Source organism: Nothobranchius furzeri, chromosome 12, assembly GCF_043380555.1.
Source record: "Nothobranchius furzeri strain GRZ-AD chromosome 12, NfurGRZ-RIMD1, whole genome shotgun sequence".
NCBI classification, from domain to species: domain Eukaryota; kingdom Metazoa; phylum Chordata; class Actinopteri; order Cyprinodontiformes; family Nothobranchiidae; genus Nothobranchius; species Nothobranchius furzeri.
Genome location: NC_091752.1, coordinates 15,990,734 through 16,106,155, shown reverse-complemented (window position 1 = coordinate 16,106,155; position 115,422 = coordinate 15,990,734). Strand labels below are relative to the sequence as shown.

Sequence of the window (115,422 nt, the reverse complement as noted above, 5' to 3'; positions counted from 1 at the left end):
TTCCTCAATAGATGTATATTGCTCATAAACTTTTCATAAAAACCTGAACTGTATATTCTTCATGCTCACTTAAAACAGACTTTTAAATGCAGGAGGACAAATTGACAGGATATTCTGCTTGAGGGGGCTTTTTTTCTGCAGATCTGAGAGGAAATGTTACTCATTTTGTACATGGCAGCTTTTCATGTCAACAGATCAGGTGACAGTAGTTGCCATGAAACCCTGAAATCAAGCACCAGCTGCTTTGTGAAGCTGAATGAATTATTAAATCAGTGATAGTGTTGACCACAGCAGTATCTTGGACTGCTCACTCACTTTTGATCTGAGTGAAGGGCCATCATGTCCTCGTTTCTTGAACATGGGTTGATCAGGACTGCAGCAGTGGAGAAAGTGGTGGCGCCCATCGCAAGTCATTTGTGTTACTTGGTGCTGCTGTGTGATCATGCAGAGGAACCAGAACAGTTTGGTCAACTAGAGGTGGCAGCTCAGGCTGTGGCTAAAGCTACTGAGAACATGGCAGCTGTGGTCTCCAGGTGTGTAACTTCATGTGAATTCACGTGACCTCTGTGGCATTTATTATCAGCCTTGACTGTTTTACTTCCAGGAATGTCAGTGAGACGGAGGATGAGGTTTTGCACATGGAGATGTCGTCCCTGCTTGAGTCGTTTAATGTGTCTGGACAGCACGTTCTGCTGGCTGCACAGAAACTCAGCATCCAGCCCGGTTTGCCCAAGCACAGAGAAGAGCTCATCACTGCCACACAGAACGTCTTCTTGGGAGTTGTCAAAGTAACGTTGAACTTTTGCACCTTTTTGTGCTGCCTTGTGGGTCTCTACTCTCTCTATAAACCCTCCAAATGTGGGAAAAAATCCATTCATCTTCTGTCTGTGTTTGATTTTAGGAGTTATGTGCCTAAAACAAGCCATTTTAAAAAGTCACCATTTGTGATGTCAGGGAAAGTAGAATAGAACCACCTCTCGTGCATGAGAGAACTGCTGGTAGAGGAGCAGCGGCGCCACTCCACGCCCCTCCCAGATATCACAGTTTCCCAGCTTACAGCAGCCTTAGCAGGGGATGGAGTGGGAGTGACCAGCTACAGCTTATTTTCTTAAAGTGACAGAGCCTTGAAATGGCTCATTCTGTAAAGTACTGAAAATGTCCAGAATAATTTTTGAAGAGGAATTTTATACAAAGTACTTCTTAAACATGTTTTGAGTAGACCATAGAACTAAGATAACTTAAGAAAAATAATACACAATATGTACCCTTTAAATGTTGCTTTTCTGTCCATACATTAGGTGCAAAAAGGTGTCAGACAATGTAAAAAGAAAACATTTAACATCCTTCTATGATTCTGTCATCAAACAAAGTTAGGGTGATGGAATGTTAGAGGAGTTTGAACAGCTGCTTCTGCTTTTTAGTTAGCCAGAGCAGAGGTTTCCACGAACGGTAATAAAACTCTGGAGACGGTAGCTGGTTTAGATTTCAAACTTAAACCACATGAAATTTGGTCCAAACCTTCAGTGTTTTTGCAAATAATTCAATTTATTGTAATTTTCTGAGAACAGACACAAGCTAGTCAGTGGACTCATAACAGTCAAGTTTTCATTAGCATAATGTTGTTTAGGCTAATGTCTAACCGCCAGACTATTGGTTCCCCACAGTGGGTCACCACAGGAGGTCTTGAGATGATGTCCAGAAATCAAAATAAAATTTAAAAACAACTGCTGGGACTAGAATTCAAGCATAAATGTTTCAAAACCCCAACTAAGTGAACATCAGCTAAGAAGATTTCTTGAATGATTTAGCTTTCAGAGCATGTTTGTATAAATCAGAGATACTGAGGGTCCCGTGTCTTAACTATGTCTATTTTGTGGGTCTGAATTCTACTAAAACACAGAAGCATAAACAACACCAGTCTAAATACATGTACTGCATTTCTTGTCTGTGTTTGTCGCAGATTCTTTTGGTGAATGACAATGCTGTCGTAAGAAGAGTCATTGCTGCAGCAGATCGGGTCTCAGAGTGCCTCTCTGAGCTTGGCTCCTCCTCAGAAATCGAGACTCTTTACATGTCCTTCCAGGTGTTTTCTGAAGCTCTGCTTCTCTTTGATGAACTCACAGTGGACCGAGCAAAATCGTTACAGGATCCCAGACAGACAAAGCAGCTTCTGGACTCTCTAGAAACCCTGAGGAAGTGCATCTCCATGCTGCACACTGCCATGTGCACGACCATCAAACACCCTACATGTGAGCAAGCTCAAGCGGCCAAGCGGTACATCCTAGACAAGGTGCAAAGCACCATAAGAGACGCTGTTGCAACCCTCAGGTGTGAGAGCATCAGTGGACCACTGGGACCTTATGGGTATTACACTGAGAAGCACAACAATCTCCTGCAGCTCCTTGGCTGTTACTCCATCTCATCGATTCAGGACAGCAGCTTTGACAGCATGATAAGGGACATCGTGTTCCACTGCATGGCAGTTGCAAACTCTTCAAGAAGACAGTCTCAACAGAGAATTGTGAGTCACTGCCGTCACATCCTGCAGCTCTGGTCCGACCTAAAATCAATCTTAAAGTTCTTTGAGAAACCTGAAAACTTTGAGGAAACTTGCACTCTACTGGCGCGACAAATCCAAATGCTTGACGACGAGTTGCTAACGGCACTTCTTTATCAAGTGCTGGACACATTTCTCACAGCTTCTTCTACGGCCAATGAGCTTTCAAGCATGACCAAAGGGGTTCTAGCTGCAGATTCGGCTGCAGTCGCGGATCTGACCTTCATCCAGCCGGTAGTTGAAGATTTCATTTCATCCACCGATAGAATCATCCAAGTGGCAAGCTTTATTTCAGCGGTTGCCGTAGATGCAAAGAGTTTGGAGAATGTGCAGAACTCACAGGTGTGCCTTAGAAGACTAAAGACTCAAATCACGCCCCTGTCCCTGGAACTAGAAGATAATTCGATGCAAACCGTTCAGAAGCTTCATGATTTGTGTCAGAAATGGGAAGAGGAGACTCATCAGCTGCAGGAGGCTCTCAGCGATGTCATGGATGTAAAGGAGTTCACCAAACTTGCTACTGATGAGATGCTCAGCGACCGTTGTGGGTGCGATGAAGCATACAGAGAGCAGAGCTATGAGCTGTTTGATGAAAATGCTAAAAACTTAATTTGCCACATGACGCTGGTGATTCACGCAGTGAGGAGGCACCTGGAAAGCAGCGATAACCCAATCTACAGGAACGGCCTGCTGGTTCTGCTGAAACAGGCCCAGTCGTCCAAAAGCAAGGTGGCTGACTCGGTCCGAGACATGCTTCATGGCACCACCCTAAACGTCGGGATGTATTCTACCTTTACTGACAACGTCTCCACCGTTATTCATCACTTTAAAGTCCTCAGAGAGGGACTGGATGGCCACCAGCACCCACATCTCCTGAGCCCGCTGCGAGAGGGGGTAAGAACACCTGGAATCTCACTGCCACCCTCTGTACTCAAAGAGAACATTGGGAGAAGTCTGGATCGTGTGACAAACGAGTCAAAGTTTCCAGCTTTTGAAGTAATGAAGACGAACATGCAGACAATAAATGAGGAAACGTGCTCAGATATAGAAACCACAGATGCAGAATGCACTCATAAACATGACAGCAATGATTTAAAGACGCCAGCTGTCCCAGATGAGCCTGAAGCGATCCACCTGCCTGTTGATTTTGACCTTTTACCCCTCTTATATGAAGTTGTGACTGTGACTAAAGGGAAAGATGTGTCTGCGCTCAACCGGGCCTGTACCGGAGTTCTTGAACTGTCAAACTGTTACGCCCAAGCTTCCAAAGAAGGCTCAGCCATTGTTGATGCTGTGGATTGCCAGACACTGGAAAGTTTCAGAGCAGAGCTGGTGTCGCTGACCCCGCTGCTCGTCCGGACAGCACAAGAAACAGCCATGGGCTCAGCAAGGGGCACTGAAAGCATCTACAAGCACTGCGCACAGTTTTCTGACCTTGTCGGCCACATTCAAAGGGTTTTACAGCCAGCAGCTGGAAACTGGTATCACGCTGTTTTCGCTGAACTGCAAAGAAGTCAACAAGCCAGTGTTTCACAAAATCTGAATGAAGTGATGACTTTATGTGCTCATGTGGTCCAGGTCTTAACGTCGTCTCCTTTAGATTTGCAAGGTGATGGTCACGAAACCTTCAGAGTCTTGCACAGCAAGCTGAACAAAGCCCAGAACAATACGAGGCATCTCATAGAGTTTGCCACCTCACTGGAACGACCAAAGGATCGAATGGAAGGCCTTTGTGTTCTCTGGGGTCTCTCCATTCAGGTTTTATTAAAGTTACTGGATAAGATTTTGGGTACATCAACAGCAGCACCCCGGTTGAATCTCCAGAAACAGATATCGGCATTGTCTGAGAACTCTCTTAGAATCCAAGAGGCTGCAAGGCTCACCAGCCTAATCTGTAAAAGTGCCTACAAGTCCACCCAACTGGCCAATGAACAGGATGAGCTACGAACACTGACTGATGCGTATATTAAAGCTGTTGAAGAAGTCGATGCAATGCCAAAAGTGATGCAACTTGCAAAATCCGAGTTCCTTCAGCGACAGTTGTTGATCAAGATTAGAGCGCTGTCTGGTCAGTTATCCAAAGAAAACAAGGAGTATGATGCTGCACTTGAAAACGTCGTCGGTGTTGCTTATTTTGCAGCTGAACATTTCCGAGACCCCGATGCAGAAGATGCAGCGCAGAAATTTGAAAACGTGGCCGAAACACTTGTTGAAAACATCAAAGCTGCATCCAGAAGAGTGAACGACTGCTTGGACTTCGTCCGTGACCCACGCGCTCGCTCTAACTTACGGTCCATTAACGAGCACCTGACCTTTCAGATTTCAGATATAATCTCCAGGGCAAGGCTCGTTGTAGAGACTCGCTACGTTTGTGACACTCTCAGTTTGGATGTCCTGATTCAGTGCTGGTCAGCAAAAGCTCACTACGTGGTGGATGAGATCATGAAGCAAGATGGGATTCACCAGGAGGCAAAAGAGAGCATTAAGGCTGGTTTGCAGGGCAGTGGGTCTAGAGATTCTGATCATTTATCTACTGTGATGCCATCTAAAGCCAAAGAAGGTGAATTTCCTGAGATGGCTTCTCTGCAGAAAGACATAGAAACCATAGATGCTGCAGAAACTAAAGTGGACATGGCAGCTGAGGCAAAACAAGAACCCAAGCATGTGGATTCAGATGTAAGTACCTCTGCTGACAAAACACCGAAAGTTCATTTCAGTGACTGACTGACTGACTTGTCCCTGCAGGATGGAGTTCCATCTGGTGTGTACAAAGAACCCTCCTCACTGACCTACACTTCCCTGTATCTAAAGCAAAAGAGCAACAGCTGGGATCCCACAGACAACCGAATAGTTCAAGACACAAGGAAAATGGCTGATACCATATGTCACATGACACAGTACTTAAAGAAGAAAGGCCCGATACTGGTATTGACCACAAGAGGTCACTTTGCTGCTTTCATCTCCATGTCAGGAAGCATGCTCATTCGTTTTCTCTTTTTTTTTTCTTTTATCAGAACAAAGAAGCTTTTGTCATGGCAGCCAAAGATGTCATCTCTAACTGTCAGTCGGTCACCCACTTCATCAGAGTCATTGCCAACCACAGCCTGGATAAACAGTGCACGGTTGAGCTGTCGGTCATCATTGAACAGATCCTAACCATCACTAATCAGCTCAGCATCGTCTCCAGGTCAGGGTGCTTTAAATCGCACAAGGTAGAGGGTCGCTGATTCACTTCTGCTTTGTGTTCACAGTGTCAATGCTGTAACTCCTGGGTGCAAATCATCTGACGAGATCCTGGTGAAGAACTCGCAAAATCTTCTTCAAACGGTCCTGCGTGGGGTTCATGCTGCAGAAACAGCGTGCATCACAGTAAATATAAAACCAAAAACCACACGGAGTAGATCTGGAGTATTTACAGATCTAAATGGTGGTGCCTGAAACTTCTTCAGTAATTTAATTTAAATAGGACATATGCAAAACTCACCTTTTCCTTCCTTTTGTGCTGCAAAGTGGATTATACTACTTCTATTAGCACTCTAAATGTAAACAAAAATGCCCATCTGTTCACTGTTGGATTTTCAGAAGTTACAGGCCTAAAGCCAGGTACATTTTGTGTTTTCTGGCCATCGTACAAAAATATTTTGTCGTTAAAGGGACAATGTGCAGATTTTTTTCCTTTAATCTCTGGATTATTTAAGCCTTTTATTGAAAAAATATACAAGAAGTGACTAAGAGTAGTTCCCTCCTCCTTAACCTGTTTACCCTAACGCCTTGCAATTGGGGGCCTTTACAGTTTCATGTCCCAGATATCTGTTTACATTCCCCAAACACAACTAAAACTACAATCAAACTGTTCAGATGGGGGGAAAGCCATTTTAAATTGTACTAAATTAAGAAACAATGATATTTGAACTTTATTTTAGAAGAGCTTTTGACCTTCACTGCTGTCTGCTGGAAAAAAAAACCCTTGAACCAATTTAGTTGAGGACCCCTGGAGTAAATAAAACAATTGACTAAATTTCCTAAATGGAATTTGAACTCACAACCTCCATCCTGTCAGCTCTTTCACACAGGGCTGCTCTTCTAAAATAAAGTTCAAGTATTATTTTATCTTTATGTATTAAAATTTAAAAATCGCTTTGTTTACAATCTGAACTGTTTCGATTGTAGCTGTAGCTGTGCTCGGGGAATGCAAACAATTATTGATGTTTGGGACATGAAACTTTAAAGGCCCCCAACTGGGAGGAGTTAGGGCCCAAAGAAAAAAAGCCTAGAGCTCAAGGGTTATTAATACTCCCAAAAGTACAACAAACATGGAGATTTTATTTTTCTGTTACCAGTGTTGGGAGTAACGCCGTACAAAAGTAATTAATTACTGTAATGCATTGCTTTTTGCTGTAATATGGTAATGTAAGGCATTACAGGGGGAAAAAAATGGTAATATTTACTCGGTACAACTGTCAGTAACGCGGTAATTACAATGCATTTTTAAACCCAGAATCAAGATGTGGGTTTCCTAAAAATTTCAGCCTGAAAAAAGATCCAGTATCCGCATATATGACGTCATTTATGGACTCAGCTTTGCGGGCATTCTATGAGCAGAGAGGACGCAGCGGTAATGGCTCAAATACTCCAGCTGCGTCCTGCGCGTGGCCGCTGTTATATTTACAAAATCGCTCCACCAAAACCAAGTAATTCACCTGTGATCGTTCATATCAGCCCATATTCTCTGGTACTTCATGTACTTTTCAGCTGAGTTCATAATCTGTGCGCCGGTGATTTCAACTCATTGCTGCTGGAGCGCAGCGCAAATTAACCCTTTGATGCATAATGGTCACAGGTACTCAAAATTGTTATTTCTTTATTTTTGCTATTAAGCGCAGCTGTTGAAAACTTTAATGCATGTGAGTCCCTCCATTTGGACTTCAGTAAGTCAAGCCAACATATTTCATGTTCAGATTACACGCTGTCCACAGAGATGGACATGTAATAAATTATTTGTAAATTAACAAAATGATTTAAAAACTATTTGTTGAAATTTGTTTCATTCACACCTAAAAATGAATGAAAAAAATGTTTAAAAATCATGGTTGAAGATCTCATATTTCATGCATCAGAGGGTTAAGCAGTTTTTTTATTATTTTTTTGCGTTCGGTAGATCCCTTTGGCTGATTAGTTAGAAAGTAGGAAATCTAGGAAACAGTTTTTCAGGAAGACGGAGAAAACATGCAGCATGCAGGAAGGTTAGAGGGAGAAAGGGCAGAAAATTATTCACATAAAATCAGGGAAACAAAACAAAGTTCTTGAAACGAAAAAAAGTAGGTAGATTTATCCCCAATACACATTTTTACCAGTGAAAAGCAATAATATTTATACATGTGATAGAATCAGATCACCCCAGAAGTCAGTCCCACATCCAGGGCCGTATCAAGGCATTTGGGCACCAAGGCAAAAATAGGCTTGGAGCCCCCACCACCTCACTCCATGCTCAGATGGCCCTATAAGATGGCAGCATGCTGAAAGTACAGATTGTTGTTGCTTTTATTTAATAAACAATCATTTTAAAGCACTGTTATTATATCTGACTGTTTTTAACAGCAACCCTAGCTCCGAGCACATCACTTTCCACATACCGTAAATCCTCTAATACAGGCCCGGGCCTGTATTTGACTCGAGCTCATCAAGCTCCAGGCCTTTATTGGAAGGAGGGCCAGTATTAGAGGCAGGCCTCTATTTCTATGTGAGCAAAATGAACTAATGGTTCGCTGGAGTTTTTGACAATTAAAATTGCGCCCACATTTTCAAAGTTAAACACATTTCTTTTAACAACGGTAGTTCCTGCTTTAGCCCTCTCTCCCCCCTCCCCCTGCGCAGCGGCTGCAAACTCACTGATGCGCCTGCAGCCTCTCGGAGTTCCTGCTGCTCTAAACATTAAAATAATTATTTCATTTTCTGTTCCTCACTTCTGATTACCTTCAATGGTGTCTGTTTGTTGCAACAGCAGGTACAAAAACTAACTTGTTTTTATTTGACTATTTTTCTGTCCTGTCTGTTTATTATCTTCCTGCATCTCCTCTCAATCCTAAAGAAAAACTGCTGCCTGGGTTCATATATATTCACCTTATGAGTTACCTTTGAACTGCAGTTCTAAAAGATCTACCGACCGCAAAAACAGCGGAGCGCTTGCTGTTTGGCGGCCGTATCAGTGATCAGTGCGTCGGAGGACAAGGTGAAGCGCCCCGCTCCACAGCAGCGATACACATCAGGCGCAAATAAAAGACAGAAAACATTAAAGGAAATGAACCGACATGAACGATCGCGTGTCAGTACCTACGGTCTGGCACAGCGCGTTGCTGATCACAGAGAATGTGATCATACGATAATTCAATAGGGAGCGTGGTTTCACAGACGCGGAAGTGATAGCGTCGGTGAAACGCCGGCTGCTCTAGGAAACCCCCGAGCGTTCGAGCGTCAACGAAGTGACACGGAAATGCCGGGCTTTCCAGAAGTAAGTAAGATAACTTACTATGAGCTGATAGTTCGTTGGATTGATCGGTAGGTTGGAAACTCTGATCATGAATCTGAAGAAACGATGACTGAGTGGTGAGCTGGAAAGGCGACTTCCGTTTATAGCCGCGGTTTGTGACGTAGGTGCGACGTGGAGGGAATCCCCGCGAGGGGCATGCTGGGAGTCCCTACTTCGCGGATTTTCACCTATCGCGGCCAGGTCTGGAACGCATCTACCGCGATAAACGAGGGATTATTGTAGTTCATACACCCCCTACTGCTGCTCTCCAGAGTGTTCTGCAGCATAATCAGCACGTTCTCTTTGAACTTGATAGTGTAATGACCTGGCTGGGGTTGTAAGCCAGGTGCATTCTGGGTAATGTGTTATATGTGTTTCCTATCGTTCTGCTAGTTCCTATGTGCTGATTTGCGTGTTGTGTGAGTGTTATGTAAGCCACAGGGAAGGTGATGTGTGTTCTGTGGAGTGGGTTGAATTAGCATGGTTAACTGACACCGTGACTCTGTGTGGTAGGAGCGTGATAGAGGATCGTGTCTGTAGCGGTTCAAAGCGTTGAAGAAAAAGCCTAATAAAGGTCTGCGTGAACCCCTACTGCCTCCTGCTTGTTGATTTGGGGACTATAACCCTGCTGCTGGGACGCTCGTACTTGCTCGTTACCGGCCACACCATTATTTACCTCTGCTGACTCCATTATTTACCTCTGCTGACTCCGACACCGGCCAAAATTGGAGACCCGGCCTTTAATTGATTACCAGCTTGTATTAGAGGATTTACGGTATATGTCATGAGCTCACTGAGCGTCACATTACCAGATTCATATTGAAGTTGTTTTGGTGAAAGTAACTTAAAGTAATGCAAAAGTAGTGTAATGCCTTACATTTTAAAATCTGTAATACTGTAATGTAATGAATTACTTTAAAGTGAGGGTAATAAGTAATAAATAATGCATTACAGTTTTGAAGTAACTTGCCCAACACTGTCTGTTACTGAGATGAGGAGGCTAAAATATTCTGAGGGTTCAATTGAACAGTTCCAGCTTGTCGCCACTTGAGGGCGCCAAATCCCCGTCGCCCTCTTCTAAATGGTTTAGCAGAACTAGAGTGTAGTTTTAGTGTTTTGCCACTGGAGAACATACAATCACCTCTCCATTAATAAATAACTGTCAATGGAATGGAAAACCTCTGAGTTTGTAGAAGCACCTGGGTTTAGACATGGGTGCCCAATCCTGGTCCCGGAGGGCCGGTATCCAGCAGGTTTGGGTTTTAACCCTGCATCAACACACCTGATTTCAATCAGCAGGTGATTAGTAGACGTCTGCAGAGCCTGATGAACTGCTGCACAGGTGATTCAACCACTGAGTCAAATGTGTTAGAGCAGAGAAACCACAAAACCTGCTGGATACCGGCGGTCCTCAGGGGCCGGGAGTGGACACCCCTGTTCCTGACCAGTAACTTAAAAAAATGACTTTTCCACTAGCATTTGCCATGTTGCTTTGTCTTCCTTGCAATATTTTCATATTTGCAGAAAATTCAGCTGATATAAAATGTTTAAAGGTTTGCTCTTCAACACGGCTGCAACCACAGCCACCGTGATGCTTTTTGAGTTGGCTCGTAAAACTTTTCATGTATTGTAAACGACTCCAGGGTCTGAAGCAGCCGGAGCCAGACTCAGACGGTGCAGAAGCCACGGCCTTGTGTTTCCAGTGGAAGAGGAACTTGGAGATGCACCGAGCGCTGCAGAGCTCGAACCCAGAAACCGACGATCTCGGTTTGAGGAAGACGTCGTTGCACCCCTTAGCTCCCAGTCTCGCCCCCCAGGTTAATGTTTGAGACCGCTTCAACTTGATATCATTAAAACTTTACAGTGTGCTTCTAAAAAACAGTAACAGGTGTTTTTTCAGCTCTTTATTCCAGAAATGTATGATAAAAATGACCTAAATGACACATGTTGTTGAGATGCCTTTTAGTATTGTACAAATATGGCCAACATCTGGACCACCACTGGAATGAGAGAGAGAGAGAGCATCACTAAAACACAGTTTACACATAATATATAAAACACACATTAATAATGTGAAATATGAAAAGATTAAAAAACCAAAAAGAAGCTTATAAAAACTGAAGTTGCACACGGTAAAACTGTTAGTCTTCATGAACGTGTGGCTAGATCCAGCCAACAATGACAACGAAAGCAAGCATAAAAGGTTCACATCTGTTCCATATTTACCTCTAAAGCCTTCAAGATCATCAATCTCTGTACAATACACTCAAAAACATATTAGTGTTCTGAACCACAAAGTAATAAAAGTGTTTACCTGCTACTTTTTGTTTTTGTTTAAACCAGCTGATAAAAAGATCCTGTGTTGCATATCTGACCTGATCTCGTCAAACATTTAACTGTAAACTTGGATTCATGTCAGTCATCAAAAAATCCCTCAAGAAAACATTTAACTCTTATTATACAAAAACAGAATAGATGAAACACCATCTGCATGTAGCGTGAATGAATATCTGCTTATAAAAGATGTAAAAAAAAACATGAAAAATGACACAATAGGTTTCCTTAGCGTAAACACACACGGAACCGTCCTGCTTTAGTGTCAGGTGTGTTTTTCTGATCAGCCTGATCTCCAGACTGACAAATGAGTGCTGTGATAACCTGAATATTTACAGAAATAAATAGATTTATGAATAAAAATGAATGAACGTTATTAACAAGCCACTTCAGCCTTTATGACTGGTTACTGACAGAAAGGCGAAGCAGTGGGATCAAAAGTCTTGAACACGTCTTTAAGCGTCCTGTCGTCTTCCTCTTCTTCTTTTGGTCCTTCCTGCATCACCTCCTCCTCCATCACCTCCTCCTCCATCTCCTCTTCCGGCTCCCTGTTTTCCTCTGCCTCTTCCTGTGCTCCGGTAGAACCCTGAGCTCCTTGTTTAGCCGGCCGGGGGTCTGTGTACTGAGGTCGGATTAGCCCGGCCAGCACCGGGATAGGAAGGTTGTGAACTGCGGGGGGGTTGACAGGTGAGACGGGGGGGATTGTAGGAGAAATGGGAGTCTGATGAGAGCTAACGTCTGTGCTTTTGACTTCTTCGAAGGAAGCGCTTTGCTTGGGTGGTGAGAGAGAAGGTGGAGGGGTGTTCTCTGTTTTGGGGGGTGGTTTGAGGATTCCAAACGTTTTGGGAGGTTCCGCCGGCTCGCTCTGGAAGCGAGGATCATACAGACTGATGCCCCCGAGGATTGCAGTGGGGCTTTCCAGCCCCCCGTCAGAGGAGGCCAGCCTGGGTGCGTAGGGAGGCAGTTTCTCGGGTTCTGGATTGCCTTGGGAAGCTTGAGGAGAGGAGGTGGCTCTGGATTTCTGCAGTCTGGGATCCACCGGTCCTCCCCCTGGTGAAGGCTCTTTCTGACCCAGCAGCTTGGAGTCCAGACTTCCTGTACGCTTCAGTCTCGGGTCAAGAGACTTTTGCTGGCGTGGATCTACAGGTCTGTCCTTGGAAGGTCGAGACTCCTGGGATCCGGAGGGAAGACGACTGAGACGTTCTTTTAAACGTACAGCAGTCAGTCTGGGGTCAGACGGAGGCGGACTGGAAACCGGCAGGTGGTCGGGCTGGTTGCTTCGGTTCATCTGAGCATCGGCGATTAAAGGAGGGAGAGGCAGGTTGATGGAGTGCTCCTGTTTGGGAACAAGGGAAGGAATGAGATCCTCGGGCGCCCACACCACAGTCTGAGCAAAGGCGGGCCGCTGGAGCAGGATGTCCACCCGAATGTGACTGAACTGCTTCAGCTGACAACGAGGATCCCGCAGCGCCGTCCCGGGAATGGCATCCATCGGGATAAGTATAGCTCTGTCCCTCAGTTTCCTCTCTCCCTCCTCCTCCTCCTCCTCTCCCGCTGGAGTCTTTAGTGGACCAGGGTGGCTCTGCTGGTGACAGGCACCAGATTCTGCAAGTCTCCCTTTCCTGGGGTCTTTGAAGAGCCGCGGATCTGCATCCGAGTCTGGAAGTCTCTGTCTAGGCTCAGTCTTTACTCGTGGGTCACTCGGCGGAGCTCGTTCCTTCCCGAGCCGAGGGTCGCTCAGCGCCGGAGCTCCGGGCGTCGCCTGAGGAGGCTTTGACTGACTCTGATGCAGCTCACTATGCTGCTTCAGAGACTTGAGGATCGAGGAGACGCCAGAACTCCCATCCTCCTCATCGCTGGAGTACCAGTTTGTAGTTTCATCTGGAAAAAAGGATAGAGGATTCTTTTTGTATTTCGATAAATTCTACCAACCAGTTCCCTGGAGACGAACCCTTACCTCTGTTTTTATTGTCCTCCTGACCATCTGCTCCATGAGGATCGTTCCCCTGTGATTCTTGTTGCTGCTGCTGCGTCAGATGTAGAAAGATGGCTTTCTGCACCTCTGCAGGCAAAGACTGTAACTGTGACTCTGCACCCATCTTCTGCTGGAGGTTCTGCATGAAGGCCGTACTCGGTTCTGCTGCAAAGGAAAGAAACACAACTGACAACAAGATGCTGAGAGTAATAAATCTCATTCCTGGTCGTAGGACAACACCCACCTCCTTGCTGATTTTGTACAAAGTTGCTAAAAACCTCAGCTGGGTTCTGTCCAGGTGACTGGATGGGAAACAGGTTTTGCAGCATCTGAAGCTCCGGAGGGAACGGGGGTCTCTGCATGTTCATCTGCTGGTTGACACTAGGTCCATGGAAGGTCGGGGGTTGACCAGGAGGAGCCAGTGGCTGCATTGGGAATCCGTGGGGAGCGTGCTGTCCCGGGGGACTCTGTGACATTGTTGGTCCAGTGGGGTGACCCGTGAGGACGGGGGAATCAGGAGGAGGAATCTGAGGAGCTCCACTCTGCATCTCCTCTGTGCTTCCACTAAACTGATTGGTGTCATCACCTGGATTCTGGGAGAAGTTGGAGCCACTGAAAAAGAAAGATTATCGTGAGATTTTCCTTCAAACAGCTCGCCTGCACACGTCATTCATGCCTTCATTACTTCTAGAATACATTATGCTAATTCTATCCTGTTTGATGCTAACAAATCCTCCCTTCAGACGTAGTTATGTCACGCCAGTCCAACCCAACCGACACTGGCTGCCCGTAACCAATCAGGTGCAATTCAAGGTTCTAGGGCTGATTTCAATGGCCTTCATGATTTAGCCCCTTCTTTAGTTTCAGATCTGCTCTTCCTCCTGTATGTGTCCGCTCGATCACTGAGGTCTGCTGTTCTTGTGCGCCCCCAACGTGCACTACAAATCCAGAAGGGGGCGGGCTTTCTCGTTTACCGCCTCAAAACTTAAAAAGAAGATTCCCCTCCTCGAAGGGCTGGCATCTTCTCCAGCCCGGTTCAGAACTGCTGTGAAATCTCTATTTCCATCGAGCTTTGGGCCGTTGACTCTCTAATCTTTAGTTTTCGCTATGCTTTTATTCTGAAATGCATTCCACTGTTTTATTGCATTGTGTTCTCATGTTTTACCCGTACAGCGCTTTGGTCAGCTGCCATTCAAATGTGCTTTAGAAATACAACTGGATTGGACAGCTTTGATTAGAGATGACTCTGATTACCTCAGAGCAATTTTTTGTTGCAGATCTACAGTTGGTGTGACTTTGATTTCAAACAGAGAGGGGATCTTCTTGCCGGACTGGCCTGATGCTCCATCGGTGGGACTGCTCTGTCCAGGCGTGGGCAGCAACCCCACCCCAGGAGGAGGCTTCGGGAGCGGGGCGATGCCCTGCTTTCTCAGATCTTCCAGCTCCAACTCATCCTCACGGGCGTTCTCCTCTTCAGTGCTGATGATCTGTCAACAGAAGAAGCAAAAAACCGGTATCAGTAAGTGCTAAAAGATAAAAAACCCGGCGTCGTTTTGGCGTACCTTTTCAAGCAGCTCTTTGGTCACGTCATTCAGAGCATCATGGGAGAATTTGCAGTTGTCTCCTTGGTAACAGTTGGCTCCGGTGTGAAAAAACTTGCAGGGGTACTCATGTGCAAAGGCAGGTTAAGGAAGCAGGCCGACTAAAAGCCAAGCTGTCTGTGCAATGAGCCGAAGAACACCCGGGGAAGGATATTGTGCATGTAGATGCAGTGATCCCCTTTGCTGCAGTATCCTTGAAGGTAAAATTTACAAAGTTCCTTTTTCTTATCAGGCACCACGAGCTCATGCTCAAATTTACACTGTTCCCCCTGCAAAAATAAAATAAATACGGTCACTGTACTGCTGCTTGGAAAAGGAGAAGCTCCAGAACATTTTTGGGGCCCTACCTTGATGCAGCGGCCCTCCAGGAAATACTTGCAGATGTATCGACCGTTGTGTTCGACCGTGTGCTGATTGATGAACTCCTTGCTCATGATGGGCCGTTTCTTCTGAAAGCCAGAGGACAGTTTTCCATCCTGAGGTAAATAAAAACAATCTGGATCAATCGCTCTGTGTGTGATGGGTTGGGTAAAACTGGAAAACCTGGAAGATGAACAAATAAATAAATAAAAGAACTTTTCAGGGTCATACTCACCATGTCTTCCCCTCCCTGGTCTCCTCCTCGGCCCCTCCCACGCCCCCCCCAGGGTTTGCCCTTAAACTTCTTGTTCTTGTTGAGCATCCCACCACGTCCTCTCCCCGGTCCGCCGCCTCGACCCCGTCCTCTTGGTCCAACTGTAAAATAAAATCATCAGCGCCACTCAGAGAAGCCCGCACAACAATCTGGGATTCTACGGAGAACAATCATACACTGTTGGTGCTTCATCCCCCTCATGCTTCCTCGACTCATCTGCTCTTTAGCATGCCGTCCCCTTCCCTGACTCGCTGAATCTTTTGACGGCTGATAGTCCATGTCATCTTCATAATCGTCCTCCTCTTCGTCATAGTCGTACTTGTCGCTGTAGTCATCGCTGTATTTGTCAAAATCGATGCTCTTTTGCGGAGACGCCTTCTTCAAGCTGCCGTGGATTTTCTTTGAGTGCTGTTATTCAAAGCAGAGACACAAAATGTACCAGAACACAACAATACTAATAATAACACTAATAATAATCAGGAGGAGAAGAAAAAATGAAGAAGACAAAGAAGTCAAGGCTGAAGAATTTGATGAAACAAAGACGAAGAAGGATAAGACAAATAAACCGAAGACGAAGGTAAACACACCTGAGGGTGTGGGACATCGCAGTCACGACTGTAACCCTGACTCTTCCTGCTTTTGGGCCGTTCTGGTTGGTCGTAATCAGAGTCGTAGCTGTCAGAGCTGGAGCTGCTGCTGGAGGGGGAATGATGCTGCAAGGGAACAAAACCAAACACAACCCCTCAGGATTCCTTTGTATGATCTCTTTTCCCAACCTTTAACCTCCGTCTGTAAATTGCTCTGGTAGAAAGCAAACCTACTCTCGGTCTGTCCCGTCTCCGTCGCTTCGACCTTTTCTTCTCTTTGGTCTTTTTGTATCTCTTCCTTGAGTGTCTGCGCACCTTTTCTTCTTTCTCTTTACCTTTTTCCTTTTCTTTTTCGGTGTCTTCTTTTACTTCAGTAGCCTCTTTGTTCTCCTCTTCAACTTGAATCCCCTCGTCATCGATTTCTCCATCTTCCAGTTCACCGTCCTCCCTACAAGTTGGGGAAAAAAAGGACATTCAGCCACAGAGGAAACTCATCCTCGCTGTCATCAGACCTCATTGCAAGAAACAAACAGCGCAAACTCCGAGTTCATCTTATTTTAATGATCAGAGAACATCTAAAGTTGCTCCAGGCGTACAAAAGGGGTTTCCCCTTTATTTTAACTATCGTATTGTCAGATGAATTAATCCTCAGGTTGATGAAAACGTCAGATGTTCTTGTCAAGCTTTAAAATCTGAGGTTTTCCCCTCTCAAGAATTACGTACGAGTTCTTAGAAATCCGTACGAGTGATACTCTGACTCTGGACTGTGGTATCATGTAGGCAATATTTCGTCATTTTGCCCCCCCCCCCCCCCCCCCCCCCCCCCCCGGTCCCCATGCAATGTCAATTGAGCACCGCTTAGCATTAGCCATAAGAGTTAGAGATCCGCTTATGCACAGATGTCAATCACAGAGCGTGCACGAGCGTTTGAGACTAATGCAGAGTTGGCGACCTTTCTTATGGACAAATCATTGTTAAACGTGTTTAAACTCTGTTGGCTAGCTCGAGGTGCACGTTCACGAATCAGAAGCGTTGTTTCCAGCCGTAATCATGGAAGCAGGGAAAAGGGGCTTAAGGTGCAAAACATTTTTCCACCTTTAGATGGTGCCCTCTGAGAAAAAAACTGAATTTCTGCTTTAGTATATATATTAAAAATATTGTTTCTACTGGGTGTGTTGATTAAAACTTTACATTCTCTTTAGTGATGCACTGCTATGAAGATTTTGGGCCGGCACCGATATTAATATCACTGTTATGGCCGATAGCCGATACCAATAAATTGACATTAATGCTTCTAAAATCAGCAGATTTTGTATAAAATGAAAATTGTTAAAGCTGAATTTACATTATTATGTACACACACCACATTTATGCTTCTGAGATGATTAAAATCACTGTCACATGACTAAACAAACACACATCAACCCCCCACACGCACACCCTCTGAAACCGACAAACAAATGGAAACAAGATGGAAAAAATATCAGTTGTTAATATCGGCCCAGTTTTATTTATCGGACCGATACCAATATTATAAACAATGACTAACACCTGCCAATACCGATATTAATGCCGATATTTTTGCATCCCTAACTCTCTATTTTTTTTCTAACGGAAGTTTTAATTTAACAGGTTTGGCTGGAATCTGAATATTTTAAAGAAAAATATTCCATGCAGAAAAATTATTTTAGGTGAAATTCGGTCAAACATTTTCAGACAGGGAATCGATTTTAAATAGTTTCAAGTATTTCAGAGAAAATATTTTTAGAGCATGTAGGCTGCTTAATAAAAAGGTGACAACACTAAATGGGAAGGTTTTTCTAACCCCGGTTAATTAGAGTGATCCCTGCATGTTCAAAACTACTACCGTACGGGATGTGACCTTTTTCAGCAGATGCACCCAAAACATTAGATTTGCCAATTTAAGCCATGGTTCCAAGACTAGAATAAAGTTACAACTTCTAAAAAACAATTTTTATAACTCCTAAAGCAACAGAATCTACTTGACTCTTTGGTAGAAATTTTTAAAAAGCAAAACCTTAATTCTTGCTTCCTCTCTCGTTTGTACATGTTTATGTTTGTTTATGTTTATGTATTTAGCAGACGCTTTCGCCCAAAGCGACTTACAAGTGATAATCGGCACATTGCCCTTGAGGCTAACAACAACAACAACTATACATGTGTAGAGAGAGGGGGCGAATCTTCCAAAGAGGATTATGTTTTTTATTTCCAAATCAATCCTATTCAATTTAATCTAATTTGTTAATTGTAGTTAATTTAGACAAATCAAAATCAAACTAAATTAATATCAGCAGGTCAGCACCGAACAAAAGCTGGAAATCAGCATCGGTCATCAAAATCTAAAATCTGTGCATCTGTGTACTTTAAATGCATTTTAGTAACACCTCATGTTATTTTAAAAACAAATTCTGATAATGAATAGGAAGAAAATTCAAATGTATAACAATTATGAGATTAATAAATAAATTAGCTCACACTGGAAGCCCAAATTATTTGTATTTTCAGTCATTCTGCTGCAAAAATTAAAGTTCAGAGTTGATCGTAGCTGCAAGTATTTGACCCCATGTTCTAAAGAGTTATGGGTATAGCTTTATCTCGTAATTACTAACTGAACTCAGCAGTTAAGTTAGAAATCAAAAACACATTTTGTGTAAAAGATGAGTCATTTTTTCCAGAGGCGGAATAAATATGCAATCTAGACTTTTTCACCAATTATCTTGGTCAAATCTGCAGAAATAATCTGCCAGGTTATTTTAACAGACAATATAAATAAATAAATCCCAATGACACAGGCCTAGACCTTGAATAAATTAATCGCAACCTTGTATGAACAGCGTGAGCAGAACCGCCAAACACCCGGTAGGGGGCGCCCGTCAACAGGATGGGCGTGACGGTGACATCACGGTCGTTTGCATGGTCTCCGCCAGAAAACGCATTCCAGTTCTACAACAAAACGATGGGGGTCTGCTGCTGCTTTGCCTGGAGAAAATGACTGGATCTCATCGGTACGGTGATGTCAAATCTCGTTCGCTCTGAACACAAAACTACACCAGCACAAAGAAAAAGCATGCCAAAAAAAGGGGGAACGAGCTTTGGAAATGTCTGCAAATTCATAGCTAAAAAAGAAATAAAAAACACACATCACACAAGCATGTAGACCCACGGCACTGAAACGCACAAATGAGCGTATTAAGAATTGCACAAGAACGGTACTCGACCTTTCGTCCCCCGCAAGCTCAGAGTCTGTCATGTTTTTGTCAAAAACAGGGGCTGGGGGACTGGAAACTAGGCTCACAGAAGCCATTGGAAGACGGATCTGCCTCTTTTCTCCTCCCGGAAAAACCAGGAGTGAATTCACACGAGTCACTCAAGGAGACGTTGTTTTTTATGAGAGATGCTGGAAGATTTCAGACTGGAAAAGACTCACGGTTGTTACATGTCTCGACAGAGACAGTAAACACTCTCCTCTTTCATATCAGTGGCGTTTTAACCACCCCGTGAGCACAGCTCGACACCCCGCTTTGCTATTGTCCCGTCGGTTGACAGCTGCCATGGTGAAAACAGAGGAGACGGAGGGAGGAACAGACAGAAATGTAACCATGTTCGTTGGTTTCAGCATCTTCATGCGATTTCTCAACGGGGACATCGTCACAAAATGGCTTCTGAGTTATGCTGCTGCACATTCCTCGACTCTGTTCGGCTCTCTTATTTATAGTGTACGCTAGATCTATCTAACCTGGGAAAGACAAACCCACTCAGCTATTGGTCGAACGTCTCACGTGCAGTAAAAGCTGTTGTTTGATTGGCTCAAAGCGACGTCAGTCTGTTCTAGTAGCTGTAACGGACGAAGTGAAAAAAAATCTGCTAATTTTCAGAGTTTAATGCTTCCTGCTTGTGTGTTGTGCTACATTAACAACCATTTTTGTGTTTTTAACCCAACAGCAGCTAAATATCGTTTATTATCTTCTACGCTTTCTTAGCTGCATCATGTTGCTGGTCGAATCTACGAGCACGCGCATCGCTGGAGCGTGCTGACCAAAATATACGGTTGTGCAGCAGATGTCGCTATGACCTCGCAAATAAAACCAGACGTGTGTGTCAAGCAAATTTGTTAAAAAAATATGTTGAAGTTCCATACCGTGTAATGTTGCGTTAATTTATTTCTGATGTGGGATATTTAGTTAACTTCATTTATTAATAGTCTTGTTTTATCTTTATTTGAAGTAGTTTGGGTGTATTTATTTAATGGTGTAAAGATCGTATGTATGTATTTATTGTTGTTTATTTATTATTAGCTTACTTTTAAGTCTGGTTTGTGCCTTGTTTAGTGTGCTTTATTTATATATTAAAGCTTTGTCTAGTAAGTTAGTTAGTTAGTTAGTTTAACTCTAATATTGGAGTCTTGTAATTGTCGTGTATATTATTTACTCGAGGTTTTTATTGTTTAGTCAAATGCACATTTTTTTAGGTTTGGTTTGACTTAATTATTATTATTATTTCGGATTAGTTTGTTTATTAATGGTTTGGTTTGCTTATTATTTAGTCTACATTTTAATTACAAATAAACCAGGACCTAGAAAAATAATATTGTAATATGTTTTATGAAAGCGTGGTATGAACACCTCTATGTATTAAATGCAAGTTTCTTCTAATAATCTTCTACATTTTTCACAATATGCATTCTAGATTGAAAGAAAGCCTGTTTGGAGGTTTGGAGCTGTAAAACAGAGAATAATTATGACATACAAAAATAGCTATATCGGAATTATTTTTTTATTTATTGTGGACAGAGCACACATCTTTAATTAATTAATTAATTTATTTATCTATGTATTTATTTATTTATTCACATAACAAATTATGAAACTGAATCACTTGAAGTTTTAAATAATATTTTGACATTTTAGACTTATTTTTCTCTAATTTATCAGATGTGGAGTCTTTAAACGTTTTAGTTAGTCTGTTTTTAACCGTTGACATTTTAATTTTAGATGTAGGCTATGTTCCGATTTAGTACTAAAATCTAATCTTGACTGAAATCAGTTTCAGACAAGTGTGCTTTGATTATGTGCTACAAGTGTGCTTTGATTATGTGCTACAACGGCCTGCCATACACGAAATCGATTGCGTGTCAACCAAAGATTTCATACTAGAAATTTAAGATTGCATTAATGACTTTAATAGGTTTACTTAATCGAAATAAATTAACGAATTTTTTATTCAAATGAAGGCCACAATGTGGTTCTATATTTAAAAAAAAACGAATACGAAATTCAAAGCTTAACAGCTATAGTTTACTTTAATCCGATTTTTTTTCCCCCATTATTTTTTTCTTGAAAACACAGCAGCATCGGGTGGGTAGAAATAGCTCTGAGAATGACGGTGGGAGGGATTCCTGCTGCAGGAATCTAGGTAGCCAGCAGAGCTCAGAGGTTCAACTTTCCAGAGAGAGCAGCAGAGGCTGGAGCGCATCCCTGACTCTGCTACCTGATGAACATCGAGCCTCTTTCCTGACACCTTTTATTCTGTTAAATTGTCACATCAGAGGAACCTGTTAGATATTTGAGGAGTTCATCTTTAATAGACTTTCAGACATGGATCTGTCTTTTCGACGCAGGTGTTTGATTTTGCTGTGTTTGGCAGCTATTCAAAGCGGTCATGCCACTGTTCAGGTAGGCGCATTTTAAAGTTTAAACCTCAAATGTTAAAGTCAGAATGTGGCTTCAGTAGCTACAGGTTAATATTTTAAATCCTTCAATTATTTATTGTCCTGTTTTAATGAACTCGGCTCCACCTTGCATCTGTTTATGCAAAGTATCATTTTTATGTCCACTGTATAATTACACTACTGTGTCCTACTGGAATGTAAACAAGAAAAGCAAAGAAAAAAGTTGCATCTGGATGTGAATCCTCTCATGTCATGTCACCTGGTGGCATTTCCTCTTAGCCTGGAGGCAGGTAAAAAATAAATCCAGCCCTGCTGCAACTTCTAATGTACTGAAACTAAATGTAATCGAACAAAGCCCTCCACAGGCCAGAGGAGGAATTTAAGGTATGCAGCTGAGAGAATATGCTCCAATGAGCATGTGATTAATAAATCCTTTAACAAAGGATTAAACACTTTTTCTGCAAGGAACTCATGACAAAGGACAAACGTTTTCCCCAAAGTGACAGCCTGTGGGACCTGTGCTATTTTGAGTGTGTTCCTTCAGAATTGTCCCGCAGCCATGCAAAATATACAGAACAGCGTTTTGGACTAAGGTTTCACTGACATCTGCCACGCAGCTTTAGTCCAGCTGTGTCTGCCACTGGAGTTGTGGTGGTAAGTGTGAGAAGAGGTGAGGAGAAATCGATGTTGAGAAAGTGTCACATTGTGAACTTTTTAACGCCATAGTGGGACTTTTATTTTTGGTGAAAAGTCTTTGTAACCATAACAACGGTGTGCCCACCAATAACATGGATTTTCTTTGAGTGACATCATTCTCCACAGCTGCACAATTTATGGTTTACTTTTTTTCACCCACATTAAACCGAGGTAACTTCTAAATCCAGGACTTTTTTCTTTCTTGAAAGTGCCCGACCTTCTGCTCAGAGCGCTCATGCTTTCTTAACAGACATGCATGGATAAGCACCAGGTGGTTGGGCTGCTGCGTCAGATGGAGAAGTTCCTGAAAGGCCAAGAGATCCGCTTTACAGAGGGTCTCAGGATCATGAAGTCGAAGCTGGCATCACTTCAGAGCTCTGCCTCCAAGTTACCTCAAGCCGACCAGTCAGCTGGTGAGTTAAATACAAATTCTACCCCAATACATTCAAAGTAAATGCATAAAAACAAGGTGTTTGGACTTGCAAGAAGATAGCAAAAGCCCGGATGTATTAAGGGCTGCATTCCATTTATGCAGCTGTGCATGCAGGTTCTGTAAAAGCTACAGAACTCAGCCATGCACCCATTTTCTTTAGTAGAGTCGAGGGGTGCTGTCGTCAGATGAGAGATGGGGGACACCCTGGACATGTCACCAGTCCATCACAGGGACACACAGGGACAAACAGCCAATCAATCATGCACGTGTGAGTGCATGAGCAGAACATCCAAATGGAATGCAGCCTTTGCTTTTCTACTTTCTGCATAAAAAAAACCTTGTAATTACATTTGTTATGGATGGATGTTGCAACGTTAAAATGTCACGTTTAACCAATCTTTATAGATGTCGTTGGAAGAGTTTTGTTCAACGCATGATGCATTTGAGTATTTTGTCCATTTATTTCACAGAAAACCAAAGGCTCATTTGTGCAGCATGCTATTAAAAGTAGATCTATCTGGTGGTGCTTTTTTAGCACATTTCCAGAGCATCTGTTAAATTTCAATTTTCAGGAAAACTCCCTTTTTTCAGGCTTATTTTTCCAACAAGTTCTGACCGGTGACTACCAAGTAGCCATGCAGATGCAGCTTTTCCCGTGTTATTGTGCAGAGTCATCCAATAGTTAGTCTTTTTCTGGGTACTTGATGAGGGAAATGGAATGATGTGTTACTTGGCAGCAGACACTGAGATGAATTAGTTTGAGATGGACTCATTCACCATAAAACTCTATGGTTAATATCATTCTGGACAGAAAACAGTTAAGGTTATACCACAATACAAGCTTAGCAGAGCTGAAATTATGAATAAAAAACTGTCGAAAAGCTTCTTCAGATCTTTAAAAAAGACTAATTCAGTAATCCTTAAGCAAATTGAACAGTTTTTTAATTTATAGGTCTTTTATTTTTCCATCTTTTTTGACCAAATAAAAAAATAATTATGTACTTTTTAAACTATTTGCAATGCACACAAACATAAAAATAAACAATCTTCATATTAAAGATTTATATTTATCAGAGATTTTCTTTACATTAAATTAATTCTGACCTGCGTTGGCTGACCCATACACACGTTAACGATAAGCTCAGAAAGGCAGAAGGGGATTATTTAGCAGTTCTTGTCCTAGAAACATAAACTGTACACAACTGAGGTCAGATTAAGTTCAAATTGCCAATCAGCAGTTTAGATTTACTGAAATTTACACAAAAGACAATTTCATTGCAAGTCAGATGAATAACAAAAATCTCATCAACGGCTAAAATGTCATTTTGAACAGAATTAAACTTTTTGGAACATAACAAACAAAATAATTTAGTGTAGTTGACCCATATCAGGGACTAGTTGACTGTAAATGAGGCGTTTGAACCCCCGTTTCCCATGAAGCCTCTGTACTTCCCAGTGACACGTGTGCCTCCAGGCAGGGAATACCAAAGGACTTTGGGAGGCTTATGTGACCAGCGTTCCTCTCATGCTCTCATCTTCTCTCTCCCACAGCTCCCACCACCTGCCCCTCCCTGGAAGCTCCTGCTCATGGAACAAAGTTTGGCTCAAAGTATTTTGTTGGACACGAGGTCCACTTCACTTGCTCCCAGGGGTACCAGCTTGTCGGCTCTCCCACGCGAGTTTGCAGGGATAATGGCACCTGGACTGGTGTCGGTGCAGCTTGTAAAGGTGGGCAGAGTGTTTCATTTCATCAGTATTCCTCAGTAATGGAGTCAAGTAACGAAATACAAATACATAGTTACCTTACAGAGGTAATTGTGGGTAATCTGTACTTCGCTGGAGTAATTAAAAGTAGCTTTCAGAAATTAGTGTTTTTTCATTTGTTTTTCATCAATCAACAAAAGCAGTGAATGAATAAAAGTAAATCTAAATCAAATCAATGTTTTGTGACCACATTTGCCTTCGAAATAGCATCAGTAGGTTTTTCCAAATGCCGTGGAGAACTGACCACTGATCTTCTGAGGATGTAGGCTTCCCCAAATCCTTCTCTCTCTTCATGTAATCCCAGACACGCTCCATGATGTTCATGGCTCTGTGGGGGGTAGACCATCACCTCCAGGGCTTCTTCTGATACTGAAGATTGTTCTGAAGGACTTTGGGTGTTTGTTTGGGGTCACTCACTTTGCATTTTGTCAGTTGATTAGAAAAAATAAACAAATCATTATTTATATTGCAAAAGGGATTCCTTGATCGACAGGCGGATTGGTTCGGCGTCTGCAGTGATGCGGACGCTGAGCCGATCTGTCGTGGTAAAGAGGGAGCTGAGCCAGAAAGCCAGGCTCTCGATTTACCGGTCGATCTACGACCAATCCTCACCTATGGTCATGAGCTTTGGGTAATGACCGAAAGAACGAGATTGCGGATACAAGCGGCCGAAATGAGTTTCCTCCATAGGGTGGCCGGGCTCATTCTTAGAGCTAGGGTGAGGAGCTCGGACATTCGGGAGGGACTCGGAGTAGAACCGCTGCTCCTCCGGATCGAAAGGAGTTAGTTGAGGTGGTTTGGGCATCTGGTCAGGATGCCTCCTGGACGCCTCCCCAGGGAGGTGTTTCGGGCATGTCCTGCCGGCAGGAGGCCCCCGGGTCGACCCAGGACACTTTGGAGAGGTTACATCTCCAATCTGGTCCGGGACGCCTTGGGGTCCTGCCGGAGGAACTGGTGGAGAAGGCCGGGGAGAGGACGGTCTGGAGATCCCTTGAAGGGATGTTGCCCCCGCGACCCGGACCCGGATAAGCGGAGGAAGACGACGACGACAACGACATTCCTTGTTTACAGCATTTTTTTCATACCTGCCTAAAACTTTTGCACAGCACCATACAGGGAGTGCAGAATTATTAGGCAAATGAGTATTTTGTCCACATCATCCTCTTCATGCGTGTTGTCTTACTCCAAGCTGTACAGGCTGGAAAGCCTACTACCAATTAAGCATATTAGGTGATGTGCATCTCTGTAATGAGAAGGGGTGTGGTCTAATGACATCAACACCCTATATCAGGTGTGCATAATTATTAGGCAACTTCCTTTCCTTTGGTAAAATGGGTCAAAAGAAGGACTTGACAGGCTCAGAAAAGTCAAAAATGGAGAGATATCTTGCAGAAGGATGCAGCAGTCTTAAAATTGCAAAGCTTCTGAAGCGTGATCATCGAACAATCAAGTGTTTCATTCAAAATAGTCAACAGGGTCGCAAGAAGCGTGTGGGCAAACCAAGGCGCAAAATAACTGCCCATGAACTGAGAAAAGTCAAGCGTGCAGCTGCCAAGATGCCACTTGCCACCAGTTTGGCCATATTTCAGAGCTGCAACATCACTGGAGTGCCCAAAAGCACAAGGTGTGCAATACTCAGAGACATGGCCAAGGTAAGAAAGGCTGAAAGACGACCACCACTGAACAAGACACACAAGCTGAAACGTCAAGACTGGGCCAAGAAATGTCTCAAGACTGGTTTTTCTAAGGTTTTATGGACTGATGAAATGAGAGTGAGTCTTGATGGGCCAGATGGATGGGCCTGTGGCTGGATTGGTAAAGGGCAGAGAGCTCCAGTCCGACTCAGACGCCAGCAAGGTGGAGGTGGAGTACTGGTTTGGGCTGGTATCATCAAAGATGAGCTAGTGGGGCCTTTTCGGGTTGAGGATGGAGTCAAGCTCAACTCCCAGTCCTACTGCCAGTTTCTGGAAGACACCTTCTTCAAGCAGTGGTACAGGAAGAAGTCTGCATCCTTCAAGAAAAACATGATTTTCATGCAGGACAATGCTCCATCACGTCAAAGTACTCCACAGCGAAGGAAAACTAATGACATGGCCTCCTTGTTCACCTGATCTGAACCCCATTGAGAACCTGTGGTCCATCATCAAATGTGAGATTCACAAGGAGGGAAAACAGTACACCTCTCTGAACAGTGTCTGGGAGGCTGTGGTTGCTGCTGCACGCAACGTTGATGGTGAACAGATCAAAACACTGACAGAATCCATGGATGGCAGGCTTTTGAGTGTCCTTGCAAAGAAAGGTGGCTATATTGGTCGCTGATTTGTTTTTGAATTGTTTTTGAATGTCAGAAATGTATATTTGGGAATGTGGAGATGTTATATTGGTTTCACTGGTAAAAATAAATAATTGAAATGGGTATATATTTGTTTTTTGTTAAGTTGCCTAATAATTATGCAGAGTTAATAGCCACCTGCACACACAGAAATCCCCCTAAAATAGCTACAACTACAAACAAACTAAAAACTACTTCCAAAAACATTCAGCTTTGATATTAATGAGTTTTTGGGTTCATTGAGAACATGGTTGTTTCTCAATAATAAAATTATTCCTCATAAATACAACTTGCCTAATAATTCTGCACTCCCTGTATCTGTTAGCCAACTTTTTACTTCTACTCCTCACATTGTCATGCTATAATCTGACCTTTCTAATCATTATGTGTTAAAAATTGCCTTGATCCATTTATTGAATTTCAACTCATTGGCTAAAAAAACCCACAAAGACAAAAAACATTTCCAGATAATTTTCGTCATTCGGATGAAGTGAATTTGATTGCAGTTGGATGAAAATGTCTATCTATGATTCTTTAACCCTATTATTGCTTTGTACCATCTATATTTTGTCCTTTAATGCATTTTGTGCTGCACTAAAATGTGTTGAACTGCATTGTTTACTGTGTGAAGTGCCTTGAGACGACTCTTGTAGTGATATTTAAAAATAAACTTGAATTTAATTTAAATGAACATTTGAGTTTTAATTAGCATTTATCCAGCTGCAGAGCTGGCCCAAGGCAAAGTGACTGCCTGGGGGTCCCCACACCACCAGAGGGTTACCAAGTGTAACAAGACAGTGTCAGGAAAAGTTTACATAACTTTAAATAATATAAAATAAATAATATTACACATGAAAAAACTATGTATAAGGTATTTTCTATAGTGTCATTTGTGTCACACAGCGTGATTTGGTTTTATTTAGTAGTGATTGCATGTTTATTCCTGGTGATGAGAGGAACAACATCATATATGACATCAAACAGCGATATAAAACGTGATTTACTTCTTTTTGGTTTAATGGCAGATTGCACAAACAAACCGTAACATTTGAAGTCTCGAGGGATCGTGTGATCTCGCAAGGAGATTAGCGGAAGTTTCACAGGATTTAGTGATCTCGCAAGTTGAGCGAGGAGCACGGCAGAGAAGCGGCTTCGCTGCTGAGATTCTCCCGGTGTGCATTTGAGTGCTTTGATTGTCGCAAGTAAACCTTTCCGCTGCCGTTCCACGCCACTTTTACTTCCAGTGTTCAGTAGGCGTTGGCCTGGTGAGTGGGATGTTACTGCAACCGAGCGAAACCAAGATGGCCATGGCTCTGTACTGTAGCGGTCCAGTCACAGCTCTCTATTGGTTTGGTGGACCAATCACAGTACTCTGCTGGTGAGTGGGATGTTACTCATACAAAGATGGCGATGGCTCATTTAAAGCGGTTTTGGAATCAACTTTGAGCTATTTTGACCTAGCCTTTTCTTTGACTCAAGAGCAGATGTAGTTTATTTAGAAAAAGGATGTATTTGCATCTTCTTTGACAGAGTATGACGGACTGCCATCCATATCGGTGACTGTTTGTCATCCAATAACATGCGGAGACAGTTTGAAAGACAACTGTAGATCCCGCTCCACAACTGAGAGCTGTAAAAGGACCGAGGCCAGATGATATATTCTCATATACAGGATGGCTTGCCAGGCAACATTTTACACATCTGTCCCAAATGTTTAGAACAATAAACTCAATCAATCAATCAAAATCAATAGCCATAATAACACAGGTATCATGACACCAAATCCCAAAATATCCCAATGATTGTTGGTATGTTAATCATGCATGTGAATCATCTGGTGTTGACTTGTAGTATTGGGGTCCCCAAAGGTAAACCTGGTTCGGGCCCCAAAAATGCCTGGGCTGCCCCTGTGTGGCCTAAACATGTAGCCTGGTGTATCCCAAATGTCAATATTAAACTTTAGTGAAAATAATTTTGGGCAGGTGTGATAGATGTGGTGTCTGCTTTTGTCCTTAACAGTATATATTTGACTTACATTACATTCACTTTTGTACTTTAAAGGGACTTTACGGAGTATTGAATTGTTATGCTCGTGATTGCCCCCTCAGGCCAAAAGCGTAACGGCAGCTTCAACAGTAGGCTCGTGCACGAGGCGTGCATGCTGTACGTGCACACTCCTTAACAAAAATAACAGCTGAGACAGTCCCGTGTGTGTGTGTGTGTGTGTGGGGGGAGGACAGAGGACAGGAGAACACGCAGCTAATTAATTAAATAATTTGGTTCTGTACCTTTTTCTTCAGCACAGCTGACAAAGGTTTAAGATAGGTCAGTCCTCCTGCATGCTCAGATCATTCCCTTCCTTTGCTTGAAAAATTGTTCCAAAATGAAAGTTGAACCCACATTTTTATCCGTGACTTCAATGCCGTTCGGCGAGTCTCAAATGAAAATTTGGGCATCTTACTGTAAAAAAAAAAAATATCATTAAAGTAAAAAATAAACTCCAAATAAATTATGTTCACATTCAGAATCGAATCCAGATCTCCTGCACGAGAGTCCGGCGTCTTACTAGGTGAGCTAAAGCTACAGTGACATCTTCTGTATCTGTAACTTTTATATCCTTGATGAAAGCTGAAACAACATTCAAAGAACGGTTCGGAGCGAAAATGGCTATTTTGTTGCTAATTTGCAGGAAATATCTAGAAGAAAGTAGCTAAGGGTCCTCAGAAATGTAGCTAGGTTCATCACTAGGCGTTAGGAACAGCGACAAAGTCGCTGAGTTGGCACTGCCTCACTCTCTGCTGCTAAAGCTACTGATAGCAAATGCTACGGGCTATGCCTGAGCGTGAACGCGCATGAAGCAGCCTGCTCGACCCGAGCAGCTCTCTTTTTCTGTGATTTTACAGAAAAACAGGCAATCACAGTAAAAATGCCAGGGCTCATTCTACAGGACCAGGGCATTGCAGGAGAATGTATGAAGAAGAAATTTATTATTTCTATACATGTTTTGGCTGTCAAACTTCCATAATGTCCCTTTAAGTAGTTTTGAAACCAGTGCCATTTAATTTTTACCCTAATATCTTCAAATGATACTTTCACTTCTACAGAAGTCTTTTTAAACTCTGGTATCTTTGAATAACATTCTGAAAATGTTTTGCACCTCTGCTCAACTTTGATATTTTGTGTAATGATTTCGCACTCAAATACTTCATTATTCATGTGTGACCATCATGTAGCCTTCCTCAGTGACAACCTGAGGGACCAAATAGCTCGCCACAAATTCACAAATGAGGGGAAAAGTGGTAAAAATCCCTTTCTTCAAAATTCCTTCTTCTCTCAACTCACTGAATGAAGCTTTTGTTAAATTGGAATTAAAAGCCTCAGAACACAGAAAAACACCTGTACTGCATTCCACTGTGGAGTTCCCTCCCCTGCAGGTTTCTAGTCCTCATTAACAGCCATTCAGCTACTGTAAGATAATCACACACACACACACACACACACACACACACACACACACACACACACACACACACACACACACACACACACACACCCATCTCCCACTACTCATGTTTCTCTGGTTCTTTACAAGCAGTCTCTGGACGGGGTTGGTCCAGCTATTATACCCAGAGTTTGGTCTGATAGCACAGAAATATGCTAAGCATGCTATTGATTTCCACATAAGGCTCCACTCTTCTCTCAAAAAGTCCCAGTGGCACACTCAGGACCAGCATGTGCGTACGTTTATTGATACTGCAGTTTAAAGCAACTTTAGAGGCCTTGACTTTTCTCCTTAGTATCCCTGATTTTGTGCTTCAGAACCGCATGAGAGATCTAAAGTTTGGCATGATTGAAAAGCAGTAGTGGAATAGGCTGAAAGAGTTTAGAATTAGATTAAAAATAGCCAAAAGTGTGCGTGGGTCTTTTCATGTAGCCTGGTGGGAGTGCCAAATAAAAAATTAAAGGAACGGCTTGTCAGTTGTATGAAGATCAAAGAGCAACAGCTGCGATTTGTGCATCAGCCTAGGTCTCAGAGCAGAGGCAAATCTCTTACCTATCTACGTTTAGCTTGATGCCTTAAGCGCACAAAAGAATAAATAAGTTGCATTTCAACTGATTTTATAGTGATGGTCTTAAAATGTTTTTATTTGATGTTTTAGTTCATTTGAAACCTTAATTTAGGAAAATTGGCCCATTTTATTACAGGCAGAACTACAAAACAGATTTAACATATCTTTGAACACTACACTAAACCATATGGATGCAAAAGTTAAATAGTAAACAAAAAAACTGCCAGTTCAATCAAAGTCTGAGTTTTTTGTGTGGTTTCTGTCTTTCAAGATGAAACAGCTCTTATGTGACTGATGAAACTTGCATCTGTTAAGGATTGCGGTACGAATGCAAGAAACTGAAACTTTCTTAACAGTAAAAACAATCTTCTTTTACCTTTGCAGATGTAAGTGAATGTGCAAGTAACCCCTGCCAAAACGGAGGTACCTGTGTGGAAGGCATCAACCAGTATAAATGCACTTGCCCACAAAACTGGAGCGGCTCTCACTGCCAGGACCAAACCCAAACAGGTCAGTGCCACACAAGCTGCCTGGTCTATTTCTGTTCATGCTTCTATGTGATCCAGCTTTCTTGCTTTATTCACAGCACCGCCTGAGTGGAGTGTTATGAACGACCCAGCGTTTAGCCGGAGACCTCGCTGCGCCCAAGTCAACCAAGCCCAACACTGCAGCTGTGACGCCGGCTTTCACATGAGTGGCACCTCTGACAACAGCATCTGTCAGGGTGAGCTGTGATTACGTGTTGATTTCATTGATCCCAGTGGGGAAATTCTCCCTGCTTTTAGGAAAATAAGGTCAGCTGCGGAGCAGCTCCCTGCAGCAGCGCGGTTCTCTGCTCATGACACCTCTGAAGGGGGCAAACAGCAGATGTTACTGGGACTTTACTGCAGCAAATTCAAGTCAACATTTATTTATATAGCGCATTTAATTGACAACAGCCGTTGCCCCAAAGTGCTGCACACAGAAAAAGTAAAAGCATTAAAAATAATAATAAAGAGCTGACAAAAGCATCACAAGAGACCAAAACCACAGGCAGATAGGTCAAAATACATCAAAACAAATTACAAACTAATTAAAACAACAATAAAATATTACAGAAAAAAAGATTAAAAGAACAAGAGAAGCCTGCGGCATGTTGATTATCAGGTAAATGTCTAAGCATACAAATGTGTTTTCAGACATATTTTAAAGAGGTCACAGTATCAGCTGTCTGTTAGGTTCATCACAGGGAAGGCTTTAGCACCATCACATCTTTAGTTGTCACTATCAGCCGATCTCATTGTTCTAGACGGGACATAGGGCTGAATAAGGGTGCACAGATATGAGGGAGCCACCCCGTGGATTTAAAAACCAGCAGAAGTATCTTAAAATCAATCCAGAACTTAGCAGGAAGCCAGTGAAGATCATACAGATGTGGAGTAATATGGTCATATTTGCTTGTCTACATCAGAAGGTGAGCTGCTGCATTCTGGGCATTCTGTAAGCAACCTAAAGCAGATTGTGGCAAGCAATGTGTAACACATTACAGTAGACCAGCCACAAAGAGGTCATAACATGAATAAAAGTTGCAACTAGATCAAAAGAAACATAGTCCATGAACTAGTCTTCACGGCTGCACTGATCTGATCCACAAAGGTGAGACCTGAGTCAAAAACAACCTCCAAGGTCCTAACTGTGTGGTGACCGTAGGAGGAAAGATCTCCAAGGCTGCTTTGTCTGGTTAAGCAGGGCAGTAGATGACCCAAAGACAAGGATCTCAGTTTTCCTCTCGTTGCGTTCGAGTCAAACAATGCCTGCACATCTTTAAGGCAGTCTAACAAATCTTGAGAAAGAGAGCCACTATTCAATGGTATTGATACATGGATCTGCAGGTCATCTGCATAGGTGTGAAACAAGATCCCATATTTTGTGAAAACACACCCTAGTGCACATATGTCAGAGTCAAGGCCCGCGGGCCAGATGCGGCCCGCGGAGCATTTTTATGTGGCCCGCAAGATAAATATCAAAAATATATTAAAACTGGCCCGCTGGCCGATTTTACAGCAAAGACTTCAGCTCCCATGATGCTTTGCGGCGTTAGCGCAGAGCCGACGCGCCCCCTCTTTTGTGTTTTTTTCCAGCGCCTGCTGCTGGTGTCTGCAGCTCCGCTGTCTCGGACAAACTACACTCCTCTCACTCAGCGCCGAGTTCACTCAGCTATTTTCTGATGTTGAAGCCCAGAAACGGAGATTCTAGCCGCTCAGTAATGTGTTCACGACTGAAAGAGAAAGTTTTCCAACTAACGTCCAGACAGAGCTGATATAACTCCAGCGAACAGCGACACGCTCAAACCAGCACGGCTCTGTGGTTGTTTCCTCCCCGACACACAACAACGTGGTCAAGCTGCTCAGACATTTTCATCAGCACAAACCTATGTGAGCACCTGTTGTCATCTAATGTTGTCATTATTATGATGAAGATGAACAAAACAACAGGAGTCTCCTCCTCAGCTCAGATCAACCCCATGATGCAGGTATCTGGCTGGAACAGGTGAGCATCACAGTAAACCAGTGGAGCAAACTGAGCTTTAAATATGTAGGTTTTATGCTCTTTTTCTGCTCCAAAACATGAAAGTTAGCAGGTGAGATGTTGCATTTTCATTTAAGATAAAATTATATTTTTATTTTGTTGTTGGCCCGTGAGAAGAGATTTAACCTACAGTAAACAGGAAGTGGAAAGGCTGCAGATAGATGAATAGAATAGAAAATCCCTTTATTGTTCCTCAGTGGGGAAAGCTAGACGTCACAGCAGCGATGACACTTATTACAGGAGAAAAAAGGAGAATAAAAAATAAATAAAATGAATAAACAAGAAAACATAAATCCTGGATAGATTTAAAAAATGCTGATTATACCACAAGTAATGAACACCACTGATGCCTTTTATTTAAAACTGACTTGCTCGTGTGTAATTTGGTTATTCCACATTCAGTGTTAATGCAGAAATCTGTTTGTTTCCAAATTTAAAGGTTCAAAATTGCATATATGTTGATAAAGAAAATGTGCAATTTGTCGTCACTTTTTCAAAAAATATTAAGTTTGGCCCTCGACTCCATCCCAGAGTTTCATTTCGGCCCCGTGTGAGTTTGAGTTTGACACCCCTGCCCTAGTGGTATCATAAATAATGAGAAAAGCAATGAACTCAGAACTGAGGTCCCCTTCATACAATTTTTATGAAAAATCTGAAGTTAATATGAAAGTTTTGCAACAACTATATGCTCTCCTGTTGTCATTTCATCATAAAAGCATTTTTTTCTTGCTTTTTAAACAGATGTAAATGAATGTGAAGTGTACCGGTTGGATCAAGGAGGGAAACTGTGTGTCCACCAGTGTGTTAACGTCCCAGGCTCGTACCACTGCTCCTGCCCCAGTGGTTACAAGTTACTTCCAGATGGGCGGAGCTGCGAAGGTGAGCATAAGGATTTCTAGAAGGACAAGAGGACTTATTCACAGGGCCTTGGCTGCAAATGTTACAGGGTATCCATTTCCAGAGTTTTGGTACGAGAAGAGAATTGGTTTTCTGCAGAGGTGTTTGCCTCAAACCTCGTTACTTTCATAGCCACCTCTAAGGTTTGCCAGTTGGAAAATATGACCTCACCTTTCCAAGCAGAAGGGATCTTTAGGACGCTCTTGGAAGAAGAAAAGAAAAAAACAAACAAAGAACACAGCGCCCTCGGTCCAGACGGTGTCAGACAGGAAGCAGGGAGTCAGTCCATCAAGTTCCTCTCCTCTCCTGCTTACATGCCTCTAATGTTTTGTCTTCCAGATGTGGATGAATGTTTGAGCCAGAAGCACAACTGTAGCCGAGGGACATCTTGTGTCAACACGGGGGGAGGCTTTCAGTGTGTCAACCCGGAGTGTCCCCATTCCCACGGCAACATCAGCTACGTAAAGACATCTCCCTTGTAAGTGGAAACGCCACAAATTTGATTAGTAAAAAAATTAGCACTACCTAGTTTTGATGCAGAGTCACGAGGCAGAAAAAACAAACCTTTAAATAAGTAGGAAACAACAGTTAAACATTTGTGTTCCAGATATAAAGTTTAGGTTCAATATTATCCTAATCATGATGTTATATCAATGAGTCGTTACTGGTACAAAAAATAAAGTGCATGCCCAGAAAAACAACCTGACTAAATTATTCTCTTTGTGAACGCACGTAAGCATGTTTGTGGCCGTCAGCAGCCTGACTCAGTAAAGAGCATGACACAACGTTCTGTCTGCTGCTACTGAACCATCACTAAAGAGAAGTCCTGCTCCAATATCAGCAATAATAACAGTTAAATGTCTGAGAAAAAGGCTAAAAGGAAAACCTGAAACTTCTGTGTTTTAGTTTCAGCCAGTGTACTCTTATTTTTCATGTTTTATGTTCTCAAAAATGAATTAAATTAAAGCTCTACGTGGATATTGGTGTACAATGGCCGCATTTCAACTGTAGGAGTTCTGGGTAAATTCCTGGGGTGGACGCGATGGCTCAGTTCTCTCAGTCGTTGTGTCTCCTTACCAAATCGGCCGTTTCAGGTTTTTTTAAACACAGCGTATCGCAACAGTGAGTGATGTCACTGGTAAGCATCAATAGGCATCTATGAACAATAATAACAGTAAGAAAGTTTTATTCTGTTAAAGTACGCCATAATTAAATCCACACAGGGGGCCAGGAGAGCAGCTGTGTGATGCAGAAAGCAGTGCTCAATGATCAGAAGAAATTCCACTCTGTAGGAAATGACAAAGCGCTGTGATATCGGTGTTCTAGGATGATTTCTTTAGCATTTTTTTTGTGTCTGGAGTTTAGAAACGGCAATTTTAATGCAGCATCAATGCTGTTTGTTGTCTTTACCTTCCAATTTGCTTCAGCAGCAACTCTTTCAAATTTACAAATGCCAGTTTGGCGACATCTGCCAGTATCATTTGTGTTGTGTATACCACTAGGGGGCTGTATAGGAGAGAAGAAAGTAGGTAGGAAAGAAGAAGTGGTGTGTGGGAGAGTGAAGATGGATGCCTGATATTGCTACATGCGACGCAGTTTTGAATAAAGCTTGGAAAAGGAATTCTTGCCTACTCGTGGTACTTTCTGGTACAACTACCGACCATAACAATTTCCTAATAAGTTCCAACCAATCAGGATGAGTTAACCAGAAGTCCTACCCAGCGACTCTACTGCCCTAGTTCAGGGACGCGATTTATACCTGAAATGGCCCAGAAAGCGGCCCTTTCTGGTCGGCCTTGTGAAATGGAGGCAAGAGCATGCCAGGAAGGTCCGGTAAAATTACCCTGAAGTTCCAATATTGGTAATAGGCATATAATTAATAAGTTTAATTTATAAATACAGTATACTTTCTTCACATGTGTTACTCATCTGTCCTGCAGTCAGTGTGAGAGGAACCCCTGCCCCAGGAACAGACGCCCCTGTCACTTGGCTCCTAAGACGGTGTCCTTCCACTATCTGTTTCTGCCCTCCAACCTGCAGACGCCTGCCACCCTGTTCCGCATGGCCACAGCTACGGCCCCGGGTCGCACGGGGCCAGACAGCCTGCGCTTCGGCATAGCGAGCGGAAACTCCCGAGGCATGTTTGTCATGCAGCGTTCTGACAGACAGACAGGTGAGCTGATTCTGGTGCAACAGCTGAGCGGACCTCAGGAGATCAGCGTGGACGTTGACATGTCCGAGTATACCGACCGCACCTTTCAGGCCAAGCATGTGGCAAGAGTCAACATTCTGGTTTCACCCTACAACTTCTGAGAGCAAGCATAGTGGGGACGAAGAGTTGTTGGGACCTAAAACCAGGACTAATCCATCTCTCCCTTTGTTTTTGCATCAGTTCAAAAGGCTTAGTTATCCCAAAATAAATAAAGTTGCTGTCAATCAATGAAGCTTCTTTTAAAAACTCTTAATTGGATTTGAGCTTCAAACAAATAAACCCCATGAGAGCTCAGATGTAGAACACTCCTACTTAATGGAACGCTCTCATGGTTCTAATTTATTGGATACATTGTTGCTGGATTTTAGTTTGTAATTTTCAGGCAAAAAAAGCGATCTTTGATCATCTTATATTGTATATTTGCTTTTGTGTTGTTTTTTATACAAACTTGTTTCATTTAAGGCACCGGTAAGGGATTCCTTTATTTTGGCGCCACTTTACAATAAAGCTCTCTTAATGAATTACATATAAATAGTATCTATAAATATACATATACATATATACATATATATATATATATATATATATATATATATATATATATATATATATATATATATATATATATATATATATATATATATACTATTTATATTTGCACACTTTTTGATTGTGAGTGTTTATTATGCTTTATTTAAGGAAAGTAAAGAGACAAAACTGACCAGTTACTGATCCAAATCTTTTCACATTTTTATCTAGCGTTGCCATAATAGATATTTCAGACTAAGTTGCTCTCTTGTCAGCACAATAAGCGATTATAAACATATTTTTTAGCACATATTGTTCTTTTTCACTGTATTATAAATATCCCCAACTAGCAAAGGGAGCCTTATTGTAAAGTTTGAAACGTGAAACTATTTATTAATGACTATTAAACCTTTAGCCAAAAGGGAGCCTTACTGTGATGTGGTTCAACATAGTTTTGATTAATGTCACAAAGCTTTTTATGTGTTTAGAAACAACAGTTTGTGCTTTTAACCGTTTATGGTAAACCTTTGTCTTACCTTTACCAATTCTTATTTATCATAAACAAATGGTGACATGTTTTACCCTTCATAATACGGCTCTTTTTATAGACGGGATTGATTATAATAGCGTTATAAAGTACAATATTATATGATAAAAATGTGTTTTTTAAATGCTCACTGTGCTTACAAGGTATTAATATCGTCTGAAATGTATGAGTCACTATTTGGTAAGAAGCTGGTCAATTTTGACTCTTTTTCTCCTGTAATTAATGCTTAATAAACCCTTATTGAAGACCAAGTTCACTCTTTTTGTTCAATTCATTTGCAGTTATCTCTAGTATAAATTAATGCCTTGTGAGTCAATTCTCAAGGGAAAAAAAGCTCTGGCGCACTGACTGCAAGATTTGATATTTTATTTCCTGATATTCTGATATCTCTCCTCTGATTGGCTAACAGCAATGCGACTCTACCACTGACTCAGCTTTGCAATGCTGATGCTAATGCCAGCGGTTAGCTTCTACGAGCCGAGAAGGGCTCTGCTCTCCTAGATGCCGTCACGAGCCCAGATTGTGTGTGTGTGTGTGTGTGTGTGTGTGGGGGGGGGGGGGGGGGGGGGGGGTTATGAAGGCAAATTTTCAATGTGAAGTGGAATTATCTAGCTTTTTAAATCCAAGCGTTTCCCCGTCTATTTTCTATTGGCAGCTAATGTAGGAAATGGGGTTGAAGACTATTTTTACATTTAGCCTGCATGTTAAACTAAGAGACTGGTCATATTTGAAAAGTAACAAGTAAAAACAATTTCTTAGTGAACTTGGTCTTTAAGGCTTCATAAAGTGTTACAGATTGATCAAAAACATGTCTATAACTATATATTAGCCATTTATAAGGGGAGTCATGTTGTAAACAGTAGCTGCAGCACTTTAACAGATCTCTTGTGTATATCTATGTTGTGCAGAAACAGTCTTGTTGTGTTCTAAATCATTAATGGTGTACCTAATAGTGAAATACTTCACATTTTACCAGGAACTTGAATTGTCTCAGTGGGATTTAAATAAAGCTTTCAGTATTTGTAAACCCAATCCCTTTTGATGCACTGGTTGGCTGTTAAGTGTCCATGTGGCGATGCTTGTTCCATTCTATCACCACTGGGAGTGAATTTTAATGACTGAAATGCAAACCCACGATAGATGAAGGCTTTCTGAATGAAAGGCTGCAGATGAAGAATGTGTGTTCAATAATGAAACCCCTGAAGCACACTCTCACTGGGGAAAGCCTTTTCCACATCTCTTTTAGGAGAGAGGGAAGTTATTTTATTTGACTTAAGGAGAAAGAACACCGACTGACACATCTTACAAACATATCTGGGTTTCAGGCTAATTCTCACCACATGTGTTCTCTTACTTTGGTCCATCCTCCTCCATCCATCCAGGGGTTTACGTTGCAGTAAAGTGGGCCAAAGAGGCTGCCCCATTCTAGACGGGAGCAGATGGAGAAAATTTAACATGATCTGATCAGAAAGTGACTAAGTGGCAGTGCTAATCACGTGGGAGAATGTGCATTGTTGTTGTTTTGATCTTGTACTGAGGTTGCTTGAAGTTTCTTTAGTTTTTATATTGCTGGAGGAATCTGAATTATTTGCATCAGTTGTATATCATTTACAGAAGATGTCATAAAACATTTGTACTATCTTTTCTTATTCGTCCTGTGACATTATATTTATTGTATTTCCCTTTCCTTTTAGTCTGAGTAAGTACTGTCAGTGATCTTTTTTTTTTGGGGGGGGGGGGGGTTCTAGACCACATGGCAGGGGAGGGGTCAAGCTGCTCTGTTCGCTAACGAAAGAAAACACAAATATGCCTTTAAATATTTAAATTATCAGTGAGAAGTTACAACAGTATAATTACAGCAATTCAGTTAGCTGCTGTAGATACAACAGCTTTTCAGTTAGTATCAAAATATCACTGTTTAGAAAAAAATGCATTAACTGAGTTATTTTTCTCAGTGACTGAAAATATTTGCCTAAGCATCTCTTTTTAATGCAAATAATGCAATAAAACTGCATAAAATTCAGACTAGGCTGCGCAGTGGTTAGAGCTGTTGCCTTGCAGCAAGAGGGTCCTGGGTTCACTTCCCAGCCTGGGATCTTTCTTTATGGGGTTTGCATGTTCTCCCTGTGCATGCGTGGGTTCTCTCCAGGTACTCCAGCTTCCTCCCACAGTCCAAAAATATGACTGTTAGGTTAATTGGTCTGTCTAAATTGTCTTTAGGTGTGTGTGTGTGTGTGTGTGTGTGTGTGTGTGTGTTCTGTGTTGCCCTGCGACGGACTGGCACTCTGTCCAGGGTGTACCCTGCCTGATTGCCCATTGACCGCTGGAGATAGGCACCAGCCCCCCCGCGACCCTACATGGACAAGCGGGTTCAGACAATGGATGGATGAAATTCAGACTAGAATTGTGGAGGATCATGATACAGGGAGTGCAGAATTATTAGGCAAGTTGTATTTTTGAGGAATAATTTTATTATTGAACAACAACCATGTTCTCAATGAACCCCAAAAACTCATTAATATCAAAGCTGAATGTTTTTGGAAGTAGTTTTTAGTTGTAGCTATTTTAGGGGGATATCTGTGTGTGCAGGTGACTATTACTGTGCATAATTATTAGGCAACTTAACAAAAAACAAATATATACCCATTTCAATTATTTATTTTTACCAGTGAAACCAATATAACATCTCCACATTCCCAAATATACATTTCTGACATTCAAAAACAATACAAAAACAAATCAGCGACCAATATAGCCACCTTTCTTTGCAAGGACACTCAAAAGCCTGCTATCCATGGATTCTGTCAGTGTTTTGATCTGTTCACCATCAACATTGCGTGCAGCAGCAACCACAGCCTCCCAGACACTGTTCAGAGAGGTGTACTGTTTTCCCTCCTTGTAAATCTCACATTTGATGATGGACCACAGGTTCTCAATGGGGTTCAGATCAGGTGAACAAGGAAGCCATGTCATTAGTTTTCCTTCGCTGTGGAGTACTTGGACGTGATGGAGCATTGTCCTGCATGAAAATCATGTTTTTCTTGAAGGATGCAGACTTCTTCCTGTACCACTGCTTGAAGAAGGTGTCTTCCAGAAACTGGCAGTAGGACTGGGAGTTGAGCTTGACTCCATCCTCAACCCGAAAAGGCCCCACAAGCTCATCTTTGATGATACCAGCCCAAACCAGTACTCCACCTCCACCTTGCTGGCGTCTGAGTCGGACTGGAGCTCTCTGCCCTTTACCAATCCAGCCACGGGCCCATCCATCTGGCCCATCAAGACTCACTCTCATTTCATCAGTCCATAAAACCTTGGAAAAATCAGTCTTGAGATATTTCTTGGCCCAGTCTTGACGTTTCAGCTTGTGTGTCTTGTTCGGTGGTGGTCGTCTTTCAGCCTTTCTTACCTTGGCCATGTCTCTGAGTATTGCACACCTTGTGCTTTTGGGCACTCCAGTGATGTTGCAGCTCTGAAATATGGCCAAACTAGTGGCAAGTGGCATCTTGGCAGCTGCACGCTTGACTTTTCTCAGTTCATGGGCAGTTATTTTGCACCTTGGTTTGTCCACACGCTTCATGCGACCCTGTTGACTATTTTGAATGAAACGCTTGATTGTTCGATGATCACGCTTCAGAAGCTTTGCAATTTTAAGACTGCTGCATCCCTCTGCAAGATATCTCTCCATTTTTGACTTTTCTGAGCCTGTCAAGTCCTTCTTTTGACCCATTTTACCAAAGGAAAGGAAGTTGCCTAATAATTATGCACACCTGATATAGGGTGTTGATGTCATTAGACCACACCCCTTCTCAATACAGAGATGCACATCACCTAATATGCTTAATTGGTAGTAGGCTTTCCAGCCTGTACAGCTTGGAGTAAGACAACACGCATGAAGAGGATGATGTGGACAAAATACTCATTTGCCTAATAATTCTGCACTCCCTGTATGTTTGACAATATTGATGGCATCAGCTTTACAACCGTTACACGGACATTGTCCAAACACAGAGTGCGGATGAAGCAGCTCTACACCTGCTCCTTTTGAGAGGAACAGTCACAGAGTCATGGAGCTACAACAACTATATGTCCAGGTATAGTGTATATCCTTGTCTCAATCCCATAGAGAAGTTCTTTTCTGCATGGAGGTGGAAGGTTCATGACCATCAGCCATATGATCACATGTCCCTCCTGGAAGCTATGGATGCTGGCTGCAGGGACATCACGGTTGATGATTGCCAAGTGTGGATTCTGACATAGCAAGCCGTTTTATCCCAGGTGCATCGCTTTGGATGATGTCAGATGTGATGTTGATGAAAACATGTGGCCTAACCCTGAAGATCACAGGGATTAGCTACAGTAATTTAGTGCATTTTGTAGTTGCCTCCTTTCTATCGGGGCTTTGTGCTGTTTTTTACTCTTGTTTATTTCATTGATATTTTGTTCACTACAAGCAATACGGTAGAACTTTTTCTGTTCTGTCATACTGTAAACATTATTTCTGCTGTACCTCCTGAAATAAACAGTAATGGGAAAACAACAGTTAAGGAATTAGCTTTTTACTGGAATGCTTTGAAATGTGCACTCTACTGTATATGTGGATATACAGTTCACAACCAAGAAATGTAGAGTAAAAATCGTGGATTGCATGTTTTAATGCAAATATCTCCAAAACTGATCTGTGGTCCCTCACACTCTATTGGACACTCCTATAGAGAAACCTTACATATACAAGCGCGTGTACACACACAGGGGCTCACATGGTGCTCTTATAAGTCATAAGTATGACTTGGGCATTTTCAACACATCGCTTTCTCTTTCTGCAGGTCTAGAAGCAGACTCTAGTTCGTCATTGTTTATTTTTGTGAACCCCACCCCCCCTCCTTTTGTCTCTTCCTTTCTCTTCCACCTCTCTGTGTCTGTAACAATACAGTTTTAAGTATCAGGCGTGATATTAAAGCAATGCTTTGATGCTCCACCTGAGAGTAAATCTGTAAGGCTTGTCACCAGCATTCAGACATTAATTGTTTGCTTCACAGCCAGACAGGACATGGGAAAAAAAAAAACAAAAAAAAAAACACTTAAAATAAAACTGGTTTTAAGGGGCACAACCAAGAAAAAGCCTATTTTTGTAGTCATGGCAACACCTAATTAAATTCACATATTTATTGAACGAACTGTACACATTTTGTGAAAAACAAAGAATGGAGGAGTCTCATAGTATTAAAGTTTCAACCCAGTTCTTCAAGAGACTCATGGAGAAGAAAGATAATCATTCATAACACCTCCCACTTGAGGGATTTATAAAATAACAGGAATCAGTCAAAATGATCTGTATAAAGAATCCAATCGTGATCAGGTCTACAGTTTTATATCCATCGTAAGTAGAAATGTCTCCAGGTTTCCAACCAATACAAAAAAAAAAAACTGGAACATTATAAACACACTCAGGTGATCAACTTGTGCAAACCACATAACTCATAAAACCTGTTATGACATCACCAAGACAAACAACTTTAACAAGGTCTGCTGTTACATTTACCCAAGACATGTTTAATGATGAAAATCTGGGTCCAAACCAAGAAAAATGAGGCAAGACAAAAATAAATATATATATACGTGCTGAAAGAAAATGGATGTTACCAAGGAGTCAGTAAATCCAACATAAATACACCAAGCGCTTAAACAAAGAAGAAAATAAGCAGTTTGCTTGTTGCTGGGCAGAATTCAAACCCTTAGGAAGATGGACCTAAACAGAATTACAATAAACAATCATTAACTTATAAGTACACTTGAAACGCAAATAAATAATGAAATTACAAAATGATGTATTAACATACTTACAGCCTGTCTCTCCAACGCGCGCACGCACGCACGCACGCACGCACACACACACACACACACACACACACACACACGCGACTGCAATAACCCTGTTCCAATTAAACTCAGTTTGTACAAACTCTTTACATTTTGGTTCCCCACAAACTTCATCAGGATGCTTTTAGACATAAACTATATGTTCCTTCATGCTTGTTTCAGTAAGTAAAGAAATCCACATAACAGTGACACGTAGGCACAGCGTTGATCTTCAAAGTGCATAAGAGAAGAGGATCTATTGAGAAGGAATATTGTCATCAATTTTGCAAACCTCTAAGTTAGAAGTAAAGATTCTGACTGAGGTTATGTGATCATTAACTGATGTATAACTCTAACTGCAAAAATAGGCTATTTGTTATTTTTCTTATATGTGCTTATTATATTAGATATTACAGCCCATGGGGGACATCTATTTACTGATCATGTATTTGCATGTGGCCTCAAGTAAGTTTTCCAATAATTAAAGCCATATAAACATAACAGAAATAAATAATGCAACTTCACATGAGAAGAATCAGTCTCTTTGGTGCGATCACCTCTTATTGAACATCTGCAACTGTGAGCCTGTTGCTCAGTTTTCCGATAGATTGAACAAAAAACTGAGGAGGAATTAGCAAAAGGTCCCTGTGGAGCAGCAGCCATTCATGACAATCCCCTGAAAAAAAAAAAAAAAAAAAAAAAAAAAAAAAAACACAACTGTACTCCACAACCTTCGGCAGGGAAATCTTGAGAGAAACCCCTGTTTCAGTGTGATGAAGGGAAAGCTGCTGTGTTCTGCATCCGGGTCGACCGGACGTCTGTCTCACTCCAGCTTTGACATCTCGTACTTTGTCGTCATGATTTCCTGGAAAACATTGACAACATATAGGTTCAACACTTTCTCCTTTTTCAAAACAAGCAAAACCCTTTATTAACTCAGACTGATGAAGCAGCCATAACTGTTTACAAATGAAAAAAACAGAAGAGATGAATTGGTTTGGCTTTGCAGGTTAAGAAAAATTGAACTAAATACAAGTTTCAGACAAAACTTTCCTCATTTGTGACATCACAAACTGGGACCTTTTAAAACAACTTGTTTTAGGCACATAATTTCTAAAACGGATTAATGCATTTTTTCATGTTTGGAGAGTTTTTAGAGGCAGCAGAGAACCACACGGCAGCACATAAGGATGTAAATTATGAGTTTTGGGTCATATGTTCCCTTTAAAGTCTATTTTATAAAAAGTTACTAAAAATAAGCTTTAATGATACATCTTCACTAGACACAGCAGAGAAGTAACACTCACCGGCCCCTTTATTAGGCATAGTTTCAATTGCTTATTAACATAAAGCTGGGTTCTTTGTAGTTATAAGTGAATGGGCATGCATCGTTCCAGTTACCGTCTCAGCCGATTCTGTTCAAAAAGCCAAACTTTCTGCCATGTTTACTTACAATTTCAAAATGGTTTCCTGCCGGAGCTCGGCAACATTTCCACACATGATCGTGACACATCCCTCTGTTGCACCAAGGCGTAACATGCATTCATAAGTCCGGCACTGCAACAGTATTACTACCAAGCGTGCCGGCACGAATGCCGCAAAATTCCTGCATCGCCATGCTGCCACGTTGCGTCCATAAGACACCATGGTGGCTGATTTGCCGGCATAGTGTATGTTCTAAAAAGGGCTTTAGTGATGAGCCGCTCCTGTAGAAACTAATGAAGGCTGAGGAGACATTTCAGCAGATAGATTAAGGTGTTTAAAAGACAAATGCACAGCGAGGAGAAGAGTTTCACTTTCGCTCTCACTGACATACACTAGGGGGATCTAAAAGAAAGCCCAAACGGCAAAGTCTCTCTTTAAGCAAGTGCAGTGACAATGTCGTTGTACACTTGTACAATAACAATAAAACAATCTTGAGTCATTGCGTACTGAATCGTCAACACTAGTCCTTTAGCTAACCTGTTAGCTGTGAACAGTTTTCAGCAACAATTAGCAAGAGAAAAAGTGGCCCACAGCAGCTCAATCCGTTGTTGTTTTGAACAGAAATGCGAGCGCTCTGGATCCGCTAAACATGCTCACAGAAAATCCAGTTCTAAAATCCTCAAGACCGGCCCATCCAGCACCAATAAACATGCCACATTCAAAATCACCCATCTCCTTATTCTGATGCTGAACTTCAGCAGGTCATCTTCGCCTCATCTAGATGCCTAAATGCTGCCATGTGATTGGATGGTTAGCTGTTTGGGTTAACAAGAAACTAAACAAGAGTACCTAATAAAGTGACCAGTGGGAGTGTGATTGCTGCGACTTTTTTATTGCTCATACCTCATCTGAGTCAAGCAGGACTGGAAGAGCTCTGTAGTGACAAATAAAAGAAAGGCTTGGTTACGATCGCACATGCATTAAATAAAAACACAATGACTTCATGCACTTCCTGGGATCCTTACACATCAGTAAGAGAGCTAGGAATGTTGTCCTCCACCCATTTCAAGTCTTCATCCTGGTCAAATTAAAACAAAATATCAGAGCAAATACTGCCCCCTGCTGAAATGTGACATTCAGCAAGATATATCATCAAGATGTTGCCTCTTTGTTTAAATGTAATCATTCATTTAAAATAAAAAGTTGCACTGCTTACAGGGTTTGTTTCTGCAGACTTCGCTGAACCATTTGTCTCATTTTTAGCTGCTCTTAACTTGATCCCATCGGCTGAAATATTAAAAAATTAAGGTGAAAATAGCAATCTGTGTCTTTTCAGTAAAACTGCCATGAGAGTAATGTACCAATGTTAGATGAGGCGATAAACTCCTCAATTTCCTCATCGTCAGAATCATCAATGAGAGGTGTGAACGCGTACCTGTAGGAATAGAAATGAAAGAATTCAGCATCTGACTAAGTTATTATCGATGTCGAGGTCCACTGGCACCACTTGCCTTTGATTGTTTGCAGATGGCCGCCATAAAAACATTATGACGAGAAGAACAATGGAGAATAAGAACCTCCAGAAAGCATCCTCCACCCAAATCTCAATCCAATCCTTAAAATAAAAAATTAGACCTTGTCACATTAAATAAACTTAGCGCAACAATGCAACTATGGAGCGTGCCAAAAAAATACTCACCGACTGGCAGTCCGCTAAATGCAACTTTTTGGCAGACCAAGCCATAAAAATGATGGAAGCTAAAAAAGGGAAGAGACTGCATGAGCATAAAAAATGCTAAATAAATCTGCTAAAGCCTGTAATGATTCCAGGTTTTATGTAAATGGAAACATGAGTTAGAAAGTTAGATCTTTCTAGAACAGGGACAAACAGCCATGGCCAAAAGTTTGAGAATGACACAAATACTAATTGTCAGCCTGGAGTCAGAAGAGGCAGCAAAGAAGTCTCTTCTATCAAACACAAACATGCCTCTGATTGGCTAACAGCAACCTTGCTTTGCTTTTTTGTCTTGGTTAAAAATTGGAACTTTGATGTGGCGTTTCCACAAATCACACAACCCTGAGCGTGTTCTGCCATGCCATACCAATAAAGAAGTATCCCGAAACCATTCGTGTGCGGGGTTGCTTCTGAGCAAAATGAGTGGACTCATTCACAGTTTGGCTTCAGAACACACCCATGGGGAAAAAGCATTGTACCAAAACATCTTCCAAGAGGAACTCCTCTCAACCATCCAAGAACAGTTTGATGGTGATCACTGCCTTTTCCAGCATAATGAAGCCTCATGTAATAAAGCTGAAGTTATCACCAATAGCCTCGAGGAACAAAACATCAAGTTTTGGGTTGATGGCCAGAAACTCCCCAGACCTTCATCACATTTCAAACCTGTGGTCAACAGTCAAGGGATGGCAGATAAAATGTGGAATGCATTTAGCCGAGTTTGGCTGAACTGCAGAGATATTGAAAAATACTGCAGCTATTGACCCTTTGAATAAACTCAATGTAAATATTAAAGTTTTTATAACTTATAATTCAGGAAACCATAGAAACATTTGATTAAAAGCTCTCAAAGCTGCAAACTTTGCGAAAATGTGCGTCATTCTGTAAACTTTTAGCCAAAGTTCATAACATTGTATCCAATACTACATTAAAATACAGCATTACTATTGAAGTACCTACCAATGACTGCAAATATTAATGTGTTTGTAAAGTGTCTGTAGAGAGACAACTTGACAGGGTTTCTCCTCAGCTTCAGAGTCTTGATGGTTTGGGCCAAGCTGACGAAGATGTTAACGACAGTCAAGGCAAACAAACAGGCTTCCCACTAACGCATGAGCAAGTCCTAAAGAAATCTACATGTGCATTTTTAATGCAATCAGTTCAGTCACAAATACATCAAAAGAGTCTAAACGCATAGACTTGTTTTCATTTGTTTTATCTTGAATGGTGTTTTTAAGCAGGTTCTCATTCAAACAAAAGGATCCCATGTTAAATATTGCATGTGATTAACCAAAATTTTGCATGATTGTCAGAAAAGAAAAGAGGTGAAAACAAAAGATGGCAAAAGTTATCAGAAAAAAACAAAAACAAAAAACAAGCAGTGATGAATTTCAGTACAGAATGAATGATTAGAGGGACAATTCCTTCTCAGATGCAGGACATCTTTTAGATAAATTCAACTGCTCCATCGTGAGTTTATTATGGGAGGTGATGAGCAAAAAGGGGAACCACACAAGGAGAAACTGCAGGTGCACCAAAAGGATATCCACCAGCATAAAGAAGAATCAAGCAGAGCCAGGGGAATGTTGGCCAGCAGGGCCAAGTCAGAGTCTTTTGTCTGGAGGGGACCACAGCGGCGGTACAAAGGACAAAAAAAGGAGAAAGATGAGGGGAGAAACAAATTAATCTCAGAGAAGGCGTGTGAAAAGGAAGGAACACTGCAAATAAAATACAGCACCATTTTACCCAAGTGCAAAAGAGTAGCAAAACATCAAACCCCAAAAAAACAAGACAGTCAGTACACATCTACAACTTCATGTTTCACCAAGTAGAGAACCTCGGATTTACTGCACACAGGAAGGATATGAACCAGATGGCGCAGGATTCAAACACAGCCAGAACAATTGCTGTAATGAGAGCGGCGCCATTGTCTTGACCCTTGAGTCCCATTGTACATGAAGAAAATATAATCCAATTAAAACAAGATTGCTTTTAATGGTAAAATGATTGAATTCCTAAATTGAAGTATCACATTCACGTCTTTTGGTTGGATTGAACAATAAAAGCATCTCAGACGTCTAACCCCTGGAAGCATCAGCCGTGCGGAACAGTTCACTCACGACAATCACAGCACTCGAGCGCACACCAGGAGAGTCTAAGCAGTGAAGCAGCTTCTCTGCCGTGCTCCTCGCTCGACTCGTGAGATCACAAAATCCCTCGAGACTTCAAAGGTTACAGTTTGCTTACACAATCCACCATTAAACCAAAATCGAGGAAATCACGTTGTTATCGCAGTCTGATGTATATATGATGTCGTTACTCTCCGCTGCCAGGACTAAAGCCATGAAAAACACACAGCTGCACTTCTGGAACGATGCCGAGTAAATGAGCTGTTGGGTCACACGTAAGCTTCATAAATATGAAATTGCATTGCTGCAATACTTTTATTTTGAAAATTACTGGGAATTTTACACTGAAACTGTGTGTGATTTCCTGTCCAGCCCTATGTTAACTGCGAAAATTGACGCATCCCAGAAGTGGCTCACAGAAAAAATAGAACCCTACCCGATCCCATCTTTAGTGGTGCGTCGCTTCTGGGATGCGTCTGAAAATTGCCGCGCCGCGGCTGGTATGAACGACTCCGTAGACTATAATGGATTCTACTTGAAGCAGTGCTGTTCCGCGCAGCTGATGCTTCCGCTGTGCGGAGGTAAGGATCAACTTGACGCCTGCAAACACAAATCACACTTACATTTTAATAATCAGAGAGAATAACTCACCCCTGTGATCCTCAGCACTCCTTCGATGCTGGCAAAGGCAAAGTAGAGAATCCCGAGCCCCACAACTCGGTGCATCACAGTTCCAAGTCGTGGTCTAAGAACATTATAAACGTAAATCTTAAAAAATCCTTTTCCTTTAAAATAATATATTTAGAATTTATTTTCACTTAAAGCAACAGATCATAAGATGACATACTTGATGATGCCATAACCCAGGCTGACGATGATGACGAGCAATCGGGCCAAAGTCCTCTTAAGAGCAGAGACCAGCTCAGCAAAGATCAACAAACCTGGAGCTAAATGAAAAAAAAAAGAAGAAATAATAATAGTTTTACCTTGTAGTACATGAAATAAGTAATACTAAAATATTCCATCACGACTATAAAGGTACTCACAAGCAGAGCCGACGAGATTAGTGTTTTCATATTCCGCGCAGAAGACCGCCTTCTCCACCATCCCCAGGAAAATGACCCCCGCTATCCAGAACTGGATCCTCAGGAGATCTTTCCAGTAGCAGGCAGCCCAGAGGAACCACAGCAGGGCGTACAGGATGTACACTATGCACATGATCATGTAGAACTACAGACAAGAGTGTGAAAATGGTTTAATAATGTTGAAACCAAAGTATTTAACAGGTCAGATGTTGGTATTGAGTTCATGTAGAATTTAAATGAGAGCTAAAACTGTAAACTACAAAGTTTTCCAAGGAAAATAAAGCAGAAGGTATATTTTTAGAGTTTTTGTTTTGTTATAAATCTATTTAAAGTTGTTCTGGAAATAGTTTTTGTAAAGCTGATGAAACTTTGTTGGGTCTCTGACCCAAGAGCCCTGATAAATGAACAAACACAACCCCATAATAAAGCCCCATAATGGGAAGACTGGTTTACCCCGCCCACTTTTCCAGGACATAAATGTTAAAGAGCTGCATGCTGATTGGTTGGTTTATCCCAATGGCTCTATGACACTAGGAAGTGAGTGTTGGACCAGCTGATAGGGGCGTGGACGAACTAGATAAGAAGAGTGTCCGGCAGTTTGCAGACGAACAAGGAAGATGACGGTGATGAAGGCTGTGGATCTGTCTGGCGTTTATTCAGTCTGAATATTCTCAGTACATTAAATTCAATTTCACTTTTATTGTCATTGCAAATTATACAACAAGATTTACAGTGCTCCGCAGATAATAAAAAATAAATACTAAGAACGCTTTAAAAGGAAATTATATACATTCCTCTTATTCCTCACTCATAAACACTCAAAAATGGATAAAAAAAAAACTGCACAACCAGTCCCACTCTAAAATCATGTAATGGATCATTAAGGGCTCACTTCATCAGATTCAGTTCCATAATAGCCCTGGGTACAAAGCTGTCTTTCAATCTCGAAGTACGCACTTTGACAGCTCTGTAGCGCCGTCCAGATGGTAACAGAGAGAAGAAACAATTGCAGGGGTGGGATACATCTCCCAGGATGTGCGTCGCTCTGTATAGGCAGCGAGCTCTATACAGAGTGACTATAGAGCAGTCACATTCCAGGTACATCCTGGAATGTGACTGCGTCAACGTTCTTCTTTGTTGTGTTCATCTCGTCCAACAAGGAGGTTAGTAGCTTGGGATAACGTTAGGTGCAGCCAAGGTGGTGAGGGGATCAGTTTTGATGGCCTAAGGATTGAGTCTCTGTGTCATGCAAATGATGGGGTCCTGTTTGCTTCATAAGAACATGATCTCCAGTGTTCGCTGGAGCGGTTCGTAGCCGAGTGTGAAGCAGCTTGGGTGAGAATCAGCTCTTTTAAATCCAAAACTATGATTTTTGTGTCGGAAAAGGGTAGAATGCATTCCTCAGGTCAGGAATAAGGTCCTTCCCCAAGTGGAAGAATTTAAGTATCTCGGGGAAAGATGGAGCGGGAGATTGATAGGTGGATTGGTGCTGCGTCTGCAGTGATGTGGGCGTTGTGTCTGTCACGGTGAAGCCTGAAGGCGAAGCTCTTGATTTACCTGCTGATCTATGACCTAACGCATATCTATAGACATGAGCTTTGGGTAGTGACCGAAAGATCGAGATTGCGAAAACAAGCGGCTGAAATGAGTTTTCTCTGCAGGGTGTCTGGGCTCTCCCTTAGAAATAGGATGAGGAGCTCGGTCATCTGGTGAGGGGATCGGAGTAGATCTGCTGCTCCTCCACATCGAGAGGAGCCAGTTGACATGGCTCAGGCGTCTAGTTAGGATGCCTCCTGGACACCTCTCTGGAGAGGTTTCACGGGCACGTCCAACCGGGAGGAGACACAGAGGAAGACCCAGGACATGCTGCAGTAACTATGTTTCTCATCTTGCCTGAGAACGCCTTGGGATTCCCCCGGAGGAGCTGGCCCAAGTGACTAGGGAGAGGCACGTCTGGGCCTCTCTGCTTGGGAAGCAGTCCCCGCAACCTCACCCCTGATAACCGGAGGACAATGCATGGACGGACGGATACAAGTTGCTTTGTTATGATGATTTCTAAGTCACCTACTTACAATCATGAGAGGCCATTCTGTGATGGAGATATAACCGTGGCTGCTTTTCATCACTACGTTAACTGAAAAACAAAAAAATCCTCACATTAGGCAAAATGAAGCTTAACATAACTTCATGTTTGTCAACAACAAAAAATAAAAACAAAACTTGCATGTGGTGCAAACAAGTTCTGAGATTTAAAAAAACCATCTCAACCGTGACACCTCTCAAAAGTTCCAATACACCAGGCTTTCAGTACATTCATTGTTCATTATGTAAAAACATAATCTGATGAAGTGTCACCTGTTAAATTCCAATTGGCTTTCTTTGTGGATGACTCGAGCTTAACGACCAGCAGATACGGACCGTCCCTCCATGTGGTGGCTACGACATTGTCTCTTATTTTCACGCTGCTGTTTTTCACAGAGTCGTACTCTTCAGTAATGAACAAATCATCCTGATCCTGTAAAGCAGAGTTTGTCTTTTAGAAACAATACAACACTTCCCATATCGTGTTATTCTTATTTTCTTACTTCATTTCCAGTATGTAAAGTGGCTGGACGTGGCTCTGCTTTGGCTTTCTGACAACAAAACATAAATTATTAATATTTAGAGAAAACTGTGGGAAAATGCTTACTAGGCTGTAGAAGACCTACTTTAAGCATGGGAAAAGAGCGTAGTTCACCGTTGCACGTGATTGGACCATGCTTGTGTTCGATGTACTCTCCTGGTGCAGTGGGTTTAGGATCCAGGCTGTCTCCGCGACTCTGAGATGTCTTTTCATACATTTCCTATCACATTCACAATTCAGTTCAATCTAAAAAAAAAAAAGCAGCACTTATAAAAAGAAATACATGAAACATGTTTACTTACTTCTATATTATTGTACTCATTGTAGCAGGGGTGATACTTTAAAAACCAGTGGACAGTGAAGTCCACTTTCTCTGGGCAAGCAAAAGACATGACTGAAAGAAAAAGACACTTTTAATTAAAGCACTTAAAAACTGCATTTTTGAGTAAGAAGAAGTCCTCGTGTCTCACCTTTCAGTTCAATATCAGTACCACTGAACATGACTTTCCTTAACAGCAGTGTTCTTGAGGCCTGCAGCACAGTTAACAAGGTTATACAGCCAATGCAATCAGAGATTGTAATTAATAATTACTTAATTACTTGGGCAAACTGATTAATCATTTAAGCTTAAAGGTCAAGCCATTTTACATTTGAATCCAACAACTTTATGGCCCGTTTGTGTTTGAAAGGCGGAAATGCGTATTAGTGAGGTGAAGGGGAAGCTACTACCGACCATGTGGTTTATTTCAGCATAAAGGTGTGTGTGTTCTGTTCTGCGACCCACCTTCGGACACGTAATACAACAAACAGAAGGACACTTGAACTTCTCAGCGCCTACATTATTAATCAAGGCTTTCCATTTATCCTTCCTAGGGAATCTAAGAAGTGTGTCTTGGTGTTACTGAGCAGAAACAGGAACTTACTACTAAGGACAGGCATTGTTTACATGTTTGAACTGTGTATACGAATTATTTAGCCTGAACAAAAACGGGTCAAAAATGAATTTAAATTTATAAATTAAAAATTGGGGGGTGCATGATGGATCATTAGGATTTACAACTTACAATAAATTGCATTTATATTCGATTTTGTTCAACTTTAGCTTGCTAGTGCTAGTTAAGCTAACCTATTATCGTAAGTGATTCAACAAAAGGCTAAACATGTTCTGCTATTCCTGTGTGTGAATTTTACTATACAGTACGAAGGGTATCAACTCGCCTTTAATGATAACCAAAACGTTATTCACAACAGATTACAACGTTATCAAAGTACCAAATTAGCTCATAGCCTATTGACGTGACATGGCTAACGCTAGCTTAAAGTGCTGTGGGTATTTGGAATTTTACCGGGTGATACTCACGTTAACGACTGTGAATTTCCACAGCCCGGTCTCGGGTGCTGCAGAAGCTTCATTTACAGAGTTAAGTAAAACCACTAGAATGACCACCCATGTAGAGAAATCTCTAGTCGGACACCTCCACGTCCGCATCCTGTCAGCAGCTGCCATGTTTGTTCGTGGGTTCAAAATCCCCACCTCTACGAGGCACCTTGAACGCAACACAAGAGTCCGCGGTCCCTTTTTTATTATTTTACCAAAAAACTAAATAAAAAGAAGAAAAACGTGCATCGTTTTTTAGTTGACAAAATTTTAAGCGAGTAACCTTTCACATAAGAGGATATTTTCTTTTATATCTTTCAATAATTTATCTCATTTATCACAGCCTAAAAATAGTTTAATGCAAACAAATATAATTGTAAGATTATTCAGTTTTTCCATACTTTTCATTATTTACATTTAAACAAAAATGTTGTCAATAGTTTCACAGTACAACATATCTTAAGCTTATGAAAGTGTGCATTAACATTGTTGTTAACACACAAAATATTCTGTTCAATGAAATGTAAGCTGATCACGTGAAGCATAAACTGCTATAAAGATGTGCTATGGAAGTGCTTGCAGTGCAACCAGACAAAACAATTAGTACTAATGAACTTTGAAGAAATTTGATTTGCAGAGTACAAAACATTATAAAAGAAACGAAGTGTCACTTGAGCTGTGATCTGTTGTCATTTCATCTGTGACAAATTCATTTGTGTTGCTTAAAGTTTCATGTGACAAAAAAGGAGTCTCCACTGTAGCAGGTCTTAGTGAGGCATTAGCGGAGACCACCACCACATAACGATCACTGTCTTCATCATCCTCATCCTCCAGACGGTTGTGAATGTCCGCAGTAACCACCGTGTTTTCTGCTGCCTGGTGGCTGCAGGAAGGAGAGGAGCTCAACACCAGCTGCCCTGCAGGAAGTATCTCTCCATCAGGGTCCTCTTCAGGAAAGCTGGTGTTAATATAAATGATGTCTTCTTTGCTGGAAGACTCTGGAAGCTTCTCTGCCAGCTTTTCTAACATTTCTCGTAGCTGTGTGAACAAGGGTCTGTCCAGCGGATCAGCTCTCCAGCAGCTGTACATGATCTGATACCTAAATAAAAGATAGGAATTAGATAATATTTTCTAATTTAGTAAACAAAATTCACATCTATCTAACAACTGCCTGGGATAAATATTTGTAAAGACCAAGTTCACTTGTTTTTTCAATACATCTGCAGTGGTCTCTAGTATAAATGAAAAAAAAATACACCTCGCACTCCTGTTTCGGGAATTAGAAATGAGCCAGAGGAGTAGGGATTAGAAGACGGCAGGATTTTTAGTGTTATTTCCTGATATTCGGACATTTTGCATCTGATTGGCTAACAGCATCATGACTCTGTTTCTTTGCACTGTTGATGTTTTATCTCCACAAATAACTCAAGGAAGTAGTTCTGCTGTTTTGTAGAGTTGCTAACGCTAATGGATAACTTCTATTATCCGAGACACAATCTGCTCTCTTCTAGATGCTAAATCAACATAACCGTCCCAGTCACGAGCCAAGATTCCGTGTGAGTCCATGAATGCAAATTTTTCAATGTGACATGCAGTTGAAAGGCTTTTCTAGTCCAAATGTTTCCCCACCTATTTCCTATTGGCAGCTACTGCAGGAAATAGGGGTAGAAGACCATTTTCACCCTTAGCCTGCATGTTAAACTCAGTGATATTTAAAAATAACAAGTAAAAAACAAATTCTCAGTGAACTTGGTCTTGAATATATTTACCTGTAACTGTAAAATATTGCACCTTGGGTATAGGTTTTGATATCAATCTTAAATACTCTATGCACAAAATTCTGATGATGTCAAAAATCTTTATTGAAACATAATTAAACCCTGTTGATGTCTTCCTGATGGCTCAGGAATATTCATAAACACTGATATTTCAGTTGTAATACTTTTGAGCATACATGATCAAGCCATAGTCTTGGTCTTGAGTATTCTTGAAAAGGACTGATTTGTTCTAAATAATAACTTTACATTAACAGCATGACTCTAAATCTAATTATTGCATTTAAAAACAGACTCACAGTTCATCCAGACAGCCTGGTGGTTGCTTTAACCTCTGACCATCAACCAGATAATCATAAATCTCATGGTTCTGGACTCCAGGATATGGCGTCATGCCTCGGGTAGCAATTTCCCACATGGTAATACCAAATGACCACTGAAAGACAAAAGATGCCAAATTTAGATCATGTTTTTTATGTAAAGTTTAATCTATAAACAAACTGAATGTTTTCTTGCCAGTTTATCTGCTTATATTAGATTCAACATTGTTTTATTGTAATTGCACAGGTGTACAACGAAATCGACTTTGAGCTCACTTAAGACAGCACACACACACACACACACACACACACACACACACACACACACACACACACACACACACACACACACACACACACACACACCACAGTCAGTTTAAGGTGCAAAATGTAAAAAATATAAATGTAAACATGGTTGATAAGACAAATATAAAATATAAACCTAAATATAAAGTAAAGATAATATAAATGTAAATGGTCACATGTTCAATCCCAATGAAAGAGCTCCAGATAAAATGAGTGTTTTTTGGTTTTACTGCAGGTTTCATTGTTTTGCCATCAAGAACAGCAACAAACATTGTTTCACCCATAATTTACATGAATTGCATATAATCATTTACTACATTTGTTTCATTTCATTTATTTATTTATAAAGCCCAAGCAGACGCCCAAGGAACACAAAACAATAAAAACATAAAACCATCAAAATAAGATATAGCAATCGTAAAACCAACATAAAAAAAATTAAGAGAGGAGAGTAAAAACAAAAAATAAAATCCTGAAAAAGATTAAGAGGCCGGGGCAATGAAACCAGGTAAAATTAGCTAATCCTGGAATGCCCTGACAAAAAAATGGGTCTTAAGGCGAGTCTTAAAACCCCCACAATGAGGGTAACTGACGCACCATCAAAGGCAACTGGTTCCAAAGTGCAGGTTCCAACACTGAGAACGCACGTTCTCCCCGTGACCTGCACTTGGTGCGTGGAACCATCACCAGCTCCCTGCCGGCTGAGCGAATGGCCCGCGAGGGGGCACGTCTATGCAAAAGGTTGCCAAGTTATATCCAGTACACTACAAAAAACGGATGAAGAAAACTTCCAGCCTGAACAGCAACTCATTGCTGAGTCTACAGATATAAATGGGTGAAACAGAAAGTTTACAAGGAGTTAATTCTTCTTACCATGACCCTCATTTTTGCTAGGAAAGACGCAGCTTGTACTTACGACATCACTCTTTACTGTAAAAACTCTGTCCGCCAGACTTTCCACTGCAATCCATTTCACTGGCATTTTGGCTATTCTGCCCTGACGGTAATAGTCTCCACTGTAGATCTTCTTTGACAAGCCGAAGTCAGCAACACACACTGTGTAGTCATCACGCAGCCTGTAACAGAAAAGGTTAAATTTTAGTTGTTATCTATTTGCAAACAAACAGCATCATCAACAACAATAACAAACAGTTCAAAGAAAAAAAAACAACTACAAATTTAGCAGAAAGTACAGAGTTTATAAAAATTAAAAGATATACACATTATACACCATTGGAATTGTTTTTTTAAAAGAACAAAGTGCTGTAATAAACTGAAGAGCTGGTGGTAGTTTATTCGCAAGAAAAGGCCCTCTGTATTTAAGTGTGTTTTGCTTAACGGACAATTCTGCAAAATGGGAAGTAGAGGTGCCGCGTGCCAATAGGCAGGGCAGGCAATTGGTTGGACTCAACCAAGTCAGAACTGCAACAGTAGCGAGACTGTGGAAACACCATTGGCCGTCTACTATGGCGAGTCGAAGATGCCATGGATTGCCAGCCGAAGGAGACCCAACGTTTGACGTTAAAGTAACAACAGATAGTTTTTTAAACTTTAAGCTAGATATTTAACATTGAGCTCAGTAATTGTTGTGTTAGAAGAATGACCAGTTTCATATCTGACACCATTCTGCAGCAAGGGAGGAGCTATCGGTGGGCCTGGGTGGGCACAGGCCCACCCAGTTTGACAGAGTACCCACCCACCAGGGGCAGGACGAGGCAGTAGCTTGGTGTTGCTATGGCAACACCAAGATGTGGCCAAGCAAGTAACTGCTTAGCAACCCCAGTTATGTTGTAACAACAATTACAATAAAAAATTATAACTTTAATGAATGTGCACTTTTTTCACTGTGTAATAAAAATACTTAAACTTTTATATCTGGCATTAATTTTTATCATATTATGAATGCGTTTTTCAGTTTGCTTGTTGGAGTTGTAATTTGGTCTTTTGTATAAAAAAGCAAAGTGGCACCTGCTTACTGACACTAAGCAACTATTAACCTACTGCAGAGAAAATATTCTGATGTCATCCCTGCCACCCAGTGAGGTTCACGATTTTATTTTTCTCAGAAGCGTCCTCCTGCCCTGAACTTCTCACAGCTGATCCGGGCATCTCCCGGAGTCTGCGGATGACATCATTGATATTGTCAGCGGTGTAAACTGAGAAAGGACTGGGTGTGAGGGGGAGACAGACGCGCAGCACGTAACGGACACGCATGGACCTTTTATCTGATGCTTTTCCTCGCACTTACGTTAATCCAGTAAAGGAAACGAATCGTTTCCTCTGGGTATCTCGTTAGGTCTGCTTTAGTCCTCTGAGTCCATTTTATTTGGTTCTGTTCATTTTATTGTTGTTGTTATCTGTACTGGGGGTTCGGGTGGAAGATCCCGGAGGTGATGAGTCGTAATGAACCGCGTCGGTGCGTCGCTGTCCGTGGTCCTGAATGAGACAGAGCCCTTGAGAGCCGGTGAGGAGAGGGGATGTGGTCGGAGATGTTTACTGCTTAGACAAGGTGTGTGTGTGCGCGCGAGCGCGCTTGGATCGTGCTTGCTGATTATTCCCTGGTGGAGGGCGCGGTTGTTGAGAATAATCTGATCTGATCTCTGGTTTTGCACCACCTCCTGCTACACCCTGAGCTATCTGGAGAATGAAGAACAGTCAAAAATCCTGTTTTTTGAAACATGCGGTGACCTCTGGCAAGCTACGTCTTTTGGATCGTCAGCTCTTAGCTGATAGCCTGCAGCTAGGACGCTGACACGAGTACGGCAGCACGCCTGGCTGAGATTAGAACCTGTCCAAGGTCCTGAAAGTTCACACGAGACAGTGTGCAGCTCTTGGCCTGCACACTGTCCAGGGAGTCCAGCGTCAGTAGCAGTCCGTAAAATTGAAATTTAACAGAGATCCATGGAATAAGTATCTAATATATGATCTTCTATCATAGGATTATTTGTGGCATGAGAGATTTTATTAAAACATGAAATTGTGACGTGCACGCGCGCATGGCACACATCTCATATGAGCTTTGATATTAATTAGGCCCATCCAGATTTTTCTAGGCCCACGCATTTGCTACGTTCTGGCTCCGCCACTGTTCTGCAGCTCCTGACTGACCAAAAACCGTGCTGGATAGTTTTGTGAAGCGAGTCGGTGTTCTAGGGGGGAGCGCTTAACCTGCTTTACGGATGTTAACTGTAATGTCAGTGGCTAGCATTGTGTCAATAAAAAGCACAAGAAGAAGAAAAAGAAGTTAGCGTTTTCTGTTGGAATCACGTTGGAGTCAGGAAGTAGGGATGGGCGATATGGAAATAAAAATCATATCACGATTTTGTTTTTGCGAAATCACGACTGCAATTTTATCACAATTTATTTCTATTTTGACAATTCAGACGTTTTGAAGTTATTTACCATTAAAATGCATACATTTAAAATCATACCCCTTCACAGAAAACAGGATAAAAGATTTCAGAATCCTAAAAAAAATCTTAAAATTGCTTTCCATATATCAATCTATCGTTGAGAGGTAGAGATAAATGTCTCAGATGTCCCACAGGCACTTTCATTTTAAATTCTATCTAGAGGTGGCTCATATCCTATCATCCACAATATTACCAGTAATTATTTCTTGTCCAAAGAAAAAAATCTATCATATTAATCTAAATTCACGATGCATCTTCATCTCGTGCATTCTCTGGTTAGGATTACACTCCCTATTACACTCTCTATTTGTCCCTCACTGTTCTCTGTAGCTGTTTCCTGATTACATGGGGACGGGGTTTGGCATAAACAAAGCTCTGGTCGGCAGCCGTGGTGAAAAGACTCGTTAAAACACACACACAAACGTCTCCAAATAATAAAAGTCACAAAGCTAAATGCAAATTTTAGAGCAGAACACCGACCCAGAGGTTCCCTGATCGAGCAGATGTGTGAGAATACGCTTAATGACCGCTTTGAGACGGAGCAAGTTAGTGGCTAATGCTAGCCACTATAATTGAGTGTAGTGTGCTTCTGCAAAGATTCATAATCGTTTATGTCTGCATTTTAATGCATCGATTGTTAGATTATTTTCCTCAGCTCTACCGAGCACCCCAGCTAAACAAACCAACACACTGCCTTAAACTTGCTCTCGGTGTGTCTGTCGTGCAGACAGAAGCAGAGTAGCAAATAGCACAACTTGGCTGAGAAAAAATGTGCCGGTAGACACGTCCAGAAATAATGGCACAGGTGATAGAAAGCAAATAAACGGTTCTACGATCTCCGAGCTTAGGTAGATCCTCATCACTTTATAATCCTTCACGATCTTATATCGTCAGATCGCACGACCCTACCTGGAAGTAAGATAATAAAGTCTTTAGAGGCGAAACACGGCATACACTAGTTTGAGTTAGCTAAAGGAGGCTACAAAATCACAGACTGATGGTGACCTGGCTTTGTTGCTACTGGACTTGTTAGTAATAATATTTTTTGTCCAACAGTTTGGATCTTTCTATAAAAAGATACTTTGTGGTTTCTTTTAGTATCAGTTGGATCATGATAGTGTTAGCATAGTTGTCAGTGCAGTTGTAATGACACTTTCAACCAGTAGGGCCGAGGAGCTGTCAACTGCTCCCTGTTACTTTAGCATCCGAGAAGCCATTGGAGAAGCACCGTTATTCAAATGTGTCATAAAAGAATTTTGAAATCAGTGAAGTGTTTTTGAAAATAATAAGCATTTTCATTTACTGTTACATAATGGACAAACTGATTGAATAAACACATAATAATAACTTTTTTTAGAGGCAGTTATCTAGTGACAAGTGTATTTAAAAAATAACAAATATACACAGGTTGGCTAGACTATATATATATATATATATATATATATATATATATATATATATATATATATATATAGACTAACCCTAACCCTTAAAAGACAACTTTTGTCTTCAAACACAACATAACGGTCTGGACTTGATGACAAACAGGAACAAGTCAGATAACACTCTTATTGACAATGCTGGACATTTTCTGAGAAAATTCTATTTCATTCAAAAGATAATGGCCGCTAAAATGAAACCAAAAATCCTACATGCAATTTCGCGCTGCCAGGTCACGATGCAGAAAGTTACGACCGCTCAGATACTCCATCCCCGACGCTATGTCAATCATGAACTTCAGGAGTGTCTGAGTTGGAAGGAACTGTGTCAAAACAGCAAAAATATTTAGTTTTTGTTCTATCATAACTTACATTAATGTGAATTTTAAAGTTTGAATAAAACCTTACCGTGGGACTCGCCTCCAGCCGTGAGCGCAGCAGGAAGCTGTGCAGATCTCCGTACTTCATGAATGGGAGGATGACCATGGGTTTCGGAAAATGTCCAGAAATTTCCTCCAAGCACACACCTAACAAAAAGACATGTTAGCAAAGACAAAGGGAACAGTAAAAGGAAGATTCTGGGAAGACTAGACAATTCATACCAAGCAGTCTGATGACGTTAGGATGGTCGAAATCTTTCATGCAAGCTGCCTCATTCAGAAACTCCTCAATCTCCCTTTGAGAGAAGCTATCCACTGTGTGACAACAAACAAGGCTGAACACTTGGCTTCCGTTATGAATTTATTGCTGATTCATTAAAAACGCAGAACTCACATTTCATCGTCTTCACTGCAACTTTTTCAGACGAGCCATCTGTTTTTTTTAAATGCCCCTCGACAACTGAGCCAAACTCACCTGATGCACAAGAATGAATAAATAACAACAATTTCATTTAACGATAAAATTAAAAACAATAACGATCATGCTATGTACGTAAAAAAGTGGCTCTCTCACCCTCCCCAAGAACTTTTCCTATTGAGAGCAGGCTCCTCAAGATCATCCCGCCCTCAAGTTTGGCCTGGAGTTCATCACTGATGCCAAGGTTTCCAACTGAAAAAAGGTGCATTAGTAGATAAATCTACTAACTAAAATGCTAGTGTTGTTTTTTTTTTAATTGGTAAAATCTAAGAACTTACGTGAGACAGCGACTGCGGTGCGATTATATGATCTTTGGTTTGAGTACTGGATGACAGGTTGTGACTTCTCACCTCCATACTTCCACCTGCAGAGGGAGACAGAAAACAAGACAAGAAAAAAGACGTGTCATAAAAGTTGGGACAAAAGTGGAGACAGAACCAAAGTGGAGGTCATAAAGGAGCGAGGAAGCTCTCTAGGTTGTTTATTCCCAACTTGGAATCCAGATTTTTTCCCCTATCTGTGGAGCAGAGCAGCCTGTGACACATTCCTATCTGTATCCTGAGATGAAAGCATGAGTCAGAACTTCCATTCAAAACATGCAAAAAAAAAGTAACAGCTGCATGTTTTCGCCAGTGCCGACGAACGTGACTAAAACGAATTAGTCATGATGTGTAGTCATGCTACTAAAGATATGTAAGAAGCTGCTGATAAAAACAAATGTTTTATTAACTTAAATTAATGTAAACACTGTTCAATTAGAAGTCCAGTAATGAAAGGCAACTTTGAAATTATTTAAAGGGATACTAACCTGTGTTGGCGTGCTTTTAGCAGCCCCTAGTGTCCATTCAGAAAAATAAAAACTAAAGTAAAACTCTCCTTGCTGTGTGATTATCTTTTTAACACCTTAATCCAACTGCTGAAATGTCACCTCAGCCTTCATTAGTGTCTACAGGAGCGGTTCACCTGTGTTCACGATCTAAAACATGCAGGAAACGTGCTGGAAGTAGACTGCAGCTCCAGGCATGTCAGCTCCACTTTGCAACAGGGACCAGACCAGCAACTCTGAAGTTGCAAGTGTGATGGGGTCTGAGTGACATTTCATTAGCCCCATAAAGGGTCATTTTAGCACACGCTGGCTCATAAAAATTATTTTATAATATGTAAAAGTTGCATATTATGCTTTTAAAGTCTCTTTCCGAGGTATTCCTTAAACTTGAAGCATCTAAGCGGTAGTCTAACGCTATTGGTTAGTTCTGGTCGGCGCTCAGTTTCCTATTGCACGGAGCTCTGCAGGGCAGGGGGCGTGTGTAGCAAAAAAAAAAAAAATTAAATAGACGTATTGCTTACATTATATCACAGTACATGATAAGATAATCACTTTTATGGATTTCTGAAAAACCATACATCATTTCTGAAAGTAGAAAACTCCAGAAAGCTACTTTAAGTACAACTGGATAGTAGTAGTCAACATACCCAAAACAGGAATTGGACTTCCTGTTGCGTAAACACAAAGCCCCCCAGATGAGCAGCAGCAGAAGACAGATGACAGTGAACACAGAAACCACAATCTTTACAGAATACGGGACCCCCATGTCAGGGCTGGACGTGGGAGAGATCAACACGGATTCTGGGAGGAGAGCATATAAAGCAATTATATGCATTAAATACATAACTGTTGTCTTGCAGCAATTGCACCTCAAATTTAGAGTTTTTTCAAATACAAACACAGCATGTTGACCCTTTAAAACCTGAAATATGAAATAATATTTTTAATTATTCATAGCTAATGGCAGAAGACTTGTATAGGAGAGAACATGGCAGGTTTCTGATGAACGTAAGATTACATGTGCACCTTAGGACCCAGAGTGGTGTGACGTGGATATGTGTCAATGGTCTAAAATGGGTTAATGTGAATAATTTTACTGACGACATTGTGTGCTTTTCTGTATGCAAAATAAAATAAAGTATTGAAATATTTCATGGCAGACTATTAAATGTAGCTGGCTGAACAGCTGCTAGGTGATGAGGAGATAACACAAGAGAGGAGCTTACTGTCTTCTGACACAAAGAGCCAGACCGGTGGGCTGACCATGCCGCTCCCTGCCTGCGTGCACGCAGCTACCTCCACACTGTAGGTTGTGTTAAATGCTTTCACAGGTACAACAGCCATGGTGGTGTCAGTGTGAACCTGAAATAAAACAAAACAGATATCGCATAGATTCTGATTTCATATTCCCCCTAAAATGATCTCCTTTGGGAGAAGAAAATGCAACTTACTGAAATAATATACAGGTTGAAAAGAAAATATATCATCAGCTTTTTTAAGTATGTTTTTAGGAACACTGAAAGAAGATTTCATAAAACAACATTTGTGCTAAATGAATAAATAAATAAATAAATAAACAAATAAATTAATAATACATTAAAAAGTAGCCTAAGGCGAGATGCCCAGACTTCCCTCTCTCCAGCCACTTGGGCCAGCTCCTCCGGGGGAATCCCAAAGCGTTCCCTGGCCAGGTGAGAGACATAGTCCTTCCACCGTGTCCTGGGTCTACCTTTAGGTCTACTCTCGATTGGACATGCCCGGAAAACCTCACCAGGGAGGTGTCCAGGAGGCATCCTGACCAGATGCCCGAGACACCTTAACTGGCTCCTTTCGATGTGGAGGAGCAGCGGGTCTGCTCCGAGCCCCTCCCGAATGACCAAGCTTCTCACCCTATCTCTAAGGGAGAGCCCAGCCACTCTTCAGAGAAAACTCATTTCGGCCTCTTGTATCTGCAATCTCGTTCTTTCGGTCACTACCCAAAGCTCATGACCATAGGTGAGAGTAGTAATGTAGATCGACCGGTAAATCGAGAGCTTCACCTTCTGACTCAGCTCTCTCTTCACCACAACAGACCGGTACATTGCCCGCATCACTGCAGATGCAGCACCAATCTGCCTGTCGATCTCACGCTCCAGTTTTCCCTCACTCGTGAAAAAGACCCCGAGATACTTAAACTCCTCCACTTGGGGCAGGACCTCATCCCTGACCCGCAGAAGGCATTCTACCCTTTTCCGAATCAAGACCATGGTCTCAGATTTAGAGGAGCTGATTCTTATCCCAGCTGCTTCACACTCGGCTGCGAACCGCTCCAGCGAAAGCCGAAGATCACGTTCTGATGAAGCCAACAGGACCACATCATCTGCAAAAAGCAGAGACCTGATCCTCAGGCCACCAAAACGGATGGCCTCCACACCTTGGCTGCGCCTAGAAATCCTGTCCATAAAGGTTATGAACAGAATCTGTGACAAAGGGCAGCCTTGGCGGAGTCCAACTCTCACTGGGAACGAGCCCAAATTATTGCTTGCAATGTGGACCAAGCTCTGACACGGTCATACAGGGACCTAACAGCCCATATCAGAGGGCCTGGTACCCCCATACTCCCAGAGTACCCCCACAGGGCCCCCAGAGGGACACGGTAAAACGCCTTCTCCAAATCCACGAAACACATGTAGACTGGTTGGGCAAATTCCCACTCACCCTCCAGGATCCCCTTAAGGGTATAGAGCTGGTCCAGTGTTCCACGGTCAGGACAAAAACCACATTTCTCCTCCTGAATCTGAGGTTCAACAGTCCGATGGACCCTCCTCTCCAGAACCCCTGGAGGCTCAGGAGTGTGAGTCCCCTGTAGTTGGAACACACCCTGCGGTCCCCCTTTTTAAATAAGGGGACCACCATCCCAGTCTGCCAGTCCAGTGGGACTGTCCATGCGATATTGCAGAGCCGCGTCAGCCAACACAGCCCCGCAACATCCAGAGTCTTATGGAACTCCGGGCAGGTCTCATCCAACCCTGGAGCCTTGCCACAGAGGAGCATTTTAACCACCTCAGTGACCTCAGCACCAGAGATTTGAGAGGCCAACCCAAATTCCCCAGACTCTGCTTCCTCACTGGAAGACGAGTCGGTGGGATTGAGGAAGTCTTTGAAGTATTCTGCCCACCGATCCACAACATCCTGAGTAGAAGTCAGCAGCACACCGTCCCCGCTATAAATAGTGTTGGTAGCGCACTGCTTTCCCCCCCTGAGGCGCCGGATGGTGGACCAGAATCTCTTCGAAGCCGTACGGAAGTCTTGCTCAATGGTCTCACCAAACTCCTCCCATGCCCAGGTTTTTGCATTGGCGACCACCCGAGCTGCGTTTCGCTTGGACTACCAGTACCTGTTAGCTGCCTCTGGAGTCCCACAGGTCAAGAAGACCTGATAAGACTCTTTCTTCAGCTTGACAGCATCCCTAACCGCCGGTGTCCACTAGCGGGTTCGGGGGTTGTCACCACGACAGGCACCGACGATCCTGCGACTACAGCTCCGGTCGGCCGCCTCAACAATGGAGGAACGGAACAGGGTCCATTCAGACTCAATGTCCCCCGCCTCCCCCGGAACATTTTGGAAGTTCTGTTGGAGGTGGGAATTGAAGCTCCTTCTGACAGGAGACTCTGCCAGACGTTCCCAGCAGACCCTCGCAATACGTTCGGGCCTGCCTGGTCTGACCGGCATCCTCCCCCACCATCTGAGCCAACTCACCACCAGGTAGTGGTCAGTTGACAGCTCCGACCCTCTCTTCACCCGAGTGTCCAAGACATGCGGCCGCAGGTCAGACGAAACAACAACTAAGTCGATCATCGAGCTGCAGCCTAAGGTTTCCTGGTGCCAAGAGCACATATGGACACCTTTATGTCTGAACATGGTGTTCATTATGGACAATCCATGACTGGCACAGAAGTCCAACAACAAAACATATATATATATATATATATATATATATATATACACACACACACACATATATACTAGTTATGATCATATAAATGATCATAACTAATAACAATTTGGATGTCTCCTGCACTGAACAGTTTAAGGAAATTCAAAGAACTCCACATTAGGGATTTTTATACACAATGAAACTTTCAACAGGAACCAAAAAAAAAAGGGGAAGGAGACCATGGTTTTGGACAAACTCATGCGCTGAATGCGAAGGAACATGTGACAGATGTAGTCCTGAATTTCACAACACCATCTTGTTACCAAAATGCTGACGAGGGATGCTGAACCCATGATTCATGTCTCTGGTCTTTGTGACATCTGATGAAGAAGAAACAGTTCCCACAGAACTAAACTAGCTGAGCAAAGTTCGTCAAAAGGCAACGAGGAGTCAAAAAGAGGTGAAGCTTCTCTTAGAACACTAAATCAGAAACTGTATTCTAATTTAAATGTATACGTTTGCTGCCTATTCCACTTTAGTGGTTCTCATTAAACCAGACGTGTTGTCATTGTGCAAATTTCCTATCGTGTCCGTGGTGATGACATCACCAGCTAACAGTGTAGTAAGGGCATTTACCTCTCAGGTCGCCTTTGTTTTCATACTTCATTCACTTTAATGACTCACACACGCCGAACAGTGAAAAATACATCACATCATTAGCTTCCTTTCACCGGAACACACAAAGACTGAACAGGAAACACGCTAGAGAGCACTATTACCGTAACACAAACATGACTGTGCACAAACGGCGGTAAAGACTGATTTTGAAGAATGACTCAATTTAAACTTTTATTTTTTATACTTGATCAAAAACAAAAAACATAAACAAGGGGAGTTGTTTTACTAAAAGGGAGGGTCACATCTGCAACACCCTTTTACATAGCAGTCATACCAATCTTTAAAAATCTATTATGCCTCTTTCTACATGGATAGTACGAGTGGAGAAGAGTTGGGTTTTTATTTTGTATCGCATCAGCTGGAGGTATTTGTAGCTAAAGATTTATTAGAAGATGTCATGAGAACAATAAGATCGCATGAGCTGCAGGCTTCAATCAACGTGTTCACACAAATATGAAACATTCATTCAGAAATGTATTTTAATATAAAAAAAAACATGTAGCATCTGCTAATGTATCAGCTAATGCAGCTAACTAGCAGTGCAGAACCTTATAGCCAAGCCCGTGTTGATTTCTGGGTAAGTTACATGTGGGAAGTTTTTGCTACTTCATAAGAATGAGGAAATCTTTAAGATTCAATTTGAATCCAGATGTGTGTTCTGCATTATACATCTCTCACCTTGCTGTGATCTGCACCATGCCTCACTATGACATCATAACCACGTAGGATGCCGTTTATCTTGTCTTCTGGTGGAGGTTTCCACTTGATCACCAGTCGCGACTCGTTCAGCTGCACGTCGACGCTTTGGGGATACACCGATGGCACTGGGCATACGACAAGTTGTGGGATGCGGTGGTTAGGATGAGAGGGAGATTCATAAAGAAGAATTTATAATCGCTGGAATATCTGATAACGGTCTTTGGCGTTTGGTCACTTCCTGGAATGCCATATCAAAACTGCAGACTAACACTTTCCCTGCGGTGGCCTTAGGAAGGAAATTAGAAGCAGCTCCACCCAGTATAAACATTCAGTTTTCTCAGTGGAGTCCCTCCTATTTCCTGAGTGACCATCAAGAAAACAACGTTACAAGAAAATAGAATTCTCCTGGAGGGGAACGGCATGGCAGAGGAGTTATGCAGTTATGAAACTTCCAGTTAATGACTCCTGCTACAGGAAAGAGGCTTACGGCGAGCGGTGTTGCAATCGGAGAAACCTAAAGGAAAACGATGAGGTGAATGCTTGTGAGTGAAACACACACCTCCTTCTGTGGTGTTGCTCTGAACCCACGTGGAGAGCGGAGAGGCCCCCACCTCGTTGCTGCAGGAAACGCTCATGTTGTACCACGTCATCGCCTTCAACCCGGGAACCTCACAATGGAAAGGCGGAGCGGTGGCGTTGATGAGCCTGGTCGTCGTCACCTCCCCCCTTCTCTGACTCACCTCTCTCACCTAGATTGGAAGAAAGAGCAGGTGATCGATCTGAGGACGTAGAGGGTTGAGTGTTTGTTCAGATTCAGGACTTACTCTGATGTGACATTTGGTGAGTGGGGAGAAGCCGTCGTGTCCAGGACTCCAGCTCAACAACAGCTTGTTGGACTGCCTCTCTGTCACAGCAACATCAGACACGGGACTGGGAAGAACTACAAAACAATTCAACTGTTTCACTTCCAAACCAGAGCAGGAAAATATTTTTATTTTTATTATTTTAGTTTTACCTTTAATGTTAATATTGGCTTCTCTTGATGTAGAAACACCCTTTGCATTGTGAGCTTCACAGCTGAACTGGGTGAACTCGTCAACACCTGCAAGTAGGTATTTGTGAGAAACCCTGAAGTTCAGATTTTCAGATTTGTATCCAATAAAACTGATTTTTCTCCGTGCCAAAGGTGATTCTGACACAAACACATGATATGACGAGTAAAACCTGGCTGAGTGTTGGGTAAAAAGCTGATTTTCACCTTCACTTTTTAATAGTATTGTTTTTTCAAACGGAGTTCATTAGCCTTATTCACATTTAACGTGGTAAATACAGTATTGGATGCATGGAAGATGATTTTGTCTGGGAACCATCTGGTGTTATTAACCGGCTCCTGCCGCAGGGAAAAGTCGACCTTGTAAGTCGGCAGTTCTGTTATCACAACAAGCTCCCTATTGAAGTCCAGACGGAGTGTTTCTCTGAACCTGGGAACGTTTGCTGTCTGTGAAGGGGTGGGTGTGGTCATCTTTAATGTGCTATGTCATATGTCATCTGTGAATAAAACCTTTTGAGGAGCTCCATCTCTTCGAGAGACTAAACAGACCTCCCGAAACTGGTGTGTTTCTTTTCTCTCTCCGGTTTTGCAAAATCTGATTATTGATTATTTTGTGTTTATTGGTAAATGGTATTAATAACAATAATATCTCTAACCCCCTTGTGTGTTTTGGACTTTCTTTGAGGTTGACTGGATTAAATAAATAAAAATACCTAACACTGAGTATAAAAGAAAACAAACATTTTAGGATGAATTACACTTTTATTACCTTATAAACTCTATTCAGTAAGCTGAAACTTACTGATTGTAAAATAATGTGCTATAATAATTATTTCACTGGGATTTTTCCATCTTCAGCTGCCAGTTCTGCACAGTCCGAGCGGGACTGGGACATCTGTGACATAATGCCCCCTTTGTGCTCCGTTTTTTTTCCCCCTCTTTTTTTCTCCATCTCGGAAACATTTTCACAAAGCTCATCACAGAGCAGCCTGTGAGAGATGACGGCAACAGATTCTGGTTTTTTGTTTTTGTTTTTAGTCGGATAGACCGAATATGTTTTTGTTTTTTTGCAATTGAAACCCTAACTCAAATCTGCACCTGCACAAACAGTTAAGTGCATTTGCATCATTAAAGTTCAATTCAATTCAATTCAAAAATACTTTAATCCCAGAGGGAAATTGATAAAGTCCCAATAGTTGTCACACACACTGGTGTGTGTGAAATTATTTCTCTGCATCTGATCCATCCCTTGGGGAAGCGGTGAGCTGAAGACACGGCTGCACTCAGGAACCATTTGGAGGTTTAACCCCCCAGTCCAACCCCTTAAAGCTGATTCTCATGCAGGGAGGTGTGACCCGACAGGGATTTGAACCCCGATCTTCTCAGTCCCATCGCGGACACTCTACCACTTTTATTCAGTTAATTATTTTAGGTTATTGAAGATATTTCACCTCCTACTTAAAACATTTCTTTAACACTAAAGAGAAAATTATATTTAAATTACAAAAAAAAAAGCTGAAGTTTGGAAAAATATGATTTTATCACATCACCAGCAGCGCTACAGCTTTTTTTCTTATTAGGAGACAAAAGTTCAGCTCATATTACGTAAACATAAAGTTTTGTTCATGAAAATGTAAAAATGCTAGTCTGGGAAATCATCCTATAGAAGTGAATTTAGTCTGTCCACGACCCACAGAGAGATCTCAGTCGTAGGATGGAATTTTTGGTTGTCTTTCAATCTATCATCCCGTGCTATTGGACAGCGCTCGGACCAACAAATAACATGACATATCCATTTATACGACAACCAGTCACACCCCCGTACACTGTTGAAGAAGATGATGCAAATATGTACTTTTTCTACATAAAGGACTGTGATTGGCCAAACCTAAAGTTGTTCCAGCCAATGGTAGACCAATGGAGAGTGGCTAGACCGTCCAACCTGCACAGCTAGATTTTTTTGCTCGCTGCAATGGATAGCCTAGATTTCTAGCTAAAAATGCTACAAGATGTTATGAAATCTGAACTACAAATATGAAATATTTACTAACTGTGAAATGACGCTTGTTTGCTTCACTGTTGCTTTTCTAGGTCTGTCCTGAAGTATGTGCAGAGTGGTAAATCATGGTGTGAGAAAACAGAATTTTTGCCACAGGTCATAGATCAATTTCTCTTTCAAAGATTTGTGTTTGTTGGAAAAAGGAAATGAATCGAGGTCAGAAATGGTCATTTCTGCTTTCAAAACAAAAAAGCACAACAGAATTTTTATTTTTTTCTCGTATGGAAACAAGAGCTCAGAGGAGCCAAAACAACCATCATGCAAAATGTGGACATCCTGTAGATGTGGATCCAGAACCCTCTAATTACCAGGTTGAGTTGCCTCCAGCTCCCTGAGCAGCCTCAGATGGAGTTTTTCCACTTCTATTTAGGGAGCAAATATGGCCATAAAACGACTCTGTCAGGTTTAAAATATGTCTGAAACGTTTCAGTTCTTGTGCCGCATTTGCTTCATCAAATTGGCCTTGAACAGGAGAGGATAAAATGAAAAACCTCACTGGTGAGCCTGGGAAAAGTGAGTTTTGTGCACTTTCAGGGAGTGAAGCTTATTTACTAGCAGGTGTGGGGCGTTCTGGGCCACAGGATAAAAGGAATACGTTGTAACAGCCCTGGTGTGTGTGTGTGTGTGTGTGTGTGTGTGTGTGTGTGTGTGTGTGTGTGTGTGTGTGTGTGTGTGTGTGTGTGTGTGTGTGTGTGTGTGTGTGTGTGTGTGCGTGCGCGCGCGCTTGTTTTAACCAATATCGTCAATCAGGGAGGATATCTGAATTTGCCAGAGACCAGAACAGGAGCATTTACTCTGCACTGGTTTGAGTCTTTATTCTAAAATAACCATTTTTGAAGAATATTTTGCCCTTCATTGACAATAAAAAATTAAAAATCCCTCATCTTGGCCATTTTGGTTGACCAGATGAGCAATTGTTCTTGCAGGTGGATCAACCACAAGTTTAAGTTCCTAAATAAAAATGTTTGTGTGGCTCTTCAAACAGAGGAAACATCCTGGATGAGGCCAAATACCTTGAAAAGCCAATAACTTGTTGAGTATTCATCCACGGTAACACCTGAACCAATCTAAAATATTCTCACCTAACTTTTTGCAAATGGCCATATGAAGTCAGGGCGTGCATACGATGAGTGTGCAGCAAAGTGGGCTCAGTCTGTGTTGTTGTGCCAATATTTAAGTCTGCACAGAGCTCTGCCTGCAGCCTGCCAGCCTCTGGGCTCAGCAGTGGGCCGGCCTGTCAATGAGGCCTTTGTCTGCAGATCCAACCCCCGAACCAACTCTTCGTACAGCCCCCCCCCCCCCCCCCCCCCCACCACCACCACCACCCCCACCCCCCCACCCCCACCCAGCCAGGCCCCTTGCACATGCTGGACCAAATCACAGCTCTGAACCTTTAACCCCCCAGCTTCTGATTGTTTTGCCTCTCACTGACATTAACAAGAGCTAGCCTGCAGCTAACAGAAAAGTGAAGGGTTAGAGCACACAGAGCGAAGGTTATGCTGCCGGTGACCAGTGTTTACTTTCAAGAAGCGGGTGGCTACAACCATAAAAGGAGAGTCCACTTTATTTTTTCCTTTTTTTGAAGTAACCTGATTAGGAACCAGAATCTGCAAGGACAGGACTTTGTTTTAAAAAACGAAAGACAAAACAAGTGATCACTAGAAACGTACAGCTTGAAAACTGCTCTCAGTGCATCAGAGCCAAGGCTATCTATTGAGTCAAAGACATAAAAACACCCAACATTCTGTTCCCTCACCTCACTGACACCAAAACAATGTCTAAAGTTTATGGGATGGGTCTTTTGTGCTAATCTGTAAATGCCCAACTAAAAAGAGGGCGGAGACCTGGAGTCAAGTGTCAACCCCCCATTATTGTGTCTAATAGGGTCTGGTCTTGTTTCCACAGAAGCAACAAAATCCCCCCATGTGTTTCTAAGGGCTAACCTGTAGACCAACAACGTCTCCAGCTGCTGCAACGTTCCAGCTGATAAAATACAAAACATGTTTTAACTTTTTGCTCAGTTCAAATTCTAAAGAAGACAAATCCAAACAAATAAAGTATTTTCCAATGATGATTCTTTATCGCAAATGCACCCTAGTGCAAATTTGACCTAAGTTAGAGGAATCTAGGGAAACCACAGTCTCCACAGTGACAACTTGAAGCCTCTGCAACAGCTGAAACAATTCCGAAAAGCACCAGCCGGGAATGACCGCTGTTAACCACCGTGCTGTGCAGCATGATGACAAATCTGTCTGCAGGATGCTGAGGCAGCGAAGACGAGGCAGAATAGAAACCACTGACAAAGTGAAGACATACAGACGTCAAATTTCAAGACATGTTTCCACTTTCAGTCACTCACAAACATCCATCCAAGACAAAATCAGAGAACTGCACTATGTTTTTCTTCTAAAGGCCTTGAATATCAGAATATTATTGATAACAATGAAGAAAAATCTTTTGTTAGCTCTTCCAGCACGGAAAACACAGGCCATATATGGTGTGATCACCACCAAAAGTCCATCTTCATTCAGAAGGATTCAGTTATGATGTCATACTTTAATCATTTATTAGATAATGAACTTCTCAACAGGAAAAGACGGGAAGAAAGGAACTTTAAAGAGCAAGTCACCCCCTACCAGAATCTTACTCCACTCCCACTTCCTGGTTGAAGAATGCAACAAATGCTGTCACCTGGCAGACCGAGTGGGTGGAGCTGCTAACAAATACACACACACTAGGGCTGTAGCGAAGCCTTGATGACGTCGACGGCTCGATTCTAAAAATTTGTCGACGTCAGATCCAGTAGTCGACGCACCACGTCCACTTGTTGCATCCCCAGCAGTTTGTCAATAGAGGAGGAATCTGCCTGTTTTCCCTCCTCTAGTTCGCCCTCTTCTCCGCCTTCACTAACATCTCCACCAAATACCGAAGAACAGGAACAATGTCCGTCCGCTACTAGATTCCTTTCCTGTTTTGCCCGCCTTCGTCTCCCGGTAACGGACAACAACTTCCGGGGTCAAATGCGCTGCTTCGTCTCTACCACAGGTGAGATCATTCGATCACATGGCTTCTCCTGCCACTGCTATGCAGACGACACCCAGCTCTATCTGTCATTTCCACCGGACGACCACACTGTCTCTGCACGAATATCAAACTGTCTCTCTGACATATCAAAATGGATGAAATCCCACCATTTCCAACTCAACCTCTCTAAAACTGAACTACTTGTCATCCCAGCAAAACCATCCATACAGCACACTATCTCAATCCAAAATGACTTCCTGTCTCTGGCTCCTTCAAAGGCAGTTCGAAATCTGGGTGTTGTGATTGATGAACACCTGACCTTTAAAGATCAGGTTGCCTCTGTTGATCGTTCATGTCGCTTTGCATTGTATAACATATGAAAGATCAGACCATACCTATCAATCAAATCAATCAAAGCTTTATTTATAAAGCGCCTTCCGCAACCCTGTCAGGAAGCCCAAGGCGCTGGGCTTACCTAACACAACATGCCACCCAGCTCTTGGTGCAATCATCTACTGTCATCTCCCGCCTCGATTACTGCAATGCCCTTCTAACTGGTCTTCCAGCCTGTACTGTGAGACCTCTTCAAATGGTCCAGAATGCAGCTGCGCGTCTGGTCTTCAATCAGCTAAAAAGAGCACACGTCACCCCTCTGTTCATTGAACTCCACTGGCTACCGCTAGCAGCACGCATCAAATTCAAATTGCTAACACTAGCATACAAAGTCCGAGATGGTACGGCTCCCATCTACCTGAATCCTCTTGCAAAGGCTTACGTCTCGGCCCGGCCGCTCTGGTCATCACAGGATCGTCGGTTAGCAGTGCCTACACCACGCTCAGGACAATCTAGACTTTTCTCATGCATCGTTCCACAAATGTGGAATGACCTACCAAGCACTACCAGAACAGGGGCTTCCTTTTCGATTTTCAAGAAACTCCTGAAGACCCTGCTCTTCAGAGATCATCTTCTAAACTAGCACCCCACCCCCCCACCCCCACCGTCCACCGTCCACTCCTTTGTTCCCTCCTCTCCATGATTGATGTCAAGTTGTTCTTATTGTTAGCCTCAAGGGCAACATGCCGATTATCACTTGTAAGTCGCTTTGGACAAAAGCGTCTGCTAAACACATAAACATAAACATCAGCAAAAATAAAGTTGATTTGGGGTGACTTGCTCTTTAAAAAAAGGCTAAATTTCATTCAACTTGGCATGTGAGACAGAAACAGGACTACGTGGTGCTTCAGGTTTTACCTGAAACATAGAGGCTGCTGAGAGAGTTGTTATGATCTCTAACTAGGATTCCATTTCGAAGCCAGCGGATTTCAACTGGATCAGGAGGTCCAACTGCTTTGCACGACAAATTGAAAGGAGTATCTCTTGTAACATTCATGTCCTCTGGTTGCTGTGTGAACGTTGGCAGACCTTAAAGACAAAAAAAAAAAGATAAATTCTCAAAGACCAACAAAGAAACTTCAGATGCTGTTATCTTCATACAACTCACCTTCAATCTCAACCGTGATTGGCTGAGAAGATTTCATCTCACTGTTGATGCTTATTGTGCAGTGGTATACTCCTGCATCCACACTCTGCACCTGATTAATGCTGTAATGCAGCACATGGACACACATCACTCTGCATTCACCTTGTTTCACTTAACATAAAGGTGGAGTAGGAGATGCTCTTCCAGGTGTTCCAGCAAGCTATTTTGTGAAAATATGCAATTCAAATGTCCAACCCCCTACACCCACCCACATGAGTGTTGTCAAGGCAACAAACTGAAAGACAGCTCTGTCAGCGGACAGTGGACAGGCTGCGTTCAAAGACAACAGGTCCGTCACCTAAACATTTCCCACCAAGAACAGAACCAGACTCTAAACAGAACATGGAAAACAACTGCTTGGATGAAATTTGCAAACGACAAACAGAACAGAACTTTCCTTCTGTTACACCCGCTAGCCCAGCTCTTGCTTTGCTTTCTATTAAACTGATCCAAGCCAAGAACACACAATTCGTAGAGGGACCGTCAGAAGGTAGTTTGATCGATGGGTCATTGTACAATCTATGGGAAGTTCACAATGATTGGATGAGGTTTGTCTAGAATTGTGGATTTCAGATTAAAAAATGATTAATTTTTTATGAAACATTTTTATTTACTAGTTGCCATCTGTATGTGAACAGGATTTCAAGCACAATAGCAATAAATTCTCCAGGAAAATCTCCTACTGCACACCAAACTTCCGAATACATACATGACCGTAGAGACGTGAGTCGTGACTCCGTCCGTGATGGTTCGGAGCTCATTGATCACCACATGATCGTTTGCCAGAAGTTCTTCGTTGTTTTTCTTCCAGACAATGGTGGGGTCCAGCCTTGCATCGGGGATGTCGATGGAGCAGTTGAACTTAGCTTTGTGTCCCTCAGACAGCTGCATAGAGCCAATGGTGGGCTTGAAGTTAAGTCGCCTCAAATCATCTCTGCTTAAATACACTCTAGAGACGTGACGTGGAATCACAACAGGCTCGGAGTTCCTGGCTGGTCGGCCAAAGTTGCTCCTTGAGTGTTGAGCTGTTAAAGTGAATGATAAACCATCAGCAGTGAACATTTTGTACATGTTCACTGTGCAAAATGTACAGTTAATTTATTTTATTGTTCAAATGAATCAATCGAGCCTTTACATAGGGCTGGATCCTGTTGGAAAAACATGTTATTTCTAAATTGTGGTTTCACAGCAAAATGTGTCCAGGCTGGTGACTCGCATGAGGAGGAAGTTATTGTGGCTGCAAATGAATGTTCCCCATGCTATTGCAGCCCCTGACAGGGTAAAATGAGAAAAGTGTAAGAATGGCCAGTTTAGTTTTAGTCCAAATTACTATGAAAAAGCACAATCATTCAACCCATCAAACAAGAATGAATACCAACAGGAAAACATTACAAGGGATTTTCGCACAATTTGGAGGTACCCTACCCTCACATTGGGCTCATTCTATCGATACGCAACCCTCTCAACTTATTCCTGCTTGTAAAGGTGACTAATCAAGATTCCCACTGAAGCAATCTTACAGCAAAGAAATAAACTACCAAACAGATTCATGTATGCTATGTCTACCATTTTTGTCAAGCAGTTTGTGTTATCAATATGTTGGAATCATTTAAGATATTGAAGAAATATAAATTTGATTTGATGAACACATTTGATCTATTTTGCAACGCTAGTTTTAACCTTCTAACTGCAGGTGAACTGATTGGTAGACTATAATTTTATCTTTTTATTTATTTATGAGGCATGCACTGAATGCTAATGGGAAAACAATAAAGAATAGAAAAAATATCTAAAAATAAGAAGCTGGAACTTACCACAACACACTTATTCCCTCTGAATATTATTATTACTTGTATTATTATTATCATTATTATTATTATTATTATTATTATTATTATTGGACATTTAATTATTACCTATATTACAACACAATAAAACAAAATATGCAAAAACAATTTTTGTTGCATATTTCTTGGTGAAGAAGTTAGAGTTGAACAACAATTAAAATAGCAATTTAGGAGGGAGATTTTAAATCTTGTCCAAATCTTCATGAGCTGGAGTCTTTTGGGGGTCGTTTGGTTTTGACCTAAATAATGATTAGAAGAAACAGTTTTTGCATTTAAAATCTGTGTTTTTTTATTTCTGTGAAAAATCACACATAATAATTTTTTACCAAGTATTTACTTATCTATATCCACATTTCCCTGTTTCATCTGAGTTTTTGTATCATGTGCTTCAACTATCAACAAGATTTTTATCACATCATCAACTTGTGACTTCCGTTGTACCTTGAACTGCTCTCACCTGTATGAAAGACGATCACACACATACAATTCAACAATTTCAGTTACCCAAAGACGTATGAAGCTAAAAAATAAAATAAAATAAAATAAAAAGAGTAACCTGTTTAAATCTACTGGTCTAGTTGCATCTTCAGGGGCCACAAAGTTGGTCCAAACACCAAACACCCCCCAAATGAAAATAAACAAACTTACTGCTGGCTGAATCCTCCAGATGTGCGGCAATAATCAGGAGAACAACTCTAATGTAATCAGAGTTGGACATGTTTTCCTGTTTGAAGCCAGGTTTCTTTCCCGATAGCCTTTAAATCCACGCTGACTGCGTCGAGGCGGAGAACAACATTACTGTAAACTCATCACCACGACTGAAGCCCCAACAGTGTGTGTGTGAGTCGTTGACCAAAGGCTGCAGAACTGGAGAGAAAACTTTGAGTGACGTCACAGATGGAATCCCAGAGGGCGGGGCTGAACAAACAACAACAGACAACCGTAGATGCACCACTTCTTGTACTTTTCAACCCTTTTCTGTTGTTTACTCTCTTTAATGTGTCGGAAATAAAAAAAATAAAACCCCACTTCTGATTACTTATAACGTAGCACTTATGTGCTCAAGTGTGCCACCACGTGGCCAGTTTAGGAAACTGCACTATGAGCAATTCACATCAAAGGAATTTTCAGGACATTTTCAAGTGCGCTTTTATATAAAACTCATCTTTATTTTTTCATCAGTTGTGCATAGCTTCCTGAAAAGCCTCTGTTTAGAGAAATAGCTTTTACACAAAGTCTGCAACCTTTACAACTAAAAAGCCGATTTGACAATTTATCCAACTAAATATAATTTGTATAGCCTAGAGCAGCAAAATAAACTTAAACGTAAAATTATTGTTTATGTTCTTTTCATATGTTTTGCATGGCAGGCAAGGAATAAGCTAAATTGTGTGTTCTTGTTCAGAAGTATGCAGTTTCTGTTATTTCCATATTTGAGGACACTCAACAAAGTAGCCCAGTTAGAAATAAAGCCTTAGGAGACTTAATAATAGACCAGTAGGTGATTAAACTGGGGCTGCATGATGTATAAAAAATTTGTGTCGATTTCAATGTAATCATTATCTTAACCCTCCCAGGCTCAAAATAAGTTTTGGTAGAAGGACGAACAACTAAGTCCTTCAGGGTACTTCTGAGTTAAAAAAATGCTCATGAAATACGTATGTGGCGTAACCAGGTAGGTAGGTTTTAATGTTGCAAATCTGCAACGCCTGCCTCCAGAGGGTTAAATTGATATGAGTTAGTAAAAAAGAGTATGCAAGATCCCAGGCTTTTAATTTCAGTGTATCCCATGTGAGCAGCTGTCGAGATGCCTGCTTGGCTTCACCAATCTGCTAAACCTCTGTTGAATGACATTACAGAAAACTGTGAATTACTGTTGATTACACTTCAGGTTATCATAAAATTTTATCAACTTTCTGACTGCAAACCATGGTTAATGCTCCTCTGGTATGCCAATAGATGAAAACAGTGCACCTAAGCACACTCAAACTCAGCTGAAGGTATTTTAATCCCATCAAAGGTATGACGGTGCATTTCTACGATGTTGTTGCTCCAGAGGTTCCTGGAAATATAAATTGCAACGATAAAAAGTCAAGCTTTGATAATCAGACCTTTTAAGAAACAGCTATCGCAAAGTAAGCTGATAAAGGCAACGGTGTATGTCAACACTTTGTAAAACATTCTTCAGAGGTTCCAGTAGTGTAGAAACAGACTGTTACATACAAGAGTTTTTGCCAGAATGAACTAAACTATCAAAGCTGCCACAGGGAAATTCAAAGGATTTTTATTAATCACCCTAGCATCAACAGCAGATTTACAAATTAAAGTCAAGAAGTGATGTCGGGAGATTTTTTTTATGTGCGATTGCTTCTGCAGCGATTGGGAATCGAGAAAAGGCTGACATTTCAGAGGGATTGAGAAGGTTGTTAAATGTTAATGGATCGATGGTTTTCACTGGAAAATTTCACTGCATAGAGGAGAAACAAAAAGTCTGTTAATTCACAGACAATTCAGAATGTTGTTACCAAAAGTCACAATTCTGATCTAATTTCATGGAATGCAAAACACACTTGATTTGTGTAAAATAAAGATGGAAAGAAAGATTTTTTTATTATGAAAATATGTTTAAAATAAGTTTGCGCAGTGGCGCAGTGGTTAGAGCTGTTGCTTTGTACCAAGAAGGTCCTGGGTTCGCTTCACGGCCTGGGATCTTTCTGCATGGAGTTTGCATGTTCTCCCTGTGCATGCATGGGTTCTCTCCAGGTACTCTGGCTTCCTCCCACAGTCCAAAAACATGACTGTTGGGTTAAATGGTCTGTCCAAATTGTCCTTAGGTGTGTGTGTGTGTGTGTCTGTGTCTCTCTCTCTCTGTGTGTGTGTGTGTGTGTGTGTGTGTGTGTGTGTGTGTGTGTGTGTGTGTGTGTGTGTGTGTGTGTGTGTTTGTGTGTGTGTGTGTGTGTGTGCGTGCATGATTGTTTGTCCTGTGTGTCTCTGTGTTGCCCTGCGATGGACTGGCAACCTGTCCAGGGTGTACCCCGCCTGATTGCCCATTGACCGCTGGAGATAAGCACCAGCCACCCCCGCGACCCTACATGGACGAAGCGGGTTCAGAAGATGGATGGGTGGATGGATGTTTAAAATAAGGGGAAAAAATTGTGATTCAAAAACGTAAGGAAAGGGAGGGAGAAAATGAAGAGGGAAATCAGTGGAAAGGCAGAATAAGAGCAGAATAAGAAAAGGTTAATGACAAAGGTAATGCAAAAGCCAGCCCAAGAGTTTTCAGCTGCTTTTTGAAGAAGATCACTGAGTCCAATGATCTCAAACGCTTCTCAACATCTTGAGCAAAAATGGTCATCTCAACTGATTTATCACTTACTGCCATAACGTAAAAATATAACATTTACTTTGGTTTTAAGTGTTAGACATATAGAAATAAGAATAGGTGGGAGCTCATTTAGGGATCTACACATGGAACAGTCAGAGAAATGTGCTATTAAAAATAAAAAAATATCATAACTCATTGGAATAAATTTTGTTTTCATCATTTTGGTAAATTGTTAAATGTGTATGTAAAAATAGTTAAAACACTCATTTCCTGTTTGAAATAATGCAAAACCAGTTGAAGTTATTTATTAAGTGTTGTCCACTAGATGGCGACAAATGCGCAAAAATGGAAAAACTAATGAAAGCAGTTCACGTGACAGTACATAAAAATCATGTAACTACATGTACATTTAATGTTTATTGTGTTTTCTTCTTTATTATTTGCTTGTTAGATTTTTGTCTTTTTTTCAGAACAACAACAAGTAGAATACATAAAACACGAACAATCAGAAGTTCCACCGTAAATAAAACAAAAAACGCTCTACTTGTGACATTTGCGGAAGGTTAAAAAAAAGTTTTCGCAAGCACTAGAAGAAGCAGTAAATGTTAGCGGAAGTGGCGTTGGAATCATCTTTAGTAGCTGATCAGCGGTCAGTAAATGGAAGCCCTGCCTTGCACCATAGCCTCACTCAAGCTCTACACAGCTGATTCCAGATCAGCACTTCCATAAAGCAGCGACGGGAAAACCAGGAAGCCCACTTTTTCATTGACTAACTGCGGTCTACATCTGTAGACGTTAACGGCGGATGTACATTTTGTTGTGGACAATTTCAAGTATTTTTGTTTTAAAAATTTCTGACGAGTTTGCCTTGTGAGACTTTAGCGATGGACAAACTTCGTCGTGTTTTAAGCGGTCGAGAGGAAAATGAAGAGTTGGGTCTCACTGCGCAGGTTAGTCACATTATGCTAATGCTAATTTCTCCCTGACAGAGTCAACGTATTTTCCTATAATAATAATAATAATAATAATAACGTTGAAGCCACGTGTTATATTTGTTTTGGCGTTTGATGGTATAATAGAGACAGCTAACTTCCTTAAACGTTTTGTTGTTAACTAACAAAAACTGCTTTAGAGTAAGCTAGCATGCTTTGGGGGGTTTGGCGTTAATAACTTGTTTTGTTTACACTCTTTCACGCGTTCACGACTAGGAGGAGTTCAGGTAAGTTATTTTAAAGGTAAAGTTTGGCTTTCACGTTGCAGTTATTAACAGGTTCTGCTTTGCAGACTGTGTTTGTCCGTTTATTTTCGTCAATTTTGTGCTTGTTGTGTTTTGAGGCAACACTGCTGTTTTGACTTGGTTGAATCACCATTCGGAAGCCTGCAGGTCTCAGAAGGTCAATAACGTGTCCTGTGGCATCCTCCCATTGTTCTCACCAGGTCATTGATGGCAGCACTCTCAGCTACAGCACCAGGGTGAAATGGTTTGTCATATGCTTTGCTGGAGGCGTTCTGTGCTCCATACTGGTGAGTGTCTTCAGCTTTTATGGTCTGTCTGGTTTTAGAGCGACCCTGCTAATGTGTGAGCCTCTTTAAATAACATCAGAAATACTTTTAAGTGTTTCATTTACATGTTTTACTTATTTTAAAACATCTTCAAAGACTGGTAATCATTGTGTTGAAACGGATATTATTTACTCAAACTCGCATACAGAAATAGCGTTCTTTATTATTTTTGTACCAAGTCAAACAAGCACACTTTGCAATAATGTAGTTTATGTGACGGTTTGTGCCATTGTACAATGTAATGGCGTATGGTAGGGAAGACTTCCTGTAACTTTCCCTTCAACAGCAGAGCTGTAGCAGCCTGTGTGAGATGATGCTCCTCTGTCTGTCTACTGTGTGATGGAGAGGGTGCTGGTCATTGTCTATGATGGATAAAAGTTTATTCAGCATCCTCATATACACCACGGTCTCTTAAGGGGTCCTATCTGAGACCAGGTCCAGAGCCAGCCTTCTTAAGCATCTCATTACGTCTGTTAGTGTTGCTGGCTCAGATGCTACTGCCCAACACACAACAGCAATGAAGATGGTGCTAGCAACAACAGATTGGTAAAAGGTCTTCAACATCTTACTGCACACGTTGAAGGATCTCAGCTTCCTCAATAAATAGTCTGTTCAATCCCTTCTTGTACACACCCTCCATGTTAGAACCCCAGTCCAGTCTGTTGTCTTGTCACAACACAGGTACCTGTAGTTCTTCACAGCCTCCCCCCGATCTGTAGTGGCTGTGAAGGCGCCCTCCTCTTCCTGAAGTCAATCGCCATCTCTGTGGTTTTACTGACATTCAGAGGAAGACGGCTATGTTTGTGTATAATTTTGTAAAACTGTCCAAAGAATCCTTTTGACTTAAGTCATAATGCAATTTTACTGCATACACCTTCATCTCCTCACATTTAAGGTTGGTTTATGCTTGATGCGTCCGCGAGGTCCGCACAGCTCCGCGCGGAAAAGTTGCGTCATTTTGCGTCATTTTAACAACCACGCCCCTCCACCGCACCTCCGCACGGCCCAGAATTTCCGCAACGCGCACCTCGGAAAATTTCTAACCACGCGGACAGACGGACACGGAAAAACATGGCGGACAGGCAAGAACTAGTAAGGCAGAGGTTCGTAAATACAGACATTTGTATGATTCAGCTCTCAGAGATCACCGTGATCAACATGTTGTTAATAATTCATGGAGAGAAATAGCTCGCACTGTCGGAAAAGACGAGAACGCTGTTAAAAATGCTGAAATGTCGTGTTGTAAACAGTAATTTCTACTTCTACTATGGTGTAGTGTTGGGTGCATGCCGTAGAGCTCCATGCTGCCCCCTACAGTTTGGGAGAATATTGGCTCACCGCAGAGACGAGCCGCACGAACCATAAACACTGCGAGTTGTGAAGCACGTTCCATCCGCGAGCCGCATCACCGTGCGGAAAGTGAATGCGTCAAGCATAAACCAAGCTTTAGGCCTAGTCCACACGTAGCCGTTTTTTTTTTAAATGAATATCCACCCCTCCAAAAACTTGCATCCACACCACCTCGTTTTTAAAAAAAACTCTGTCCACACGTACCCGGATAAATACGTTGTTAAGGACATGTCAGACCTGTAGGCGGCAGTACTTCCCCCGTTCTTAACCTCGTCCTTCGTCTGTGGTCTTCCGCAAGCAGCAGTAATTCCGCTTGCAAAAACAAACAAGGACAAAGCGCTTGGACAATTGATAAAGCGAGCGCAGCTCTGAGGGCATCCATGCTGTCGGCTAGTGTAAACACAGGTCGCACACGTGATGTCTGCATTTTTTTGTCGCGGAAAGTGACGTTGCGGACCTTAAAACTCCGGTTTTGTCCGTCCACACGCAGACACCCAAAACGGAGAAAACGCAGATCTTCACTTTGGCCGTAGTTTTTAAAAAGATCCGTTTTCCTGTGAAAAAACTCCATTTTCGTGTGGATGATGGGCCAAAACGTAGAAAAATATCTACGTTTTGGCAGATCCCCGGCTACGTGTGGACAGGGCCTCAGACTACTGTAACTCTCTTTTCACGTGTCTGAGCAGAACCTCCCTGAACCGTCTACAGGTGGTTCAGAGTGCCTGTGCTCGGCTTCTGCCCAAGTCCTCCAAACACACCCACATCACCCCACTTCTCCTCCACTTCATTGGCTGCCAGTCAACTTCAGGGTTCATTTCAAGATCCTGGTTCTGGTCTTTAGGGTCTTACATGGACTAGCACCATCTTACATTGATGATCTTCCTACACCCCCAGCAGGTCCCTGAGGTCCAGTGACCAAAGCCTACTGGTTGTGCAGCACCAGGCTAAAGACAGGGGACAGACCATCTGCTGCTGTAGCCTGGCCTGTCAGACTCATCCTCTGTTTAAATCTGCACACAAGAGAATGAGTCTGGTAACTCACAGGCAGAGAGGCACATGAGGGGCGGGACTAGGCAGCTCAAAAATAACCAATCAGAAAAAAAGACTGACTGTACCGCACAACTTTGCAGTTTTTTAGCTGTAGTCAAAAATGGCGTCTGGCGACAGTGCAAACATCTTTCTTTAGAAGAAAGGCTTTTAGAGCTTCTTCTTGTTGTTTTAAAGACATGTCCAAGTCATTTAGAACAAAGGAACGAGCCGCAGCAAACTCCGCTTCAGTCTCCATGTTTATGACAAACTCAGCGTTGTGGTGTGTGATGTACGCTACTCAGCGCTGATTGGCTCGGTTAGAATTCTCACGGGGTGAGGTTATTAGAATAGGTGAGTTCCCAGACCCTTTCTCTGTGCAGAATTAAACAGAGGAGTCTGGCTGGCCAGGCTGTGCTGCAGTGGCCCCCAGACTCTGGAACTCTCTCCCCCTGAGCCTGAGTCTCCTTCAAAAAGCAGCTGAAAACTCACCTGTTCAGGCTGGCTTTGGTGTGACCTTCTCCACCCTCCCCTTATTCTGCTCTTTCTACCTATTCCATCTTCCTCATGATCCATCAATGTCCCTCTTTCCTATTCACTCTCTCTCTCTTCCTTTACATTTTTTAATCACAATTATATATTTTTGCTTCTTTTAAACATATTTTTAACCATTTTCAAAATTCTTTTTTATGTTTAAAATGTTTTGTTTTTTGTGAAGCGCCTTGTGATTTTTGTCTTGAGAGGCGCTATAGAAACGATCGTTTCTTCTTCTTCATCTTCATCTTGTCTTGTCTTTGACCCCTTAACAGATAAAATTCAGTTTTAATGTTGGTCTTTTTGCTTCATTTGTAGGGCTCTGCGCTGCTGTTCCTTCCTAATGGGATCAAGCTTTTTGCTGTCTTCTACACAGTAGGAAATATTTCAGCTTTGGCCAGGTAAGACTGAAAATTGAGTCCACAGAATTCCTACATATTGAGGCTGTAAACTATTAATAATATAAATTAATTTATTATTAAGAGACACCCAATTAAATTAATTCATTACATACATAATCTTTACCAACATGCTATTAGCTATGAATATGTGTTTGAAGAGTTTCATCAGGTACGTATGTATTTACTCCTACGAGACGATTGTGTTCTTTGCTGAATCGTTCATACAGCAGCAGGTTCCTGCTCGCTAGCACTGTTTATACACCCAACACACTCACATTGCTTAGAGACTACTTCCGCTCCCGACTCTTGAGGCATTTCCCTTCATTTGTCTCTGCCTTTTCAATGGAACAACACGGGGGAGAAAATGCAGTGTTTACAGATCTTAAGAGAGAAACAAGCAATCAGGTCTATAACAAACAGCTCAAAAGAAGTGACCAACCCTCTTTCAGTTGCTCAAAAGATAGAAAGACTTGTTTCTACATTCAGTTGTTTTATACTAAGTTGTATGAGGGAGCAAAAACTTCTTGTTGACTTATTGACCCTAAAAAAAAACATTTGTTAAAATGGTCTCTTTTCCCCAACTTTTGTTGTAAGGTACGTCAGGACCGCTCCATTCTTTAATCAGGAATATTAAACAAGTTGGGTTGTCTTGGTCACGTTTTCAGGAAAAACAGTCATGCTGCCTTCTGAATGGGATGTGTAGCCAATCAGAAAGCGAGGTGACGGAAGGACACTGCGTGCTCCATAGGGCCGGGCGATGTGGCCTAAAATCAATGTCGAAGTATTCTCAAGAGTTCACTTAGATAACATAAATGGACGATAATTACAATGTATGCACAAAAAAGTTGTCCACTAGATGGGGCTGTCACGTGTATATAGGTGAGTCACTTGTCATGTGACTGGAGGTGGTACAGCTTCAGAAAGGGACACCAACATCGGCCTACACACATCTTTCCATTTTTTTATTGCCACTTTTTTGACATGGTAAAAATGGTATCGTTAGAGTCATAAATGGCGATAACGATACATTTTTGATTTATTGCCCAGCACTAATGCTCCTCCTCCACCATGTTTGTTTACTCCAAATTCAAGTTTGAGCTCACTGGGTTTTATGAGATTTCTGACCGGGGAATGTTCGTGTGTGTGCATAACCAAAAGCAGTAATAACAAACGTGGACAATTATGTGATACTGATGATTTTTTTCTTTTTGATAAAGGCTTTTTATTTATGTATTTATATATATATATATATATATATATTTTTTTTTTTTTTTTTTTACTGATATCTGATATACCAACTCTTAACTTCTATTAAAAGAGTTAAATCCAATTAGCCTGGCTTGCCAGACTCCTCCTCTGTTTAATTCTGCACAGAGAAAGGGTCTGGGAACTCTCCTATTCAATAACCACACCCCGTGATAATTCTAACCGAGCCAATCAGCGCTGAGTAGCGTACATCACACACCATAACGCCAAGTTTGTCATAAACATGGTGACTGAAGTGGAGTTCGCTGCGGCTCTTTCCTTTGTTCTAAATGACTTGGACATGTCTTTAAAACCACAAGTAGAAGCACTGAAAGTCTTTCTTCTAAAGAAAGATGTTTGCGCTGTCGTCAGACTCCATTTTTACTACAGCTAAAAAACGACAGCGTCGCTGACGTCACACACAGCAACGCTGAGTTTCTCATAAAGAACGAAGACAGCAGCGGAGTTCGCTGCGACTCTTTCCTCTGTTCTAAATGACTCAAATGTCTTTATAACCACAAGTAGAAGTGCTAAAAGCATTTCTTCTAAAAAAATAAAAGATGTTTGCACCATTGCCCGACGCTTTTTTTTTTTTTTTACTACAACAAGAAAACTACTGCGTCATGCGGTACAGTCAGGATTTCCATCTTTTTTCTGATTGGTCATTTTTGAGCTACCTAGTCCCGCCCCTCAAGTGCCTCTCTGCCTGTGAGTCACCAGACTCTTCTCTGTGCAGAATTAAACAGAGGACGAGTCTGGCAGGCCAGGCTAAAACCCAATTCCAATCATTTTCAATATTACATTTTGGTGGCCATGTCATGCCGATAATACCCAAGTTTTTCTTCTTCTTTTTTGTGCAGCGTTTTTATGCAACATCAAAAGTTTCCAACTGTCCTTGGTCTCAGAAGAACTCAGCTCTCATTAGTTAAATGACAGCCTGTGCTACATTCAGAAGCTGACAGATTTTCTCTCCCTCAGTTAGCAGGAGCAGCATGTGCGTGGACATCAGTAGTGTCGTTGTAACACTGAGCAGTGGGAGTCATAGTAGTAAAGACATGCATCAGATCAGTAGAAAGTCTATGTCAACTTACACTGATCTGGTGCTTCATCTAACAGGTGTGACCCCCCACTGATTCCCTCTACGCACTCAGCTGTGCTGATCATAGAGCCAACTGCTTTGGCTGCCGGGAAAGCCTTTCTCTCTTAAACGTCTCTGACGTAGAACGTGCATCAGATACAACACTCTACAGTGTCACTGTGCTGCCGGACAGGAAACGTTTAACCTCTAATTATTCCAGACTCAGCTGGTTCTGATGTTACTGCCACTCTGTGTGTGTGTGTGTGTGTGTGTGTGTGTGTGTGTGTGTGTGTGTGTGTGTGTGTGTGTGTGGGGTGTAAGTACTGATGTCATGGAGTCCTAAATCTGATCAGACTGTTCCAGTGTGGACAATGGCCTTTGTTATGTGAGAGTAAAGATGTGAAACCAAGACATTCAGTTGTTTTAGTCACATGATTTTATTGATATTACGTGTTGAGTTATAGGGCTGAGGAAGTAGACCCGTGGACAGTGAGGACAGTACTGTCGCCTTAGAGATGTGAAAATCTTTTACCTCTTGTTCCAGTTTTAGACCTGGAAGCAACAGTTTGCTTTAAGCAAATCCGTCACATTGATCTAACTTAAAAGTTTCCCAAAAGTAATTTCTGTTGTTTAAGAAAATGTTATTTTGCTAAAATGATTTCTGGATCTTCGCTTTAGTGAACCCTATTTAGGGCTGAACATTGGCTCATTGCTGGTGTTGACTGGGATTAACTCAGTTAAACAACTGATAATTGTATGTGTCAGTAAACATAGGTAAACCCATGTTGTGGCTAATACTGAATGATAATCACACAAGGTTTTACAAAGCACTGAGATGATGTATTGTTAGCTTTAGCACTTAGCAAAGCTGAACATTTCAAATAGAAATTGGAGAAAGGAGTAACAAATAACGTCCTTTTTTATTTTGTGTGAACTGCATGGATCTGTGTAAAGATGATCCTTTCTTGTCTCTGTTTATTAAAGCACCTGCTTTCTGATGGGACCATTAAAACAGCTGAAGCGCATGTTTGAAAAAACAAGAGTGATAGCCACCATTGTTATGCTGGTAAATAAAGAGCTTTTGTTGTTCTTTATGTACGTCAAGCTAGATTTGTAGTTATTTATTTGTGTGGTAATGCTTTTAAATGTTCAAGAATCAGTTACTGAGAACTCTCAACTTAAAGAGCAAGTCACCCCCAAATCAACTTTTTTTTTTGCTGATCAGCTATACAAACGAGTGTCTAATCGTTCTGTAGACACGTGTATTCAATTATTTGGCACGTCAGTGAATCTTAGTTAAAATGTAAATATTCTGCCTAAAACTGTCAGTGTTGCGCCGACGTCAGGTAAAAACTATGCACTGCATTTTCCTTTAAATCTCCCACCGCTATTGGCCAAGAGGTATGCTATGATTTTAACTGGTACATTATGATGTCACAATGCCGTTGTGAGCCTGTGTGTGTATTTGTTAGCTGCTCTGCCCTCTCGGTCTGCCAGGCAACAGCATTTGTTTTTTTTTTCAAACATGAATTGGGAGTGGAATAAGACACTGGTAGGGGGTGACTTGCTCTTTAACTCTTCATGGTTTTATGCCTGATTCACTCCAACTACGGAACGAATGTGGTCCATTTTCTGGATGGAATGCCATTCACACTGACTTTGGTTCGTGTTTTGAACTCTCTGGAAATTTGCTCTCGCGAGAGGACAATATTTCAGGGGTTCACGCGAGTTTGCAAAGCACTGACAGCAATTATTAGAAATTTGACATAATACTTTTAGGGGTATACTTGTAAAAATAAAATTAACCTTCTGATATATCTGTCATTAATAATGATGTAAAAAGTCAGGAAAAATACAACACGGGTTTTACAAACCGGATTCCAAAAAAGTTGGGACACTATACAAATCGTGAATAAAAACTGAATGCAATGATGTGGAGGTGCCAACGTCTAATGTTTTATTCAGAATAGAACATAAATCACGGAACAAGAGTTTAAACTGAGAAAATTTATCATTTTAAGAGAAAAATGTGTTGATCTGAAATTTCATGGTGTCAACAAATCCCAAAAAAGTTGGGACAAGTATCAATAAGAGGCTGGATTAAGTACATTTGAGCATAACGAGGAGCTGGAAGGCCAGTTAACACTAACTAGGTCAATTGGCAACATGATTGGGTATAAAAAGAGCTTCTCAGAGTGGCAGTGTCTCTCAGAGGCCAAGATGGGTAGAGGATCACCAATTCCCACAGTGTTGCACTGAAAGATAGTGGAGCAATATCAGAAAGGTGTTACTCGGCGAAAAATAGTAAAGACTTTGCAGTTATCATCATCAACTATGCATAACATCATCCGAAGATTCAGAGAATCTAGAACAATCTCTGTGCGTAAGGGTCAAGGGCTTCCGGTTGAGTGAACGCTGGCGTGTCTGGCTGCCGCTGCTCGCCGGCAAACTTTTTGTGTTTTTTACTTCTTTTCACCCGAGTCATCTGTGCAGCCCTCTCATTTTGATTGTATTACTGTTTTCCTCCCACTTGCGGCCCTCAACCTGACTGCCATATCCCTGTGTCGGCGAAAACTCATTTTCACCTATCTGTTCAGCTTGCGTTCTGGTTCCACGTCATCACCTCCCTGCTCCACTCCATAATGTGGTCCAGCAGGAATTTTATGTGCCTCTCACTGGCCTGGATCATCCTGTCGCTCATTCTTCTGTCCGTGGATGGACTTCTCCAGTACTCGGCGGCGGAGCTCTTCAACCTCCGCTTTCATCACTCCGGATCCCCACCACCAGCTCTGTGCCTCTTCCCCGGCATCGCTTTCCAGCCTCGCCGGCGGTATATCCATCGGGGGTCCTGGCGGAACCTCCGTCTCGACTCCTCCAAAGGAATACCCTCCTTCTGGTCCACGGTTCGCTGGCCGCTACCCAGGAATAGCTGTCGAGCTGTCAACTCCAGCGTGTTAGCCCGGCTGGCTAGTCGGGCTAATGCTCCTGTCGCCAGGGACTACCGCACTGCTAATATTGGTCTTCTCAACATTCGCTCCCTCTCTGGTAAAGGACATCTCCTCCAAGATACAATCAAGGAGTGTAAGCTAGACTTTCTTTGTTTAAAAGAAACTTTGCAACAACCCGGTGATTTCTCACAACTCAATGACTGTACTCCTCCCGGATTTGTTTACATCTCCAAACCACGCGGGTCGTGCCACGGCGGCGAGACTTGGAAGGTCCTTCCCTTAAGCCTGCCTCCTCTCACCACTCTGGAATGCCTCGCCTGTCAACTCTCCGGCCCAACCCCCACAATCATTGCCACTGTGTATCGTCCCCCCAAGTTTAGCTCTGAGTTTTTAAGTGAATTCTCTGCTCTTTTAAGCCATCTGTCCACCCTTTCCCCAAATGTAGTTTTACTTGGTGATTTTAATATTCATATGGACAATATGGCTCTCCCCCTCACCAAAGACTTCCTTTGGACAGCCTCAGTTTTCATCAATATGCCAATTTTCCCACTCACATTAAAGGTCACACCCTGGATTTAATCTGCTGCTCCGGCCTGACCCCCTCCAACTGTACAGCTGGCCCGCTCCCTTTCACGGACCACTTCCTCATCTCATTTTCTGTTCCCCTCCGTCTCTCCATCATCAAGTCACCCTGTATTATTTCATTTCGTAATATTAAGGACATTGATCTAACCTCCCTTTCCTCCAGTTTTGCCACCCTGACCCCAGATTTATCCTCTAGTCCCGATGATCTTGCCATTCAGTACAATAACGGTCTGGTTTCTATCCTTAATTCATTTGCTCCCATCAAATCCCGCTCTGTATATTTCATTCGGTCTGCTCCTTGGTTCACCCCTGCCCTACGCTCCTTGTAAGCCACTAACCGGAGGCTTGAAAGACTCTACAAGAAAACCTGTCTCACCATCCATAAAGACTTATATTCTGCTCAAATTTCTCTCTACAAGGACTCTCATCTCCCATGCCAATTCACAGTATTACTCCGGTCTCATCTCCTCCAACTCCAGCAACACTAAGACATTATTTTCCATCATGAACAGCATTTTTCAGCCTCCCGACTCCTTACCCATCCATCTTTACTCTTCAGAAACCTGTAACTCTCTCCTTCAGTTTTTTAATAAGGACAATAGAATCCATCTCTCTTCACCTCATTCCTCCCCTCCCTCCCCTGATTTATTTGAACGCTCCATTCAGTTCTCCTCCTTTGAACTTCCCCATCCCTCAGAACTATTAGATTCCATCACCAAGTCCAAACCTTCCATTTGTCTGCTAGATCCCGTTCCAACAGTTTTAGTTAAATCCTGCCTTTCCTCCCTGCTCCCCTTTATAACAGCCATTATTCATTCCTCACTATCCTCTGGTACGGTCCCCTCCCTCTTCAAATCCGCTTCAGTCAGCCCTATTCTAAAAAAACCTGGTTCAGATCCCAATGATTTCAATAATCTCTGTCCCATTTCCCATCTTCCCTTCATTTCCAAAATTCTAGAGAAAACCGTTGCATCTCAGCCGCACTCCCATCTCACCCACAATAACCTTTATGAACAGTTTCAGTCTGGCTTCCGTCCCCACCACAGCACAGAAACAGCCCTCATCAAGATCACCAACGACCTATTCATTGCTGCTAATTCTGGTTTGATCTCCATTCTCATTCTCCTCGGTCTGAGTGCGGCCTTTGACACCATTTCTCATCCCATCCTCCTCAATAGACTCTTTCTTAAGCCTGATTTATGCTTCTCCGTCTGCGTCAGTGCGGAGACACGCAATGCCATTATCCGTCCTTGCGTAGGGCTCCGGCAGGCACGCAAGTACGTACGGAATCGAGCCCACTTTTTAAAACATCCATCCAACGAGATGGATTACGCATGCCTGTGATTGGTCAGGACACCGCTGTTGTTTACAGCGCCGCCATTGCAAAGAGAGCCGAGGACAACTAGCGGCAGACACGGAGAAGCTTGAAGAATACCTCGCGAAAAAACTCTACAAATATGAACGTTTAATTCTCCCGTGACTGGAGGAGTGAAAAGATGCGCAGCAAGCGTTTTATTTGTGGGCGGAAATGACAGGAAATGTGGGTTTAGAGGTGGGGAGCGCATGAAGAGGTGGGAGAATGAGAGACAAATATGTCCGTGTTAAAAGTCTCTTATACACACAAAAAACACAATATAAACACACGATCTTGGACCGATACATGACAGGATACCACAGAACAGCACTACGCCCTCTGTTGTCCTGCCGGGCAATTGCTTTGCAACGCTCCCCAGGAGACGGAGAAGTGACGGAGAAGTATGAGAGCAAAACACTTCCGTCAATCCGTGCGTGTCTGTCCCTTGCGGAGCTGACGGAGAAGCATAAACCAGGCTTTAGGAATCACTCACACACCCCCTCCGCTGGTTTCAATCTTACCTTACTGGCCGCACTCAGTTTATCCAGTTTAAATCCTTTTCCTCAAAACCCTCCCCAGTCAAGTCAGGCGTGCCCCAGGACTCTGTCCTGGGCCCCTCCTCTTCATAGTCTATCTCCTCCCTATCGGCAATATCTTCCGCGAATTGAATATCCAGTTTCACTGCTTCACGGATGACACCCAGCTCTACATGTCTAGTAAACCCAATTCAACTCTCCCACCGTCCTCCCTTACCTTCTGCCTCTCAGAAATCAATTCCTGGTTCACCTCTAATTTCCTCAAACTCAACGGCAATAAAAATGAACTTCTTGTTGGTACCAAATCCACCATCTCCAAATCTGACAGCTTTTCCTTAACTATTGACAGCGCCACAGTCTCCCCCTCCCCTCAGGTCAAGAGTCTAGGTGTCAACCTCGACAGCTCACTTTCTTTTCAAGCTCACATTAATAACATAATTCGGTCTGCATATTTCCATCTTCGTTCCATAAACCGTCTCTGCCCCTCCCTTACCCCTCACACTGCCGCCATTCTCGTCCACAGCCTCGTCACCTCCCGTCTCGATTATTGCAATTCACTTCTTCATGGTCTCCCCAACAAACTCCTTCATAAACTGCAACTGGTCCAGAATTCAGCAGCCCATATTATCACCAGAACCCCTTCCTTTCATCCGCCGTTGCCAGCTGAAACTCTACAGTGCAAAGAAGAAGCCATTTCTAAGCAAGACCTACAAGCTCAGGCGTTTTCACTGGGTCAGGGATCATTTAAAATGGAGTGTGGCAAAATGGAAGACTGTTCTGTGGTCAGACGAGTTCACGATTCAAAGTTATTTTTGGAAATGTGGGACGCCATGTCATCCGGACCAAAGAGGACAAGGACAACCCAAGTTGTTATCAACGCTCAGTTCAGAAGCCTGCATCTCTGATGGTATGGGGTTGCATGAGTGCGTTTGGCATGGGCAGCTTGAATGTCTGGAAAGGCACCATCAATACAGAAAAATATATTCAGGTTCTAGAACAACATATGCTCTCACCCAGATGTCATCTCAGGGAAGACCCTGTATTTTTCAACAGACCACATTCTGCATCAATCACAACATCATGGCTGTGTAGGAGAAGGATCCGGATACTGAAATGGCCAGTCTGCAGTCTAGATCTATCACCTATAGAGAACATTTGGCGCATCATAAAGAGAAAGGTGCGACAAAGAAGACCCAAGTTAGAGGCCTGTATTAGACAAAAATGGGAGAGCATTCCTATTTCTAAACTTGAGAAACTGGTCTCCTCGGTCCCCACACGTCTGAGTGTTGTAAGAAGAAGGAGAGATTCCACACAGTGGTGAAAATGGCCTTGTCTCAACTTTTTTGGGGATTTTGTTGACACCATGAAATTTTGAATCAAACATTTTTCCCTTGAAATGCTACATTTTCTCAGTTTAAGCTCTTGTTCCGTGATTTATGTTCTATTCTGAATAAAATATTAGAAGTTGGCACCTCCACATCATTGCATTCAGTTTTTATTCACGATTTGTATAGTGTCCCAACTTTTTTCGAATCCGGTTTGTATTTTGACTGGATGCACCTCGCTGACCCATGTCTCACTTCCTGACTGGCTCTTGTAATTTATTTACTGGACTCAAAATGTGCCGCAGCCGGCAACATTTTTTTGAACAGACTAAATGTTTTTTGTCTTTTGAGCAGCCGTATGTCGTCTCGACTGCATCTGCTCTGTACTCGGTGTGAATCAGGTGTTGCGCTACTCAGCTTTAAACAGACTCTGTTAGTAGAGACTTATTTGGATCATCGTTTACCTTTTAGGTTAGAAAATAAAGTTGTCACTTAGTAGCATCTGCCTTGTAAGCATGCACAAACAAAAACATGCTTTTGTTCTTCGCCCACCAGCTCTGCCTCGTCTTAACTCTTTGTGCAGTGTTTTGGGTAAGTTTGCAAAAGATTAGCAGCCAAAGGCTAATTTCATATTGTGGTAATATTTCTATTTAAACAATGACTGTATTTTATTTTTGCTATTTTTCTTTTACAGTGGCATAGAAAAGGCTTGGCTATCATCTTCTGTGTTTTGCAGTTTTTGGCAATGACTTGGTGAGTATGGCCTTTTAGTCTCACCTGCTTCTCAGCAGTAGTAAACGTAGGGCTGGCTGGTAATCAGTTTTCAAAATAAAAGATTATTGGCTTGTCAGGACCTTCAGATTCACGTGGAACTAAACGTGTGACCAAGTTTTGAAACATCACGAGGACGAAGGTACAGGACCGTATCCTCGGATCACTAATCAGGACGGCTTCAGCCTCCAAGCTGTGCTGTTTTGCAACTTGTTACATTCATTTCCGCTCTGCCTGTATTCTTAAAGGCATTGCCATGGCAACCACATGTCACACATTTCAAGCTCAGGCTCACATGAGTACGGGCCGTGGCTGCGCTCCCAGACAGGCACTCAGACGTCTGTGTGAGGGCGGTTCTGCCATAACGTCATCGATGACCCTCACAAAAGTGAGCAAAGTCCGGTCCTCGGCCGAAGTTACTGAATGACCGAGTCGGACTCTCAGGGGGTTTAAATCTTCGGCTCGTCACTTGCGATGGGTGTTAAATATTTACTAATAACTTTTTTCTGTCATGCTGCAGCTCAGGCGTTAGTTAATCATTCAGCCGTTGTACCAGATTCTTCTCATATTTGGAATAAATTAGATGTTTAATCAGCAGCTTAAGATAATCATTAATGGTTTTGTTTTTGCTGTCTTGGTCTCATCAAGTCGTCCCTCAACTCCACAGTGTGTCCTATTTATTCACAAACACATTTTCACTATTATCTATTTTAAAAGACCATCAGAATGCATATGTTTTATTTAACCTGTAAAAAATTTCTAGGCGTTTTCTCTGATTCTGTTTTTTTACATTTTATTTAGTATCTACTTTCCTCAAAACAGGAAGTTTAATTTTGAAACTCCTTGAGACTAATCCAAGGACAAATCCACATTTATACACAAGTTAAAACTAGTGCTACTTTATGATGAATGAGTCCACCTTAAGCTGGATTTGAACTAATCTGTGATTTTGCTCCTCTGTTTTCTTTCAGGTATAGCATCTCTTACATTCCATTTGCCAGGTAAGACGACGGGTCTTTTCAGCGCTGATCTTTTGTTGATGAGTTTTGAGTTACGAGTATTCCTTCTGCTTGGGTCCTTTCTTGGAAAATCAGGCACAGAAAGGGACACCTTTAACAAAGCTTTAGCTCTCGTCTAGTATAAAAAAACAGGCTTGGTGGCCCGTCAATGAAAACATGTTTTTATTTACCTCTTATCGCTGTTTGCTTCCACCATATGGCTCTAATCCCAGTGTCAAACAAATGACAGCTGGTTGTTTTGGTCTCCGCTGAGCATTAGCCCCCCCGATATCAAAATGAAATGATTTGTCAAGGAATAATGCTCTTTCAGCCAGATTTGCTAAGTATTTCTTCTTCAATCAAGCTTTTATATCTGACGTAATGAGCTCACGGTAAGCTCAGGGTTACGGCTATGATTGGATGTTGACAGGATCGACTGATGTCCGTCTCGTTTAGCTTGTTTTGAAGCAGCACAGATCATTTTTAACGATCTTCCTGTATTTTGTGCCATCCAAGTGCTTTCGTGGAATGAAACATTAGGTGTGAAGTGGTTTTGTCAGTCCAGCTGTAAAGTGGGGTTAGATCTCATTTGGCGGGAGGTCCGGATCTCCTCCCCCCACTGCTTGCGGCTCCTCCATAAAGTGTCTTGTGTGTTTGGGCGACCCTATAATCCGTCCTGACAGCTGAGGCGTCACCCCCCACCCCCCAGAGCAAACGCTAACAACAGAACAGACATGTTTTCCCATTACACCCTGACTTAAAAAATACAATTTTTATTAAATAAATGCAACATTTAACAGCTTTTTTTCCCTCAGAATGTTTAAAAATGAATTTCTTTCTATTCTAGGCATATTCTATACATTATCTGTGAAGACACAGTTAGTCTTTTCTCACTAAGCCTCTTACTTTAATCCATTTTTCATTCAGTTTAGTTTTGATCACTTGGCTTTCTATTGTTTTCTGCTGTTTCAGAGCAGAGGCAGGTGTTGATCTGAGAGGACTGAGCTTAAATCCTTCACATCCCAGAGTTACTTTTACCTGCCCAGCCAGGACGCCACATGGCTGGTGGACTTGATCCGTTAATGTGTTTTACCTGGTTGCCTCCTATAAGCCCTAACGTGTGCTGTGCAGTTCCCACAGGATTCAGGAACGGGGCGGAAGCCTCAGAACGGACATTCGCTTGCGCAATTTTTAGAAAAGCAAAAATTGCATCCAGCCATATTTACAGAAAAAAAGATGAGGTAGGAATTATGAGTCTGTGTGTAGACCTCAGGGTGGGTAGAAGCAGAGTCTCCCCCCCCCCCCTGTCCACCTACCTCCCCTCCCCCCTTCCCGGATGTGTCTCCTTTTAACCTTGGTGATTTTCACACCTCCTGCACTGAATTTCTTCTGTGGCTGCTGGCAAAGTCTGCATAGCAACACACTGACAGCAAGAGCAGCGTGTGTTGTCATGGCGATCGCTGGCGTTGCGTCACCCATCGACACAGTGCACCTGGAGAAAGGGAGCCCCCATCGCTGAGAGCATGTGGCGCTTCCCCCCCCCCCCCCGTCAAAACATATTCACTTATTCATGACGAGCCCCACCTAGATCATCACAACAAAAGAGCCACATGCAGCTAGAATTTCTCCATTTGCTCTTCTGTTCTGCTGTATTGTTTCTGTATCGCTGATGTTTTCTTGTCTTGTGTGTTTTTATTTTCCAGGGATGCAGTGATCAAGTGCTTCACAACCTGCCTGAGTTGAAGCTCCAGTTCTTTTGAAGATACTTCCCAATTTACAAGCCACACAAAGTCTTTATAATGGTTTTCAAAACAAAAAAAAGGGTTTACACACTTCTTCAAATGTTGGCTAGTCTGCACTGCACACTGTAAATTCTTGCTTGATAACTAATCAGATAGTAACACCTACCAGTCTGTGGAGTTAGGAGCACCTTTTACTTGTAATATATTTAAACTAAACCTAAGCTGTTCCTGTGTTTTCTGAGGATTTTATACCGTTTTTGTGCAGGGAAGTGGTTTAGACTCGGTTTTGGAAAAGCAGCTTAACAAAAGTGCCTTGGTGGTTAAATAAAATGAAGAAAATGGTTTATTATTGCCAAACTTGTGTATTTTCATTTTAAATGTGCTGGATTTTTTATTTGAGTTGAGGTGAAGCATTGTAATCTTATGTCTTATCTGTAAGTGACACATATCTAAGCTCTCCGATATAATTGCTTGCTTATGTGACCATTTAATTTTGTCCTCAGCTGTTGAGCTTCACTGGTGATGCTCTGGGACCCACTTCCCCTTTGAGGATTTCCTTTCTTTTCCAGCTAATGAGATTAAAATCGCTGCTTTTGTGTCTGCTTTGATCATCTTAAGTGTGCATTGAGACACATGCACCCCCACACACAATAAATTACATCAAAAATGCCTCTTTTTTTATGAATAGAAAAAAGTGTTTTCCTACCAAATATATCAATATAGCAATGACCCAGTTAATTTTGCTTTTCTGAGCATTGTGATTTTGATGTGACCTAATAACCCAGCTTGCATCACATTCCCTACATTGCTTTGGCATGTAGCCTTTGAGGATGTGGTTGCCATGACGACCTCCTCAGGAGGATGCATTGCCTCTGCCTACCCCCATTTGTGGAGCAGATGTTCACAGTATGCCTAGGTGTGTTCCATTTAATGGAATCCTTTTGCACCAACAGTTTTGAATAAATAATTTCTACTTCTATCTTGAAAATCTGAAACAATTTACCACAGAGCTTCTTGGGATGTAAATAAAATACTGCATTTCTTGTGGAACCTCCACGTAGATAATGTGGTGGATTATCAAGGACGCAGTCTCAGTTGTGATTTAGCAGAGAGCCAGAAAATCCTTCCATCTTGAAGATCAAGAATTCTTAAATGAGCAGAGGGAGGTTTTTTCCCCCTGGTTATTCCGAAGTTTGACCCCATCCATCTGTTAAGAGTTCCAACTGTTTCCTCCAGTTGATCTAATCTGCTGTTATGTCAGAGAGACGAGGGATTCTGCACGACAGCAGCTGTTGAAATCTTACATTTGCTTCCTTTCCAACCCAGTGTTCTGCATCTTCCTGCAGACTTAAATAACTGCACCAGTGCAATTTTGTTTTTCTTCCAGTGTTGACATCAGTGATCAGCTGAGATACGTGTTTCAAAGAGAGAATTAGGGAGAACCAACATAAACTTTGCTGAAATCAGAGACTAAATTAAATATTTTCTGTTTGGTCCACAGACCCAGTTGGAAATCAATCTAAACATTTTTTTTGACAAAGCATAAATCTGCATGATAAAGACAACTTAATTCTCCTACACCTATCTCCCGCATTAGCGTCTGATGGCAGTAAAACGAACATTTTTCGTTATTAAAATTTCTGACTCATTGAAATAATTTTTCCCATGTTGATAAATTTGATTAAAATGAAAAAATGTGTGTAGGTTGACAACATTCGTGCCCCTTTAAGAAGCTGTACCACCTTGAGTCACGTAAAAATGTGACTCAGTGTGCTACATGTAACGCCCCCATCTAGTGGACAAATTTTGTTTCTGCGCATACCTGTAGTTATCCTCCATTTATCGTTATCGAAGTGAAATCCTCAATATATCGTGATATTGTTTTTAGGCCGTATCGCCCAGCCCTACTTCTGATAGAAAATAGACGAAACTCTAGGATTTTAAAAACGACTGACAGATCTACGTCACACTGTCCCCTAACGTTCCATCTTGACTCACGACGGGGAAGGCTGTTGTTAGAATAGACTTTATTGATCCCACAGTGGAGAAATTCACTTGTTACAGCAGCACAAACACTTAACTCATTCACTGCCATTGACAACTAAAGCCGTAATTTTAAATCCAACCGTGCGTTTGCATTTTTTTTTTACTGTGGGCATCAGAACAAGCCCCCGCACTGTGGGAACAAACGTCTTAGCTCTAAAGCCGATCTTCGTCCGCATACGTCACACGTCACGTAATCAGGAAGCAGAAAATCCATGTGTTAGGAGATCGTTTTGGGCCGCTGCTGTAAAAAAAAAAAAAGTGCGGCGCGAACCGGAAAAGCTTCTGCCGATCACAGTTCAACAACGGATTATGAAAGAATGGATAAAGCTCAAAACGCACTGATTCTTCCTGATGTAAGAGGTGAGTCTCCGCTTTGAGTTGTTGTTAGCCAATAAGAGGCAAGATGTCCAAATATCAGGAAGTCTGAAGCAGGGGCGTAGCACCAAATTCTGGGCCCTAGGTACAAGTCTTCTAGGTGGGCCCCCATGCTCAATTATTTAATATCTCTCTTACACATTTTTTGTCATGCTATAAGACAAGATAATAAATATGATCTCAGTTTAACCTCTATATTGAGCAAATACAAATGCCAGCATAATAAAAGTGAAATTCCCAGACTTCACATATAATTATTTTTATTTGCCAACAATGTGTTCAAACAAAAATCCTGGAATTTATTTTCCAGTAAATGCCCACTGATGGGTCTTCATGTTAGCAAAATCACTTATGAGATCTTTAAAGTCCAATCCTTTGGCTAATTGGCTTTCAATAGAAAGAAGAGCTAGGCTGTTTAGTCTATCCTGGGACATTGTTGATCTCAAATAATTTTTCACCAGTTTCAGTTTGCTAAAAGCCCGTTCACCCCCAGCAACAGTCACAGGTAGTGTGCAAAATATCCTCAGTCCAATACAAACTTCTCCAAAAATGCTCTGTAATTGCATCCTGTATGGCATTAAGCAGCTCAAGAGGAGACCGAATGTGTGGAAATGTGGCACCATATATTGTTCTCAGGTGTAGCATCTCATTCTCAAATTCAGCTGTGAGATCCTTGTAATATTTTCTCATCAGTGCCTGGCATGATATCTTCATCTGCTCTTCAGTCATGTCTGTCATGGTTCATGATGTTAAGCTTTGCTAATACTGATATATATTGATATATTAAATACATATGACATGAAATAAACCAGGTTCTCTCTGTGAATGTAATGTACTCTAAATTTTATAATCCCTGCATTATCAGCCAAATTATAAGGTTGTCCGTTTTCAAGATCAAATATAAAGACATTTAAAATAAGCTTAAATATCTAACCAAGTCAATAACAATCCTCTAACACCAGTGTCATCTTGCTATATGAAAAACAGTGGCAGCTTCACGTTCCTGAGATTACCACCAATCCATCGATACCAAGTTTGTCCTGGTCCATGACTGGGAAGGAGCTGAAATATCCACACAGAGTGAACCTGTTTTTACTGCGAGGTCCGCGAATTAATTGGTGGCGGCCGCCCGCTATAATAATTCTGATTAATATATATATTTATATTAATTAGTGTTTTCACTGATAACACTAATTAATTTATATTTGATCTTGATGGTGAAACTAAAGGCGTTTAACACTGAACACCTAACATGAATGCAGCTTCTGAGAGCTAGCTAATATCAGCTAAAACTGTGTTCTGCTGCTGCTGGCTGCTGCTCACCATCCTTCTACTTGCTTCTGTTCAATTAACTTTTCCTCCTTCTTTTCTTTTCTTTTCTTTTCTTTTCTTTTCTTTTCTTTTCTTTTCTTTTCTTTTCTTTTCTTTTCTTTTCTTTTCTGGAAGCCAGATTTGCCTTTCTTGGGAAAAGACATGACTGACTCCTGCCTCCAGCTCTGGCTGTCGGCATCTGCGATGTCTCATTAGCACATGCAGCCGTGCAGCCCCTGGCCGCTGGTGTGGACCAAACCACTTTGCACATTTTTAAGGGGTGATAGATGCCTCAGAGATTATTCAGTTATTATTTTTAAGGCGAAATTCTGTTTCTTAACCTCTTTATCCAGGTAAAGGGAAGTTTATTAAGACATTAAGTAAGTTGGGGGGAAAAAACAACAACAATAAAACATTTTTATTCAAAGCTGTCTCAGGGCCCCTCCCTGCAGTGGGCCCTGGGTAAACAGTACCCTTTCCCCCCCCAGTCCGACGCCCCTGTTCTGAAGCTCAGCTCTGATGCGGCTCACATCTAGTTCCTGAAAGAGGTGCACTGGAGCTTTATTTCCCCAGATTACCGCTTACAAGTCATCCATAGTAGACTCTACTGCAAACGTGTTGAGGAAACGAGTGAACTACACCTTTAATATATTTTTACTCTGAAAAAGAAAGTTTGTTTATAAAGCACCTTTTAAGATTAAAACCACAAGGTGATTTGCAAGCACAAAAATAATGGAAATTTTCAAAAAATAAACTAAATAATATTGAATAAAAATGAAAAAGATAACTACTTTTAATTTGAAATACTCTATAGGAAAACAGGGTTAAAGCAAGAGTCCAGCTTTTGAAAAAAAGATTAGTTCCTTCCAGTTATTCATTAAACTATGACAGGGTTCTGTTCCTGCAGGTTGGCTCATTTCTGCTGAAAATACCGAAATGACATCACTCGATTTTGCCATGTCTTTGTTTGGTGCGTCTCATGGCCACGCCCTCCTGTCAGCGCCACCATAAAACACCAGGATTTGCGCGTCAGTTAACGTCCAGTCCGTGTGGATAACAGGTGCACTTCAGATCCTCTCCGTCTCACTGGAGGATGCCACTGAGCGCCGCGCGTCGCTTTGCGCACGGCTTTCTCTTGTTTCTTGAGCTTTTCCAACCATAAAAGATGCCTTTTCCTCCCATCAGCCTCCAGCAGCGGATAACCTCCCCTGGCAGGGAACTGTTTGGAAAAAAGGGAACCAATGGACAGCCTCCTAAGACGGAACACACCGGAAAAGCGGCGGGAGAGAAACCGGGGTCCGACAGACAGTCCACTTCTTGGGCATCGGCGAATTTAAGAAATCTGGGTAGAAAAACGCGGCAGGAGAAGAGCAAAAGCCAAGTTCAAAAGCCCGGTTCCGGGCAGGAGACTCAGGAAAAATCCTCCTGGCTGTCGGTACCCAAACCTCAGGATTCCCACCAAGGAGTCAGGCGCTCCAGCTCAATGGACTCGGCCAGACACCTGCAGCCCAAAGACGAGGGGAAGAAGGAGATTCAGTTTACCCTCAGCCTCACACCAGAAGCTATTCTTGTCATCCAGAAACGGAATCTAGAAAAACAGATGATGGCAAAGCAGCAGAAGTGCTGCGCCTCAGCCGACTTTCGGCACCGGCGAGTTTTCCCGTCCAAAAAGGCGCACGGAGGCTCCAAGAGCTGCGCGCCTGGTTCCAAGGCGGACAGCGCCGAGCAGGACATCACAGCTATTGTTAAGATTTCTCTGCTGAACGACCAGCACAAGTACGACGATGTGGAGTACGAAGAGGAGGACGGAGACGTGGATGAAACTGTTGTGAGGAAGTGTAAGGAGTGGCTGAAGGGCGTCGAGAATGCTGCTGCTTTGGGAAAAGCAGACAAACTTCCTGCACTTCCGCACATTAAAGGCTGCTGACAGCAATTATTTTTTAAATTTTTTTTGGATGAGTGACTTGTCTGGGCCTGTTGCGTCAAAATGTTTGAATTATCATTCCAAAAGATTGTTTATTAGACGTTATTTGTTATTTATTGTTATTTTAACTTGCATCAACAAAAGCAGGGCTGATTTGGATGCACTTGATCCTTGTTGTTCGACTGGACTTTGCATTGCAAAAGAAAGGCCAATTCAATGCTGCTGTTCTTCAGAGTTTCCGTCTCTTCCTTTGCACATGGATTTGTTTTCAGTGGCGTGCCTGAGGATTGGCTGAGGAGGGGCCGTGTAAGGCACGCTGAACCCTCCCTTTGTGTTGGAGAACAATAAACTGAAAACAAAACTGGGTTGTTTATTCTCCCCTCTAATAAATAAGAGATCCATCTCAGATGTACTGACATTTACTGAACATTTGCTCTGGAAAGTATTTTGAAGCCATTTGATTTAATTATTTTTGTGCTCGCTGAACATTTGACATAATTGAAAGCTGGTTCTGCAGCTTATATTTGGTCATTGAGATTGTTTCCTTTGTGTCTCGTGGCTGTCTTCCCAGACGGTGTTTTAAAGGCTCTTTGCTCCCACCCCACAGCTACCTGGGGCCATTTGGGCATTAGTGTCTTAAGCTTCTTAGATTTTGTTTTAAGCAGTGTTCACCATGCTGGATCTCTTCAGGAAATTACCTCTTCCTCATTTCGTACACAAACATTCAAATTTAAACGTTTTTACCTTCAATTGCTCAGGAAAAGTAGAACATGATAAAAGAAACAAATGCATTCCATAAAATAGGAAAAACACTGAATTAAAGCCATAAAAAAGAATATTTGGTTTATTTGCTTCATCTTCTTTAATAAAACAGGAAATCTACCTATTCATGGTCACCAACCCATTTCCATCGAGTGTGTGTGTTGTGGAGGTCCCCACAGTAATTGTAGTCCTTTGTTCTTCGTAGCTTGGCAACTGGCATTTTACACAGATTGTGGTCAACTTTAGGCAGTCAGAATGAGTTAAGACTGCATTTGACACCAGCAACATTTTGAAATAACCCTTGAAATCTCTCAGGTAATACTTGCAACCTGCAGAAATGCACCTTTCACGTCTTCAGAGTTGCTTCCATGAGCGTGAAATGCAAACATCTGCACTGGTTCTGGGTTTTAGACTGGGTTCTGGTTTTTTATCATCCGAATGTTCAGTTTTACCCTGCGGATGTCTCGAGAAGCAATAAAGGAATCAGACATCGAGATCAATGAGTTGCAATGAAATATCTCTTACCCAGCATCACAAGAAATGTTATTGTTGCATGTTCCAGGCTGTTGGGCCACTACAGTGTGTACCAGGGCCTGTTTGGTTCTCCACAGCTCCTCGAGTGATACGATCAGCTGGCTCAGTGACCAAAAGTTGTGTAATTCTCTCTTGTATTGTGTCGTTTCAATCGCAGCCTTGTTTATGTGCCTCTGTCTGGGATTCTTTGCTGCCTGATTTGGGCCTGAAGCCAAACTCTTCATGACTCGTCTTCATTCAAATCAGCTGGATCTGGTTCTGTTGCAAGTAGAAACATTCTTTAAAAATGCCCTTTAGGGTTACTTCCACTTGAGGATGATAAATCTGCACCTACGCTGTAAGTTTTGCTTTTCTGTTCTATTTTATTTCAATTTCAGACACAAACTTTGCTTCTTTTCTGAGTTACTTAATGTTTTAAGTTTTTATTTTTGTCTACAACAATAATCAAATCTTTTTTTGTTCTTGTTTCAATAAAAAATAAGTTATTACAACCAGTGGTGTTGTGTGTCTAATGTTTAAAATATTTGCGTAAAATAATTTTTTCAAATAAGCGTTCACAAATCTTCATTCTGGATTTTTTTCCACTTAAAGGTTAAGTATGTAACAGTTTAATAAAGAGCTATATTTAAAAATATATAATACCTCCATGAGGCATTTAGATGTGAGTGAAGATACAGTATTTCCTTTAAAAGCTATTTTTTAACTACAAAATAATCAAATATTTATTTTGACGGCACAACCAGCTAATAGAGGGCACCGTTACAGATGACCAAACAGTCCGCTTGGCAAAGTGAGGCCGACAATGTGGAAAATGGCGTACTCAGCAAATGCCCAGAAGATGCCGTTACCCTTCTCAGAAGAGGAGCTGAGTTGATAAAAGATCTAAAACCAGAGTCAGTTTGGGCAAAGCCTACAACAGATGGACCCAAATAAAAAAATTCACAAATAAGGAGCCTAATTAGTCTCCTCCCTTTCTGGTCGGCTCATGGGTCTCCAGGTGAATGAAAAAATTAATGCAAGTCAACGAGGCTAAAAACGCAATTTTCTAATCTGCTTTGCCTTACGCCCTGGATCGCACTTATATTCTACTGCAATTTAAATGAAAAGCAATGAGGGTGTTTCCACCATGCCAGTCACGTACTTTGAGATTTATCAGCTTGTAAAAGTTCGTAATTATCATGACTGCACACCAGAAATCAGCACGTCGCATATGTGACATCACCACATAATCCCCTCTCCCCTAACGTAGCTGCTACTTACCAAATGACCAGATTTATGGTAGTTCTTTCCCCCTGTGGGAAGGATTTGAAGTTTGTTGCACTTGCAGCCCTTTTCCCTCAGTTTTCTCCGTGTCTGGTTCGATGACATCACTTTCCTGAAGCGCATTTGTAGTCCTGGAGTTGTTTTCACACAAAACCTAAAATAGCATTTCCCCCTGTTGGAAAATAAGCGCGTTCTTGGTATCAAATTTCGTCTTTAAAATTCACGGACATCATATGTGAAATGGCACAAAACAAGCAGAATTAAAAGATAGCGTTTTTAGCCCCGCTGACTTGCGTTCATTTTTTCGTTATTCTGGGGACCCGTGGTCTGGAAGTAGATGGGTGTGACTTAGGCTCCCTATCGGCAGCAAACCTGGTATCCCGATGGCTGGAAACCTCGTTCTACTGTTGCAACTACAACCTCCACACACTAGATGTCGCTTTGATGTATGTGTTCCATATTCCACCTTTAAACAATAATATAAACAAAATAAATCAGTACGAATAGAGCTTTTATTTGGTCAATGACATAATATAAATAATCTACATCCTGTTACAAAACAGAATATTCAAATAATACAGTTTAGTTTACAGTTAACTTGCACAGATGATTGTGATGCGGATTTATTTATTTACTGAGAACGCGTATCACTCTGCTTCCAACAGAATCCACAAAATTATGCATAAAAAGGGCTGCATGGTGGCGCAGTTGTTAGCACTGTTGCCTCGCAGCACGAAGGTTGCAGGTTCGAAACTCGGCTGCGGCCTTTCTGCGTGGAGTTGTGTGTTCTCCCCATGCATGCGTAATGGTGTGAATATTAATTTAAGATTTAAATTAATGTCAAAGTTTATTTATTAAACAGAAGATTCAGTAAGATTCTTTTCATTCGATAAACTGGAAATGCAACCCTTTTCTGTGTCTCGTTTCAATAATGAGGCAAGTTTAAAAATGAAGAAATTTACTAACAATTTTAAACTTAAAGATTTGAAACGACAATCATAAAATGACAATTCATAAATGGCGATTTTGATGACAATCTTAACAGCTTTGATATTACTTGTTTAAAAGCAAACCTGTGTTGGATGGAGCTAAAATTGAGAATGATGAGTTGTGAATGCATGAATGCGTTCTCAGAAGGTTTCTTTCAGAGGGAATGGAAGGTGTTCTGGATGAAATGATGTTTTGCGGATAACTGAGTTATTTGTAGAGAAAACAGCAGCAAACGCCATCTGTCGTGTTCTACCTCACCCAACACAGGACCCCCTTTGTGGATCCGGACGTGAGGAGGATGGTTTCATCCAAGGTGGCACTTTGGCTGGCAGAGTAGACGCATTAAGTGTCCGATCATCCGGTCCAGAGATGTCCTGGGTACACGGCTGTACGAAGCGTTTGGCAGATGCACGTTTTCGTCTTAACTTAACTTCAGAAATCAAATGACTCTGGGAGAGTCTTGCGTTAGCTCGTTAGTTTCGTTTGTTCTTTAGCCATTCTTGTCGGCATGACAGAACAGCTTGCAGAGGATCAAGGAGACGGCCGTTCTCCTTTCCTCGTGGTGTTGGTTGAAGAACTGGATGTGAAATCTGTGATGGTTAGTTTTTACCAAACCCTCTCAGAACACTCCCCTTCTCTCCGGAAGAAAGCTTGGTCATGCGTCAAAAAACATGTGATGCAGTTATTGTTTATCTGAACTCTGAGTTGGCTGAACAAGGGTGAAGGTCTTCTTTGCTGAACACGTCTTTATAACCATTATAATAATTATCATTATAATACCCAAAGCATAATAATCCATTTCATGTAATTAAATTACCTTTATATCTGAACCAAGTGATCATGTAATAATGATTATTTAAACAATAATAAAATCATAAGTTTATTAATTATTGTTTAATTATTATCATCGTGGCTTGAAGTGTCCGTCTGACGGAACAGCAGATACTGGTGTTATGATCTTGGCAGACATCGTGGCTCCTTGGGCTTTAATCCGTGGATTCAAAGTACTGTTTGACCCAGCTTGACCCAAGCTGGGCAAATGTGACCTTTGGCACAAATCAGAGAGCCTTCATCACGCTACACATGTGTGGGTTTCCTCCGGGTACTCCGGTTTCCCCCACAGATCACAACATGCCCTATAGGTTATAAATTGTAAGTCGCTTTGGATAAAAGCATCTGCCAAATAAATAAACATAAACTTTAGTATAGCACCTTTCAGAGTCAGAGGACTCCGAAGTGCTTTACACAACAGTGTATCCTTCACCCATTCACACACACACATTCATACCCTGATGGTGCAATGTAGCCACAGCTGCCCTGGGGCTCACTGACAGATGGGGCTGCTGAGCAAAGATGCCACCGGTCCCTCAGACCACCGCCAGCAGGCAAGGTACCTGCAACCTTCCAATTGCTGGACAACCTGCTTTACCTCCTGAACTACAGCTGCCCCCCAAATATGAGGCTTTTCGGGTTTGGCATCTTGCCAAGAGATGACCAGTCCCTGCAGGGGCTGGACTTGAACTGCAGACCTATGAATCCGCAGATGAGCACACTACCCGTTCAGCTTTAGCCGCCCCAACATCATTTGATGCACACAATTTCAGAAGCTGAATCAGTTTTTGAACGCTGAATTTACCCAGCTGTTAAATCTTAATTTTGTGCGCTGCTCAGTGTTAAAACATGACATCTTAATAAAGTTAATCAAACAAATCTGTAAACTGACCAAGTATTAAATATTCAAAACTGGTAAATAAAAATTCATTTTAGTTCATTTCTAGAGTGCTTATTATTGTAGATATAATCCAGGCACATAAAAATACACCTAAATTATATTCTGCAGCAGCACCGGGCTGCCCACGGATGTGCCTGACCTTAATCTTCCTAAGGAGGCATAGGGAGCCTTCCAGACCATGGGTCCCCGGAAGAACGAAAAAATGAATGCAAGTCAATGGGGCTAAAAAGGCTATTTTCTAATTCTGCTTGTTTTGTGCCATGGATTTCACACATGATGTCCCTGAATTTTAAAGACGCATTTTGATACCAAGAACGCGCTTATTTTCGAACGGGGGAAAGCTACTTTAAGTTTTGTGTGAAAATAAGTCCAGGACTACAAATGCGCTTCATGAAATCAATTTCCCTCTGGAATTAATAAAGTATTTTAGAATTTGAATTGAATTGAATTGAAAGTGACGTCATGGAACCAGACACGGAGAAAACTGAGGAAAAAAGGCTGTAAGTTCAGCAAACTTCCCACAGGAGGAAAGAACCACCTTAAATCTGTTCATTTGGTAAGTAGCAGCTACGCTAGAGGAGAGGAGATTATGTGGTTACGTCATATATGCGACGTGCTGATTTCTAGTTTGTAGTCATGCTATAATTACGAACTTTTACAAGCTGATAAATCTCAAAGTACGTGACAGGTGTGGTCGAAACACCCATCATTACTTTTCATTTAAATTGCAGTACAACATATGTGCGATCCAGGGCGTAAGGCAGAGCAGTTTAGAAAATAACGTGTTTAGCCCCATTGACTTGCATTCATTTTTTTGTTCTTCCGGTGACCCATGGTGCGAAGTGACTTAGGCTCCCTATATTAGCCGATACGATGTATAAAAAATGTCAAAAATAGGTACTAGTAATCAGAAAAAGGTCAGAATAGGAGTAATGTGCTTCCTCCATCTTTTGGTGTCAAAGGGCGGGCCGCCGCATTCTGCACCAGCTGTAGGCGTGCAACCGAGGAAGATGTGGATCCATAAAAAAGGGAATTTGCATAATCCAAGCGAGAGATCACATGGATCACTGTGTGCAGGTCGCGTCTAGTCAGGATGGACTTCATCTTTGATAGCCGGCAAAGCTGGAAAAAGCAGGATCTAATCCCCTGGCACATGTGGGAGTTCATACGCAGCTCTGGGTCCAAACCACCCCCAGGTTAGTGGTGGTTGGCTTCACAAAGCTGCAAAAACAGGGTGGCAGGACAGGACTAACTGCAGTAAGAGAGGGAGGAACAAATAAAAGAGCCTCCAACTTAGACTTGTTCAAATATAAAAAGTTATTATAAAGCCAGCCCTTCACCTCATTCAGGCAATCCACAGCTGGTTGCACCGACTCTTGAGGTTTTAATGAAACATAATATTGGCAGTCATCAGCATACAAATGATAAGACACGCCATGTCGCCTAAAAATAGTTGCCAGAGGAAGAATGTAAAGATTAAAAAGCAGAGGTCCTAAAATAGAGCCTTGGGGAACACCACAGGGCGGAGAGGAGGCTTCGGAGGCAAAATCCCCCAGCCTCACACAAAAACTTCTGTTGCTGAGGTGTATCGTTAAGTGGATGGTTAGGACCCAAAAATGCAGATACCCAGGACGACACGAGGCAGGAGTTGATATAGTAAAAATCCTTTTATTGTAGGGAGAACAAAAATAAATCCAAAAGGCAGCGAGCCAAAAATCCATAAGTCCAGAAGGAACAAAAGCTCACCTAGAGCACAAACTGGGATGAGGCACAAAGTTCACACAGAGCATCAGAACACGCTGACATACAAACAACAATGGACCGACAAGACACTGAGACAAGACTGGGCTTAAATACACTGGGGCATAATGGGAGGGTGATGAGCTGCAGGTGTGAGGGGAGAGAACCAGGTGAAAGTGATAACTAATCAGGTAGGAGGAGCAGGAGAGGACACCAGACCTAACTGGGAAGGACACACACACACACACACACACACACACACACACACACACACACACACACACACACACACACACACACACACACACACACACACACACACACACACACACACACACACACACACACACACACACACACACACACACCTAGCTGGAGGAGGACATAAACACACACACACACACACACCTAGCTGGAGGAGGACATAAACACACACACACACACACACACACACACACACACACACACACACACACACACACACACACACACACACACACACACAAACACTGAGCTGGGGACAAGAGGCTGGAGCTGACCTGGGAGGAATGATTAAAAAGGGTAACAACATAAGACACTTAACTGAGATGCAGACAAAGGACACATGAGGGCGCTATGAGACACAGAAGGGAATCCAGAGAGGGATGGAGAAACATCAGGAGACACATGAAGGAAGACACAGACCATGACATGAGGTACAATCTGAACCAGTTCAGGGCGGTTCCCTGGACACCCACTAACGGGACAAAGTATAGCATGGTCTACGATGTCAAAAGCAGCTGTGAGATCCAGCAACATCAGTAGAACATGGGAGCCGGGATCAGTGGACCACAGAACATCATTAAAAACTCTAAGAAGGGCAGTCTCAGTATAATAACCGGGATGGAACCCTGATTGCAAAGGGTCTAAAATATTAAAAGTCTGCAAATGGTCAGAGAGCTGTGTAAAAACAACTTTCTCGAGAAGCTTAGATAAAAATGGAAGCTTCAAGATGGGGTGGAAGTTTCCCAGGGAGGTAGAGTCCAAACCAGGTTTCTTCAAAACTGGTTGGACCACTGCCTGTTTGAAAGCCTGGGGAACAGCTCCAAAGGTTAAACTCCCATTCACAATATTTAAGATAAAGTGGCCAACCACAGGAAAACCCTCTTTAAGAAGACGCAGAGGCATCATGTCAGTCGGAGAACCGGAGGGCTTCAGCCCTGCCACTAGATCAGTGAGCAAAGAAAAAGAAATAGACTCACAGTGATCCATTGAAAACTGAGGGGAGTCACATCCAGGAGAAGCAACCAGCGAGGGTGAGATCAAGGCTCTGATGTTGGCGATCTTAGAAACAAAAAATCTAAGAAACCTAAAGAGACTGGAAGGAGTGCAGCAGCTCAAAAGGGTTACCAGAGGTCACAGGAGAGGAGGGAAGATCAGCAAAACGAGATGAGAATGACACAGCCGTAGATGACCTAATAAGCCGTAAGTGACACGGCATATCATACTTAATCGGACCGAGTCAAGGCACAACAGTAGCAAATTAAACTGGTTGATGGTCTGATAAACAAGCATTAGCATCCACCGTAGTTCCTTGATTTCCACATCATGAGATAAAACCAGGTCAATGATATGGGTTTTTCCGTGAGTAGAAGCATCCACCAGCTGAATCAAACCAAAAGAGTCCAATAAATGAGAAAACTCGAACACAAGAGGCTTCCCAGGACAACACACATGAACATTAAAATCACCTAAAAGGAGAATCTTATATCTCAGAAAGATACCTGCAAAAAAATCTGAAAACTGATGAAAACTAGTTCATCTGTTTAATTTGTATCTGCTCTGTCTTCTCAAACCCCCCAGTCAGTCACGGCTGACGGCTGCTCATACTGTTAAAGGGGAGTTTTCCCCTCCACTGTCGCTACATGCTTGCTCAGTATTGCTGTAAAATCTCTGACACAAGCCAGTGACCCAGGGCAGTCTGCTGGGTTTCCTTTGAGAGTTTGTAACTAATCAGAACAACAAACTGAACTCAGAGGACTGTTTAGTAGGTCCAACCGGATTGTTTCCACCTAATAAAGTTGGTACTTTTGGTGTGAATTGACACTACATGAGTACACTGATCTGAATGAAATTTATTTTGGGCATGAAAGAAAACTAAAATAAATAAATACATAAAAAATGTAGATAATGAACAAAAATGTATGAAATATAAACACAATCAATAAACACAAATTAAACTTAAAAACTATAACAAGTTATAACATCAAAATAAAATAATACAAAAAACAACTATAAAATACTATAAATTAATAAACCAAAATTACTTTAAACTAATTATTAATAGCTAAATGTTTATGAATTGATGATGGTTTAATTGTGTCTTTTATACTCTTTGCTTAACTGTTCTGTAATGCTCTCTGTTTTTTTACTGATGGTTTTACCATACTGTAAAACAAAAATTAAATTCAGTAAAAATCATACAAAAACCAAACTGTATAACGAGCTTACAAAAAAAGATAAATAAATTAGTTAAAATTACTTAAATAAATTAGTAAATAATAAATAAATCCATTCTGACTTATAGTGGTGGACCCCCATGATTCTGGTAGCTGTGTTGTCTGGGAAATCAGCCCATCTCCCATGGCAACATGGTCTCAAGTGAAGGGTTGGGCTAAGAGTGACTAGAGAACCACACCTGTGAGAGTGAAACAGGTGTGGAGGTTGAGCTTCAGCTCTTTGGGCCCTGGAACCCGACTCCTGGACAGGTGCTGTGCTCTGTCTTCCTGTGAGAAGAAGAGACACTGGCAGGTGTTATCGTCACAAGCCCCTGGCTAAGAGACAGGACAGGTCTTCTGTAGCAGTTGGTGTTGCAGAAGATCATAAGCTTATGACTGAGGAGGAAGATAAGGGTTGTCCGTCATGCTCTTCGTGTTCTCAGTTATCCTCCATTGTCCAACCAGCTCTAGAGACTCCAGAACCGACCCCAGAACAGAGCCAGCCTTCTCCATCAGCTTTGACTGGCTCTGATGGTGCTGCTCCATCAGATGACTGCAGGTCAGATTACACTCTCCATCACTCACCTACAGAAAATATAAAGAACAGGTGAGGCAGGAGACAGCTGTTTCTTCTTTCTTTTTGGTCAGGGACAATGATGGAGTTTGGTGTTAGGATAGTTCCAGAACACGTGCACGCAGGTTTTGAGCATGCAGGTGACACATCCATTACTTACGGTTAGGGAGAGGCGGACAGGGACTGTAGATTGCTGCAGGAACAGGTTGAAGATGTCCAGGTGGCCAGCTGATCCCTTCTCTGGTCCTGCAGCCACTGGTGTGAATCCTCTTCTGGGTAGAATATAGCTTGGTGTAGCTGCAGGACCAGAGGCTGGTGCAGCTCTTGCAGCCGAGGGAGGCCCGCAGTGTCTCTGCTGCTGGAGGAGTCGAAGTGTGAAGAGACACTGTCCTGAAACATCTTGACAATTTCAGTACTTTTCAGAATGAGCTGCTTCATGGCTCTGTCACTTAAACTGTGTTCATACCGGCAATTTATTGGTTCTATTGTGCTTTCCCTGTCTGTGACATCTTTAGAAGCAACTTCTTTTATACACATAATTCCTAAAACCAAACTCTGAGAAAATGGATGGACAATTTTTTTTTACGTTTGGAGTGTTTACACAGGCAGTAGAGATTCACATGGCATCACAGAATGATGCAAAATGTGGATTTAGCTACGGTAAATATGTCATCATTAAAATGGATCCAAATAAATGCAATAAAAACCGTAACAGCGCTGATGGGGAGGAGGATTCACCGGAGAGCTTCACATGCTGCAGTCAGGTCGAGGAGCACCAGCAGGACACAGCGATTCATCTCTATGGAGATAATCTGAAGTGCTTAACATTGCTGTCATGAGCAAGTTTGTTTTTATAATACTGGAAGATATTTTGACCCCAAACAGACTCTCTACAAGTGACACGGACTAACCGTGCATTCAGCCCCATCAGGCTCGGCTACACGGTTTCAGCCTTGGATCAGTGAAGAATTCTTCCACACT

General features: G+C 42.0%; 7 protein-coding genes across 10 annotated transcripts; 4 read left to right on the top strand and 3 right to left on the bottom strand.

Moving 5' to 3' along the window:
• Positions 1-1,782: 1,782 nt before the first annotated feature.
• On the top strand, positions 1,783-10,912 carry LOC129166788 (uncharacterized). Its single transcript, XM_070543112.1, has 7 exons — positions 1,783-5,233; positions 5,303-5,482; positions 5,572-5,744; positions 5,809-5,926; positions 10,383-10,530; positions 10,637-10,671; positions 10,727-10,912. Exons 1-7 carry the CDS (start codon positions 1,928-1,930, stop codon positions 10,910-10,912), a joined length of 4,146 nt encoding a protein of 1,381 aa, XP_070399213.1. The 5' UTR covers positions 1,783-1,927.
• Positions 10,913-10,972: 60 nt separating this feature from the next.
• On the bottom strand, positions 10,973-20,682 carry LOC107375755 (zinc finger CCCH domain-containing protein 6). Of its 2 annotated transcripts, none has more exons than XM_070541921.1 (12): positions 19,454-20,682; positions 16,449-16,662; positions 16,215-16,340; positions 15,804-16,035; positions 15,589-15,728; positions 15,341-15,469; positions 15,148-15,262; positions 14,955-15,064; positions 14,647-14,879; positions 13,637-14,004; positions 13,375-13,554; positions 10,973-13,298 (listed from the first exon to the last, which is right to left on the bottom strand). In XM_070541921.1, the coding sequence occupies exons 1-12, from the start codon at positions 19,537-19,539 to the stop codon at positions 11,824-11,826; spliced, it is 3,408 nt and encodes a 1,135-aa protein (XP_070398022.1). In that variant the 5' UTR covers positions 19,540-20,682; the 3' UTR covers positions 10,973-11,823. The 2 variants fall into 2 exon arrangements, with proteins under 2 accessions (XP_070398022.1, XP_070398020.1); XM_070541919.1 differs by having other exon boundaries at positions 13,375-13,557; positions 19,454-20,681.
• Positions 19,119-37,431, top strand: LOC107375761 (fibulin-7). 2 transcript variants are annotated; one of them, XM_070541922.1, is made up of 8 exons: positions 19,119-19,240; positions 22,850-23,012; positions 24,584-24,760; positions 31,583-31,708; positions 31,785-31,922; positions 34,508-34,645; positions 35,003-35,141; positions 36,604-37,431. In XM_070541922.1, the coding sequence occupies exons 2-8, from the start codon at positions 22,856-22,858 to the stop codon at positions 36,974-36,976; spliced, it is 1,248 nt and encodes a 415-aa protein (XP_070398023.1). In that variant the 5' UTR covers positions 19,119-19,240; positions 22,850-22,855; the 3' UTR covers positions 36,977-37,431. The 2 variants fall into 2 exon arrangements, with proteins under 2 accessions (XP_070398023.1, XP_015799982.3); XM_015944496.3 differs by lacking the exon at positions 19,119-19,240 and adding an exon at positions 21,642-21,907.
• A 7,006-nt stretch (positions 37,432-44,437) lies between these two features.
• Positions 44,438-54,376, bottom strand: tmem87b (transmembrane protein 87B). Its single transcript, XM_070541918.1, has 19 exons — positions 54,164-54,376; positions 53,274-53,334; positions 53,106-53,197; positions 52,889-53,023; positions 52,766-52,813; positions 52,536-52,695; positions 52,253-52,314; positions 50,142-50,325; positions 49,943-50,042; positions 49,747-49,840; positions 48,513-48,584; positions 47,927-48,035; positions 46,931-46,989; positions 46,743-46,846; positions 46,593-46,666; positions 46,448-46,518; positions 46,257-46,309; positions 46,135-46,165; positions 44,438-44,671 (listed from the first exon to the last, which is right to left on the bottom strand). Exons 1-19 carry the CDS (start codon positions 54,308-54,310, stop codon positions 44,630-44,632), a joined length of 1,698 nt encoding a protein of 565 aa, XP_070398019.1. The 5' UTR covers positions 54,311-54,376; the 3' UTR covers positions 44,438-44,629.
• Positions 54,370-78,792, bottom strand: mertka (c-mer proto-oncogene tyrosine kinase a). Of its 2 annotated transcripts, none has more exons than XM_015944487.3 (19): positions 78,581-78,792; positions 76,795-77,110; positions 76,047-76,147; positions 75,797-75,967; positions 69,427-69,513; positions 69,236-69,351; positions 68,971-69,160; positions 68,391-68,536; positions 64,345-64,480; positions 63,766-63,919; positions 62,571-62,656; positions 62,389-62,484; positions 62,209-62,289; positions 62,037-62,129; positions 61,843-61,961; positions 61,648-61,757; positions 57,499-57,658; positions 56,256-56,392; positions 54,370-55,280 (listed from the first exon to the last, which is right to left on the bottom strand). In XM_015944487.3, the coding sequence occupies exons 1-19, from the start codon at positions 78,648-78,650 to the stop codon at positions 54,830-54,832; spliced, it is 2,820 nt and encodes a 939-aa protein (XP_015799973.3). In that variant the 5' UTR covers positions 78,651-78,792; the 3' UTR covers positions 54,370-54,829. The 2 variants fall into 2 exon arrangements, with proteins under 2 accessions (XP_015799973.3, XP_054606150.2); XM_054750175.2 differs by having other exon boundaries at positions 61,648-61,742.
• A 3,081-nt stretch (positions 78,793-81,873) lies between these two features.
• Positions 81,874-99,382, top strand: sft2d1 (SFT2 domain containing 1). The gene is made up of 8 exons (XM_015944502.3): positions 81,874-82,207; positions 82,695-82,781; positions 86,049-86,131; positions 89,439-89,520; positions 95,758-95,793; positions 95,897-95,955; positions 96,945-96,974; positions 98,675-99,382. The coding sequence occupies exons 1-8, from the start codon at positions 82,142-82,144 to the stop codon at positions 98,712-98,714; spliced, it is 483 nt and encodes a 160-aa protein (XP_015799988.1). The 5' UTR covers positions 81,874-82,141; the 3' UTR covers positions 98,715-99,382.
• A 4,008-nt stretch (positions 99,383-103,390) lies between these two features.
• prr18 (proline rich 18) lies at positions 103,391-104,502 on the top strand. Its single transcript, XM_015944501.3, has one exon. It carries the CDS (start codon positions 103,611-103,613, stop codon positions 104,370-104,372), a length of 762 nt encoding a protein of 253 aa, XP_015799987.1. The 5' UTR covers positions 103,391-103,610; the 3' UTR covers positions 104,373-104,502.
• Positions 104,503-115,422: the final 10,920 nt, after the last annotated feature.

Bases quoted from the DNA above. Each gene is read 5' to 3' on its own strand.
- sft2d1 (XM_015944502.3), top strand. From the start codon at position 82,142: ATGGACAAACTTCGTCGTGTTTTAAGCGGTCGAGAGGAAAATGAAGAG. The intron at 82,782-86,048 runs GTGAGTGTCTTC...CTTCATTTGTAG, and splicing joins GCGTTCTGTGCTCCATACTG to GGCTCTGCGCTGCTGTTCCT. The intron at 95,956-96,944 runs GTGAGTATGGCC...GTTTTCTTTCAG, and splicing joins CAGTTTTTGGCAATGACTTG to GTATAGCATCTCTTACATTC.
- mertka (XM_015944487.3), bottom strand. From the start codon at position 78,650: ATGTCCAACTCTGATTACATTAGAGTTGTTCTCCTGATTATTGCCGCA. The intron at 69,161-69,235 runs GTAAGTCCTGAA...CTTCCAATCTAG, and splicing joins TCACCAAATGTCACATCAGA to GTGAGAGAGGTGAGTCAGAG. The intron at 63,920-64,344 runs GTAAGCTCCTCT...CTCTCCTCCCAG, and splicing joins GCTCTTTGTGTCAGAAGACA to AATCCGTGTTGATCTCTCCC.
- prr18 (XM_015944501.3), top strand. From the start codon at position 103,611: ATGCCTTTTCCTCCCATCAGCCTCCAGCAGCGGATAACCTCCCCTGGC.
- LOC129166788 (XM_070543112.1), top strand. From the start codon at position 1,928: ATGTACTGCATTTCTTGTCTGTGTTTGTCGCAGATTCTTTTGGTGAAT. The intron at 5,483-5,571 runs GTATTGACCACA...TTCTTTTATCAG, and splicing joins AGAAGAAAGGCCCGATACTG to AACAAAGAAGCTTTTGTCAT. The intron at 5,927-10,382 runs GTAAATATAAAA...TTCAATCAGCAG, and splicing joins CAGAAACAGCGTGCATCACA to GTGATTAGTAGACGTCTGCA.
- LOC107375755 (XM_070541919.1), bottom strand. From the start codon at position 19,539: ATGGCTTCTGTGAGCCTAGTTTCCAGTCCCCCAGCCCCTGTTTTTGAC. The intron at 14,005-14,646 runs GTAATCAGAGTC...TTTCTTTTTCAG, and splicing joins CAACAAAAAATTGCTCTGAG to TGGCTCCAACTTCTCCCAGA. The intron at 13,558-13,636 runs GTGGGTGTTGTC...TTTCCTTTGCAG, and splicing joins TGTACAAAATCAGCAAGGAG to CAGAACCGAGTACGGCCTTC.
- LOC107375761 (XM_015944496.3), top strand. From the start codon at position 21,830: ATGGATCTGTCTTTTCGACGCAGGTGTTTGATTTTGCTGTGTTTGGCA. The intron at 24,761-31,582 runs GTGGGCAGAGTG...TTACCTTTGCAG, and splicing joins TGTCGGTGCAGCTTGTAAAG to ATGTAAGTGAATGTGCAAGT. The intron at 35,142-36,603 runs GTAAGTGGAAAC...TCTGTCCTGCAG, and splicing joins TACGTAAAGACATCTCCCTT to TCAGTGTGAGAGGAACCCCT.
- tmem87b (XM_070541918.1), bottom strand. From the start codon at position 54,310: ATGGCAGCTGCTGACAGGATGCGGACGTGGAGGTGTCCGACTAGAGAT. The intron at 46,847-46,930 runs GTGAGTATTTTT...TTTTATTTTAAG, and splicing joins ATTTAGCGGACTGCCAGTCG to GATTGGATTGAGATTTGGGT. The intron at 46,166-46,256 runs GTAAGGATCCCA...TTGTCACTACAG, and splicing joins CCTAGCTCTCTTACTGATGT to AGCTCTTCCAGTCCTGCTTG.